The 144,179-nt window shown below is 42.2% G+C and overlaps 2 protein-coding genes across 2 annotated transcripts; both read left to right on the top strand.

The window, feature by feature from the left end:
• Positions 1-65,244: 65,244 nt before the first annotated feature.
• On the top strand, positions 65,245-93,165 carry SLC36A2 (solute carrier family 36 member 2). Its single transcript, XM_047753563.1, has 10 exons — positions 65,245-65,464; positions 68,428-68,518; positions 69,122-69,210; positions 69,736-69,831; positions 72,474-72,558; positions 76,277-76,495; positions 78,164-78,262; positions 87,536-87,702; positions 89,905-90,074; positions 92,789-93,165. Exons 1-10 carry the CDS (start codon positions 65,301-65,303, stop codon positions 93,058-93,060), a joined length of 1,452 nt encoding a protein of 483 aa, XP_047609519.1. The 5' UTR covers positions 65,245-65,300; the 3' UTR covers positions 93,061-93,165.
• A 9,905-nt stretch (positions 93,166-103,070) lies between these two features.
• SLC36A3 (solute carrier family 36 member 3) lies at positions 103,071-134,757 on the top strand. Its single transcript, XM_047799123.1, is given in 11 exon segments — positions 103,071-103,258; positions 105,743-105,833; positions 108,253-108,279; positions 108,281-108,342; positions 118,844-118,939; positions 123,812-123,896; positions 124,928-125,146; positions 127,795-127,893; positions 128,889-129,055; positions 133,623-133,792; positions 134,489-134,757. Coding segments are annotated over 11 exon segments (1,473 nt in total).
• Positions 134,758-144,179: the final 9,422 nt, after the last annotated feature.

Here is a 144,179-nt window from a genome sequence, read left to right as displayed (position 1 = left end):
GTATAATGCAATAATTCATTAGGTGGCACAAGTGCCAAAACGTTAACTTTTAAAAATCCTTAATTTTGGAATGGAAATTAGGAGAGATAAATTGCCATAAAGAAAGCCAAACACCATCATGATACGACATGCTCGTAATTAAGGAGACTGCATCCTGTACAGTAAACTAGTAACACAGTTGAAATGAAAAGCAACCATTAAAGCCAGGACCCCACTAAGGGAGCAAACAGCAGCTCGGATACTAGAAGAGCTGGTGCCAGATCCACACATTATAATGTGCCTCTGAGCCAAGCTCTTGTGACTTCATGACTAGAAAGGAGGTAATGATGATACAGTGTTTTACCACTAGTATTTTTGTAGTAAACAGTATGTTTAAAGTTTCGTTGTTTTTTTTTTTTCTAAGTGTTGCAAAGAGATTTATGCACTCTAAAGGCCCAAAGAAAAATTTTGCGAGCTGTCCAAAAGCCCAACCAGAGGAGTTCTCACTGTGGCACGATGGGTTAAGAATCTGACTGCAGCAGCATGGGTCACTGCAGAGGCATGAGTTTGGTGCCTGGACTGGTGTAGTGGGTTAAAGGATCTGGCATTGCCACAGCTGCGGTGTAGGTCACAGCTGTGGCTCATATTCAGTCTTTGGCGTGGGAACTTCCATATGTCACAAATGTGGCCATTAAAAACAGTCTATAAAGCAAAAGCCCAACCAAAAAATCCAATGGAACTGCTCTGCCACCAACACCAACACTCTGATGCCTGAGAGAGTGTGTAAACTATAGGGAATTCTGCAAGGACGCAAACCTGGAGGGCACATGTGAAAAGATGCCAAAGGATGTCTGACATCCTGAATTAACTGCACGCAGGAGCATCAGGGCATACGTGTGAGAAACCAGCTACACTCCTGAGAGTCAAATACCACGCACACAGGAGCACATCGAAAGAACAGGCTTTCAAACATATTATTTTGCTTTAGTGTAAGGACGACCTTCCCAATGATGTGTGTTGGCCAATGGGATACCATGAATGGGTTATAGAGGTGCTGAGATATTGGTACTTTTGCCTCGTGGAGCAGCCAGCCAGTTGCTAAGGTGGCTGGAACTTCTGAGACAATTACTTCTGATCATGAGCGGGCTTATCCTTTCATCTTGAGGATCTATAAAATGCTATCTTTTTCCACATATGCTATAATATAAAAAAAGATTGGGAAACATTGGCTCAGTAGGGTGTTTGCATACTTTTTTGTTCAAGTGTTGCATACTTTTTTGTTCAAGTTCACTTTTGAGAACAACAGGATCTGAATTAATATTTACAGCAGAACACCTGGCACGTAGTGGGCCTGTTCCAGGTAAACTGGGATGTATGGTAGAGGCGGCAGAAGAATGGCCCTCAAGTATGTCCAGGTCCTAATCCTCACAGCCTGTAAATACATTACCTCAGATGGCAAAGAGACTTTGCTGATGTGATTGAGTTAAAGATCTTGAGAGAGGAGATTATCCTAGATTATCCACATGGGCCTAGTGTGATTACAAGGGTTCTTATAGGAGGGAAGCAGGAAGGTGGGAGAAGAGAGATGCTACTCTGCTAGCTTTGAAGATGGGGAAAGGAGCTACAAGCTAAGGGAGTGTGGCAGGCCTTTAGAAGCTGGAAAAGCAAGAAGTGGATTCTCCTTAGAGCCTCCAGAATGCATCCCTGCCAACATCTTGATTTTAGGACTTCTGACCTCTAGGACTTTAACAAATTTGTGTTGTTTCAGTCCACAGGATTTGTAGTAATTTGCTATAGCAGCAATAGGAAATCAACACAAATAGTACTTATAATTTATAAGATGTTTATCTTTGTGCTTTTATTATTTTATTTTATTTTTATTTTTATTTTTAGGGCCATACCTGTGGCATATGGAAATTCCTCAGCTAGGGATCAAATTGGAGCTACAGCTGCAGGCCTATGCTACAGTCACAGCAATTCAGGATCCAAGCTTCATCTGCGACCTACCGCACAGCTTGCAGCAACCTGGATCCTTAACCCACTGAGCAAGGCCAGGGATCAAACCCGCATCCTCATGGACACTATGTGGGGTTCTTAACCCACTGAGCCACAATGGGAACTCCATTGAGAGTTGCAACATTTATTTCAGGTTCTCTCTTGTTGTTGTTGCTTTCTTTTTTGCCATTCTGGCAGCATGTGGAAGTTCCTGGGCCAGGGATCAAACCTGAACCACACAGTAGCAATCAGAGCCACAGCAGCAAAAACGTAGGACCCTTAACCTGCTAGGCTAGGCCATCAAAGAACTCCCACTTATATAACTTTAAAAGGTATAGAGATGAGTAAAAAAGAACTAAAACAGTGAAGTAATTATATTGAGAGGAGTGGGGGAGGTTTAACAAGTATAAATTTTTGTCTAACATTATTTTGATTAGTTGAGAAATATTAGAGTATATTTTACAGAGAGATGGAAAACTTCAGAATTAAAACAAAAAAAAATTTTTTTTTTGTCTTTTGTCTTTTTAGGGCCACACCTATGGCATATGAAGGTTCCCAGGCTAGGGGTCAAATTGGAGCTACAGTTTTGCAGGCCTGTGCCACAGCCACAGCAATGCCAGATCCTTAACCCACTGAGTGAGGCCAGGGATCGAACCTGCAACCTCATGGTTCCTAGTTGGATTCGTTTCCACTGTGCCACAATGGGAACTCCAAAAAAAATTTTTTAAATATATATTGAAATTCATTAAGAAAAAAATTTTTAATAAAAGATAGAATGAAGAGACAGGATGGTGAAGTAGAAGGACTTGAGCTCACTTCCTCTTGCAAAAACACCAAAAATCACAACTAACTGCTAAACAGCCATTGACAAAATAGATTGGAAGCTACCAAAACAGATATCCTACACCAAAGACAGAGAAGCCACAATGAGATAGTGGAAGGGCCTCTTTCGTGATATAAGGAAATCCCATACCCACTGAATGAGCAACCCACAGACTGGAAAAAACTGTATTGTAGAGGCTCTCCCATAGGAGTGAGACTTGGAAACTCCACATCAGGGTCCCCAGCAAGAGGTTCTGGCATCAAGAAGAGGAGCCCCCAGAGCATTTGGCATTGAAGACCAGTAGTGCTTGAGTGCAGGAGCTCTGCAGGACTGGGGGAAACAGAGACCCCACACTTGGAGGGCACATACAAGGTTTCATATGCACTGGGTCCCAGGGCACAGCAGGGCCTCCATAAAAATATGGATCAGACCTGCCTGTGGATTTTAGAGGGTCTCCTGGAGAGGCAGGGGTTGACTGTGGCTCACTGTGGGGAAAGGACACTGGAAGCAGAGGTCTCAGGGAATAATCATCAGCATGAGCTCCCCTGGAGTCTTCCATTTTGGAAAAAATCTGGCCCCACTCAGCATTGTGCAGGCACCAGTGCTGAGAAGCTCCAGGCCAAACAACAAACAGAATGGAGACACAGTCCCACCCATTAGCAGACCAGCTGCCTAAAGTCCTCCATAGGCTCATAACCACTTCTAATCACACTCCTCCACCCAGCTCCACCCACCAGGAGGCAGGCACCAGTCCCTCCCATCAGGAAGCCGGTGCAAGCCCTTGGACTGGCTTCACTCACCAGGGGGGCTGCAGTCTTGCAGCCTGCAAAAAGTAGAGCACAAACATAGAATGCTAGACAAAGTGAAATGTCAGAAAAATGAAGAATGCTGTCAATGATGGAAGAAGACAAAACCCCAGAACAACAACTAAGTGAAGTGGATATAGGCAGCCTACATGAAAACAGTTTCAGAGTAATGGTAGTAAGTATGATCCAAGATCTTGAGGGGGAAATAGAGGCAAAGATCAAGAAATTAAAAGAAACATTTAATGAAGAAATAGAAGATTTAGAGAACAAACAGAGAACAGATGAATAATAATGGAAATGAAAAATACACTGGAAGGAATCAGTAGTAGAATACATGAGGCAGAAGAATGAATAAGTGAGATGGAAGAAAGACTGGTGGAAATCACTGATGCAGAACAGAATAAAGGAAAAAGAATAAAAAGAAATGAGGGCAGTCTAATAAGAGACCTCGAAAGAGAAGAGAGAGAGAAAGGGCAAGAGATAATAGCTAAAAACTTACTTAATATGGTAAAGGAAACACTCGAGAGCAGGAAGCAGTGAGTCCCATATAGTTCCTCCAAGGAAGAACACCATGAGACACAAACTAATCAAAATGACCAAAATTAAAGACAAAATATTAAAAGCAACTAGGTAAAAGGAACAAATAATGTACAAGGGATGCCCCATAAGGTTATCAGCTGATTTTTCAGCAGAAACTCTGTGGGCCAGAAGGGAGTGGCATGATGTATTTAAAGTGATGAAAGGGAAGACCCTGCTATGAAGAATACTCTACCCAGCAAGGCTCTCATTGAGGTTCAATATAGAAATCAAAAGCTTTACATCAAGCAAAAGCTAAGAGAATTCAGCACCACCAAAACAGCTTTACAACAAATTCTAAAGGAACTTCTCTAGGCAGAAAAGCAAAGACATAAGAAAATTGCAAATGAGAAGGCTCACTGGTAAAAACATAGTAAAGGTAAGAAATCATCCACATACAAATATTATATCAATAACAGTAATCATGAGGAGAATATGATTGTAGGACTTGGAAAGGCATTTGAAATTACGAGTGCAACTGTGATTTTAAAAATTCCAACAAACAAAAGCAAAGGACCTGCAGGCTTCACAGGCAAATTCTATCAAACATTCAGAGAAGAATTAACACCTATCCTTCTGAAACTATTCCAAAAACTTGCAGAGGAAGGAATACTCACAAGCTCATTCTATGAGGCCACCATCACCCTGATAGCAAAACCAGGCAAAGATATCACAGAAAAAGTAAAGAAGTAAAGCTGTCATTATTTGCAGATGACATGATACTATACATAGAAAATCCTAAAGATGCTATCAGAAAACTGCTAGAGCTTATCAATGCATTTAGTAAAGTTGCAGGATACAAAGTTAATGAGTAGAAATCTGTTACATTTCTATACACTAACAATGAAAGATCATAAAGAGAAATTAAAGAAACAATCCCATTTACCATCGCATCAAAAAGAAAAAAAAATATATCTAGGAATAGACCTACGTAAGGAGGCAAAAGACCTGTACTCTGATGCTGTTGAAAAAATCACAAAGATGGAAAGATATACCATGCTCATGGATTGGAAGAATCAGTATTGTCAAAATGACTGTGCTATCCAAGATAATCTGCAGATTCAGTGCAACACTAACCAAATTACCAATGGCATTTTCACAGAATTAGAACCAAAAATTTTTTAATTTGTATGGAGACACAGAAAACCTCAAATAGCCAAAACAATCCTGAGAAAGAGAAACAGAGCTGGAGGAATCAGGCTCCTTGACTTCAGACGATACTACACAGCTACAGCCATCAAACAATATGGTATTGGCATAAAAACAGAAATATAGATCAATAGAACAGGATAGAAAGCCTAGAAATAAGCCTAATATATGACAAAGGAAGCAAGAGTATACAATAGAGAAAAGTCTTTTCAATAAGTGGTGCTGAGAAAACTGCACAGTTGCATGTAAAAGAATGAAATTAATTACAATGAAATTAGTACTCTCTAATACTATACACAAAAATAAACTCAAAATAGATTAACAATCTAAACATAAGGCTGGATACTATAAAATTCTTAGAGGAAAACACAGCAGTATCTTAGCAATATCTCTTCAGATCCATCTCCTAGAGTAATGAAAATAAAAACAATAATAAACAAATGGGACCTAATTAAACTTAAAAGCTTTTGCACAGCAAAGGAAACCATAGAAAAATGAGAAAACAGCCCATAGAATAGGAGAAAATATTTGCAAATGAAGCAAATGACAAGGGATTAATCTCAAAAATATACAAATAATTCATGCAGCTCAATAACAAAAAATAATAAAAGGTAGCCAAAAAGCACATGAAAGGATGTTCAAGATTACTAATTATTAGAGAAATGCAAATCAAAACCACTATGAGGTATCACTTTATACCAGTCAGAATGGCCATCATCAAACATCTACAAATTATAATAAATACTGAGAGGGTGCAAAGAAAAGGGTACCCTCCTACACTGTTGTTGGGAATGTAAATTTGTACAAACTCTATGGGAAACAGTATGGAGTTTCCTCAGAAAACTAAATACAGGGAGTTTCTTGGTGGTGCAGCAGGTTAAGGATCCAGTGTGGTCACTGCAGCATTGTCAACCTGCATCACTGCTGTGATGCAGGATGGATCCCTGGTCTGGGAACTTTTGCAGGCATGCCACCCACCAAAAAAAAAAAAAAAAAACACACTAAAAATAGAACTGCCATATGATCCAGTGCTCCCACTCCTGGGCATACATCTGGAGAAAACCATAATTCAAAAAGATACATGTACCCTAATGTTCACTGACAGAGGAATGGATAAAGAAGATGTGGTACATACATACAATGGAATATTACTCAACTGTAACAAAGAATGAAATAAAATAATGCCATTTGCAGCAACATGGATGGACCTAGAGATTATCATACTAAGTGAGGTAAGTCATAGAGAGAAAGACAAACATCAAATGATATCACTTATATGTGGAATCTTAAAAAACGATACAAATGAACTTATTTACAAAACAGAAACAGGCCAACAGACTTCAAAAACAAACTTACAGTTACCAAAGGGGACAAGTGGAAGTAGGGATGGATTAGGGGTTTGGGATTGGCATATGCGATGTGTAGTATATAGAATGGATGGTCAGTAGGAACCTGCTGTTTAGCACAGGGAACTCTACCCAATATTCTGTGATAACCTATGTGGGAAAAGATCTGAGAAAGAATGGATGTGTGTATGTTTATAACTGAATCATTTTGTTGTGCAGCATGAATGATCACAGTATTGTATATCAACTATACTTCAATAAAACTTTAAAAAATGATGGAGTTCCCATTGTGGCTCAATGGGTTAAGAACCAGACTAGTTTGGTTCCATGAGGATGTGGGTTTGATTCCTATTCTCACTCAGTGGGTTAAGGATCTGGCTCCACTGCAACTTGTGGTGTAGGTCGCAGGTGTGACTCGGATCCCACATTGCTGCAGCTGTGGTGTAGGCTGGCAACAGCAGCTCCAATTCAGCCCCTAGCCCGGGAACTTCCACATGCCGCAGATGCAGCCCTGAAAAGAAAAACAAAACAAACAAAAACTTTAAAAATGAAAAAAAATTAATTTTAGAAAGATAGCCCCAGAAGGAGGAATGGAGAGGGTCCAATAAGGAAACTCTAGCTTTTTTAACCAAAATCCTTTGGTTTTAGAAAATTAAGAGGTTAACTATGGGAATTTTTAAAATGTGAATATTAATTTTTAAAGTAAGATTGTGTAGTGAAAACCCTCCAAGAGCTTACTGGGCTTAGGTTCTCAAAGAAGTAGCCTCTGATCTACCTGAAACCAGCTTCCAGCTTCTGCCTCACCCTCAGACCCTCCCCTAATCTCTTACTCAGCCAACACCTTCCTTGATCTCAAGCTCAACACAAGACAGCACCAGCTGATAGGTCCTCCTGAAATAAGGCAGGAGAAGGCAGCGTTGAATGAGGAATGTTCCCAGGACTGGGCCCACCCCTCTAAGAGATCTGGAGGGAAATCACTAAGCCCCATCTGTAGGGCAGGCAGACCTCAGGATTACCTCACAATGGCAACAAAGGACCTGGGAAAGCTTAGCAGAGAGAGGGGGCCCCCTGTTGCCACGGAAAAAAAAAGCAACGATGCAGGAGCCCAAAGGGAAGGGTGAGGCTATCCTTGACATGTATTAACAAGTCCCTTCTACCTGAGTTTGAGTTTCTGATCAATGACACTAGGAGGGGAGGAAATTCAGCTCCCAAATCTTTCAGTGATGTGAGTTCTTTTCCCTGCTTGAGCCACATTCCTCCTCCAAAGATGACCAGATGGCCCCTCAGTCAGCCACAGAGTCATTATATGCCAAACTTTGGAGTTTCTTTGAGACAGTCTGCTATGACCCATTCCTTTTATATATGAGAAGCTGAGTCTCAGAAGCACAGAGGCATTTGCTCAAAGTCATACTTGGTAAGAAGTGTGAGAACTTCTGGGTTCTCCTCTGACCCCCTCACTTCTACCTTAGGGTTCTGCGATCACAATTTGCCATATGATGGTGTAGAGTGGTTCCTATTATGCAAATAAATTGTGTCTGCGTTTTTGTTTTTGTTTTTTGTCTTTTTGCCATTTCTTGGGCCACTCCCACGGCATATGGAGGTTCCCAGGCTAGGGGTGGAATTGGAGCTGTAGCCACCAGCCTACCCCAGAGCCACAGCAACGCGGGATCCAAGCCACATTTGCAACCTACACCACAGCTTACAGCAACGCCAGATCCTTAACCCACTGAGCAAGGCCAGGGATCGAACCCACAACCTCATGTTCCTACTCAGATTCATTAACCACTGCGCCACGATGGGAACTCCCGCGTTGTTTTTTTAAATACAGTGTAAGATGCCATTATTGAAAAAACTTAACAACCATATAAAAAAGTTCCACGGTTATATTAGTTTTCTATTTCTATGTAATAAATTACCGCAAACTTAGTAGCTTAAAATAACATACATGGAGTTCCCTCAGATGCAGGTCAGATCTTGGATTGCTGTGGCTGTGGCATAGGCCAGCAGCTGCAGCTCTGATTTCAACCCCTAGCCTGGGAACCTCCATATGTTGAGAGTGTGGCCCTAAAAAGGGAAGAAAAAAAAAACGACACACATTTATTGCCTCACAGTTTCTATAGGTTAGGAGTTCAGGCGCGGCTTAACTGGGCCTTATGCTTGTAGGCGCTGGGTTGCGTTCTCATCTGGAGGCAATAGTCCTCCAAGCTCACTCAGGTTTTTGGCACAATAAATTCTCTTGCTATTGTAGGACTGAGGCCTCCCAACATGGCCACTTCTTTAAAGCCAACTAGACCTTGAAGTCTCTAGAGTCTGCTCTTAAAACAAAATTTTATATGACATAATGCAGTCATGAAAGTAACATCCCATCATCTTTGCCACGTTCTACTGGCTAGAAGTAGGCACAGGGCCCACCCACACTCAAGAGGAGGAAATAAACAAGGGCATAAATACCATGAGGTGGCATAGGAGGTGGCATCTTAGTGTCTACCCAGCACGATGGGGGAAATTATAAGTGTAAAACAGACTGAAATTTCTACTCCTGTCAAGACCAGTGAGAAGAGGGCTAAGGTTCAGCCATTGAATTTGGCAACGGGAGGCATCATTGCCCTTGGCAAGAGCAGTTTCAGTGATGTAACAAGGATCAAAGTCGACTGAGGTAGATACAAGGGAATGGAAAATGAGAAACTGGAGAGAGGAAACAGAGACAACTTTCTAAAGGAGGATTGCCATGAAAGGGAGCAGAGAGGTGAGATCAAAGGTACTGTGCTGGGCGTTCCTGTTGTGGCTCGGGGTTAAGAACCCAACATAGTGTCTGTGAGGATGTAGATTCGATCCCTGGCCTCGATCAGTGGGTTGAGGATCTAGCGTTGCCTCAAGCTGTGATGTAGATCACAGATGCAGCTTGGATTGGGCATTGCTGTGGCTGGTTTAGGCCAGCAGCTGCAGCTCTGATTCAACCCCTGGCCCGGGAACTTCCATATGCCACAGGTACGGCTGTAAAAATAAAAAAATAACTACTAAAGAAAGAAATAAAGGTACTGTGGTGTGTTTATATGTTCATGGGAATGAGTCCGTTGAAAGGGAACGTTTGATGTGGTACGAGAGAGGGAAGGCTCATTGCAGGAGGAAGGCTCTTGAGTAAGTAGGAGAAAGAGGATGAGATCCAGTGCACAAGATCAAGGGACTTAGCACAGGATGAGGCTGGCTCAGCTCTTTCTGTGGAAAAGCAGCCTAGTATATGGGTTCAGATACAGGTCAGTGGGTAGATTTAGCGGCTAGGTGATAAGGAACTTCTTTTCTCGTTGCTCCTATTTTCTCAGTGAAATAAGAAAAATGTCATCAGTGGACAGTGAAAAGGGGAGAGTAATGGACGTTTGATTCAGGAGGAGAGAGAGGAAATAGTGCCTTGAAGAGTGAAAAGGCAACGTACATAAGACAAGGAGTAGATTTGCCCAGCAGTGCTAGGACCCACCTGAGGCTGTGTTCGTAAATTTAATATGTGGCCAGACGGCAAATCTGCCTGTTGTTCTCCAACCACGTACAGCTGCTAGAGTGTAGTCTCCAAGTGGAGCCAAAGGGGCATCCAGTCCGTGTTGCGGCTAGAAAGGTGGACACCACACAGAGGAGGGACAGGAGGGAAGATGAGAGTTTGTGCAATGAGTGACCAAACACTGGGTTAAAAGGGGAATGAAGCAGAGTTCCCATCGTGGCTCAGCGGTAAAAAATCCGACTAGTGTCCATGAGGTTGCGGGTTTGATCTCTGGCCTCGCTCAGTGGGTTGAGGATCTGGCGTTGCTGTGAGCTGTGGTGTTGGTCACAAAGGCAGCTCAGATCTGGCTTTGCTGTGGCTGTGGCGTAGGCTGTCAGCTACAGCTCCTATTTGACCCCTAGCCTGGGAACCTCCATATGCAGCAGGTGCAGCCCTAAAAAGCCAAGAAAAGGGGGGGTGGGAGTGAAGCTCTAAGAGGCAAAGAACAGTAGACATGTAACAGAGTAGCATCGGTAGACTGGAGGCCCTAATGAGGTCAAAGATCTGGTAGAGTCTGCAAACGAGCAGCTCTGAGGTGGACCAGTGGGAGCACTCAGAGAATGAGATGCTTGGAATAGAGATTTTGAAAGTGGGGTGTGATGGTGGAAGTATGTGATTTGGGGTACTCTGCAAACATCTTTACTCACCCTTATTGGCCCTGTTAATTGTGGACCAGCCTGAGCAGGAAGACCTAGGTCCAAGGCACCTGGGACCAAAGTGTAGGATGTGGGCACTGGAGGCCCTTCAACTCCACCGGCTTCAGCAGCCAGGGTTGAGAAGCTAGAAGGGTCATGTGAGCTCAAAGGAGGAGGGGGCAGGCTAAGGAGGCCCCAGGAGAGTATAAGATGGCTTATGACCCTGAGTAGTACGCAGTGACTCAAATTCAGATGGATCCTGTGTGTACATCCTAGAAGAGCAGTCCATTCATTAAGAAGTCCGCATCCCATTCATGTATTAATTCATTCATCCACTTACTGAACAAGTATCAACTGGGTGCTCGCTATAGACCAGGCACCATGCCAGGTGTTAGGGAGAAAAGGGTGAATAAAATAGGCATGATCCCTGGATGGAGTTTCACAACGTAGCAGTAGAGACAAAAAATAAATGATAAAATGAGTAAATGTATAAATATGAATTAGGGTAACTACAGAGTGGTGGGGAAGACCTCTAAGTTTAAGCCAAGATCTGAAGGACAAGAGCAAAATGCTTGAAGAGGCATGGAATAGGATCAGCCAAAGGCGTGGCGTGGGAGGAGCTCCGAGTCCCCCAGAAGCTGGCAGAGCCCCCGAGTGAGGAGGAAGAGATGCAGGAGAGAAGGGAAGGGTGAGCGGGAGCCAATCCTGTGCCAGCACGTTATCCCAAGAGCAGAGGAAAGCCCCTGCCCCCTGCGGATCATAAACAGAGGAAGGGCGTGGTATAACCAATATCTTTTAAAAGGTCACTCTTGTTCTGTGTGGATCCTAGATTGGAGGGCCAAGAGAAGAAGCAGATTCATTCCATGGGAGAAAGGATGGCCAATACTGAGCAGAATGTCAAGTCAGAATTTGCAGAAGGCGGCTTCCTTCTCCAAGCAGATGAGACTGGGCCATGGATAATAGGATAGGGAGGCCAAAGCATGCCCTTGGCTCAATAACTACCTGGGCAGAGAGGTTCTGCCTGGAAACATACTTGAACCCAGGTAAAAAGAGCCTGCAGGACATTCTTGCCTCTTCTTGAGCAGCAGGAAGCTTGCAGCTTCCACAAGGCTTCTTACCCATAGTTGCAGATAGCAAGGGCTCGCTGGCAAGAACGGTGAGGCAGGAGTTAACACCACCAGCACAATGGATGGCCCCATATTCTCTCTGCCTTCCCTCTTTTTATAACAAATAAACTTCTCCTCCCGACAGCCAGGTGCAAGTATGTTCTTCCTGATTGTGGACCTGCTGGGATTCTGCTGCGTGTTCCTCATGTTTGTGGTAAACAGGTAGGGCAGAGCCCTGGAGCAGAAATGCAAGGTGGCAGGAGATACCTCAGCTTGAGCTTTGAGCAGCTTCCTCCAAACCAACCAAGTTAGTGAAACCTGAACAATTCAGCTTTTCCGTTGGAACCTCCAGGTCCTTATCTCAAAGCAACGACTGATAAAAGGAGCATACCCTTTCTGCTTGAGAATCTTCAAGGTCTCCCGACCAGATGGACCCAGGATATATTCTAATCTGGCTCATAAGACTCTGGGGGACCTGACCCCCACCTGCCCTCCAGCCCCATCTTCCACATCTCTTCTGTATGTGTCCTGTGCTCCAAAACATCTTTCTACTGCTCCCACACGTCTCATCTTTCCTACCACTGAGCCCTTCCTTCTGCAGTTCTTCCCACACGCAGTGTCTTTCCTCCTCCACTCTCTCTCTGAATATCCAAATTACACCCTGTTTACCTGCCCACCTCCTCTAGGTACCTCTCCCTGATCCACACAACAGAATCACTACTTTATTTTTCCCTTCGCAATTCAGCCCTATTTTTAAAAATTCATTTATTTGAATATGCACATAAAATAATCAAGTTTTTCAAACGATGACATTGATCTGCCATTTTTTTTCTTGCTTACTAATAGGTCATGAACTCATTATACCTGATCTTTTTTTTTTTTTTTTTTTTAGCCATGCCTGCAGCATGTGAAATATCCTGGGCCAGGCATCGGACCTGCACCACAGCAGCAACCTGAGCAGCTGCGCTGACAACATCAGGTTCTTAACCCATTGTGCCACAAGGGAACTCTTGTACATGATTTATTTACCAAATCCTTATTGATAGACATTTGTGTCATTTCTGTTTTATGTGTTTGCTGTTATCAGCAACACTGCAAAGACAATCTCCAAAGATAATTTGGCTCTTTTTTTTATGTTCTCTTTGCTCCTTCATGCTTTCTGTCATTATCAAACAAATATTTTGTTATTATCACACAAAATCTTAAGTTGAAGAAAGTTGAAATGTCTAGGGTATTTCTGTCTCTGTCCAGAGTTTCACTCTAAGGTTTCTTTCGATAAATGAATTCATTCATTCAACAAACATGTATTGATTACCGGCCCTGTAGTGAACAAACTGAATAAGGTCCCTACCCTGGGGAAACTTATGTTCCAGTGGGAAAGATAGACATTTAGCCGTTATCATGCCAGCGTACAATCTAATCCAAAACAAACCCTATTGAGGAACTGAGCCGGGTGCTCCGATCTGGTTTGGGGGGCCTGATCTAGTCTGGGGGTCGCTGTCTCTGAAGGCTAAGCAGTCATTAACTAAGAAAAGGTTGGGAGAGAAGGGAAATGTCCTGCAGAGGGACGTGCAATGACCTGGTGTTTGTGAGGGCCAGTGATTGGCGGGGAGGCCAGCGGGCACGGAGGTAGGGACTGGCAGCTGCTGAGGTTCATGCCATCCTTTCTTATCTGCGGATGGTTGAAATGGCCAGTGGCATTGCCAGGGCAGAGGGGTCAGGACGCCCACACTCTGGACATGCACATCTGCACAGGGTGGGCACTTCCCTTCCTGGTGCCACTGTGTTCATCGGGAACCTCTGAGCCCTGCTGACCTCCGTGCTGGCCAACATCCTTCCGTTCTGGCAACTCCTGCAGGCAGATTCCTCACCCTAGGCCATTGCCTCGGTCAGTGGGGTGTGTGTGTGTGTGTGTGTGTGTGTGTGTGTGTGTGGAACAAAAGCCTGGAAGCGCCCCCTTCAGACTGTCAACAGGGATTTCCTCTGGAGAGGGAAATTTCAGGTTGGGTCATGCTTTTTATATACATCTGCATCGTTTGGCACATGTATAGGATCATCACGCAAGAAATTTCTATCACTGTTTTCCTAATAGAACCTGGTTTTTTAATGCCTAGACTTCGTAGGACGAATGTATCTCTCCCACTGCAATTTCTCTGTACAGCGTTTATTTAGAAAACATTCACATTCATGTCCCCAGACTCAATACAACAGGTTTAACAAAACAATATAAGGGAAATGTCTTGAGACATTTCTTTTTCTTTTTTTTTTAAATTATTTATTATTATTTTTTTCCCACTGTACAGCAAGGGGGTCAGGTTATCCTTACATGTATACATTACAATTACATTTTTCCCCCACCCTTTCAACTGTTGCAACATGAGTATCTAGACAAAGTTCTCAATGCTATTCAGCAGGATCTCCTTGTAAATCTATTCTAACTTGTGTCTGATAAGCCCAAGCTCCCGATCCCTCCCACTCCCTCCCCCTCGCATCAGGCAGCCACAAGTCTCTTCTCCAAGTCCATGATTTTCTTTTCTGAGGAGATGTTCATTTGTGCTGGATATGAGACATTTCTTTCATTGTCTTACATGCCAGACACAGTCAAGTGTTAGAGTCCTGCTCAGCTTAGAACACAGAACAAATGTCCACGAAGAGGATCTAGAAGATGTTACTGTAATCAAAGCCACTTTTTTATAACAAGCACATTAACTTGTGTTCAGCATCACATTGTAAGAAGATCACACACAGACATTCTACTGAGTGTTAGTCAATGTTTCATATATTTGGAGTGTTGATGTGGCACGTGACGTAATCTTTCCCATTCAAAACAATAGGAACTTGAAGTTCCCATTGCGGCTCAGTGGAAACGAACCTGACTAGTATCCATGAGGATGTGTGTTCAATCCCCGGCCTCACTCAGTAGGTTAAAGATCCAGTGTTTCCATGAGCAGTGGTGTAGATCGCAGACCTGGCGCAGATCCGGCGTTGCTGTGCTGTGGTGTAGGCCAGCAGCTGTAGCTCCGATTCAGCCTCTAGCCTGGGAACCTCCATATGCTGAGGGTACATCCCTAAAAAGACACACACACACACACACACACACGAAATAGGAACTTGATTATCAATTAGCATGCTTGCACAGGTCAATTTATTTAGGAGTAGATTAGTGGTATTAAGAAGAATTTTTCCCCCAACAAGTAGTGTTTTGTTATCAGGGAAAAACTGTAGCAAGGACTCTCACTCAATTCAAACTAAACAAAAGGAGGCTGTATATGAAAGATCCTGGCAATGTTCATGGTCCAGCCAAGTCCCAAGAAGGTTGCTGAGATAGTCAGGCTTTGGAGCAAACACACCCGGGAGTCAGGCCACGTCAGGGCTGCCAGTGCCCTGCTCTGGTTAGCTCTGTGTATTGGCTTCATTCCCTTCTTTTGATGTGAACCATTTCTCTTTAGAACTCTTGAGTTTTATCTTTTACCACTTTAGGCAGCAGAAAGATACTAATCTTGGAGTTCCCATTGTGGCGCAGTGGAAACGAATCCAACTAGGAACCATGAGGCTGTGGGTTCAATCCCTGGCTTCGATCAGTGGGTTAAGGATCCGGCATTGCCATGAGCTGTGGTGTAGGTCACAGACTCAGCTCGGATCTGGTGTTGCTGTGGCTCTGGTGTAGGCTGGGGACTACAGCTCCGGTTAGACCTCTAGCCTGGGAACCTCCATACACCATGGGTACGGCCCTCATAAAGCCAAAAAAAAAAAAAAAGGAAAAAGAAAAAAGAAACTAATCTGATGTTCTGTCTAGTCCCAGGGATCCAGGGAAGAAATTAATTCATTGGTTCAGTTTGGATCAGGTGCTGCTCTGGACCAGTCAGCCGTAGTTAGGGAAATGCTAGTAGAAAACACAACTCACACCGAGGTGGGGGCGGGTTGCTCAGTTATGCAGGGGAGGGTTGCTGAGCAGATTATCCCATTGATATCCATGACAAGCCTTGAAGAAAGAAAAAATACATCAGGAATAAAGATTGGGCGGAGTCTACCTCTTGCCTTCAGTTTTACGCACTCAAGAGGCACAGAAACTCCCCTCAGACATCCACCAGGTGTGGGATCAGTTAAGGCTTGAAATGTGGATGTGAGTACTAGCTTTGCATCTCAAACTGTGTGACTCGGCTTTTAGAGCAGGCTGTTGTGGTGAAAACAAACTACTGGTGAGAACCCAGTGATTCTTAGAGAGGTAGCACAAGGAATTTGGCATTTAAGTATGGACTCTAGAGCAGTGGTTCTCGACTGGGGGTGACTTTGCCCCCAAGGAGACATTTGGCAAAGTCTGGAGACATTTTAGGTTGTCCCAGGTAGGAAGGATGTGCTGCTGGCAACCTGTCAATAGAAACCAGGATGCAGCTAGACATTCAGCATGCAGGACAGCCCCAGATGTCAATAGTGCCAAAGCTGAGAAACCCTGCTCCAGAGAGAGCCAAGCTACCTGGATTTTACTTACAGCTCCACCACTTCAAAACTTGGCAAATCACCATACTTTTTTGTGGCTCAGTTTTCCCATCTGGAAAATGGGACTAATACTAGTGTCTCTCTCTCCTAAGGCTGTTATGAGGCTCACACAGATTAATAGATGTAAAGCACTTTGGCCACTGCCTGGCACATAGTAAGTTCTCCCTAAATGTCAGCTGTTATCTCCCCTAGACCTGATTAAGCTTCAAGAATCACCTTGAAGCCTTATCTGATAACAGATTCCTAGACTCTGCCTTCATTTTACTGGATCTGAATCTTTGCAATTGGGAATCCAGGAATCTAGGGGTTTGGGAGTTCCCCAGCTGATTGTGAGGATCAGCCAAGTTTGGGGGTGACTGCTCTGAAGTGTCGCTCTGCAGCATGTGATCTTCAGACCGTCAGCATCAGCAGCAACTCAGAGCAGCGCCACCCAAACTCCAATGTGCATACACACCACCTGGGGGCCTTGTTAGGATTCAGGTTCTGATCCAGGAATCTGGGTGGTGCCTGAGAGCCTGCTTTCCTAACAAGCCCCGCGTGAGGCCAGTGCTGCTGGTCCTCTGGCCACACTTTGAGGCAGAGAGCCTCAAAACACTTTATACATGCATGTCCTGGTTTCCAAGCCCTCAGTCATGCTCCTGGACCCAGAGCCTGTCCAATGCCAAAGGGGTGAGCTGAAACAGCTGCCACCGTTTCTCCTTCTCAAGAGCCAACAGCAAAGTAAGGAAAGGACCCTGCGTGTGACCTCTGGGGATAGCCTCTATCTCCTGAAGCCTGAGCACCGTGGAAACCCCCCCAAAGAAGGTCATCCATTCACCACTCTCCTGGCTAGGAAGGTGCCTCTCTGTTCCCAGAAAGAATTAGAACCTTCAGAGGCTCCTGGAGTCCCTTTTGGTATAAATAAGCTGGAGGTCACGTTGTTTGCGGTGGAGTCTTAGTGGGATTTCCTCTCATGGCTGGTACGTCTTGAAGGGCATTGCTCTTGGGTGTCAGGCCCCACCAGCCTCCTGAATTCTGTTTTTAGAGAGTCAGGGGATAGGACTGCCCCTGGAAGTCCTTTAATTCAGTGGTTTTTCAGTGTGTCTCCATGCCTCTGGTGGTGTGTGCGATGCACTTAGTGGGGAGATAGGTAATGTTTGTTTACTTTCTTCATCATGTGTTTGTGTTAATATGTTCTATTCATGGCAACTTAGAATTTAACTTTAATACTGCTTTTTATATTTAATTTTAAAATATTGACTTGTTGAGAAAAATATCAGTAGAACACATATATGATAAATGACAAGTTTTAGACATGCTGTTTGAGTTCAGCTCCCTTGTTTTATAGAAGGAGAAAGTTAAGCAAGAAAAGCCCTAAGCCTTGATTTTCTTCTTCTTAATAATAATCCCTTCTTTGTAGTATTGTGGTGAAAATTAAATGGTGCATTTAAAGCGTTTTGCACATTGGCTGGTCCATCATACAGACCTAAGAACCTCACGTTTTCTGTGTTAGATGGAGAACCTTATTAATATGATCACTGTTAGTCTCTCTGAGCCTCAGGCTCCCTGTCTATAAAATGAAGGCGTCTGATGACAGGGCTAAGCACCTCTGGCCATCCAGCTCCCTCATCCTCTAACCTGCCAGAGAAAATATCTGAAAGAATGATGCATGTTGAACAAATCTTCTCTTTTCAGTGGGACTCACTTTACCCATCTATAAAGTGGGAGGAGTAAAAACTTCTATGACAATCCCTGCCAACAAGTCAACCTACTTAAACACCATGGTGTCCCTATTAAAAAGCTATTTATTTTTGGTATGCTCTTACTTGACACATTTGGGTGCTAGAGCTATTCTAATCCAGCAGGAGAAAAATTATTGGAAAAAAGTCAGCACTGAATGTATGTGCTCACATCCACCCACAGATAATGAAAACAAGGGCTAGAAAAGCAAAGTAGCTTTAAGTGCATAAGGCTGTTAAATTCCAAAGCCAAGGCTTAAGACCTCATGTCCCAGCTTGCACACCAAATTTCCCCTCTCACTTGCTCCTTCTTGTCTTCTTTTTCCTTCAGACAGGTTCCTTTTCAGTTCTCCTTTTTCAGAAGTGTGTATAGGTCCTCCCACCACCAATTCCCTCACTGATCCACACACACACACATACACACACACACACACACACGAGCAAGGCTGCCTGAACCATTATTCGGAGCTGATGCCCAACAGTTTCACTCTGAGACACAGAATTACAGATCACAGACAGCTAGAGCTGGAATGAAGGATGAGCATATAGAGAGTTTCCTAGACAACTAATACCACAAATAAAGACACACAAATAAGGATACTCGGCTAAGTATCACCCTCAATTTCCCCAAGTCCTGGTGCCAGTAAATCTATGTTCCTTTTCCATCCTGTGGACAGAAACTATGTCATGTTTTGGTGTATAATAGCCTCTCCCCTCTCCCTCTATACAAAAGGAATCCAAAATCATACTGCAGCAGGCACACCTGTGCTGCTAGGTCATCTTCAAGATCTAAAATTAGAGATGGTGTCCCCCCGCCCCGGGTGGTCAACTCCCAGATGCACAAGTCCTGCCAAGGTACCAGCTTATCCATTTTACCAGTAATTTTCTGTAACGGCAGTCACCATCATTATCATGCACGGGCCACGGAGCTGCTTGGAAGCAGAGCCTTTCCTGAGCATGAAAGAGGATACTTGACTACACATGACTGGACTAGAAAGCCCCTAAGGTCTTTTTAGTAATTGATATTATTGTAATTCAGTTGGGTTTTGTACCTGGTTACACCATCATATGTTGGAGTTTTTTCCCTCAATCAAGCTTTCTGACGACTGAAAAGAACGAATGAATGTAGAATGATAAACAGTGGCTAAATGGGGTCTCCACATAAATGGGGACCACAGAGTAATTATGGCCCCTCCACTCACAGGTTTTGCCTCTGAAAACAAGATATGGGACCCTGCCCAGTTTCCGCTCATCCTATACGGGAGAATGTTGGTGATCAGCGCCCTATATATAAGGCTCCAGGCCTTGGTCTGTCTCACATCTGGGGCCACCACCCAGGTAAGTATCACCCTCTATTTCCCCAAGTGGTGGCCAGAAGGATGATGTGCTGAGTGGGACTGGCTTCCCCTCATCAGAGAAGAGTAGCAAAGACATGATTGAGAATTCAGTCTTCCACGGACATAAGAGATGACAGGAAACTGCACCATGTAAAAAAGTCAGCTGGGTAACTCATGAGACCTGGCTTTTGTCCAATGTAGCCATTACTTCTCCTCTGTTCTGGGCAAGATATTTCTCCTCTCATTCTTCCCATCTACCAAACAAAGGGACTAGACGAAATGATTTCTAAGAGCCCTGCCAGCTTTGATTGATGTTTAGTAGGTCTCTTTCCTTTGCAAGTGACTGAAATCCAATCTAAACTGGCCTAGGTTTTAAAACAAAAAGAAGTCCATGCATATAGCTAACTTCAGGCATAGCTGGAGCCAGCTAGTCAAGTGGTATCCCCAGGTCTCCGTCTCTCTCCATCTCTCAGGTTTGTTTTTCTGCATGGACTTTCTTCAAGGACCCTCTTCACGTACAGTTTGCTGTGGGTTTACAGTAAACCCATTGGGTTTACTGGAGCATATGACTGTCAGCACCCCTTGGACAGGCCTTTCTCTCATCAGGCCCAATGTAAAGAGTTTCTCTATTTCAGAAGGTCTATTAAATCCTTGGAATTAATGCTGATAGCCCCAGCTAGAGTCATGTTTCATTCTGAACCAGTACTGTGGCTGGTAGGTAAAACAGGCTGATTGTCTGGGCCTGGATTACACCCCTTGCTGGAGTGGTGGTGGGGGGGGGATCCTGAACCTAGTGGACTGAGAGTGGGGGCAAAGTGATTCATGTTAACTGAGGGAGAGATAGTTGCTTGCCGAGACTAGCTCAGCTGTGAAACTTAAGAAAAAGTTAACATAAACCAAGACACATAGACATTTATCTTAAGTAAAGGTGGGAACCGGGGGTTCAAGGTCTCAGGGACCAAGAGCACTGCCTCAAGAAACCACACTGCTTTTATTGTGCTCTTTGGGATTACGTCAAGTGAGGAGGGGGTTGTAGGTGCAGGATGTAGTTCTTTTATTATTTTAATTCATTATTATTATTTTAATAGTTATTTCCCCAATATAATTTTTTTCCTACCGTACAGCATGGTAAATATATGCCCCTAATATAGGAGCACCCAGATAACTACAACAAATACTAACATACATAAAAGGAGAAATCGATGGGAATACAATATAGTAGGAGACTTTAACACCCCACTCACAACAATGGACAGATCCTCTAGACATAAAATCAATAAGGCAACGGAGATCCTAAAGGACACAATAGAAAAGTTAGACCTAATTGATATTTTTAGGACATTACATCCAAAAAAAATCAGAATATACATTCTTCTCAAGTGCACATGGAACATCCTCAAGAATTGATCACATACTGGGGCACAAAGTTAACCTCAACAATTTAAGAATATAGAAATTATTTAAAGTATCTCCTCTGACCACAATGGCATGAAACTAGAAATCAACCACAGGAAAAGCAATGAGAAAAAAACTTACTACATGGAGACTGAACAATATGCTACTAAAAAACCAATGGTCAATGAGGAAATCAAGAAGGAAATTTAAAAAATACCTCAAGACAAATGATAATGAAGACACATCCACTCAAAATCAATGGGATGCTGCAAAAGCAGTGCTCAGAGGGAAATTCATAGCAATACAGGCCTTCCTCAAAAAAGAAGAAAAATCTCAAATCGACAACCCAACACCTAAATTAATTAGAAAAAGAAGAACAAACAAAATATTTTATTATTTTAAAAGTCACATAGCTGGTAGCTGGCTAAGCTTTTATTCTGACCTTTAGGCATTTAATAATCATTAGCATTGAGGAAGCTTGGCATCAGCTATCTATGCATAGCATCTGGAGAATCATCATTGTGCATCTGCAGATGGTGTGCCTATCTGCGGCAACCCGGCGTGATTATGTTTGCACCCTGTTCTCCTTGCTGATACATATTCTGCTAATGACCCTTCATAACCCCCCTGGGGCCTTGAGGCTCCTCTTTCTCTTATTTTAACAGGACATATCATGCTGTGCAAATAGTTTGCCTATCTGCACATGTCCGGCATGCCTAGACCAACACATTATGACCTCATTCAGCTGACCACATGAATAACTTATGCCTTTAGGTCTTTGTTCTTAATCTTAAGTTATTTACTAGCACTGTGACTGTTTTTCAAGCAGGAATATAGGGTAAAGGTAAAGCAGGACAAGATGGGGTTTTTAACACACAAAATAGAAACAGAGAGGCTAAGAAAAGATTGTAGAAACATGTCGCCCAACAGTTGCCAGGTCAGTTAATAGACCAACTGAGGTCTGTTAGAGCATGTAGCAATTATAATCAAACCTGAGGACCACAGATTGTTTAATATTATTCCTGCAACTTCTTGGTAAGCCTGGCAAGGTTTGGGACTCATTGAAAAGGATGCTAAGTGGGGTATCACTATAGGGTAGCTAGCAGCTTCTCCCTTCTTCCCACTGTCTTGACTTTGCAAAAATGCTCAGGGCTTCAGACCCATGGGCCCCCTCTTGTATTCTGCTTCCAGTTTTAGACCCTTATATTAACATCTTCACCAGGAACCTTCTCTGTGTCTGTGCACGGGATGAATACACTGACAGCGTTTGGTCCTTTAATGTGGTTGCAGCAAGCTTCCCGTGATGACCTACTGCCGAGAGCTGTCTGCCTGGGACCAGGAGCTGGTGTGAGCATCCCATGAGGTAAGGTGATGAAAGTGCTTTCCAAGCCCTGCGAATGTGGTTGGGTGGTGATTGCTTTTAACTTTGCCAGGCCCGTGGGGAAGTCCATGTGGATCACAATGCCTGTGGTCAGGACATATTCCACCTGCTCCCTCACATCCCTCACGTCACTAACCAGGAGGGCGAGGGTAACAGATAGTCTGCAGCATGGAGAAGCTGCGTCTCTGAGCCCTTATAAAATGCTTAGTGTGGTTTCTGAAGTCAGTCAGACCTGAAGCTAAGTCCTTCCTCCCCACTTGCTAGCTGTATGACCTTGGGAGTATTACTTAACCTGTCAAAAGCTCAGCTTCCTCACCTCACCTGTAAAGTGGGGGTACCTGCTTAACATGGATGAACCTGGAGAGTATTATGTGACGTAAGTCAGAGAAAGAAAATACTGGGTTTTTTTGTTTGTTTCTTTGTCTGTTTTGTTTTGTTTGCCTTTTAGGCATAGAGAGGTTCCCAGGACAGGGGTCAAATCGGAGCTGTAGCCGACGGCCTACGGCTACAGCCACAGCAACGCCAGATCCAAGCCACATCTTCAACCTACACCACAGCTCATGGCAACACCGGGTCCCTAACCCACTGAGCGAGGACAGGGATAGAACTTGTGTCCTCATGGATGCTAGTCAGAAGTCATGGATCCCTTTTGCTGAGCCATAAAGGGAACTCCCCAAATACTGTTATGGTTTAACGTATATGTGGAATCTAAAAAATAAAACAAAGGACAATAGCAAAACAGAAACAGACTCATAGAGAACAAACTTGTGGTTATCAGTGAGAAGGGCAAAGGGAAAGGGCAATGTAGGAGCAGGGGATTAAGAGATACAAAGTACTAGGTTTAAAAAAATATACAGGGATATCATGTACAGCACGGGGAGTATAGCCACATTTTATAATACCTTTAAATGGAGTATAACCTATACAAATATCAAATCACTGTGTTGTACACCCAAAACTAATATAACATTGTCAATCATCTTTACTTCAATTAAAAAATAATAATAACAGTATTTGTTTCATAGGGTTGTTGTCAGAAATAATGTAAATCCAGGTAAATAGTTTAGTGCAGGGCCTCTCACATAGAAGTGGCCCAATACATTTTAGTTATTATTAATATTGTTTCCCCAGAAAGTGCAATCCCATCCACTTTGTTTCTTTTTCCAAAAAAATAGAAGTTCCCCTTGTGGTGCAGGGGGTTATGAATCCAACTGCAGTGACTTGGGTCACTGTGGAGGCCTGGGTTCAGTCCCCAGCCAGGTGCAGTAGGTTAGAAGATCCAGTGTAGGAGTGCCCATCGTGGCTCTGTGGTTAACAAACCCAACTAGTATCCATGAGGATGCAGGTTTGATCCCTGGCCTCCCTCAGTGGGTTACGGATCTGGCATTTCTGAGAGCCGTGGTGTAGGTCGAAGACACAGCTTGGATCCCACATTGCTGTGTCTGTGGTGTGGGCCAGCAGCTACAGCTCCAATTTGACCCCTAGCCTGGGAGCCTCTGTATGCCACGGGTGGGGCCCTAAAAAGACAAAAAAAAAAAAAAAAATCCAGCATAGGTTGCAGCTGCAACTTTTATTCAAACTCTGGCCTGAGAACTTTCATATGGCCATAAAAAAAAAAATTAAAACAAGATATTTTTCTTGTGTATAATCCCCTGATTTTTGGCTACTGTAAGTTAATCGCCCTAAAGAACAGAAATTCACATTTTTATTTATTTATTTATTTATTTATTTATTTATTGCCATTTCTTGGGCCGCTCCCGCAGCATATGGAGGTTCCCAGGCTAGGGGTCGAATCGGAGCTGTAGCCGCTGGCCTATGCCAGAGCCACAGCAACGTGGGATCCGAGCCGTATCTGCAGCCTATACCACAGCTCATATCAACGCCGGATCCTTTAACCCACTGAGCGAGGCCAGAGATCAAACCCGCAACCTCATGGTTCCTAGTCGGATTTGTTAACCACTGAGCCACAACGGGAACTCCCAGAAATTCACATTCTTAATCTAATGGAAATAATGTTTAGAAAAATGTAATATGATAATTTTGGACCTAGTTTTCTGTGTAATTCCTACCCACCATAAGGAGGAGAAAGGGTTGTCTTGTGGCACAGCAGGTTAAGGATCCAGTGTTATCACTGCAGTGGCTTGGGTCACTGCTGTGTTGTGGGTTCGATTCCTAGCCTGAGAACTTTTACATGCTGTGGGTGAAACTCCCCCCACCCCCAAAAGGAGAATTAATCCTGACCAGGGAACAGAGAGGCATCACATAAGCCTCTGAGACTTGAACCGTCATCAGAAATATGACAGGTTACAAACGGAGGGAAAGGAAGGGTATTCTTAGCAGAGGAGACAGCATGTGCAAAGACACAGGTTGTGAGGGTGGATTGCCAGCTCCGGGAAGGAATGCCTTTAGTTGTCTAGTTTGGTCACGTGTTGAACGCGTGGGGTGGAGACAGAGGGAGGGACTCCTGTGAAATGAGATAATAGGAAATTAGACCTGAAGTACAATGGGCTTTGACTCCCAGGCTCAGGATTGGAACTCATTCCTGTAGGCAATAGATACCATTCAAAGCTTTTTGAGCAATGTAGTAACATAATCATGAATCATTTCTGTCTTGTGTCCACTAAAAAGCAATGTATTTTTTCTACTCTTGATAAAAAAAGAGTTCCATGTGGTAAGCCTTTCATGATCATAGATTTTCAATAACCATCACTTCCAGCCCCTACTTTTAAGCACATACAGAGTATATCCCCATTTTACAGATGTGGCAAATGAAGGTCAGGAAGTAAAGTCATTTAAATAGGGCTGGAGGCTGTTAGAATTCACATCTCCTGAAACTCAATCCATTTTTTCCAACACACATATAATATTCTCTCTGATCTCATGCAAATTCAATTATGAAAAAGAGAGCCATTTTTTTGAGATGCAGGCAGTTTCACCCATCACCCCATTCATGGAATAAATGTTTCTGAAGGAGTTGAGATGGGAAATGAAGACCCACATCTTCTCTGTTAGGTCTTGGTCCCTTTATGCCCTTCATAGAGTGAGACTCACACCTAGAGATATGCCTGTAATGTTTTCTACTGTGGCCTCTAAACACATTGCTGTGTTTTAGGGTGTTTACGGGATTATTCAAGGCTGTTTGACAGTTCCCAAGTCCTGCCTCATGCTCTGCTTTCGCCTCTGTTCTCAGCACATCCTCCAGGGGCGGCTGGTATCTGCAAATTGATCTTTCCTTGTTCCCTTTGCCTTCTACAGGTTGTGCGAGTCCATCAAGCTCCTCTCCTTGAATAATATCTGCCCCACCTGCTCCCTGGATTTCAGTGTCCCCTCGGAGATCATCGCGGATCTGGCCATTTCCCAAATACTGAAGCTCTGTATTCATGGTTGACCTGGGCATCCACACTGCCATGATCTGTCTGACATGTGAGTAAAAGGCAGACAGCCCTGCTTTTCTCCTGTTTCTCCACTGGGCCCTAGAAATTTCCAGGCGTCAGGCCACCAAGACCTCCATGCAGTAAGAGAGGGATGGTACCTCAAACCAAAAATGGGCTTCCACACCAAGAGAAGAGGGAGTTGAAGGGGGCAGGGGGTTGTTAAATAGCAGCAGATGTCCACACAAAGTGGACATCACCATCCAGATGACAGACGTCCCCAGGTAAGGGTAACTTTAAGGAAGCAGGAAGAAGCAGATTCGATGGTGGTCAACGTAAAGAAATGATCAAGTAACAAAAAGAGTAAAGATTGTAGATCAAGAAGAAACTAAGTTCAACCCCCAGCCCTCTGTTTGTAAAGGGGTTACTCGGAAAACCTGAACAATATTCCGTGAGCTTTTTGGAATTGCAATCAGTCTAGACAGAGCTTTATCACTTTTATTGATTTTTTTGAAGCTAACTTTTAGTTTCATTGCTGGTTTTTCCATTTTCAGTTTCATGAGTTTCTTCTCGTAGGAGTATTATTTCTTCCCTTCAGCTTGCTTTGGGTGAAGTTTTTTTCCTATTTTCTTGACATGGGAGCTTAGATCATTGATTAGAGACTTACCTTCTTTTCTAATATAAGCATTTAATGTTATAAAATGTCTTCTAAGCCTGCATTAATATAGTAGTCACATGTAGTTATTAAGTATTTGAATTGCAACCAGTCTGAATTTAGATGTGCTATAGTGTAAAATAAACACCAGATTTGGGGAATTTAGTACAAAAGTGTGAAATATCTCATTAGTCATTTTTATGTGGTTACAAAAGAAATAGTAATATTTTGGATATATTATGTTTAGTGAAGTATTTAAAATTAATTCTACCTATTTTCTTTTTTCTTCTTTCAATGTGATTAGTAGACAAATTAAAATTACATATGTGACTTGCATTCGTGGCTCACACTGTATTTTTATTGGACATCGCTGCTCTAAACTCTGCTCTGACTCCACCCTCACATTTTGATATGTTGTATTTTCTTTACATTCAATTCAAAATATTTTCTAATTATCATTACAACTTTCTTTCAAGCATGGGTTATTTAGAAATGTGTTGTTTAATTTCCACATGTTTAGTGAGTTTCCAGATATCCTTCTGTTACTGATTTCTCCTTTATGTTTTTGTGAGAGAACATTCTTTTTGTATGTTTTCAGTTCTTAGAAACTTGTGTGTTTGTTTTATGGCCCAGAAAATAGTTTATCTTAGTATTTGCATGTGTACTTGAAAAGAATGTATATTCTGCTGGTGTTAGATGGAACATACTCTAAAGTTTAGTAGGCCAAGTTGATTGATGGTATCGTTCGTCTTTTATATCCTTACTGATTTTCCATCTATTCCATTGATTACTGGGAAGAGAGTATTGAAGTTTCCAAATATACCTGTGAAGTTGTGTATTTCGTCTTTCAGATCCATCAGTTTCGTGTATTTTGAAGCTTTGTTGTTAGATTCATACATGTTTACATCATTTAGATTTGACCACTTAATCACTATATGATGTCTCTCTTTATCTCTGAGGATATTCCTTGTTCCAGAGTACACTTTGTCTAATATTAATACAGCCTCTCCATGTTTCTTTATATTAAGAAAATATAAAAATTTGCATGAAATACATTCTCTCCCATAATTTTAAGATTTACATCTTTATAGTTTAAGTGGGCTTTTACATCCAATTTGCCTATCTCTATCTTTTTTTTTTTTTTTTTGACCACACCTATGACATGCAGAAATTCCCAGGCCAGGGATAGAACCTGGGCCACAGCAGCAACCTGGGCCACAGCAGTGACAAACCAGCTCCTTAATGCATTGAGCCACCCGAGAACTCCTGTCTCTGTCTTTTAATTTGTATTTAGACTATTTATATTTAATGTGATTCTTGATATGGTTGGATTAATATCTAACCTTTTGCTAATTGTTTTCTATTTGTTTAATCTGATCTTTGCCATGTCTTTCTGCTTCCTCTTTGATTATTTATTAAAAATCTGTCATTATGTATGACTCTCTTAGTAGTTGCCCAGTGATTTACAATATGCATCTTTAACTAATCAAAAATTACTTTCAAATGATATACCATTTCATGTACAGTTTAAGAAGCTTACAGTGGTATACTACCAGGTCCTCTCCTCCATAGTTGTGCCTTTTTTGTAAGATATTTAGTTTTATGTATGCTATAAACCCACGATACATTGCTTCTAATTTTTCTTTAAACCAGAGGTTGTCAAACTTTTTCTTAAAGGGCCAGATAGCAAGTATTTTAGTCTTTCATTCCACACAGCCTCTATTGCAACTGTTAACCCTGCCATAATAACTCAAAAGCAGCCATAGAGAATGTGGAGAAAAGGAAGCCCTCGTACATTGTTGGTGGTAATGTAAATTGATGCAGCCACTGTGGAAAACAGTATAGAGGTTTCTCAAAAAGCGAAAAATAGAACTACCATGTGACCCAGCAATTGCATTGGGTGTATATAAAAAAAAACCTCCAAAAACACTAATTCAAAAAAATACCTGCATCCCAATGTTCACAGCAGCATTATTTACAATTGTGAAAATATGGAAGCAAACTAAGTATCCATCAACAAATGAATGGATAAAGAAGATGTGGTTATATACAGTGGAATACTGCTCATTCCATTGAGTAGTAAAAAGATAAAGTGTTTCCATTTGGATGTGGATGGACTTGGAAGGCAGTATGATAAGTGAAACAAGCCACACAGAGAAAGACAAATACTGCATGATATCACTTACATGTGGAATCTAAAAAAATTCAGCAAACTAGTGAATATAACAAAAAGGAAGCAGAAACACAGATATAAAGAACCAACTAGTGGTTACCAGTGGGGAGACGGAAGTGGAAAGGGGTGTGTGGGGTTAGGTGGTTAAGAGGTGCAAACTACTAGGTATAAAATAAGCTACAGGTATATTTCATACAATGGGGGGAATATAGCCAATATTATATAATAATTATAAATTGGAGCATAACCTTTAAAAGTTGTGAATCACTATATTGTACACCTATAAGTTATTTAATATTGTACACCAACTATACTTCAATTTTTAAAAAGTAGCCATAGACAATACATAAATTATGGGCATGTCTGTGTTCCAGTAAAACTTTACTCATAAAAATTGCCAGCCCACAGACTGTAGTTTGATGAGTACTACTCAGTGGAATGAGTAGTATTCCCCTGTATAACCACATCTTCTTTATCCCTGCTTGAGATCATCAAATCTCTTTAAAAGCAATTAAAACGTTTAAAAAATTTTTATATTTACCTTGCCTTTAACCATTTCCAATCATCTTTATTTCTTCTTATAGATCCATAACTATCTTTTATCACAATCTTTCTTCTTAAAAAACTTCGTTTAATACTTTTCATAGCAATGACCTACTGGTAATGAATTATGTCGGCTTTTGCTTGAATTTTTTTTTAATCTTTAGTTCTGGAGTTCCCTAGTGGCTCATCAGGTTAAGGATTCACTGTTGTCGCTGCTGTGGCTTGGGTCACTGCTGTGGCACAAGTTCGATCCCTGTCCTGGGGACTTACACATGCCACAGGAATGACCAAAAGAAAAAAAAAAAAGAGTAAATAAAAAAATCTTTATTTCTTCTTCATTTTTCAAAATATATTTTATCTGGGTATAGAGTTCTGGGTTGACAGGTATTTTTGTGTGTCAACATTTTAAAGATATCACTTCATTGTCTTCTGGTTTGCATGATTTCTGATGAGGATGCTACAATTCTTGAATTTGTTACTCTGTATATAAATGGTTGCCCTGGCTGCCTTCAAGTTCTGTTTTTTGTTTTTGGTTTTCAGTAGTTTGAATATGATTTTGTTTAGGTGAAAGAGAGAGAGAGAGTGTGTGTGTTTTTTGGTGTTTATCCTATTCTATTTTGGTGTTTTGCTGTAACTTCTTCATAGTCTTTGTAATTTTATGTTTTTCATTATTTTCTGAAAATTTTTGGCTATTATTTATTTAAATATTTCTTTTGCTACATTCTTTGTTCTCTCTGTGGGATTCCAATAACTCATATGTTAGACTGATTTATATTATCTTACAGCTCTTGGATTTTCCAGTTTTTCCACTCTTCTTCCTCTTTGTATTTCAATTTGGCCAATTTTTATTGACCTTTCTTTAAGTTCACAGATTTTTTTTTCCCTTGGCCTTGTTGAATCTAGATAAAGATAATCCTACTGAAAGAATTTGCCATCTCCTATCAAAAATTATTCATAGTATTTTTTCATTACCAGCATTTCAATTGATGAATTTTACAGTTTCTATCTCTCCGTCCGAATTCTGTATTGTTCAAATCAACTTCAGAAATGCCTTGAAGTACTCAGAAATAGTCCCCTTCTCAACTCCTTTTGACTCCTGGGATGATAGGGAGGAGTCCTGGGCTGAATTTGTCTGTAAGAATAGCCTTTTGTAGAGGACACCCAGGATAACAACCCAGGGATTCTCCACTAGAGTCACAGAACCTCAGAATTCTAGAAGCTGTCATCTTGGAATCTTGGAAACTAGGGTTCAAACAAAATTCATAAGACTCTAAAGTTGAATTTAAGAGCTTGAACACCTCAGGGGGTAGGAATTTATCAACTCACAAGGCAGCTGAACCCAAAGGGAGAAGGCCATCTTGCTTCAAGTAGGATGATGTTACAGCACCACTAGGGGGAGTCCAGTCCCTGTCCAGAGCGTCACAGTCACTATGAAAGCGGGAGCTCCCCTCCCCTATTCTCTGCCTCCACATACACTAGGAGTGACATCGCCACTGAGCAGCAGAAGCAAAGCCAAGGAAGAGCAGCACACACTTGTCTTCTTTAAAGTGTTACATAATGCTGTTGGATATGAAGTCTCAATTCCTTCTCATGAGAGGAAGGAATAAAAAGACAATACTGTGCCCTAGCCTCTTGAACATCTTTTTCCTTAAATTTGCTTTTCCAAATCTTTGTTGATAGTTCAAATTGATAATAAAACAAATTATTATAACTAGAGAATATTTCTATCAAAACTAGAGAATAATTTTAACCTCACTAGGCTTCAATGATCTCATCTCTAAAGCAAGATCAATTTCTGTTCTGTTTCCCTATGAGGTTTTAAAATGCTATAATGTAACATCAAAAACGCTAATGATACATTAAGCGACAAAGGCAGATATTAGGATATATAATCAGGCAATGTTATTTGTAAAAAAATGAATGTATGTGTGTGAATGTGTATATGTGTTTTGCGTGTGCATGTATAGAAGAGGGGGCTAGGGAGTTCCCACCATGGTACAGCAGAAACGAATCAGATTAGGAACCATGAAGTGGGTTCAATTCCTGGCCTCGCTCAGGCTCAGTGGGTTAAGGATCCAGCATTGCCGTGAGCTGTGGTGTAGGCCACAGACACAGCTCGGATCTGGCATTGGCATTGTGCTGTAGGCCAGCAGCTACAGCTCCAGTAGACCCCTAGCCTGAGAACTTCCATATGCTGTGGGTACAGCCCTAAAAAGACAAAAAAAAAAAAAGGGGGGCTAGCAGTTGATCTCTAGGTGATAAGATTGTGATATGTTCATTTCCTATTTGCTTATGTATGTTTTTCAATTTTTCTACATAATAGAAAAATTGGTTTTGAGAGATCAGATTGTAGAAAAACTCCAAAGTTCTATACAAATATAAGGAATGATTGTCATTGGTCCATGCAAAGTCCCTCCTTATAAGTATTTCTGTATCTTATCTTCTGTCTTTATTTACACCCATGGTTCTCAACTGGAGACATTCCCTATCCCTCCCCAGGGAGACGTTTGACCACGTCTGGAGAGTTTTGTTTTTTTGTTTTTTTTTGTTTTTTTTTTGTCTTTTGTCCTTTTAAGGGCCCCACCTCATGGTTCCTAGTCAGATTTGTTTCCGTGAGCCACAACAGGAACTCCTGGAGACGCTTTTTGGTCGTCACAACTAGGGGTATGGTGCTGCTGGCATCTAGTGAGTAGAGACCAGGGATGCTGCTAAATATCCTACAATGCACAGGACAGCTTATCACTTAGAAGCAATTTAAATCAGATACAGCCCTCAGGAAAGTTGGTACTGAGTAGGAAAGTACAGGTGTCATATTATAATCTATTTAACCAGTCTCATGTTCTGAAATATTTAACTTGTTTCCAATATTCCTCTGTTACAAATGATGCTACAAGGAATATTATTACATATGCATTCTTTTTTGTTTTGTTTTGTTTAGGGCCTTACCTGGGGCATATGGAAGTTCCCAAGCTAGGGGTCCAATCGGAGCTATAGCCTCTGGCCTACAGCACAGTGACAGCAATGTCAGATCCAAGCCGCATCTGTGACCTACACCACAGCTCACGGAAATGCTGGATCCTTAACCCACTAAGCGAGGCCAGGGGTGGAAACTGTGTCCTCATGGATGCTAGTCAGATTGGTTTCCACTGAGCCACAAAGGGAACTCCTACATATGCATTCTTAAGAAATGTGGAAAGGTTCTTCAAAGTAGATAGCAAGGAGTGGAGTGGCTGGGCCCATGAGTAAATCCATTCTTAGTTTTAACAATATCTGTAAACATAGGAGCACAGATGAAGTCTAAAAATAGAAGCTAAAGAAAAAAAATCAGGAAACAGAATGAGATTTTAACATAATACCATTTACATTAAGCATACCCAGCAACAAAGCAATGATACACATCTTAGAAGAATAAATACAAGACAATATGCACTAAATATGCCAGAATTATTGCCTGTGGTGGGAATTGGAATGGTGTAAATCACAGTTCCCTGCTTCAGCACTACTTATATTTTGGGCTGTATAATTCTTTATTCTGGGAACTGTCATGTGCATTATATGACGTTTAGCAGCACCCCTGGCCTCTACCCACTAGATACTAACAGCAGTTGTGATAAGCAAAAATGTCTCTAGATAACGCCAGGTGTTCCTAGGAGCTGCAGAAGTGCCCCCAGTTCGAAAACGCTGGTTTGAGTAAAAGAGGAAGACAAATGAGTAAACCCAGAAAGGAGCTTTGCATGGACCTATGATGACAGAACAAGAGTTTCCTGGAAATATGATTAACTCAACATTTGGCACCTGCACGTCTGAAAGAGTGATCGAAGAAAATGTTACTAAGTTGTGCTCCAAAGTGGCCCTACAAATTTATATTCCTAACGGAGCAAAAGAAAGGACTTCTTTCCTTACACCTCTGCCAACATCTGCTGTTACTACACCTCTTTTACATTTTACTTCTTTATTTTTACCAATCTGGTAAGAAAAAGAACATCCATTTTATTGTTTCCATAAAGCTGAACATCTCTTACTGTGTTTTTTGACTAGTTGGATTTCCATCTCTCTGTACATAGGTTAGTTATATGCTTGTGAGTATTTGATATCCAAGGGTAGGAAGCAAAAACTTTCAGGAAGAAGTCTTCCTCATGAATGTAGAAGACTTCCACTTCTGGAGTTCCCTTGTGGTACGACGGGTTAAAGATCCGGTGTTGTCACTGCTGTGGCTTGGGTCATTGCTATGGCTTGGGTTTAGTCCCTGGCCCAGGAACTTCCACATGCCTCATGCACAGCCAAAAAAAAAAAAAGAAAGAAAGAAAGAAAAAAAGAAAACCTCCATTGCTTCCTCCATTTATACAGCAAACATCAGGTGTGGGGTAGGCACTCTGCTTTCCTGCACATTTTCTGTTGAAGCAGATTTGAAGGCATAATGGCTCAGGCCCCATCTAGTATTATAATTCTAGAAAACAATGAATTGATGTGAGAGGAGAGAAAATTGAATGAGGTAAGGGGTGCAAGAGTTTTGGATTTGAAGACCAGTTGGGTAAAATCTTCGTTTTCAGGAGAGGCTTCTCAAAGCTCTGAGTTCCTCAAAGCTTCTGACTAACCTCATTCAATACCTACTTGTTTAGTGTCAGACCCTGTTCCAGATCCTGATCAGCCCCTGAAAAGGGTGATTCTCTTCCCTTAGAAACAATGGAAGGCAAAAGTCAACTGTTTAGTCTTTCGGCTCTAAGATACATTCTCCTGACACAAATGTTCTCTATCTTTTATCAGGCTCTCCTCTGGGTGCCTAAGAGCTTTTTAAGGACCTAAATGATCCTTGTCTTATCTCAAAGGGAGAAGCAGTAGCCACTCAGTAGGTAAAGATAAAGAAGAAAGCATTGTCAAAGATCACAAAAACAACCAAAAGAAGAGGTCAGATTATGATAAATCAGCCTCCAATCACTAGGTTGCAAAAAGTTCTTGAAAATTTAGGAAAATTACTTTTTCTTTGACCCTCAATTTCCTTCCTACAAAGCCTACTTCTTGGGGATTATAGAGATCTAGGAACTAATTAATATGAAAAAAGGATAGGCTTTTTTGATAGTTAAGCAAAACAAAGTATCATAAAGATTACATTAAGCTGCTGAATATCTTTTCTTCTTTTCTTTTTTTTTTTTTTTCTTTTTTGGCCACCCAGTGGTATATGGAGTTTGTGGGCCAGGGATCAGATCCAACCTGTGCCACAGCTGTGGCAACTCTGGATCCTTTAACCCACTGCTGGGCTGGGGATCGAACCTGCATCCTGGCACTGCAGAGACACTCTCAATCCCATTGTGCCCCAGCAGGAACTCCTAGGCCACTGCGTGTCAGAATTTGGAGAATTTGCAGAATTTGCTGATAGTTTAGCCCAAACTTCCCTTGAGTCATCGTCTTCTTCACTCTGCAACGTTGTAAACAAACAGAAGCTCAGTGATGGAAAGTGACTTGATCTATTGGCATAAAGAAAAAACCAAATTTACAGCCACTATGGAAAACAGTAGGGAGGCTCCCCCCGAAATTAAAAATAGAACTATTGTATGACCCATCAATTCCACTTCTGGGACTATATCTGAAGAAAATTAAAGCAATATTTCAAAGACATATCTGCACAACCCTCATGGTCATAGCAGCATTGTTTACACTAGCCAAAAAAAGAAAAATAACCTAAGTGTCCATCAACAGATGAATGGCTAACGTAGCTGTGGTATATGTATATAGGATGGAATATTATTTGGCCATAAATAATGAGTAAATCCTTCTATTTATGACAATATGGACACTATGCTAAGTGAAACAAGTCAGACAAAGACAGATACTCTATGATCGCACTTATATGTGGAATCTAAAAACACACATACACAACCTACCACTACCACCACACCAACAACAAAACTTATAGAAAAAGAGATCATATTTGTGGTTACCAGAGGTGGGGGAGGGGGGAGGGGGGCAATTGGATGAAGGTGGTTGAAAAGTCCAAACATCCAGTTATAAGATAAAAAAGTACCAGGGCTCTAATATCAGCGTAATGACTGCAGTTGACTTTGCTGTATGGTATGAAAGTTGTTAAGAGAGTAGATCCTAAGGGTCTTCATTACAAGGAAAGAAACATTTTTTTCTCCTTTTTAAAAAAATCTATATGAGGAGTTCTCGTCATGGCTCAGTGGTTAACGAACCCAACTAGCATCCATGAGTACGCAGGTTCGATCCCTGGCCTTGCTCAGTGGATTAAGGATCCAGCGTTGCTGTGGCTGTGGTGTAAGCCAGCAGCTGTAGCTCTGATTGGACCCCTAGTCTAGGAATGTTTATGTGCCATAAAAAGACAAAAAATAAATCTATATGAGATGATGGATGTTAACCAAACTTATTGTGATAATCATTTCACAATATATGTAAGTCCAATCATTAGGCCATATACCTTAGACTTATACAGGGCTTATACGTCAATTATATCTCGGCCAAACCAAAAAAAAAAACATAAATTATGAAATATTTTATAGTCATTTTGACTCAGAGGACATTTCGTTATTAAGAGATCAAACCCCATAAATTCCAGCCTTTCTTTCCATGTGATAGTTAAAGAGATATGTTCCTTTCCTCATTCCTGAATGTGCCTCACTCTAGGTTTGACCCAGAGTTGAAAAGCTGATAAAGCCCCCAAACAGGGTGAGAAATATTTTCTTATAATACTTGGTAATTTTACAGGAGACCAAAAGTTTAATGGTTTATACTCGAGACTTTATCAAATCTTGGCCTCCGTATAGCCACACTTACCTCATGAGTTACCTCACCAAGATATTCTGTCCCCCTAGAGCGTAAATCAGGGCAAGAAGCTGCCATCTGTTGTCTAGTGAAATGTTTCCTAACACTCTGCCATGCTAGGATTCTGTTACTGTAGGTATATTCCCCTCCCAGGCCTCTGGAAACGGGGTGTCTTCTTCCCTAGCATGGTCCATGGCCATCCTGATCCCCAAGCTGGGACCTGGTCCTCTCCCTGGTGGGCTCCGTGAGCAGCAGCATCCTGGCCCGCATCATCCCGCCCCTCCTGGAGATCGCCACCTACTACTCGGAGGGCATGAGCCCCCTCGCCATCATCAAGGACGCCCTGATCGGCATCCTGGGCTTCTGGGGCTTTGTGGTGGGGACCGGCCAGACGCTGGATGACCTGATCCAGCCTCGGGACACTCACATCTTTCCCACTCCCTGGATCTTGGGACAGTGGCCAGCTTTCAACTTGACACGTCTCCCTTCACTCCCTAACCTGACATTGTAGACTTGGCGGAGCAAAGTCCTTCTGTCATCGCTAATGTCTCTACCTTTATGAGGCAACCATGGTGCTGGGCAGAGAGCCCAGAAATGGGGTCGGAAGACCTGAGTTCTAATCCAGAACTCTGTCATTTACTCCATCTTTGCTGGGCCACATTCTGTGGGGAGCCTCAGTTTCACAAATGGGATTGAAAAGCCCAGCCTCACCCACCTCAGAATGTTGTGGGTAACAAGTGAGAGCATGTGGATGAACATACTTTAAAAAGGTAAAGTGCTCTACAAATGTCAGTGGGTCTTATTATTTCACTATTTCCTAGGGCCAGAGGAGATATGAAAGGAAGCTGCCTTTCTCTAAGCCAAGCTGAACTATCTCCTGTCCCAACAGCTTAGGAACGGAGAGGACACTCACTGTGATCCAGGAGAATTACACCAACCTCAAGAACAGGCACCACTGATGGAGGCTCACTGTGGGCCAGGCGGTGCCCAGAGCATCCCATCCATTATGTCACTAAATAATCCTCAGAGCTCTGTGTGGCAAACAGTATCTCCTCCCTTTTAAGAGAAAGGACAGTTGGGCTCCAAGGGGTTAGGTGACAGTCTAAGTCATACAGTTAGCAAGTGGCCAGAATTTAAACACTAGACTTCTAGGTGCTGAAGGTCATGTTCATAATGACGAAACCCTGTCACTACCTCAGCCACATGACTTTAGTGACTTCTATTTGGAACTCAGCTTCCCTATCTATAAAATGGGAACATTAGATAGATCTCTGAGGGCCCTAAACCATCTTTGCTCTCTACACTTAAGTCTTTTTTTTTTTGTCTTTTTACCTTTTTTAGGGCCACTCCCCTGGCACATGGAGGTTCCCAGGCTAGGGGTCTAATCGGAGCTACAGCTGCTGGCCTACACCAGAGCCACAGAAACGCAGGATCCGAGCCGCATCTGCAACCTACACCACAGCTCATGGCAACACTGGATCCTTAACCCACCAAGCAAAGCCAGGAATCGAACCTGCAACCCCATGGTTCCTAGTCGGATTCGTTAACCACTGAGCCACGACAGGAACTCCCACACTTAAGCCTTCTTAATAGGAGGCTGACCTCTCCCCTGGTTGGTGGGGCCAGATGTGGCTTTGTCTCTAGCTTCTGTGGTCCCTGAACTGGTTGCTTTCCCTGAGCCCATAAAGTAAGGACAGGGATGTTGAGGTGTTTGCAACTGGGTACCCTAATTGGTCAGAGGAAGATGCTGTTGAACCCTAGCATAGCATCTATATAAGCATAGGCAGCATCTTGATTCAGGGAGGACATCAATGAACAGGAATTCGTATAGACCTGGATGTCAGTACCAGGACTACCTTTAGCTAGCTGGGGGGTGTGAACCCAAAATTACAGAGACAAAAGGCAGATCAGTTATTTGCTAGGGCAGGGGTGAGGGGGTAGGACTGGAGATTAACTTGAGTGGGTAGGAGGAGATTTTTGGTGTGATCCAAAACTTCCCTGAGTGACTTAACGGTGATGATTGCATAGCTATAAGTTGACTAAAATCATTTAATCATATACTTGCAATAAGTGATTTTATCATATATAAGTTATAATAATAAAAAAAGATTTATTAACTTAGGTCAGAGGTTGACAAATACCTTTTATAATGAGCCAGATAATAAATATTTTAAACTCTGTGGACCATACAATTTCTATCGCAACTAAGCAATTCTGCAGTTGTAGCATGAAGACAACCATAGAAAGAGACCGAGATCTTGGGAATGAAGGTTTTCTTGTTTTCCGTAAGTTAATGGGCATGGCTATGCTCCAATAAAACTTTATAAAGGCAGGCACGAGGACAGATTTGGCCAAGAGGTCATAGTTTGCTAACCCCTGAGTTGGGTTGTCACAAGAGAAGAGAGAGAGAAATCAAATCAGATCGGTATCAATATTTGGCCCACGAAGTCAGCCTAGTCATCTTGTAAGGAAGTGGGAGTTAACAAGGACTCTTAATCTCCAAAAATAGTAATAGAAGCTCCTTCCCTCTCGTGTTAGAATGTCTATCCCACCTGGCTGGGTGCCAGAATGGCCCCTTTTAGTACAAATGAGAATGATGGCTTTTGTCATGCTGATAATGCCAGCCAACTGCCTTTCTCCTGCTGCCTACTGCCTGTTATCACACAGCAGTGCCAAACTCCTCAATTAAGGACAGAAGGGAGTTTTGGGCTGACCCAGGAACAGGCCTCCTGTGGCTTTGTGAATGGGAGACAACTCTTAGGAATGAGGATTTTCTGGTTGTCTACCACCACTTGTGGACGTATCATTAACCCCTCCAGCATCATATTTCTCATTCTTGAAAAATTAATCAATAGTCAATCTATGAAAGCCATGGAACATTTTTATTCAAGCCAACCTGTGGATTATAACCCGGGAGACAGTCTTTTAGAAAGTTCTGTAGCATGTTCCACCTGTTAGAGGTCAAGGGGCACAGTTATATAGGTTTTTGAGACAAAGTTTATACATCAAAGTAATACATTGACAGTTTACATGGTCCAATAAGGCAAGTGTGGGTTATTGTGACCCTCTTACAGTATTAGGAAAGGATGGTTATCTCCTAAGGAGTTACCTTGCTGGCAGCAGGAGTAAATTGCTTTTTTGTGTGTGTGAGTAGGCATTCCTGTGTCTTCTAAGGGGATCTAGTTAATGCGTCATACAGATGCACAGTGCACACTAAAAGAGGGCGGTACTGTCTCAAACAGGCAAAAAGAATTTTATATTTAAAATTTTTTGCCTTAAAAATATTTTTATTTTATAACCTGTTACAAGGAGGACTATAAACCTCACCCTTTTCTCTTCTAGGTTTGTTGTTACTATCAGCAGGATTCTGGGATGGGTGAAGCTCTGGGAAATTGCATAGTCCTGTACCCTTGAGTACACTCTGCCTAAGTAAATATAATCATTTGCCGCTGGCTCTCTTTCCTTGGCCACAATTAGCATCTTCTTTTTTTCCTCCCTTAAGGATCCTCACTTTGAACAAGGGATCATGAGCAGGTAGAAGGGAAAAGATGCTTGTAAAGTTAAATCTGAGGAAGAAAAGTATCCTTGGTTCTATAGCATGTTCTTTCCTAAATTTAAGGCAGAGAACTATGGCCAAGAAGACAGGTTGACCACAAGCTGTATCCCAGCAGGTTAACCTTGATGTGGGAGGATTTTTTGAACTGCTTCCTTCTTTGTCTCTGTGTAAGTGGATGGAAGGGTGGCACTTGAAACTAGACCTCAGTGCTTGAACTTCTCCTTGCAAAGATTCAGAAGAGCCAGTCCCTGAGAGGGGGTTTTCAGGGAGAAGACTGAGTGCAACAGAAGTACCTACCATGTGCCCAGCACCGCCCTCAGAATAAAAGGAAAGCAGGGATGATCAAAACACAGCCCCTCTCCTCCTATAGTTTCCTGTCTCCTACTGGCAGGAGGCTTGAGTAACCAATATACTTCTTACTCCCCTCTTTTCTTCGGGCACTTTTGTGTGTTTGTTTTGCTTGTTTTTGTGGTGTTTGTTAGTTAGTTTGTTTGTTTTGGCCAAACCAGTGGCATGTGGAAATTCCTGGGCTAGGAATCAAACTCATACCATAGCAGCAACCCAAGCCACTGCAGTGACAATACAAGATCCTTAACCTACTGCACCACAAGGGAACTCCATCTTCTATCACTTTATCAGAAACCACCCCCTTTACTCTTCCTTTTAAATTTATTTTATTCACAGGAGTTCCCGTCATGGCTTAGTGGAAACAAACCCAACTAGCATTCATGAGGACGTGGGTTCAATCCCTGGCCTCGCTCAATGGGTTAAGGATCTGATATTGCTGCGAGCTGTAGTGTAGCTCGCAGATGTAGCTCAGATCCTGTGTTGCTGTGGCTGTGGTGTAGACTGGCAGCTATAGCTCTCTATAGCTCTAATTCTACCCCTAGCCTGGTAACTTCCATATGCCATGGGTGTGGCCTTAAAAAGACAAATAAATAAATAAATAAACAAATATTTTAAAAATATAAAAAATAAATGTATTTTATTCAGGTATAGTTGACTTTCAATGTTGTACCAATTTCTCATGTATAGAAAAGTGATTTTATATATATTCTTTTCCATTATGGTTTTTTCTTTCATTTTTTATTACTCAAATTAATTTATCGCATCTGTAGTTGTATAATGATCATAACAATCTGATTTCACAGGATTTCCATCCCACAGCCCAGGCACATCCCCCCACCCCCCAAACTGTCTCCTCCGGAGACCATAAGTTTTTCAATGTCTGTGAGTCAGCATCTGTTCTGCAGAGAAGTTCAGTCTGTCCTTTTTTCAGATTCCACATGTCAGTGAAAGCACTGTATGTTGGTGTCTCATTGTACAGCTGACTTCACTTAGCATGATAATTTCTAGGTCCATCCATGTTGCAAAAAATGCTGGCATTTTGTTCTTTTTAATGGCTGAGTAATATTCCATTGTGTATATGTACCACATCTTCTTGATCCACTCCTCTGTTGATGGACATTTAGGTTGTTTCCATGTCTTGGCTATTGTATAGAGTGCTGCAATGAACACTGGAATACATGTGTCTTTTTGAGTCCTGGGTTTCTCTGGGTAGATGCCCAGGAGTGGGATGGCTGGATCAAATGGTAGTTCTATGTTTAGTTTTCTGAGGCATTTCCATACTGCTTTCCACAGTGGTTGCACCAATTTACAATCCCACCAACAGTGTACTAGGGTTCCTTTTTCTCCACACCCTCTCCAGCACTTAGTGTTTGTAGACTTTTGGATGATGGCCATTCTGGCTGGTGTAAGGTGGTAGGTACCTCAGAGTAGTTTTGATTTGCATTTCTCTAATAATGAATGATATTGAACATCTTTTCATGTGTTTCTCGGCCATCTCTATGTCTTCTTTGGAGAACTGTCTGTTTAGATCTTCTGCCCATTTTTTGATGGGGTTGTTTGTTTTTTTGGTATGGAGCTGCAGAAGGTGTTTATAAATTTTGGAGATTAATCCCTTGTCAGTCGATTCATTTGCAAAGATTTTCTCCCATTCTGTGAGTTGTCTTTTCATTTTGTTTAGGGTTTCCTTTGCTGTGCAGAAACTTCGAAGTTTGATTAGGTCCCATTTGTTCATTTTTGTTTTTATTGTCAATACTCTAAGAGGTGGATCTGAGAAGATGTTGCGGTGGTTTATGTCAGAGAGTGTCTGGCCTATGTTTTCCTCTAGGAGTTTTATAGTGTCTGGTCTTATATCTAGGTCTTTAATCCATTTGGAGTTTATTTTTGTGTATGGTGTTAGGGAGTGTTCTAATTTCATTCTTTTCCATGTGGCTGTCCAGTTTTCCCAACACCAGTTATTGAACAAACTGTCCTTTCTCCATTGTATATTCTTGCCTCCTTTGTCAAAGATTAGTTGGCTGTAGGTGCGTGGGTTTAATTCTGGGTTTTCTATCCTGTTCCACTGATCTATATTTCTGTCTTTGTGCCAGTACCATGTGGTTTTGATGACTGTTGCTTTGTAGTATAGTCTGAAGTCCGGAGCCTGATTCCTCCAGCTCCATTTTTCTTTTTCAGGATGTCTTTGGCTATTCTGGGTCTTTTGTGCTTCCAAACAAACTTTAAAATATTTTGTTCGAGTTCTGTGAAACATGTCCTTGGTAATTTGATAGGGATTGCATTGAATCTGTAGATTGCCTTGGGTAGTATAGTCATTTTGATAATATGAACTCTTCCAATCCACGAGCATGGTATATCTTTCCATCTATTTGTGTCATCTTTGATTTCTTTCATCAGTGGCTTGTAGTTTTCAGAGTACAGGTCTTTTGTTTCTTTAGGTAGGTTTACTCCTAGGTATTTTATTCTTTTGGATACGATGGTAAATGGGATTGCTTCCCTAATTTCCTTTTATGCTCTTTCATTGTTAGTATATAGAAATGCCATCGATTTCTGTGTATTAATTTTGTATCCTCCATCTTTGCCAAATTTGTGGATGAGCTCTAACAGTTTTCTGGTAGAGTCTTTAGGATTCTCTAGGTATAGTATCATGTCATCTGCAAATAGGGACAGTTTTACTTCTTCCTTTCCAAGTTGGATTCCTTTTATTTCTTTTACTTCTCTGATTGCTGTGGCTAGGACTTCCAAAACTATGTTGAAGAGTAGTGGCAAGAGTGGACGTCCTTGTCTTGTTCCTGACCTCAGTGGGAATTCTTTCAGCAGCTTTTCACCATTGAGAATGATGTTAGCTGTGGGTTTGTCATATATGGCCTTTATCATGTTGAGGTAGGTTCCCATTATGCCCACTACTTGAAGGGTTTTTATCAGAAATGGGTGTTGGATTTTGTCAAAGTCTTCTTCTGCGTCTATTGAGAGGATCATATGGTTTTTATTCTTCAGTTTGTTAATGTGGTGTATCACACTGATGGATTTGTGGATATTGAAGAACCCTTGCATCCTTGGGATAAATCCCACTTGATCATGATGTACAATCCTTTTAATGTATTGTTGGATGCAGTTTGCTAGTATTTTGTTGAGGATTTTTGCATCAATGTTCATCAGTAAAACTGGCCTGTAGTTTTCTTTTTTTGTGGAATCTTTGTCTGGTTTTGCAACCAGGGTGATGGTGGCCTCATCAAATGAGTTTGGGAGTATCCCTTCCTCTGCAATTTTTGGAAATAGTTTCAGAAGGAGAGGTGTTAGCTCTTCTTTAACTGTTTGATAGAATTCTCCTGTGAAGCCATCTGGTCCTGGACTTTTGTTTGTTGGAAGTTTTTTAATCACAGTTTCAATTTCAGTTCTTGTGATGGGTCCATTCATCTTTTCTATTTCATCTTGGTTTAGTCTTGGAAGATCATACTTTTCTAAGAATTTGTCAATTTCTTCTAGGTTTTCCATTTTATTGGCATATAGTTGCATATAGTAGTCTCTTATGGTCCTTTGTATTTCTGTGATGTCCATTGTTACTTCTCCTTTTTCATTTCTAGTTTTATTGATTTGAGTCCTCTCTCTTTTTTGCTTGATAAGTCTGGCTAGGGGTTTATCAATTTTGTTGATCTTTTCAAAGAACCAGCTTTTCGTTTCATTGATCTTTTCTATGGTTTTCTTTGTTTCTATTTCATTGATTTCTGCTCTGACCTTTATGATTTCTTTCCTTCTACTAACTTTAGGTCTTGTCTGTTCTCTCTTGAGCTGCTTTAGATGTAAAGTTAGCTTTTTTATTTGAGCTTTTTCTTGTTTCCCAAGGTGGGCTTGTATTGCTATAAACTTTCCTCTTAGAATGGCTTTTGCTGCATCCCATAGGTTTTGGAGTGTCGTATCTTCATTGTCATTTGCTGCTAGGTATTTTTTAATTTCCTCTTTGATTTCTTCAGTGATCCATTGGTTGTTTAGTAGCATGTTGTTTAGTCTCCACGTGTTTGTGTTTTTTGTGGGTTTTTTTTGTTTGTTTGTTTTTGATTTCTAGTCGTATAGCATTGTGGTCAGAAAAGATGCTTGATATGATTTCAATTTTCTTAAAGTTACCAAGGTTGTATTTGTAGCCCAGGATATGACCAATCTTAGAGAATGTTCCATGTGCACTTGAGAAGAATGTGTAGTCTGTTGCTTTTGGATGAAATGTCCTATAAATATCTATTAAATCCATCTGGTCTAATGCTTCATTCAGGGCCTGTGTTTCCTTATTGATTTTCTGTCTGGTTGATGTGTCCATTGCTGTAAGTGGGGTGTTAAAGTCTCCCACTATGATTGTGTTATTGTCGATTTCTCCTTTTAAAGTTGTTAGCAGTTGCCTTATATATTGTGGTAAACCTGTGTTGGGTGCGTAGATATTTAAAATTGTTATATCATCTTCTTTGATCATTATGTAATGTCCTTCTTTGTCCCTTAGAATATTCTTCATTTTAAAGTCTATTTTGTCTGATATGACTATTGCTACTCCAGCTTTCTTTTGATCCCCATTTGCATGAAATATTTTCTTCCATCCTCTCACTTTCAATTTGTATGTATCCCTGGAAGTGAAGTGGGTCTCTTGAAGACAGCATATCTGTGGGTCTTGTTTTTGTATCCATTCAGCCAGTCTGTGTCTTTTGGTTGGGGCATTTAGTCTGTTAACATTTAAGGTAGTTATTGATATGTATGTTCTTATTGCCATTTTGTTAATTACTTTGGATTTGTTTTTGCTGCTCTTTTTTCTTTCCTTCTTTTCTTGTTCTTTTCTGCCTAGAGAAGTTCCTTTAGTGTTTGTTGTAAGGCTGGTTTAGTGTTGCTGAATTCTCTCAGCTTTTGCTTATCTGTGAAGGTTTTGATTTCTCCTTCACATCTGAACGAGAGCCTTGCTGGGTAGAGTAATCTTGGTTGGAGGTTTTTTCCTTTCATCACGTTAAGTATATCATGCCACTCTCTTCTAACCTGCAGAGTTTCTGTTGAAAAACCTGCCAATACCTTATCGGGGTTCCCTTGTATGTTATTTGTTTCTTTTCCCTAGCTGCTTTCAAGATTTTCTCTTTGTCTTTAATTTTGGTCAGTTTGATTAATATGTGTCTCAGGGTGTTCCTCCTTGAGTTTATTTTATATGGTACTCGTTGTGCTTCCTGGATTTGAGTGAGTGATTCCTTCCCAATGTTAGGGAAGTTTTCAGCTATTATCTCTTGGAATATTTTTTCTGTCTCCTTCTCTCTCTTCTCCTTCTGGCACCCCTATAATATGGATGTTGGTGCATTTCACGTTGTCCCAGAGTTCTCTGAGACTCTCTTCATTTGTTTTCAATCTTTTTTTCTCTTTTCTGTTCTGCATCCGTAATTTCCACTAATCTGTCCTCCACCTTGCTTATTTGTTCTTCTGCCTCCCGTATTCTGCTGTTAGCTGCTTCTAGTGAATTTTTTATTTCAGTTATTGTATTTTGCATCTCTTCTTGTTTAAGTTTTATACCTTGTATCTCTTTGGTCAGTGTTTCCTGTAAGTTATCCATCTTTGCCTCCAGTTTATTTCCAATGTCTTGCATCATCTTCAGCATCAACAGTCTAATGTCTTTTTCCTGGAAGCTGAGAATCTCCTCCTCGCTTAGCTGTTTTTCTGGGGTTTTTCCTTTCTCCCTCATCTGAGTTATAGTCCTCTGTCTTTTCATTTTTATAGGTTTTTGGTGTAGTGACCTTTTTACAGATAATAGAGTTGTAGCCTCTCTAACTTCTGATGTCTGCCTTCCTGTGGCTGAAGTCAGTATGGGGGCTTGCTGTAGGCTTCCTGATGGGAGGGGCTGATGCCTGCCCCCTGGTAGGTGGAGCCGATTCTCATCCCTCTGGTGGGTGAGGCTTAGTCTCTGGATGGGATTAGAGGCAGATGTGTGCCTGAGGGGTCTTTAGGTAGCCTGTTTACTGAGGGGCAGGGCTGTGATCCCACCTGGGTTGTTGTTTGCCCTGGGGCTTCTCAGCAGCTGACTGACGGTTGTGCCAGATTTTCCCTAAATCGCCACCTCCAGAGGAAGGCACTGCTGCTGAATATTCCCAAGAGCTTTGCTTTCAATGTCCTTCCCTCACAACAAGCCACATTCACCCCTGTTTTCCCAGAATGTCCTCCAAGAACTGCAGTCAGGTTTGACCCAGATTCCCTTGGAGACTTTGCTTTGCCCTCTGACTCAGTGCACGTGAAAGTCTGTGTGCGCCTTTTAAGAATGGGGTCTCTGTTTCCCCCAGTGTCATGGAGCTCCTGTGCATAAGCCCCACTGGCCTTCAATGCCAGATGCTCCGGGGCTCTTTCTCCCCATGCCAGATCCCCACACGTGAGAGTTTGATGTATGGCTCAGAACTCTCACTCCTGTAGGTGAGTCTCTGAACCAGTTAGTTTCCACCCAGGAGGTATGTGGGGCTTCCCACCCAGGAGGTATGGGGTTGTTTATATCGCAAAATCGCCCCTACTACCTCTTGATGTGGCCTCCTCTTTTTCTTCTGGAGTAGGGTATCTTTTTTAAGGTTTCCAGTCCATTTGGGTGAAGAGTGCTCAATCTTTAGTTGTGAATTTTGTTGTTTTTAGGAGAGAAGTTGAGCTCCAGTCCTTCTATTCCGCCATCTTAATCCCGTCTCTCCATTATGGTTTATCACAGGATATTGAATACAGTTCCCTGTGCTATTATAGTAGGACCTTGTTATTTATCCATTCTGTATAAAATAGTTTGCAACTGCTAATCCCAAACTGCCTCTCCATTCTTCCCCCTCCTCCCTCCCCCTTGACAACCACAAGTCTGTTCTCTATGTGAGTCTCTTTCTGTTTCATAGATAAGTTCATTTGTGTCATAGTTTAAATTTCACATATAAGTGGTATCATACAGTATTTGTCTTTCTCTGTTTAACTTACTTCACTTAGTATTGCATTATTTCATTTTATGGCTGAATAGTATTCCGTTATATATATGTATCACATCTTTATCTTGGTGGATCTTTAGGTTGTTACATGTGTTGGCTGTTGTAAATGATGCTGCAATAAATATAGAGGCACATGTATCTTTAGGGGTTTATTTTGTTTTTTGTTTTTTTGTTTTTGGCCGCCCCATGGCATATGGAGTTCCTGGGCCAGGGATCAGATCCAAGCCACAGCTGCAGACCAAGCTGCATCTGTGACAACAGTGGATCCTTAACCCACTATTCTGGGCCAGGGATTGAACCCATGTCCCAGTGTCCCCAAAATGCTTCTAATCCCATTGTGACACAGCAGGAGCTCCACATGTATATTTTTGATTTATAGTTTTGTCTAGATATATGCCCAAGAGTGGGATTGCAAGATCATATGGCAACTCTATTTTTAGTTTTTTGACTAGACTAAAACAGTTTTATAGAGGCTGCACCAATTTACATCCCCACCAACAGTGTAGGAGAGTTCCCTTTTCCCCATACCCTCTCTGGCATTTATTATTTGTAGACTCGTTGATGATGGCCATTCTGATTAATATGAGGTGCTACCTATCTCATTTTAGTTTTGATTTGCAGTTCTTTAATATTAGTGATGTTGAGTGTCTTTTCTTGAGCTTGTTGGCCATATATATCTTCTTTGGAGAAATGTCTGTTTAGCTCTTCTGCTTATTTTTTTTTTATGGTGTTGGGTTTTGTTGTTGTTATTGAGTTGTAATAGCTATTTGAATATTTTGGAAATTAAGCCTTTATTTGTCACATCATCTGCAAATATTTTCTCCCAGTCCGTAGGTTGTCTTTTCATTGTGTTTATGGTTTCCTTTGCTGTACAAAAGCTGATAAATTTGATTAGGTCCCATTTTTTTATTTTTGCTTTTATTTCTTTTGCCTTGGGAGACTGACCTAAGAAAACACTGGTATAATATATACCACAGAATTTTTGCCTATGTTCTCTTCTAAGAGTTTTATAGTGTCATGTCTTATATTTAAGTTTTAAGTTTTTAAGCCATTTTGAGTTTATTTTTGTGAGTTTTGGGTATTTTAATGGTGTGACGGTGTATTCTAAATTCACTGATTTACATGCAGCTGTCCAGCTTTCCCAAGCACCATTTGCTGAAGAGACTGTCTTTTCTCCATTGTATTTTCTTGCCTCCTTTGTTGAAGACTAATGACCATAGTTGTGTGTGTTTATTTCTGAGTTCTCTGTTCTGTTCCAGTGATGCATGTCTGTTTTTATGCCAGTACCACACTGCTTTAATAACTGTAGCTTTGTAGTATTTTCTGAGCTCTGAGAGTATCATGCCTCCTGTTTTGTTCTTTTCCCTCAGGATTGCTTTGGCAATTCTGGGTATTTTATATTTCCAAATAGATTTTAGAATTATTTGTTCTAGTTCTGTGAAAAATATCATGGGTGATTTAATAGGGATGGCTTTGGGTAGTATGGCCATTTTAAACAATATTAATTCTTCCAATCCAAGAGCGTGGGATATATTTCCATTTCTTTGAGTTGTCTTCACTTTCTTTTATTAATGTTTTATAGTTCTTAACATATAAATCTTTCACTTCCTTGGTCAGATTTATTCCTAAGATTTTTTTAATGTGATTTTTAAAGGGATTTTTTTTCATTCTCTTCTGATATCTCATTTTTAATGTAAAGAAATTCAACCAACTTCTGCACATTAATCTTGTATTCTGCTACCTTGCTGAGTTTGCTTTTTGGTTATAGTAGTTTTTGTGTGGAAAATTGAAGGTTTTCTATATATAGTGTCATGTCATCTGCATATAATGTAACAACCTCTTTCCTTCTACTTTTGATACCTTTTATTTCTTTTTCTTGTCTGATTGCTCGGGCTAGGACTTCCAATACTATACTGAGTAGAAGTAGTGAGAGTGATCATTCTTGTCTTATTTCAGATTTTCTCAGGAAGCCTTTCAGGTTTTCACTGTTCAGTAGTATATTGGCTGTGGGTTTATTATGTTGAGATATGTTTCCTCTATACACACCTTGGTAAGAGTTTCTATCATGAATGGATGTTGAACTTTATCAAATAATTTTTCCACATCTATTGATATGAGCATGTGGTTTTCTTTTGTTGATGTGATATATCACATTGATTGATTTGTATATGTTGAACCATCTTTGTGACCCTGGGATGAATCATGAATAATCTTGGTCATGGCATATGATCTTTTTTATGTGTTGTTGGATTTGGTTTGCTAGTGTTTTATTGAGAATTTTTGCATCCATATGTCTCAAAGAAAATGACCTGTATCACCCCCCTTTTTCTAAACACACTCCTTTAAAATGTTCAATTTTTTTATGTATATATGTCTTTAAAATCAAAACATTGACGTTGAAATGTGAAATTCCAACCTCTGCTCCCACTCATAGGTATCCACTTCTACAATGTAGGAAGATCTATTGTAAATTCTTTCAGTCCTTCTTCAAGCATATACAAATATGGATATAACATGTATGTGTCTTAGTCTTCCACTCTGCTGCACAAAATACCATAGACTGAGCGGCTTATAAATAACAGAATTTTATTTCTCAAGGTTCTCGAGGCTGGAAGCCTGAGTTCAGGGTAGCATCATGGTCACACAAGGACCCTCCTCCAGGTTGCCGTTTTCCTATTGTGCTGAGGAACAGGGCCCTCAGGTGAGAGCAAGGTCAGTCTCCCTCAAGTTCCCCTCCTATAAAATGAGGAGGTTGGGTTCTGTGATTTCCAGGGTCGTTTTAGCTCATGTGATTTTGCATACATGAAACACAGACACTTGTCCAGGTAGGAGAAGTTGTTCTACAAACCTGATCTAACAAAATGAGGACATCAGTATTTACCCAAATGAGTTGAAAAGTTATGTCTACACAAAAATATCCACTCATATATTTACCACAGCAGTATTCATAATGGCCGAAACTTGGAAGCAATCAAAGTGTTCTTAAGTAGGTGCTTGAATAAATAAACTGTGTACATCAGATGGTGTAATATTATGCAGCACTAAAAAGAAATGGGCTATCAAACATGAAAAGACATGGAGGGGTCTTAAGTGAATATTACTGAGGGAAAGATGTCAGCCTGAAAAGGACATATACTGTATAATTCCAATTACAAGATATTCTGGAAAAGACAAAACTATGGAGAGAGTTAAAAAAAAAAAAAAAAAAGATCCATGGCTGCCAGGAGTTAGGAAGGAGGGAGGGATGAGTAGGCAGAGCATGGATGATTTTTAGGGCCATGAAATTATTCTATATATATAATGGTGGACACGTGTCATTCTACATTTGTCCAAACCCACAGAATGTGCAACACCAAGAATAAACTCTACTGGGAACTATGTTTTGGGATTGATGATGATGATGTGTCAGCCTAGGTTTATCACTTGCAACAAATGTACTACTCCAGTGGGCAATGTTGACAGCAGGGGAGGCCAGAGACTGTGAGTGTTTGGGGTCAGGAGGTATATAAGAACTCTCTGCTTTCTCCCCAGTTTTGCTGTGAACCTAAAGCTGCTCTAAAAAATAAAATCTACTAATAATTTAACAATTTTTAAAGACAATGCAGGTTTTGGTAGACAATCCCTAAACTGGGAACCATATTTGGGGTTCTGTTCCTGGCTCTCTCCCAAACACAGCATGCCTTTGTGTATGTTCACTGAGTCTCAGTTTCACAATCTGCAGAAGGAAGAGACTATTCAATGCTTCCAAGTGCTACAGGTCTGTGATAGCTAAGAGGTTAGAAATAAGGAAGGAAAAATAGAGTCAGGTAGGAGAGAAGAGGCAGAAAGGGAAGAGGAAAGGGACCTAAAACCCACAAAATCATCAAGTAGTAGGGAAGAGGTCAGACTGAGTCAGAGCCATCAGTGGTATCCGCTTTGGGTGAACATAAAGGGAAAGAGGTTGGCCAGGAGCCTCATCTGTGTCTTCAGTCCTCACTGATTGTGAAACACTCTGCTTCCCAAACAGAGACCATTACATTTATCGAATGAGCACTAAATGAGAGGTGATCACGTGCACAGCCTGTGTTAGATGCACTAAACTGGCAAGGGAAGAGAAATGCTTGCATGCAGACACCACAGCCTAATGGTCAGCACTTTGCTTCTGAACCCAGATGGATCCAGCTTAGATGATTGGCTGTGTAGCAGTGACACGGTGAATAATGGCCCCAAAGATAGCTATGTCCAAATCCCCAGAATCTGTGAGTGTTACCTTATACTGGGCTCTGCAGTTGCGATTAAATTAAGAATCTTGAGATGGGAAGAGTAGCCTGGATTGTCCAGGTGGGCCCTGAATGTAATCGCAAGTATCCTTATGGGAGAGAGTCAGAAGGAGATTTGACTATGGAAAGCCATGTGATAGAAGCAGAGGCAGAGAAAGAAGACACTACATGAAGATACTACATGAAGTGTCATGTCCAGGGCCATGAGCCAAGGAGTGCAGGGACTAGAGCTCTGGAAGCTGGAAAAGACAAGAGTACTGACTCTCCCCATAAACTCTGGAGGGAACAGGGCCCTGCTGATACCCTGATGTCAGCCCACTGAAACTAATTTTAGGCTCTGGCATCCAGAACTGTAAGAGGATAGTTTTGTAATGTTTTAAGCCACTAATTTTGTGACAGTGGTAGGCAGGCAAAGACTTTACCTCTCTGGCAGTTATTCCTCATCTGTTAAATGGGAACAAGAGTACCTTCATTTATCAAATATTTTTGAGAGTCTCCCATGAGCCAAGTCTAAGCACCGGGGGCTCAGAGGTGACCAAGGCTTTCCCACCTCCATGAAGTTGAATTCTAGCGGGAGAATACAGACAACAATGGGGAAGCGGATATATAAGCAAGATCGTTACAAACTGGGAGAAAACAGTAGGGTGGGTGACTGAGCGTAACCAGGCAAACACAGGGCCTGGCTTTAGGTTGTGTGGTCAGGGAAGGTCCCTGGAAGAAAAGACATCGGAGCTGAGACCAGCTATACAAACGCAGCAGATAATTAGTACAGGCATGGGGAGCCGCACGTACTGATACCTAAGGGGGAAAGGACAGCCTTTGTTGGACAATAAACAGGAGGTCTCTGTGGCTAGGGTGCAGTGTTCTAGGAAGAGGGATGAACAAGGAGAGGTGGGAAGGGTGACGGGGCCAGAGCTTGCAGGGTTGTGAGCCATGGTCATGAGTCTAGGCTATGTTCCCAGGGGAGGTTTTGGGCCAGGGAACGGCATCGCCTCTGGCCACTGTGAGGATGGAGGAGGGCAGCAGGGAAACTTATTAGGAAGCTCTTGCTGTGTTCCAAGTGAGAGATGATGCTGGCTTGAATGAGGGCAGGGGGGTGGGTGAGGATGAAGGACAGATGGGAACCCTGAGTAACAGAAGGAGTGTTAAGTACCAGGGACATAGAAAATGCTCCATAAAGTGGAGCTCCAATGATGGTACTGCTATTATTAGTGTTTTCATCATCATCACCACTAGCTTCTGCTGAAAACAAACTCCGCTGAATGAAATCACACTGGATAGTATAAGCAGAGTCAACGCCTGACCCAGGGAAGAGAGGCCTCCCTGTGTTCACCAGGAAAAGCCACTTGCTGAGGCCGCTGGCCTTCTCTCCCTCCCAGCCTCCCTCCCCCAATAAGTTCAGTAACCTAGAAATGCGTCTGAGGCCATACCTGCACACATGGATACATCATTAGGCCACTTGGGAGTTCTGAGGGGTAAGTTTTAATTGTGTAAGTGCCATGGTGATTCTAGTGGACCTTTGGAGATAAGACCTCATGTGATATTTATGTGAAAATTCTCAAGATATCACTGACCGGGTCTTTCTGTCTGCCTCTCTCAGGCAGACACAGACACACAGACATGCACACACCCCTCTCTTTGTGTCCGAGCATCTCAGCGACCCAAGCCCATCCTCCCTCTCCTGGTTGGCAGGTGCCTCCTCACTGGCCGCCCTGCCTCCTCTCTTGTTCTCCTGTGCCCATTCTCCACACAGATCTTCCCCAGTCTCTTCTGTGACCTCCCAGCTCTCAGAATAACATCCAAGCTCCGTACCGTGATCCGCCTCTGCCCTGCTCTCAGGCTCTGACCCCCACACCCACCGCACGAGTGACAAGACTTACAGCTCAGCCACCTCTCAGCTCCTCTGCCACTCCCTGCCCTAGGCCTTCCCTTCTCTCCTGCTCTGCCTGGAAGAGCTGCCAACTGCCCACTCTGCCCTCACCTCCAGTTTCCCCACAGCTGCCTCTCTCTCTCTCTCTCTCTGGTTCTTGGCTCTAGTACCACCTCCTCAAAGTCCTACCCTGAAAAATGTATCTAAGTTGCCCCTTCCTTCCCACAGCTGCACTGTGCTCATTTCCCTCAAGGCCTTCACCACAGTTTGCCATCGTTGCGCTCTCCATTATCCTCTGTCTGTCCCACTAGACTGAGAGCACTCTGGCCAGTGGTCAAGAACTGAATGTTTGTGTCCCCCCCCGCCAAAGTCATATGTTGAAACCCTAACCACCCCTACCCCACCTGAGTATTTGGCAAGAGAGCCTTTAAAGGAAATAATTAAGGTTAAAGGAGGTCATCGCATCGGGTCCCTGATCCAGTAGGATAAGTGTTTTTATAAGAAGAGACACCAGAGAGTGAGTTCACTCTCTCTCTCTCTCTCTCCACACTCACACACTCACACACTCACCCCCCCCCCCCAAGGAAGACCATGTGAGAACATAGGGAGAAGACAGCCATCTACAGACCAGGAAAAGAGTTCTCACCAGGAGCCAACCTTGTCAGACCTTGACCTGGGACTTCCCGCCCCCAGAACTGTGAGAAAATAAATGGCTGTGCCTAAGCCACCCAGCCTGTTGTATCTCATTGTGCAACTCCAGCTAAGACACGAGCACTTGTTTTGTTGGTTTTACTTCTTCCCGGTCCTATCACAGTGCTCAGCACATGACAGGGACTTGGTAAATATTTGTCGAATGAATGAATTAAACGTCCTGTTTGTACTGTATTTCAAGCTGCCTGGGAAGTGATGCAAGTGACAGGGCTGGGAAATCAGGAAACCTGGGCTGGGTTATAGTCTTGGTCCTGCCATGGCACACTACTCTTTTCTTTTTTCTTTTTAGGACCACACCTGTGGCATGTGGAAGTTCCCAGGCTAAACTGAAGCTGCAGCCACTGGCCTATGCCACAGCCACAGCAGCGTCAGATCTGAGCCACATCTGCGACCTGTGCCACAGCTTGTGGCAATGCCAGAGCCTTAACCCACTGAGCAAGGCCAGGGATTGGACCAGCATCCTCATGGATACTAGTCAAGTTCTTAACCTGCTGAGCCATGACTGGAACTCCGTGGCACACTTCTCTTAATTCACTCTGAGCCTTAGTTCCTCAATTGGTAACACAATACAAATCAACAAAATGATATTTCTAGTTCCCTCTAGTAATAAGTAGTATAATAAAAATACCACCCCCATCTGGGGCCCACTGACTGTGACCAGACCCTGGACTTGTCTCTTTTCTCATTTAATCCTTCTTCCTGCCTGGAAAACTATAGATGCCCTCATCAGCATTTCACAATGAGAAACCCTAACCCTAACCCTAACCCTAACCCAAAGAGCTTTGACCTGCCAGAAAGGGGAGGAGTGCTCTTAGCATTAAAAACATTGTCCTTTATCCCATGATGCATCCCTCAGCTTTGTGGGGTGGGGGTTGAAATGTTCTTTAAGAAATTACAGTGGCATTTTTAAGGTCCTTATAGAAGAAAAATGAGAATTTGATGTTCAGTGTGTTGATGGAAAGAAAAAAAGCGCAACGTAAAACCTGAGAGTTAAGTTTTTTGGGAGAGGACTTTACTGAGGACTATAGCCCGGGAGATAGCCTCTCAGATACCTCTGAAGAACTGCTCCAAAGATATAAGTGAAGAGCCAGGATATCCGAGTTCTTTTGCTGGGGAAAAAATGTAGTCTAACATGAAAAGACTACTGCTGATTACAAAGAACACACATCTCAAGTTAACAATTTTAAAGCTTTATTTTATATAGGAAGATACAAGAATCTGAGTTCTTTGAAATTATTCCTGAGATATGCATCTTAACTATCTCATGCTAGTGTCCAGAGTGCAGAATGCTTCCTGAATTCACCTCTGGGTGCACTGTCAATGGGCTACTGCAGTGGCTAATGGCTTGATTCTTTTTTTTTTTTTTTTAATTTTTTTATTTTCCCACTGTACAGCAAGGGCTTGATTCTTACAGAGCGGGAATGGCAGGCAACATTCTTTGCTTATAGTGCTCTCTGTAAGTGATAAATTCAACCAAGGTTTGGGGCCAATTTCATGACCAGTTTGTCCCATGGTGCTAGATCAGACGAAGATTATGTTGATAAGCCACTCAATGTGTTATTTTCTTTATTAGACCTTGTTGATAACTCCAGCACTGAATCACTGGTCTTACTATTCTGTTATTATCTGGGAAATATTTTCCTTTGTTGCTTCTTGCTGTATCTAGAGTTGCACTATTACAATTATTTTATAGAGTTATATATGTGATCAATTCCCTCAAGATGTTTAGCCATCATTAATTTTGTCAGAGGCTTGGTTGCACATTGAATAGTGTAAAAGGCAACAATCTTATACAGTAGGCAGGATATAAGTAATACAGCCAGTAACATTAATAAGGTCATGGTACAGCAAAGACACAAAGCATAAACATTTTTGAAAACAACAAAGAGAGAAAAATTTTAAATAGTGACTAGTATATAACTTGTTGTAATGTGGACCTCAATAAGCCATCAAGTCTAGAGGGGACCCAGGTGAAGAGGCCAAATTCTGGATGGGTCAGACAGAGAGCAAAAGATACGTATTTCATTTTCATTTACAATGGTATACTTCATCAATTTCTTGTAGGTCATATTTATCCTAAGAGGAAAGGTTTTCTAGAAAGAAAATATTAAGAGCCTGTAATGTTTTGGACAAAAAGTTATAAAATTATTAATCATATGTATCAGTTCACTCAGTCCCATGCAATTAATTGCTGTTCATCTGGAGGAAGCCATCAGGTTTTCCATTAATATTTTTTATGTTCTTATTCAGTTTAGCAATATTGATCTAAAACTCACTAGAGAGTGGAGAGGAGACAAGATGGGCAGAGTAGAAAGACCTTTGAGCTCACCAACACCAGCATCACTACTAGGGGCTGAATAACCATTGATTAAAAAAAAAGATTGGAACCTGCTAAAAGTCATAGAAACCTTATCTTGCGAAAAGTCCCTTTTGAGAATCTTCCTAAGTCTTAAAGCATCAAACAATGACTGTATATAAATGACAAAAGACTTAAAATGACGTGCCTGAAGATTTGACTACGTGCAATTACAAAGAAACTTGGTTATTTCTGTGACATACAATATTTTAAGATAGTAACTAGAATTAAGACTGATAACTTTATACTAAGGGCATACTAGATTTTTGGAAACCCATACAGTTTTTAGAATAGCTATTATTAATACATTAATCCACACAATATAACCTAAGAAGGTTTATTACCACTTGTTTGACAATGTTCCCCATGTAATTAAGCATACCAAATAAACCTAATTAGTTTAATATCTCTTTTGGGGGGGATATCTCTTTTCAGGGATGCTTCGAAACATCCCAAAGTTAGCTAGAGGTCAAAAGGATTTCATTTAGAATTTGGCTTGTGGAAGTTCATCAAGATCATAATGTTTTAAAACACTTGGTCAAATAGGATCATAGGTCTCTGTGAAACTATTTATTCATTTAAACAAAGTGACAATAAAAGCTTTTAAAGACAACTACAGAAAGTTACAATGGATAAATTAAATGGTAAAGAAACTTTACATGTTATTAAAATCAGATCAATATTCCAAGAAAACTTTGTTCTCTCAACAGAGAGAGAAAACCAAATTCTAGTTTTGTACCAGCTTACTTTTAATATTTAAATTTACTCAGTTAAATTTTATTTTAATCTTAGCCAGTCTTGACTATGCATAAAACTTTTCTCAGGGTCCCTTTCCCACAAACCTCCTAAAACTTTCTTTTTTCTCTTCAGATTTTGTCTTATGCTTTCCCTTTCTTTGTTTCTCTCCAGGACAAAATTATTTTCTTTTCCCTTTACAAAATGCAATTTCATTGCTTACACCTTTTCATTTCATATACAGAGGTTTTCCCTATTAATTTTAGTAGCTTTAATTACATATATTAATTAGATTCTTAACTTTTAAAAACTTTAATTTCTAGTGAAAACTAAGACATAAGCAAGTAGGAACTATCTTTTACATTAGCATTCTGTAGATTGGAAAACTTATAAGTGTTCAGAACTCAAACAAAATATTTTAAAGTTCGTTTAGAAGCACAAAAGACCCAGAATAGCCAAAGACATCCTGAAAAAGAAAAATGGAGCTGGAGGAATCAGGCTCCCTGACTTTAGACTATACTACAAAGCTACTGTCATCAAAAATGTATGGTACTGGCACAAAGACAGACATATAGATCAGTGGAACAGGATAGAAAGCCCAGAATTAAACCCACGTACCTACAGGCAACTAATCTATGATAAAGGAGGCAGCAATATACAATGGAGAAAAGAGGTGCTGGGAAAACTGGACAGCCACATGTAAAAGAATGAAATTAGAACACTTTGTAACACCATACACAAAAATAAACTCAAAAGGATTAAAGACCTAGATATAAGACCAGACACTATAAAACTCTTAGAGGAAAACATAGGCCAAACACTCTCTGACGTATTTGTCATTTTTTTAAATGTGCTGTTTTTATAGAAAAGTTTTCAGTGTAGTACTAAATATTTTTATTAATAGTCCTAGATATCTTCAGTTTATCTATAAAAGGAAGCTTGTGTTCAGTAATTGTTTCAGTTCTCCTGTTTGTGAATGATTAAGATATTTAATGAACTTTCATCATTTAACTTAGCAAAACTCTAAAGTTTCAAGTTACTAAAAATCTGGAGAAATTATTTTTAAATAGACATACTATAAAATATAGCTATTCTTGAAGAGACCATCTAAAAGCTCTTACCCCATTTATATCTATTTAATTCACTTGTTCCCAACAATTATGTTTAGATTACCCATGAAACATTTATGAAACATTAGACCAAATCAGCCAGCATTCCAAGCTGTTTCTCTTACTGATGAGTTTTATAACAGAGATAATATGACCTTATTTGACTTTTAGTAAACCTAGGCACAACAAAAGTAAAACATGTATATTTTAATTAAACCAACAAACTTAAATGTTAATGATGAATATTAATTTAATATTGAATATTTCCTAGATCATGTGAACTTGAAATTCATTTGGGTTAGTTTCTATTACATTTAGAAATATTTGATTTGTAAGCACTTTTTTAAGTCATTTAAATAGAGCTTTTTTATAAATTTAATTTTGATAATGCTCTCTGAAGGTAGAGGCATAGGTACAGATAGACATATAAATAGACATAACCAGAGATCTCATAGCTTCATTTTAAAACTTAGTCATGAATCGTGTATTACAGTATAAATTTACTAGTTTATAAATAACACTTGGAATAAGTTAAATTTATTTGCACAGATAACTAAAGCTGAAATTTGTGGAGAAGATTTTTAAGATTTGTATTTGTCCTTGATAAATCCTTATGAAGACTGAATTAGATTTTGGGTGAGGGAGCCTTTCTGGCAGTTTGAGTTTTAAAAAGCGTTTTCTCTCCTTTTTTTTTTTTTCCATTTGGTTCCAGGTTCTATATGATTGAGCCAGTTAGTCTCAAGTCATTGTGGGCTATATTACATTTCTGATTTGTAGAGATTTGCAAGACAAAGGTAGTTGCTTTCAATTTCCCCAAAGAAATGGTCTGCCTCCTAAGTGATAACAAAAGCTTGATTTGCCCGACTATGTTTTCCTTAATTTGCTTTAAAAAAAAATACACCTGAAAGATTTCCAACCAGTCTGAAAATCAAGTAGTTCTATCTTCTAATAGTTTAAGATTCAATTTATCATGTCTTCAGAAGTTTGTACAAAGCATTCCACAAGAGCTTTTTTTTGAGTACACAAGTTAAACCCAGAGCAGTTACCCTAGGGGCAAAAGACCCCTCCATTATTGCTTTTATTTTCTCCTGAATATTAGCCCCCAATTTTTATTTCATATTTTTGGGGGTCAGGTAACCCTATTGGTTTCTTTCAGTATTTTAATTAATATTTATTGGGGAGCAGATTTTTAGTACCAGGCAAAACAAGTATTCCCCAGTGAGATATAATGTCTATCCCATAATATAACTAGGCAAAAGAGATGTAACCATCTTATATAAAGCCTATTCAAATACACAAATTTTTATCAACTTTTATCTCAATTCTATCAACTCTTGTACCTTTAACTTTAGCTTCCATTAGGACCTCATCAATAAGTCTTTGTCTTACAAGGAGTTCCAGAAACTTTCATTTTTATCTCCCCCCCCCCATTTTATACATTTTTGTATAAAAGGCTTTGGGGTGAACAGTGACAAGTTGAGCCAAAGGGACTCAGGCCTTTTTTGTCATTCTTTAACTTGATTAATTGATCTAATTGTTGCCCTCAAGCATCTCAGCATAATTTTCTTCTAACTTTATACCTTTTTTTTAAAGAGCAGACTTGTTTGGGATCCTGTACTGTTGAGAGGGGAGCCAATAGGTGATCACTTTGGCCCATCCAACTTTAAATGATATTGTACCAAAACCTTTGTTTTAATCTCATCAATGTTCACTTTCTTAATAACTGTCTAAAGATTTCCGTCCTGTTAGGAGGAGTACTTTTAAAATTTCCACCTTTTGGGAAGAAGTCTCTAGACTTTCCCCCCAGCTTCTTCTTTGTCACCTCTTAATAAATCTAATTAATATTAATGTTTTTATTTACATCAGTAAAACCCTTTGAGGAAAAGCTAAGACCGCAAATGAGGCTTCCTAAACCACTTTTTGTTTGTTTGTTTTAAATTAAAATTCTTCTTAAGGTTAGCTGTTATATTTTTTATATCCACCTTCTAATTTGGTCTTTTTATAAGTACTCATAAAACAGTTATGTATAAGAGAGATCTCTGGAGCTCCCATTGTGGCTTAGTGAGTTAAGAACCTGATGTTGTCTCTGTGAGGATGTGGGTTCAATCCCTGATCTCACTCAGTGAGTTAGGGATCCAGTGTTGCTGCAATCTGCAGCATAGGTGGCAGGTGCAGCTCAGCTCTAGCGTTGCTATGGCTGTGGTGTAGGCCACAGGCTAACAGATGCAGCTCCGATTCAACCCCTAGCCCAGGAACTTCCATATGCTGCAGGTGTGGCTGTAAAAAGAAGAAGAAGAAAAAAAAGAACTCTCTAAAAATTTACCAATTTAGAAGTTTCTCCAACTTAAAGTATCCATTATCTGGCCATTGATGAGTAGTATTTTAATAGCAACTCAAACTAAGAAGACACAGAGTCACCCTCAAAAGAGAATGCAAAGGATCCAGCCTCCACAAGTTCCAAAAACCTTGCTCCCCAAAATTGTCTATGAAAGTAAAGGCCTTCATTGCAGAGAAGAAGCAACAAAGATTGAGATGGCAATGGTTCCTTATGGGCTGTCATCCATTATGACACATTTCCCTGAAAGCTGGCATATCCAGTCAAAAAGACTGCTTAGACCCAGGCCGTTTGACTGCCAAACCTATCTGTACCTTCTGGATGGCAGAGACCAAGGTCTCAAAACACAGAACAAAATGCCTAAGATCAGATAGGACAGCATCTTAGAGGCACAGAGAGAGAAATGAGTGTTCCTCCTTTACTAGGGAAGAGGCAGCAGCAGGAGGGTCAGGTGACTGAGAGCTGAGAGATGGCTTCTAAGTCAGGGAGCTCAGGTCAAACAGGATACGAAGGAGGAGTAGAGGGAGAGGCAGGGTTAACGTTAGCAGACTTTTTTAAAATTCCGATATCATTTCAAGCAATCTTTAAGCTGGTTTTCTACAAAGAAGTTCATCCTTTCCTCTTTTATAAGTTTCTAAAGACCAATTGAAATAAACATTCCATTCAGTCTATTTGATTTCATGGCCAACTTTCTCTAGCTGTGGATACACACAGAAATTAATTTCAGAAGTTCCCTCGTCACTCAGCAGGTTAGGGATCCAGTGTTGTCACTGCTCTGGTTATAGCTGTGGCAAGGGTTCGATCCCTGGCCTCGGAACTTTCTCATGCTGCAAGTCCAGCCAAAAAAAAAAAAATTAATTTGAGAACATCAAAGAACCCCAGTTTGGCCATTTCAGGTTGAGATCTTTGGTATATTTCCCCCAATTAAGTAAGTATTTGCAAGTGTAATTTCCGTAGGTGATATACATGAACTGGGCTGGAGTGTTAGTTGGAGGTCAGCCATCTCTCGCTCCTTTTTCTTTTATTTTGAAAGCTGTGTTTTCCATTCTGGGTTGGTTTGTCAAGATAAAACTGCTCGTGATAATTGTGTGGTGGGCTGACGTGCTGTTTGTGAGCTTGCATCCTCTAGGTGTCACCGTAGAGTTATTTCAGCTCTTCATGTGTCGGCTTTTCCCTCTGGCAGGTTAAAACCAATGCTCTGATCACTGATGGTCTCTGGAGGAGCAAATTTTCTTAAATTAAATAAGTGGGTTTCCCAGTAGGACTGCTACATGGCATGAAGACTTGCCTTTACTGGTCCTGCAAGTTTCTCAGTTGCCTGGGAAAACCATTACTGGGCTGGAGGTGATGTCCCTTTTCTTCTTTGGAGCTCAAAACTCTCATATGACTTTTTTCACTTTTACTCCGATAAACTCTATTGAGGTAGCCAAATTCAAGGGAAAACAACAGACCAGACTCCTACCTAACTACTCAGTCTAAACCTAATCAGTTTTCCAACTTGGGTAACCCAGGTACCTCTTCTTGAAACTAAGTTCAAGGAAAACCTGCTTCGCATAGTGAGGGGTTTGATAAACCACCGTCGAATAAAACTTAGCATCATCAGCCAATAATGAGAGAGCCAAGACCCAGGAAAGACTCATCCAAACTCTTCTGGACTCGCCGAGGAGGCAGATAGACACAAAGCGCCTCTGGTGGTACCAAGACCCTAGATCCTCATGAAGTTCAGACAGAAGAGAAAAGTCTTTTCTGAATCCCTTCATGGTCACCAGCACTGTCCCCTGAAAGAACAATGCACAAAAGTTTCTTTCCTTAGTGAGGACTATAGCCTGGGAGACAGCCTGTCTGATACCCCTGAGGAACTGCTCCAGAGGGATAAGAGAGGAGCTAGGGTATGAATTTTTGGGTGCACCTGAAAAAGGAAAAAAACAAGTGCTTAGTGAAACATCAAAAGGTTACTTCTAATCACAAAGCACACACATCTCAAGTTAATGATTTTCATATTTTTCTTTGGGAAGACGCAAGAATCTGAGTTCACTGAAATTATTCTTTAGATATGCATCTTAACTAAACAGGGCCCGTGTCAAAGCACAAAATGCTTCCTGAATTTACCTCAGGATGTGCTGTCAGTGGGCAACTGCAGTGGCTAATGGCTTCATCCTTGTAGAACTGGAATGGCAGGCAACATTCTTTGTATTCAAATGCCTGCTCCTAAAATTCATTTGGAAATTTGATTGATGCATGAAACCTCAAAGTCTTGAACCACATAAATTATGTACATGCGAGGGAGTTTGGGGTTTTTCGTTTGGTTTGGTTTTGGTTTTGGAGTTTGTGCAATGCACTAGGCATGTCGGGAAACATGGGGATAGCCTAACTACAGCTTCTGAGGCTTGGATTCAATTCAGAGCTCTGCCTCTCGTACTAACTGCATCATCCTAAGCAAGTGAAGTAAATTTTCTGAGCCTTGGTTTCCTCACCTATAAAACAAGGGTAGGAATAGTACCTACCTAATGTAACACACTTACATGTGAGCTAGTATTATCATTATTATCTAGGCAACAGGAGAGCCACAGTAGACAGCCAGGGTCTATAAAAATATGCCTGAGAAAATAAGGATGGATTAATAAATTCCACCTGAGTATTGGTTTCTTTGTTGATTTTGAAGTCCCTAAACCCAGCCCCAAAGAATGCTGTGTTCATTTCCACCAGATTATGCAACCTCAGACAAAGCATTCCCCAGCTCTCTACCTTGGTTCTGTAATCTATTAAAGAGGGGACGATTCCTCCTCCTCCATAGGACAGTAGAATTCACCCTCTGGCCAGTATCAGAACCACCCAGGGAACTTGGTAAAAATAAAAAGGCCCAGAGTGGCCTAAGTGTTAAGGATTCAGCCTTGTCACTGTGGCTCAGGTTAGATACCTGGCCCAGGAACTTCCACATGCCCATGGGCGTGGCCCCCCAAAAAGCCCAGATTCTCCCTACTTCAATGAGTCTAGGTCCCCACGTGCTTTATTATCTCTCCAGATGATTCTGATAACACACCAACGTGCCAAATTGCCATAAGAGAATAAATGACACAAGGTTCTCTGTTTACTCCAAAGGGCCGTAAAGGAGTATCATTATTTAAATCCCATTTATTCCACCCTCTGTGGAGGCCTCGGGCAGTTGAAGCTGTTCTCACATAAGTTGTATGTGCCACAACCCAGGCGAAGGTGGGCCTGCATCTCAGCATCCAGTGGGAATGAGAAGTGCAGGCCCTGGGATGCTCAGTCTCCGAAAGTCCTCTATAATCTAGTACCTATTTCACCAAGGGGTAAAGAGCAGCAATACCTCTCCCAGGGTCACAACCTCCTGGTAGAGCCACAGTGGAACCCAGAACTACAGATGCCTGGGCCAGTGTTAGAAGGGCTTATTTTGGAGGCTTTCATTCTGGAAGAATCCCTCTTGCCTACTGACAAATGGTACAACAAGTTGGAAGTCTGCAGGCAATGCCCTGCAAGTTTTCTTTTAGTTGATGATGTCTGAGAAGGGTCCTAGCCAAGTTCTGATATTCCAGCAGCTCTGTTCTCAAAGGTGTGAAGATTAACTCAGAGTTCTTCTCACTACCTGGAAAGGAAAGCAAGAACTGGACTTATATCTGAACATCTTAAGGTCCTTGACAATCTTACTTCCTGACTCTGTTGCCTGAGTGAGAACAACCAGCTATCAGTAGGATGAGATTTGAGACTGGAATCTCAGTGCCATGAATGAACAGGCCAGAGGGTGCATCCTGCCACCCTATAGGCCAAGAACACTGCCACGTAATAGTGCCAGACAAGTGATTAGAGGATGTTTCTCAAACCACAGTAAGTGTTTCAGTTGATTCAGGGCGAAAAACTTGAAGGGTGGGCCCGGGATTCAAACCAAGGGGTCAGTGTAGTGTCAAGGCCGCAGGCTCCAGAGATAGAAAGACCTGACTAGAGTACAGTTTGGGCTCATCCAAGGATTCGCTGTGGCCTTGGTCAAGCTATTCTTGACTTCCCCGAGCCTCAGTTTCCACATCTGTGGAAGCAAAATAACAGTGCTACCCAAAGAAGTAGACAGGCTTTGTGGGGTCTGCAGCTTATACCACTGGGAGTAGCAGTAAGGGGTGGAAAGAGCCTCTTTAAGAAAAACACGAAATTACAAATTATTCAGAATTGCATGTAGGACCTTGGAAAGGGTCCCATGTAAGGGAGGGATCCAGACAAATCTGTCTCGGACGCTACAGTTAGCTGTGAGACCCTTTAAGTAAAGCTTGTGGCGCATGAGATAATGACATGGGGATTGGTATGACTTGAGTAAAACGCTATAATTTTGAGGGAGGACGAAATTTTGGCCCATTCGTCTGTCACTGAAGCAGAGATAATGACAGAGAATGGAACACTGGTGAAACCTCCAAAGCCTTCTTTAGCAGCAGAATTCTATCCTGACTGTCCCCTGTGGCCTTAGGCAACTTACCCCCTCTCCAGAGGCCAGTGGCCTCCCCAGTGCAATGCAGCTAGGTTAGGGGTTGTACAATCTCTGCCTCTCTGCCCTTTCCCACAAGAATCCCCACTCTGCTCTCCTTGGGGCCTCGCAAAAGCTAAGAAGCAGTGAGAGGTGGATTAAGTGCTCCTCTTTTTCCAGCCTAAGGGCAACACCCAGAAGGATGCCTTACAGCAGACATGCATCCACTGGGGAGTGGAGCCTCTCTCCTGGGATGGATAAGGAGGCGAGGGTGTGTAGATACTCCTGGAGATAGAAATAGGGTAATCACTAAAAACCCTGATGTGTCGGGCTCTCTTCCCTCCGCCCTCACTTTTTTAGCTGTGACCTTAGGCAGGTTCCTTTGGTTCAGAGCCTGATTTCCTCATTATGTAATGGATGGGACTAAATGAGAAAATAGAAGTAAAGCCTTTAGAAGAGTGTCCATCCCCTAGCAAAGTGATTCATTAATATTCATTATTAAAATAATCAGCATCGCAGTCACCGTTGCCATTGCTGTCCTTAGGTAAGTGTGGACGCCTCCCTTCCCAAACCCCTCCCCTCCTCCCCTCCTCTCCTCCTCCTCTTCCCCCTCCACCTTGTCCTCCTGGGGATTGCTCCTCTTCCACAGGGCTTCTTAGAGCAGGAGGAGCACTCCGGGGGAGGTGGGCGGGGCCTCGTTCCAGCTTGGCCAGAGCCTGCTAAGGCACAAGCTGCTGCGCTGGGGCTTGCACCTGTCTAGACACCTTCCTGCTCAGTGCAGACTCTGGCATCACCGGGAGCCCTCTCTTTCTGAAGCAGCCATGCCCACGGCAAAGAGTGCCAGGGGTCCCCAGGGAGCTGCTGACCTCAAACTGGACCTCAAGCCCCCTCCCAGAAGTGCCAATAAACTGCAGAACAAGGACTCCGATTTCTTGGATGGAAGCCCTTCTGAGTCACCGGGCTCAGAGACGACCAAGGGCATAACGTGAGTGCTCTTTTCTGCCATCCCCACTTCTGCCCTCCAGCCTGGAAACTTGCAGTGGCAGAAACCTCAAGGTGGGTGTATCCGACCCCACCCCCAGCCCATCATGCAGATGGGAAAACCAAGGCTGTAAAAAGTGCAGTTGGAGGCTGTGTTGAGTTGAGAGCTTAAAGGGGCAGGAGGGGAGACTGTGAGAAAGCCCTCAGGATATAGTGATCCAGCCCCAGACATGAGCAGGTGGGGAAACTAGGGCCTATTACTCCAGGCCACACACTGGCTCAGCGGCAGGATGGGGGCCAGAATTCAGGGCTGGCCCTAGAGTCAGTTTTTTGTTTGTTTGTTTGTTAGTCATTAATTGAAGTATAGCCCTAGAGTCAGTTTGCTCCTGGCCAATCCTGAAAATGTCGGGGCGGGTGGGAGGGTGGGGGGGGTGGGGGAAGAAGTAGAATTCCCAGCTTCTTGGAGGAAAGGTGACTCAGGCTAAAACCACCGACAACCAAGCACTGCCTCCTTCCTGCAGTTACCGGGGCCTCTACTTCAGTTGAGAACCGCAGTGACAACATCAAAAGCACAGTAGGTAGAAGAGTCTAGTTTCTTCCACCTCCCTGGGGTCTGTGTGGGGGCTGGGGCCCGGGGAGGGGGTGGGAGAATTTCTCGAGAGGCTTTCCAACAGGGACAAGCAGGGGTGTCATGAACGAGTTTTAGCAGGGAAGCCAAGCTGCAGGCTCCAGTTCCCTTCTCCTCTACTACTGCAGCAGCGTGGCTAGTTCACTAAGGAAGAATGGGTAGGGTAGCTGGCGTGGTGGTACATTTCCGCCACTTTATGAAGAAATTTACTGACACCATTGGCATGGTAGAAAGGCCACCTGCATCCAAGGTGTGACTCTGCCCCTTCTCTCTCTCAGCCTCAGTGGGGGATACTATGCAGGATACCACGGCCACTCTGCAGGACAGTTCAGGGACAGACCCAATGACTGACACAGTGACCTGGTTCAGGTGCCCCACGGCTGGTCCTGGGGGTGACTAAGAATTCATGATCCTGAGGGATCCCTCCAGACCTTGGGGCCATCCATTGCTGAGGCGGGGTATTTCTCAATCAGAAGCCTTGAGGGAACCAGTTAGCTCTTATGTCCTGAACATGGTTTGATGGCAATTCTAGCTACCTATGAATCAAAGAAGCAAATTAATCAGAACTTGCTCCTGGCTTGGAGGGAGGTGGTAAACAGGTTGGTTAGGCGTGGTACCTATGGGGTCAGCTCGGCTGGGTTTGAATTCAGCTGCTTACCAGCCTGAGCGAGTGATGCAACTTCACGGTACTCTCGTTTCTCCCCTGTGAAATAACATTTGGCTCATCCCAGGATGGCTGCAAAGGCTCTTTGTACATGAAGCCCTAAGTTTAGTATCTGTGAGCTGACTGCCACCACTACAGTAATGTTCCAAAGTCCCCAAAGGAGTGAGGGCTAAAACCCAGGTCCCCTGCCTCCCAACCCAGGGCTTTGCACAACTCACCACATTATTAAGTTGGCTAAGTGGCCCAAAGTTAAATTCTGATTTCTTAAGTCCTTTAGTTACCCACTGACCTTAGTTACAAAACAAGACCATCATTGGAAGGCCGTGGGGTACAGTGCTCTGTCAGCAATGTTGACACCCACAGCGAGAGAGGGAGGCACGCAGACTCTCCACCCTTTCTCCCTCTGTTTTTCTCTTTAACCCTTAACAAATCGATGGGAAGATCCTCAGGAAACTAGAGAATCCAGGGGTTAACATAAAAATACAGGTATTTGGGGCAATTCTTTCAAAATATCATTCTTCCTAACATTTATAGGGGCTCAGCAAAGCAGACACGTTGCCTAAGATAACACAGCTGGTTAAGTAGTGGCCTTGGGTTTTAACCCCTGGTTTGTCCAACCACAGAGGCCAGGGACCTTCCAGAATACCTCTGCCATTCTTCGCAGTAAAGTCTTCTCACTGGAAGGGTCTCCTGGGGAACTTCCAAGGTTTCTCAAATTGTGGATGTAAACCCAATCCTCACTTTAGTTTAACCTGGTCCAGGTACAAAGAAGTGTAAAAATAGATTGTTCTATTGATGCACCACCAGCGAGGGTACCTCCCTAGAACTTCATCCCTGGTGGTTTAGACCCTGTCTTCCGGACCACTTCACATCTGAGTTTTTGGTTTTGCTTTTGTTAGAGATAAGAGGAAACATGCCATTCCCCAGTTTGCTATGCTGGCCTGAGGGGAAAAACATCCCTCTGGAGCCCAAACCCTAATTAACCCTGTCCCAAGAGATGGCATCTGGGGGCCCAAGTCATTTGACCTCTTGGTTCAGAAGTCACAGTGATGTTTCTTTGCTTCCTGCCCTTTCTCCGTTTCTCTTAAGTTCAGTCCTGTATTTGCTATTAGTTTTATGACCTTGGGCTGATGGCTGCCCTCTCTGAGCCTCGAGTCCCTCAATTATGAAATAGGGCCATCCCTTTACTCATCTGTCTGGGCTCATTTCTGAAAGTGAGGGAGGCAGGCCAGTAGAAGTGGGGTGAAGAACAAGAACAGGGAACCCAGGAGTCCTGGGTTCAAATTGTCTTATATCCTTAGATAAGTCATTTAAAATATCTCTATTCCTCAATTTCCTCATCTGTAAAATAAAGGCAGTAACCTATTTCCCAATCTTGACAAGAGGAGTGAATGAGATGATACAGGTAATCCGTAGCATAATGTCTGTTGTGTAGCAAGTGTTCTAATGGCATATTGAGTGCCAGCTGCTAAAACCAGGACAGTTCTGGGCAAACCAGGATGGCTGGTCACCCTTCAGGAGACCCAGAGTGCCAGGAAAGGCCATGGGGACTGAGAGGCAGCCCTGAGCCCACCTCTCCAGCTCAACTCAGGTGTGGTCATGCTGGCAAGAAATGCCTGTTGGATCTCCTCCCATCCGTGCCCCCACATCCTCATGTCTTTCTCCTCTCCTCTAGAGCATTCCAGACCTTGGTTCACCTGGTGAAAGGTAACATAGGCACAGGGATCCTGGGACTACCCCTGGCTATGAAGAATGCAGGCATCTTGGTAAGAGGGGCTGCGGCAGGTGGGGCCAGTACAACTGGATGGTAGTGAGAGGTAGGGGGGGCAGCCCCAGAGGGTTCATGATGGCCACAACTAGCGATCTCTCTGAAGAGCAGCTTGGTCCCAACTTGGAGCCTAGACATCTAGCCTGGGTTTGAATTCTGACTCTGCCGTAGATTTTGAGTGGCATGAGCAAGTCAGTTGTCCACTCTCTGGGCCTCGGTTTCCTCCCTTGTGGGATCCAAGGATTGGACTGTGACTAGTTTTCCGATTGTGCGCCATAGAGCACTAGCTCTCAGGATGCCTCAGAAGCCTCTAAAAACTAGAATTCTGAGTCCCCTACTCCCACCACAACACAATTGCTTTTTGCACTTTATTAGTGTACTACTTGGGATCATATGTGAAAGAAGATGGACATTGTAAATCCACTCTACTTTAAAAGAAAAGAAAAACTAGCTGTCACTGCTAAAAAAAAAGGCTTGCAAACCAGTTTTCTAAGAAAGTTCTTTGAGTCCTAAATATCTGCACTACCAACTCCCTTCCTGCCGTGTTATTCACAGACCCCTTCTCTTCTTTCTTCCCTTTTGCCCCTTGGCCTTCCTCCAGCTGGGCCCACTCAGTTTGCTAGCCATGGGCTTCATCTCCTGCCACTGTATGCACATCCTGGTCAGGTGTGCCCAGCGCTTCTGCCACAGGTGAGGAAAACACCGCACGTACTTGGCTCTCAGGGACATCCCAGAAACATCCCACATATAACAAGAGTTCACTGCTTAGTTTCCTCCAACAAAGACAAGAAAGAAAACCATTTGGGGCAGGGACCTAAAGTGAGCCTCCGCCACATGACTCATTAGGTGATTTCAATCAGGCCATTGTGCTTATCTGTGTGGCTCATCTGTAAATTGGGCATAAACATTCCATACCTAACCCTGCCTCAGAGAATTGTCGTGAGGATCCAATGGGATCATGGACATGAGAACTACTTACTGTACCCAGGCAAGGTGTGTATTGTCACCCTTGTTATGTAGTCACCACCTCACTTGAGGTAAGGAAAACAAGCCGCCAAGGAAATAGAGTCAGATGTCAAAATCTGAACTAGGGTCTCTGCCCCAATGCTCTTTGCATTCCAGCTGGGTCCTGCTTTGCTCTGTCTCTCCTGACTTTTTGTTATATGATCTTAGCTTAAACTGCTTCCTGGTAACTGTGTGCACTCTCTCCTACAGGCTGAACAAACCGTTTATGGACTATGGAGATACAGTGATGCATGGACTAGAAGCCACCCCCAGCGCCTGGCTCCAGAACCACGCACACTGGGGAAGGTATCTTGTTCTTGCTTTACCCAAAGTGGGGAGGAAATGCGGCTGTCAAGGGTGCCCTCTTCCCTGGAAAGTTGTCATGTAACACGGAGCATTGGACTTCGCCTGGAAGGGGTTCAATGGCAATCTTCCTGATCCAGCCCCACTCCTTGTATACCTCCAGTGACAGGCTGCTCATTCCTTTGCTATGCAACTTTAATGTCATTCTCTTTTTTATTAAACCACATTTATCTAGCTGCTGCTACATACCAGGCCCTAGAAATGCTACAGGGAACAAGGCAAACAAAGCTTTGCCCTTGCAGAACCCACAGTCCAATAGGAAAGCCAGACCTTAAACATTTTAGGACACAGTTACTTAATAGCCACTAGGGTAAGTACCATGAAGGGCAGAAGTACCAGCTGCTACCGTGCAGGTAAGGAGATGTGCACGGGTTCAGGTAGGCGTCTTAGGATGGAACGGTTGAGGTGAGTTTTGAAGGAAGGCATTCTTGGGGATGAGGGATTACCTAGGGGAAAGTGAGCCATAGCGTGGAGGTGTAAGCATGTGGGAGTACGTGACAATTTCAGAGTATAGAACGACAGGGTAGGTGGAGGGCAGATAGTCAGGGAAATGGCACCAAAGAATGATCCAGGGGCCCATTAAGCTGTACCATTTTAAACCATTTTCAAAGTTTTATTCTTTCCTTAAAAGCAACGAGGAAACCAGTGGAGGGTTTTAATCAGAGACTTTCCTGTTTTGTTTTTTTTTTTTTTTTGGAGGGGGGTGGCCATGCCCACTGCATGCAGAAGTTCCTGGGCCAAGGATTGAACCCATACCATAGCAGTGACCCAAGGTACAGTGGTGACAACATCATATCCTTAACCTGTTGAGCCACCAGGGAACTCCAGAGGCTTTCCTGTTTTAATCCTATTTATATTGTCTGAAGGTCTATTTGACCTTTGTAAGGAAAACAGATTGTAAGGGAGCAAGAATAGATTTAGAGCCATGAAGAGGCTTTTGACAATATCCAGGCAGGTGGCATGATGGCTGGATCCAAGCTTATGGCAGTGGGGATGATAGAGAAAAGTGAATTTGTCCATGATTTGAATCCCAGAGTTGTGGGGAAAGGAAAGAGTCAGAATCAACTCAGGCTCTGCATGACTTCTGTTTTTGGACATTCAAGCAGAGGTGTTAAGTGGGTAGTTGTAGGTGTAGGTTTGAACCTGCCTTCATGCAGGAGACACATAATTGAAGACCTCAGCTATGAAGCCAGGGGCAGAAGACGCTCTTAGGGAGAGAGTGTATAATGAGAAGAAAAGAGAGAAAAAGACCAAGATGGTAAGGATCTCTTGGTGAGCTGAAGTCTTCCTTCTGCAACTCCCACCTCTTCAGTTTTGAGGATGAAGGAAACAGTTACAGCTTCTGTGTCCTGTCACTTGGTGTCAAATCTACTCTTTCGTCTTGGTTTTCAGACCTCTCCCCACCCCATCCATCTGCTCTTTTCTGATCATCTCTAGATCATCAAAGTCTCTTTTGAACTGTGGTACCCCAAACCACACTCCCTGAGATATGCCCGGCCAACAAGCATCATGGGTCAGGCACTTCTTTGGCCCAAAGCCCATTCATACACGGAATTAATAAATTCAGCCTATGCGCAGACTAGGAAGACTATGGGATGGGTTGTGACAGGCAAAAGCCTCATCCTGGGTCATATAATTGGGAAGATACTGGTTATCCATATGTGCCATGTCTTCTCCTGTCCATAAACCCTGTTCTTCTTTCTTAGTTTCCTAGTTTATACTGTTGTCCAAGCCAAACTTGTGTCACTAACTCAGGTCCTTTCTCCTTCCCCTCGAGGCAAGTGGGACCAGGTTTTGTAAATTCTGGCTCTCTGATATCTCTTAAAATGCTTTCAGTTCTTGCATCCTAATGGCCACATCTTTGTCCAGGTGGCTGCCATCTTTTGCCATTATCTTCCCATCTTCAGTCTTGCCCCCTGCAGTGGACTCTCCCCATGGCAGCTAGAGAAATCTGCCTAATCCCTCTGCTGAAATGCTTTTTCCTCACTCCTTGCTCACCATCCGCTCCTCCTCTTTGTTCCTTTTCTCTCTCTTTCTTCCTCTTCCCAAGGGACTCCCACTCGGGTCTTAGTGTTTCTGAGAAAGCTATCTGCTGTCTTATTCAGGTAAAATGCCCTTTTTACCATGGCCATGTTATTATAATATTATTTTTTATCCATCTCCCCCACTAGTCTCTAAGCCACTAGAGGAAAGGTCTATATGTTATCTGTCTGTGTAGCCTCAGTGCCTAATATGGTGTCTGATACCTGGTAGGAAAAAATTTAATATTAATATTAATGATAGCTAATAAGTTGTGCCTCCTGCCTTACATCAATTAGAGTCAACACAGAGCTGGGTATGAGGCAAGTTTCCTGACAATGAAGAATTTTACCACTTGCTGAGTTGAGAGTGCGGGGGTGGTTGAGAAACATGTTTCTTAAAGAACTATTGTTATGTCTCTTCTTACTGGCGCATTGTTGATTGTGGTGGCAGGACCCAGGGCGCCAGTTGAGGGTCACCAACCCCTGGGGAAAGAAATGGAAATGACAAGGCAACTCTTCTTTTTTAACAAGATATTTTCTTTCTCTCTCCACCCTCTCTTTCAGGCGTATCGTGAGCTTCTTTCTTATAGTCACCCAGATGGGCTTCTGCTGCGTGTACATTGTGTTTCTGGCTGATAATTTAAAACAGGTAGAGTCTCCTACAGAAGGTGAGAGGGAAAAGGCTATGGGAAAGGAGACTCCTCTGCTGGTTGTTCAACAAATAGCTTCTTCTCTTTGGGCCCTGGTATCCTCATCATACGACAAAAGAAGTTAAACTAGATGTTCTCAAAGAATTCAGCTTCCCCCAGTTCACACATCCGCAGATTTCTGTCAGTGGTTACTTGTCCACCATACCCTTTGTCCAAGGGTTGTCTCTATAACAGGACCTATCCTCAAGGCTGGTCTTTAAAATTGAGCTGGAAGTAGGGACTTCCTGTTGTGGCTCAGTGGGTTACAAACCCAACTAGTATCCATGAGAATACAGGTTCAATCCCTGGCCTCTCTCAGTGGGTTAAGGATCCAGCATTGCTGTGAGCTGTGGTGTAGCAGCAGATCCTGCGCTGCTGTGGCTGTGGCTATGGTGTAGGCCAGTAGCTGCAGCTCCAGTTCATCCCCTAGCCTGGGAACTTCCATATGTCACAGGTGTGGCCCTAGAAAGTACACACACACACACACACACACACACACACACGAGCTGGAAGTAACCTTGAATTTTGTCAGTTGTCCCACCTTGGAGCTTAATCATCCTTAACTCTTCTCAAATTGATATTAGTCCTTTTGCCTGATACCTCATCTCTGGGCCATCTTTATCTACCTTTAGCTGCTTGATCGCTATGGTTTTAACAGTTTTCATCCCCAAGAAGTTTTTTTGATCTAACCCAGTAGTTATCTTGTAGCAATTGGAGCAAAATAATATGGGCAATAACAGGGGCTATCCTTATTCAATCAATAGGCTTAAAAAAGAAAACTATTCTTTAGGGCTCTCTTTGTGCTTATAGTAATACTAGGAATTTGAAAATGTTAAAAAAATAAAAAGGGAAAAAATCATAAGCATTCAGAGTTAGCTTCTGTTATGTGTCAGTCACATTACTGACCATTTATAAGTTTTCTTTCATTTATTCTCTCCGTGGTCTTATCAGAGTAAGTACTATGGTTATTCCCATTTTGCAGATGGGAAAACATGTTATGAATTCTACAAGGCATATAAACATAGCCAGAGAGCAAAGGTTAAAAACACAGGCCTTAAACATCAAAGCTCAAGTTCTTAAACAATATGCTATCCCAGGAGTTCCCGTCGTGGCTCAGTGGTTCACGAATCCGACCAGGAACCATGAGGTTGCGGGTTTGGTCCCTGCCCTTGCTCAGTGGGTTACCGATCCGGCGTTGCCGTGAGCTGTGGTGTAGGTTGCATACGCAGCTCGGATCCCGCGTTGCTGTGGCTCTGGCGTAGGCCGGCGGCTACAGCTCTGATTCGACCCCTAGCCTGGGAACCTCCATATGCCGAAGGAGCGGCCCAAGAAATAGCAAAAAGACAAAAAAAAAGAAAGAAAAAAAAATGCTATCCTGTTTCTCAAAATAAAATTATTTTAATCCAACCAAGGTTATTGTTTCAAATGAGTATTAATTAAATGATTAGCATTTTTCAATGTCCTTAAATTTTTAGCATAATTTTTTTTTTTGTCTTTCGTCTTTGTTGTTGTTGTTGTTGTTGTTGTTGTTGCTATTTCTTGGGCCGCTCCCGCGGCATATGGAGGTTCCCTGGCTAGGGGTTGAATCGGAGCTGTAGCCACCGGCCTACGCCAGAGCCACAGCAACGCGGGATCCGAGCCGCGTCTGCAACCTACACCACAGCTCATGGCAACGCCGGATCGTTAACCCACTGAGCAAGGCCAGGGACCGAACCCGCAACCTCATGGTTCCTAGTCGGATTCGTTAACCACTGCGCCACGACGGGAACTCCAAATTTTTAGCATAATTTTTAATAGTTTCATAATTTTCCATCACACAGATGACAGTCTTTTATCATTTGATATTTTCTTTGTTTCTCATTGTTTTTCTACTATAATTTGTACAAGTCTTTGCATACCCCTTTATTTCTTTTGTATGTATATATAAAAATATGTATTTTAAGTAAAATTACTGGGTCTTAATTGCCCAGTTGCTGCTTGGAAATCAATCTGACATTAGCAGAACTTTATCAATCATCTGTCTAGAGACAAGGTAAGCATTGTCTCAGAGAATTCACAAACTAAGTGGCTCTAAGCCATATAAAAAGCTAAATATCAATATAATAATTTGGTACTGGGTCAGGATACCACTAACATCGTAAGATGGGGGGTGCTTCATTGTGAACTAATGGGCAGAAATTGTAGGAGCAGGAGAGGTCATTGGAGAAGGCTCCCTTGAGGAGTTGCATCTGAGCTGAGCATCAAAGGGCAGTTTGGAGGAGAAATGGTGGCAGCCAAGGTGGGAGAAGGGGGGAGTGAACACCTGGCGGCAGGAAGTACAAGACTTGCTCAGGAGAGGCAGTACAAGTGGCTGTAGAAGAACGTATGTGCCTTGGGAGAGGAAGAGCCTTCACAGTTGAATGGGCCCATTTGTGGAGAGCCTTGAATACCTGGCTAATGTTCCAAGTATTTTTCCTTCTGTAGTAAGGAGGAATAAGAAAGAAACAAGCCTTAATGATTCATTTAAGTATACATGATGTGTTGCTAAGTGACAAAGGAGATTTCAAAATAAGAGTGTACGTAATGATTACAGTCTTATAAAAGAAAAAGGATGCATATAATACACATAATTTGTGATACTGTTTAGAAAATGGTAGATGAATAATCTCATGGGTACTGAGATTATCATTGCTTTTACATTTTCTTTTTGCCTAACTCTAGTTTCTAACTGTTCTGCAGTAGATTGTGTTGCTTGCACAATAAGACTGTATCCATTAAGCCCTGCTGATTCCAAAGAAGGGTGGTACCCTACCCCTTACCCCCCCCTCTTTGCCTGGGGTGGATGTTTGTGCAATGCTCAGGAGGTGCTCCTTGTTTATCACAGTGACTAGGGATGCTAATAGCTTTTATTGGGTGGCATCCAGGGATGCTAAGTGTCCTGCAATGAATGGTCCAATTCTCACAAGAAAGAGTCCCCTCACTCTTGATCTAATTAAGAAGCAGTAAGTGATGGGATTTTTCAGTCATAAGCGAAAGAAACAGACTGTGTGGAACTTAAGCAGAAAACAAGTTTAGTGGAAGAACATTGGTTAACTTCCAAAATGACAGTGAAAACTAAAAAAAGGGGGGGGGAAATCTCAGGAAAGAACAGGAAGCAGGGCAACTTAGGAGGATGTTGATGATAGAACTGATGAGCAGTTTCTTCAGGGATCCCCTGTCAAAATTAATTTTTACCCTTTTCTAGGTCTGTCTTATGGCATTTTGCTTGTTATTAGATTCAGATTCCAGGAGCTATGTGAGTACCCCTATGTGAGGCCAGTCCTTTGACTCTGCCACGTGATCATGATTTACAGTCCACCAAGGCTGTATGCAGGTGAGAGGGAATGCACCAAAGAGAAATCAAAATCAGGAGGAATGGATTCTGGGTTTCCAAACTCCAACAAAGAGCCACTATAACCTTAGCTATTGGCATTTATTAAGTTCATTTTTTATTAAAGTTATTTCTGCAGCTTCTTTTGAGGAAGATTGGTGCAAAAGATTTACAATAAGAAGTCCAAAGTCACTCGAAGTCACTCTGAGACCCTGGCACGTGAGCCTTGCCAGCTCTGTATGAGGGAGTCTGATTATGGGCCAGGCCCTGAGCTAATCATGTGGCTAGAAGACTCATCAGATCTTGCCCTTTTCCCATTCCCCTCCCAGGTAGTGGAAGCAGTTAATAGCACAACCAACCACTGCCATTACAATGAGACAGTGACGCTGACGCCCACCATGGACTCTCGCCTCTACATGCTCACCTTCCTGCCCTTCCTGGCGCTGCTGGTTCTCATCCGGAACCTCAGGGTCCTGACCATCTTCTCCCTGTTGGCCAATGTCAGCATGCTCGTCAGCTTGATCATCATCACCCAGTACATCATCCAGGTCAGCACACCACTCCCCTGACTCCCGGTGGGCAGAGGCTTTTACTAGTAATAGACTGACGCCTGGGGCCAGCCCTCAGGGTGGGTAAGTATGCCCTTCACTCTTCAACCTAGTGACCACATCACTGTAGCATTTCTTCCACAAAGATGTCTGTGCCGTGCTCATTCTTTGGGTTAGCCCCTCTTTCATGTGCTTCTCTCATACTCCTTTCATGTCAAATCCTGGCTTTAGCGAAAAAATTATACTTTGCGTGGAAAACATCTTGAGTGGTGAGCTGCATCGATTGGGGAACCATTCCTGTAATGGTTGGATAGCAGCCAAAGGCAGATAAAAAGCAGGCTCTTCTCCCATAGCTAAAACTTATTGAACTAATCTTCTACCCTCTAAGCTACAATTCCAGGTAATTCCAAAATTACCTGTAGGGAACTCAAGAGAAAACAACAAGGACAGCAACCAATATTAAGTCACCGAGTATAGATAGAAAATCTTAAAAGACCACAAACAAGTCTATCATGATGTAAATCACATCTTTGAAGTTGAGTTACAGATATTGATTTTCCCCTCAATTTTCTATTTGTCTCTCCTTCCTAATTTTCATTTTAAAATGGACAAAACTGCAGAGAATTTTAAACCCAGAAGACCTTTGGCTGGCCTAATATCTTTCAGGTGGTTTTCTCTTTCAGAAGTCACAAGGGGGAGTTCCCTTTGTGGCTCAGTGGTTAATGAACCTGACCAGGATCCATGAGGCTACAGGTTCAATCCCTGGCCTCTCTCAGTGGGTTAAGGACCCAGTTTTGCCGTGAGCTATGGTGTAGGTCACAGACTCAGCTTGGTCCCATGTTGCTGTGGCTGTGGTGTAGGCCGGTAGCTGCAGCTCTGATCCAACCCATAGCATGGGAACCTCCATATGCTGCAGATGCAGCCCTAAAAAGCAAAAAAAAAAAAAAAAAAAAAGTCACAAGGGGAAAAAAGTTATATTGTCCAAGGAATTTTGTAAAAATAAGTTAGCCAAATATTTTAGGATAACTACAGATGAGTCATATTCCCTAAGGCAATATTGATAGAGTCTACAAAATTGAGTTTCCTAGTGAGATAGCTACCTCTGATTTATTTTTGGACGATTCCAGAGATTGCTTAATTAGAGAAATGGTTCTGTCATTATTTTCACATACCTGGTCACAGGGTACATAAAATATTTATTTCTCGTACTTTCCTCTCCTTTTATTTATAGCTCATTGAAGAAAAGGACTTTGGTATTTGATTACTTTGGGCTCCCTAGAATGTCACTGTAACTACAGTCTCATTAATTTCTGACGTCTGCAACCACTGGTACAGTCAAAGCGCTCTTGGACGCTTTAAACTAGTAGTAACCTGTGGTGTGTAAGGTTTTTCTTCTGCAGGATTCTGATAAACCAAACTCCCTCTGTGAGAGCCTGAGCTTTCAGCACTTTCATAGTACTGCCGTCTTTTCTTTCCTCTGGCTCTTTGGTATTGGACAGTGTTAAAATCGACTTTGACTGTTGCCTACTTCCTTTTGAAGTTTTCTGAATTTCTTGGTATTCATTTTTTTTTAATAATTCAGGCTTACCCTCAGAATACTCCTCTCTCAAGTAAGCCTAAACATGCCTTGAGAATAAATGTCTTTAACCACCCTTCTCTCTCCCACAGGGAATTCCAGACCCAGGCCAGCTGCCATTGGCAGCAAATTGGAAGACCTACTCACTCTTCTTTGGAACAGCGGTTTTTTCATTTGAAAGCATTGGTGTGGTAAGGTTTAAATCGTAGTAGACTTTCCCAGGTGCTGTGGGTGGCCTTCTGAACAAGAGCTGGGAGCTCTGGGTTTCTGTGTGCACATGGAGAAAGTAACCTCTGACCTCACTTGGGTCAGTTGTCACCAGCAGGAGAAAATAGGTCACAGCAGAGAGGCAGTCAGGAGACAGTTTTATTCTTGTCCCAATACATTTATTAAACATTTACCTCCGTATCAACATGTATTTCCTAATCTTTTAAAATCAAGATAAATGAAGGTGTCCAATTTAAATTATAAGATTTTTATGAAACATAACGGAGTTTTAAACTGGAAAATATAGTATATTTACAATAGATTATTATGCAGTCCTTACTTCCACACCTAAGGAAGGATAGTGCATTGTATAATTCTTTTCCATCCAGTTTTATTGAGATATAATTGACACACTGTATAAATTTAAGGTGTACAGTATAATGATTTGACATATATATAATGAAATGATTATCACAAGTTTAGTGAACGTACATCATCTCATATAGATAAAAAATTAAACAAATAGAAAAAATATTTTTCCTTGTGATGAGAACACTCAGGATTTACTTAACTTTCATATGTAACATACAGCAATTAATTGTAATTGACCTACAGCCCTATGTTAGTTCCTATTACAACATAGCGATTCGATATTTTTATGGCTTTCAAAATGATCACCAGGGAGTTCCCACTGTGGCATAGTGGGTTAAGAATCCAACCGCAGCGGCTTGGGTCACTGCAGAGGTGCGGGTTCGATCCCCAGCCTGGCGCAGTGGGTTGAAGAGTCCGGCGTTGCTGCAACTGTGGCTCAGATTCAGTCCCTGACCCGGGAACTTCCATATGCTGCAGGTATGGCCATAAAAGTTTTTTTAAATGATCCCCAGGATAAGTCTAGTTATGATAACATCACTATACAAAAATATTACATAGTTATGGACTTTATTTCCCACACTATACATTTCATACCTGTGACTCGTTTATTTTGCAAGTAGGAGTTTGAGCCTCTTGTACCTCTATATGTTTTAAGTTTACTTTTATGTTATATACAGTATAATTCACTTTTGTTTGGTGTACGTTTCTGTAAGTTTTGAGGAATGCATAGAGTCATAGATGTACCACAAGCAGGACACAGCACCGTTCTCCCAGCATACTAAGCTCCTTTGTGCTGCGCACTTGGTAATCGAATGCCCCCAACCCCCATTAACCCCTGGCCTACCCTTTCTGTGTCTCAACTGTTTTATCTTTTCCAGAATGCCATCCACATGGGATCATACAATTTGTAACCTTTTGAGCCTACCTTCTTTCACTTAGCTGCATGTGAGGTCATCCACGTGGTTGCATTTATGCATCAGGAGCTCCTTGCTTCCCACTGCCAAGCGAGCATCCGCTGTATGGGCAACACCACGACTTGTTTATCCATTCACTTGTTGAAGGACATTTAGGTTGTTTCTAGTTTCTGTCAGTTATGAGTAATGCTACTGTAAGCATTTGTGTACAAGGTTTTGTAGGAACATATGTTTTCATTTCTCTAGGAGAGGTATGTTAGGTCATGTTAATGTAAGTTTAACTTTATAGGAAATAGCCAAACAGGTTTCCCGAATGACTCTCACCATGTTGCATTCTCACCAGATGTATGAGCATTAGAGTTCCTTCGCTAGTTCTTATCTGTATTTTCAGTATTTTTTTAAAAAACATTTTCAGCCATTCTAATAGGTATGTGGTGGTATCTGATTGTGGTTTACTTTTCATTTTACTAATGACCAGTGATTTTGAGCATCTTTTTATGAGCTTAGTTGACGTCTATACGTTGTTTTTGGTGCAGTGTCTGTTAAAATCTTTTGTGAACTTTTAAAAAACTGAGTTACTGTCTTTTATTGCTGAGTTTTAAAATCCTCTATTGGATATGTAACTTCCAGATACTTTCTCTAGTCTGTGGCTTGCCTTTTATTCTATTAATAGTGTCTCCTTCCACAGAGAATAAGTTTTAATTTTGAAAAAGTTCAAAATTTTTCATTTATGGATCCTACTTTTGGTGTTCTATCTGAAACACTTTGCCTAATCCAAGGTCACAAAGATTTTTCTCCTATATTTTCTTCCAAATGTTTTTATTGTTTTCATTGTATGTTTAGATCTGTGGTGCATTCTGAGTTAATTTTTGTTAAAAAGTGTTTATAGGTTGAAACTCATTTTTCTCAGGATGCCCAATTTTTCCTGCATCATTTATTGAAAAGACTGTCTACTCTCCTTTGCATCTTTGTGAAAAGCTAATTGATGTATGAGTATGGGTCAGTTTCTGGACTTCGTGTACTGATTGACTGATCAGTGTGTCTATCCTTTCATGAATACCAAAATGTCTTGACAACACAAGCTTTATCTTAAAATTGCATAATATTAGAGCTCCAACGCCATCCTCATTAGTATTTGTGTGATACGTCTTTTTCCATCCTTTTTAAAAATCAAGATAAAATTCACCATTTTAACCATTTTAAAGTATGTGATTCAGTGGCTTATTATAACTTCACAATATCGTGTAGTCATCACCACTATCTAATTTGAAAACATTCCCATCACCCTATGCCCACGAAGCAGTCACTCTCCTTTCCCCCTTGCTCCCAGCCCCTGACAACTGCAGTCTTTGTCTTTTAATTGGTGTGGTTATATCGTTTGCAATTAATGTAATGATTGTTTATTAGGTCTGCATTTTATTGTTTATTTTCTATTTTACCCTTCCTTTTGTTTTCCCATTTTCTCCTTTTGCCTTCTTTTGGATTCATTGAATACTTTTTAGTATTCTACTTTAACTTGTCTCTTGGAGTTTTGACTATATTTCTTTCTATACCACTTTTCATGGTTACTCTAGGGATAACAGTATACATACATTACTTTTCATAGTTTAATCAGAGTTTACATTTTATCATTTCTAAAACTAGAAATCTTACAGTTAGAGAGTTCTCTTTACTTCCCCCCTTTATGCTGTAATGCCCATATGTATTACATCTAAATATATCAAAACACGATCAGACAATGTTCTAATTTTTGCTTTCAGGTAGTTACATATACTCCTTTTGATGAACTTACTTACTAATCTAATGCATCTACCCAGGTAACTACCATTTCTGTTGCCCTTTCCTTATTTCTGAAATCATGTTTTCCTCTGGCATTTCTTCCTGTCAACATGAAGAAACTGCGTCAACAATTCTTTTACCCTGGTGACAAATTCTTTACATTTTTTAAAAGCTCAGAATATTTCAGGAGTTCCCATTGTTAAGAACCATGACTCGGTGGGTTAAGAACCCAACTAGTATCCACGAGGATGTGGGTTCAATCCCCAGCTTCTCTCAGTGGGTTAAGGATCCAGCATGTGTTGCCCTGCTGCATAGGTCACAGATGTGGCTTGGATCTCACATGGCTGTGGCTGTGGTGTAGGCTGGTGGCTGAAGATCCAATTCGACCCCTAGCCTGGGAACTTGCATATGCCACAGATGTGGCCCTAAAAACAGCCACCACCACCAAAAAAAACCCTCAGAATATCTTTATTTTTCCTTTATCTCTGAAGGATATTTTTGCACAATATAGAATACTAGGTTGACAGGGTTTTTTTTTAGCACTTTCAAAATATGGTTTCCCTTCCTTTTGCCTTCAATGGTTCTGATGAGAAATCTGCAGTTATTTGAATCATTGTTCCCCTAGATGTAATGTTTTTATCTGATTACTTTTAAGACATTTAAAAAAAATCTTTAGTTTTCAGCAGTTGTATTGTCTGGTATCATTTTCTTTGAGTTTGTCTTGTTTGAAATTCACTTAATTTCTCGAATCTGTAAATATAAATGTAATGTGGTGTAAGTTGCAGATGCAGCATGGATCCTGCTTTGCTGTGCTGTGGTGTAGGCCGGCAGCTACAGCTCCAATTGGATCCCTAGCCTGGGAACCTCCATATGCCATGGTATGGACCTAGAAAGACAAAAAAAAAAGGACTCAAAAACTGGTGGGGCATATATCAAAGGGTCTAGCATTTAGGTCACTAGAGTCCCAGAAGAAAAAGGAAAAGAGATTGGTACAGAAAAAAATTTTTGAAAAAAAAATGGCTAAACACTTCCAAAGCTAGAATCCTCATCCTCATGGATGCCAGTCAGGTTCGTTAACCACTGAGCCATGATGGAAACTCCCATATTCATTTTTTAAACACTTTCTTCAGAGTTCCCATTGTGACTTAGCAGTGATGAATCTTGCTAGTATCCATGAGGATGTGGGTTGGATCCCTGGCCTCACTCAGTGCGTTAAGGATCTGGTGTTGCTGTGAGCTGTGGTGTAGGTCGCAGACACGGCTTGGATCCCGCGTTGCTGTGGCTGTGGTGTAGGCCAGCAGCTGTAGCTCCGATCTGACCCCTAGCCTGGCAACTTCTATATGCTGTGGGTGTGGCCCTTAAAAAAAAAAAACTGAAAAAAACAAACAAAAAACAAAAACAAAAAACCAGCTTTCTTCTCCTTATGTCCAGATTCAGTAGTTCCTATTAACCTATTTTCAAGTTCATTGATGTTTTGTCAGTGAATTCCCTCCAGTGGAATTTTTTAGTTCTAAAAATTTCCATTTGGTTCTTTGATTCTTACTCCTTCAGCTTCTTTGCTGAGAATTTATATTTTTCTATTTGTTTCAACAGTGTATCCCTTATTTCATAGAGGATGGTTGTAATAGCTGCTTTAAAGTCTTTGTCTGATAATTCCATAATTTGCATCATCCTAGGGTTGGCATCTATTGTCTTTTTCCTTGAGAATTGTTGAGATTTTCCTGGTTCTTTATATGCTATTTAATTTTAGACTATATCCTACACATTCTTTTTTCTTTCCTTCTTTTTTGCTTTTTTTTTTTTTTTTTTTTTTAAAGGCCACACCTGAGGCATATGGAAATTCCGAAGCTAGGGGGTCAAATCAGAGCTGCAACTGCCAGCCTACCCCACAGCCACAGCAATGCTGGATCCTTGACCCACTGTGCAAGACCAGGGATCGAACCCATGTCCTCATGGATACTAGTCAGGTTCATTACAGCTGAGCTACAACAGGAATTCCTATCCTACACATTTTTTTTTTTAGTGCTGCACCTGTGGCATATGGAGGTTCCCAGGCTAGGAGTCAAATCAGAGCTACAGCTGCCGGCCTACACCACAGCCACAGCAACACAGGATCCAAGCCCTGTCTGTGACCTACATCACAGCTCATGGCAACACCGGATCTCCAACCCACTGATTGAGGCCAGGGGTCAAACCCGAATCCTCATGGGTACTAGTTGGATTTGTTTCTGCTGTGCCACAACAGGAACTCACCTATCCTACACATTTTGAATATTATTTTATGAGATTCTGGAGCCTGTTAAAATCTTCCAGGGAATGTTGATTTTTTTTTTTAATTTAGCAAGCTGTCAGTCTGATTAGATTCAGACCACGAATCCTGATCCACCTGTGTCACAGCTGCAGAAACACCTGATCTTAAACCCACTGCATCGGGCTGGGAATTAGACCCTTCCTGCCCCAGAGATAATACCAGATCCTTCCACTTTTCCATAGTGGAAACGCTGACCACGGTTTTAATATCAGATTCGTTTTCAAAGACTTTGGAGTGATATTTAGCTTTACCTTGCCTATGTGCTCCCCAGGGGCCAGTCCGGGATATAAACGGTGGTCTATACGATGGTTCTCAAAGTCTTTGCTTTGATGCTTTGCGTCAGTTCCACACATGTACATCTCGAGGCTGAGCCCAGATTTCATTCACAGATTTAGGGGGATCACTGTCTCCATTGTTTTCCTGCACACTCACAGTGTCCTGCATGCTCACATAGCAGCTCCTTTTTCTGGTCCTCTAGCTGGGAAGCCAGGGTTTTACACTGCCATACACTTCTTGTGACTGGGCCTAACCCTAGGTGAGCACTGAGAGTAAAAAGAGTAATACAGACTCCTTCCAGGGCCGGCTTCGTGGGCATGCTAACTGCAGTCACATAGGGCCTTGCCTCTAGAAGGATCCCACATTTGTTTAATGATCTGCTTTCATTTTCCTTGAAATATCTTTGGCCAGGTGGCCCTATATTGTCATTTTGCACTGGGTCACACAAATTATATAGCCAGTCCTGATTCCTCCCATACTCTTTGAGGTCCCAAAACCCTCTTTCCCTGTTCCTCTGCTCCAAGAGAAGGAGTTTGTCTCAGATTTTTAGGTGCCTGTGTAACCAGCACAGTCATTGATACAGCAGATTGCTGCTTTGTGACTGAGACCTGCCTTGAGTGTCCCCTATTTTAGGTCCGCTGGTCAGAAAGAGGGTTTGTGTTTTGAGTTTTTTTCCTGACTGCATTCACTACGTCGTTCTAGCATTTGGGATCCCCTTGAGTCTAAACTGGAAGATAATGGGAAGAAGGATCAGGAAAAATTCACTGCCTTAATGGCCATTTCTACTGGCTTTGAGCAATTCGCCTTGTACAATATACTTTTCAGGGTCCATGGATAGTTGCTTTATGTATTTTGTCCAGGATGTTTAGTTTTAATCAGTGAGAAAGAGATGGCACAGTGTGCTTACACCATCTTAAGGGAACTGGAAGCAGTTTATGTTTAGAATTTTGGACACTCATGGCAAAAAGAAGAGTACAGTGGTTGAGCAAATGACTTCCGAGGGAGAATGTGCCGGAATCTTACTTTAGTCACAGGCTAATCTCTGAACCCTAATTCTCCAACTATAGAATGATGATAACGTGTGTTCAATTAGTATTTATTAAACATCTACTACGTGCTAGTGATTATGAGTATCTAAGTTTAAATTACCTGTAGACATCTTCTAACCCAGTCCCCAGTTTTATAAGAGTCTAACCCCAAAGACGGAACAGGTCTTGAGTTGCGTCACCAGCTGGGAACTGATCCCCAGTCCAGAGACCATCCCACTTTATATGAATGGCCGTTTATCTCTATGATTGATTGCGGGGAAGTGGGGAGCAGAGAAAGCCAGCTACTTAGAATGATCTGGCCTTGTAAAAAAATCACTTTAGGCTGGATAATTTATGCAGCAAAAAGGTATTGCAGAGCAGGAAAGCTCAGGTTGGATTGTCTGCTCTCCATGTAATCTAGACGTTTTCCTGAGCACATGCTACAATTAGGAATGTGCACCCAACCCAGAAGAAAGTGGAAAGGCACAGCCATGACCCTGACGCACACTCCCCTCAAGTGTCTTCTATTTGCATGGGAAGGCGGGCAGGTGCATCTAGGACAAAAAAAGGATTCTTTATGTACAAGGGGATGGATGCTAAATTCTCATTGAGTAATAAACATCCCCAGTGCTGTAGTTTAGTCAGGATCAGGTAGAAGCAAGTCCTTGAGACTCTGGAGGACAACCCCAATCTGGAGTCTGCCTCTGCCGCTTCCCGTCTGTGTGGCTTGGGACAAGTTATTTCATCTCCAGAGCCATGTTTTCCTCATCTGTAAAATAAAAATTATACAAGTACCAGCTTCATAGAGTTGTGGTCTCCCCAGTATTAAAAAATAATTTCATCTAACATTTACTAAGCCCGTGCCATTACAATGCTCATGTAGTTCTCCAAAAAATTCTAACAGATAAGTTTTCAGAGACACAGATCACCCTAATGGTACATGTGGTGTGCTTAGCACACAGCCTGATTGAAGAGAAGAGGAAGGTGAGAATGAGCTCTCAGTTACTAGAAGCCTGAGAAGGAATCCATGAGTTGTGGCCAAAGAGTTGGTGCCAAAGACAGAAGTGACCTTTGAATGCCCACCAACAGACCCAAGAGGCAAGCTGGCCTCAATTTCGGTTCTCTTAGAGCCAGGTCTGCATCTGGGGAAGAAGGATCCTGAGAACATGGTACATGGGGAAATGTGCTGCTGGACCAGGAAGCCCTAGTCCCAGCATGGCTACCAGCCCCCTGCATAACCTGGGTCTCGGCCTCCTCATCTGTACACAGAGAGGCAAGTGCAGTAGAATTGGGCATCTCAAACTCAGATGCCTTTGGAGGGCAATGTGGGTGGGGAGCCGGGTATATGTCAGTGTGAGAGGGAGAGGTGGGTCTGTGGGTGGGGGAAGAATGTTGTGCTCGAGGGCATTCATATCCAAGTGTCTAGAAGACTGGCCAGGATGCACTTGCTGGCCAGAGGGGGCTGCCCCAGGGAGTTGAGCTCTTTGGTCTGGTCACCCTGCAGGGCTCTTCCAGCTCTGAATTGTCCAGGGCTTATCTTGTGACTCCAGGCCTCCCTTTTCTTTTTTTATTTGCGGCAAAATATATCTAACACAAAATTTACCATCTTAACTATTTTGTAAACAGTTCTCTCTCTCTCTCTCTCTCTCTCTCTCCTTTTTTTTTTTTTTTTTTTTTTGGCCGCCCTGCAGAATATGGAGTTCCTGGGCCAGGGATCAGATTCAAGCCACAGTTGTAACCTACACCACAGCTGCAGCAACACCAGATCCTTAACCCACTGTGCCAGACTGGGGACCGAGCTTGCGTCCCAGTGCTGCAGAGATGCTACCAATCCCACTGAACCACAGCGGGTACTCTGCATCTTAACCGTTTTTAAGTGTACGATTCAGTGATATAAAGTACATTTATATTGTACAACCATCATCACCATCCATCTTTTCATCTTTCGAAGTGAAACTGTGTGCCTGTTATTAAACAATAACACCCCATTTCTCCCTCTCCCCCAGCCCATGGAAATCACCAGTCTTCTTTCTGACTCTGAATCTGACTACTCCAGGTACCTCACATAAGTGGAATCACACAGTACCTGTCATTTAGTAACTGGCCTATTCATTTAGCTCAACGTCTTCAAGAGTCATCTATGTTGTGGCATGTGTCAGAATGTCCCCTTTTTTTTTTTTTTTTTCCTTCATGGCTGCACCCACAGCATATGGAAGGTCTCGGGCCAGGGACTGAATCTGAGCCGCAGCTGTGATCCGAGCCACTGCAGTAGAATTCTTAACCCACTGCACCACTGCGGGAACTCCCAGAATGTCTTTCTTTTCAAAGGCTGAATAATACTCCATTGTGTGTATGGACTAGATTTTGTTTATCCATTTCTCCGTTAGCGGACACTTGGGTTGCCTCCAACTTCTATCTGCTGTGCTTAATACTGCTATGAATACAGGTACACAAACAGCTGTGCATGCTCCCATTTCCTATTCTTTTGTGTATATGCCCTCAGAAGTAGCATGCCTTTTTTCTTTGTGCTTGTGTTCCTTTTTCTCCTCCTCTATTCTTACACGGATATTTCTATAGGTTCTGCCCCTGGAAAACAAGATGAAGGATGCCCGCCGCTTCCCACTCATCCTGTCTTTGGGAATGTCCATCATCACTGCCCTGTATGTCAGCATCGGAACTCTGGGCTACTTGCGGTTCGGAAATGACATCAAGGCCAGCATAACCCTTAACCTGCCCAACTGCTGGTAACTCCACAGGCCCTCAGGAAGTGGGGACTCAGAGCTGGTGGGAATGGGTGCATATAGGTCACTTTCTCCTCCCTTCCACGGAACGCAGGCTGAGGTTTGGAGGGCTGCCACTGGAACCCTGGGCTCTGGAGTCTCTGTCCAGGGAGCTCTTCAACAGCAGTCTCCCACGTTGAGTGAGGACTTGATAGCTTAATGTGACGATGGGCGTGATTTAGGAAGAGAAAGAAGTGACAGTCCTCAGTCACCTAAGGAGAGAACGGAGGGGCACAGAGGAGGGCAAGAGCCAGAGAGAGGAGCCAGCGTGTGGCTCCAATCACATTTACAAGGGCTGCACTCCCCTGAGTCTTGCAGAGTAGCGGGGATGAGAACGTCGTAAGATAAGAACTAATTGAAGAAGATCATTGGAATCTGGAAAATGTTTATATTCAGGTGACCCAATTCATGCAACAGTTAGCCAACCCAGACTGCAACAGTGTGATATTCAAATAGGCACGTGAACTGCTGTCGTGTTGTGGAGCGCTTTCTCCCACACCGAGGCATGTCAGGAATGACAAGATGCCTGTCTTTTTAAAGGTGATTTGGAAGCTTAACTTGTCTAAATAGAGTTCCTTTCCCAAGCTGATCAATATCATTCATCAAGCACTTACAGCATCCTAATTACACGCAGATGCCAGTCTAGATGCATGGGGGTGTGGAGGGTGCTGATGTGAGTAGACTAAGATTTTGAGCTCAAGGGATGGTGAATGTACACGGATGTAACATCGAGCAGCAGACTGGATGCCCTCCAGAAGAGTGGAGAGGCCCTGGGGACTCCCAAGGGAAGAAAGTACATAGGCATGGGACAGCGGGAAATCCTCCTGTCCAGCAGATGACTCCATCCACACAAGGACAACTAAAGCACCTCTGGATCCAGTTGTACCAGCTCCTAGCTCATGGTCCTAGGTGGTTTACTTAACTTCTCTGACCCTCGGTTTCCTCTTCTAGAAAGCAGAGTTATCATGTGGATTAACTTTGGCATGTCTAAAAGCATCTGGCTTATAGTACCTCCTCAAAAGATGGGAATTTCAGGAGTTCCTGTCGTGGCTCAGCGGTTAGTGAATCTGACTAGCATCCATGAGGATGCAGGTTCTACGTCCCTGCAGGTTCGATCCCTGGCCTCACTCAGTGGGTTAATGACCCGGTATTGCCATAAGCGGTGGTGTAGGCTGCAGACATGGCTTGAATCTGGTGTGGCTGTGGCTGTGGTGTAGGCTGATGGTTATAGCTCTGATTCAACCCCTAGCCTGGAAATCTCCATATGCTGCAGGTGCAGCCCTAAAAAGACAAAAAAAAAAAAAAAGATGGGAGTTTCAAATAAACAGATGGGGTTGGCACAGATGGAAATGGAGCAGAGAGGACGTTCCAAGCAGCAGAACTAGTGTGAGCAAGAAACACAGAACTGTGAGATTTAGCCTTTTAAAGGAGTGGACAAAATACAGACCCAGACCCAGACATACAGTTTTATTAAACATGGCAGATGCATCTAACCACGTTAATGGACTAAAGGGAAAAAGCCCTGTCTCCATAGATCAAAAAAGACATCGATAAAACTAGCTAGTCCCCCATCATGTGCTCTCTCTGCCCCGAGTCTGAGGTCTGCACTTAACCCTGCCTCTCCTTTTACTCCCCCTCCACCGTACATCTCTCTTTGTAGATCACCTCTTCCCCCAAGCATTCAGGATTCTGCACTTCTTTCAAGCCTACTAGAAGCATTTGTTGAGAGGCTGTTATGAGCCAAGAGCTATGGGGGATCCAGAGAGCTCCTGAGGACAGAGAGAGATCACGAAGAACCAGATCTTTTAGACCCAGGTTTTTGGTCTTTCCCACTTTTCACTTGTATCTCCTCTCTCTCCTAAAATCTAAAATTCAGCGCTAACTTTGTAAAGATGTTATTTATACGCATACCTGAGATTCTTTCAATTTATTTAGAGGCGATTCTCTCACCTGTCTAATATGGGTCTGTGAAGAAGCTTCACTCTGTGTCCACTGTGGGCTCTCCACTCTCTTTCCACTTCCTCCCCTAAAAGGTCCCGCCCCATCATGTTCAGACAAGGAAACATTCACCCAAGGGTCTATTTAAGGTCAGAGGTTAAGGTACAAGGCGGCCAGGGGTCAGAGCCCATTGGCATGGAGAGAGCCTTGCTCTGGTTTGTTCAGCAGGCTGTACCAGTCAGTCAAGATCCTCTACATCGTTGGCATCCTGTGCACCTACGCCCTGCAGTTCTACGTCCCTGCAGAAATCATCATTCCCTCTGCCATCTCCCAGGTGTCGAAGCGCTGGGCACTGCCTCTGGACTTGTCCATCCGCCTCGCCATGGTCTGCCTGACGTGTAAGTAGAGCACCGCAGTGTTCTTTTCCCGAGGGCTATCAAGACTCTGCCAGACGGTAGACAATAGTCCTGATAGCCAGCATTGATTGTGTACCAACTGTATGTCGGGGGCCCCCTAAGGCTTTCCAAGTTATGATTCATTTAAGCTTCAGGGATGACTTAATTCTTATAGGTACCTAATTAGGCAGATCTACTGGTTTCGAGCCTGAGGGAATGACAGCTTACCAGATAATAACCATAATAAGAACTGATTTTTATGAAACACCTACTGTGTGCCAGCCACTGTGCTAAACCCTTTCTGTTCCATATTTCATAGTATTTTATTCAGTCCTTCTAAGAATTCATTTGAGGTAGGACTGTGGTAAACCCTAATTACAAATGAGAAAGCTGAAGCAGAGAGTGGTAAATAATAGAGCAGGAAATGCCAATGATGGGATTTGAACCCGAGTCATCTAAGTTCAGACCCGTTACCCTTCACCTCCAGGACAGAGATTGAAAATAGTGGCCAGTGAGTCTAATCTGGCGTCACAGCTAAGTCGTTTCACCCTCACAATGCTGTATAAATTTAGGCCAACATTAAAAATGGGGAGCGATCTCCCATACAAATGCAGATTTCTAACGCTGGGGGGGTGAATAAAATGATTTGGCAAACCTAGGGTCACATTCCCTATTGGCAGCAGTCTGCCGATGGGCCCCATTCACCACTGGCTTCAGCTGGCCCCACTCACCACCTCTGCAGCCCTCTTTGTGCTCCAGGCCCTGTGATCCAGGGTGCCCCTTATCGTAAATATTTTAGTGGGGGCAAAGATGATAGAAATGCCTGCACTGTGTGTGGCATGGCCCAGCTGTACCTAAGGCTCCTTTTAATTGTGATTCTTGCTGTGCTCGAACCAGCCCATATAAATCATGAGACCCTAATTTTTCTTCCTTTGAAGTCATTTATCCCAAGTTGCCCTAGGAGGCAGGGACAATACCACTTCAGAATATTAGAGACTCCAGAGAGATCAATGAATTTGGCCCAAATATGAAGGTAGCAACAGTTCCTTAAGCTTTTGCGTGCATTGCCCTAATCAATACAGATGAGTAAAATTAAAGTGATAATAAAAATAACTTTTCTGAGTGCTTTACATCCATTAACTCATTTAAAACTTTAACCCCATTTGCACTATGAACCATAATACCTAAAAGGATGTATACCAGGAAGAAACAAGCTAAGAAATGGGTAGAGGAGTTCCCGTCGTGGCGCAGTGGTGAACGAATCCAACTAGGAACCATGAGGTTGCGGGTTCGGTCCCTGCCCTTGCTCAGTGGGTTAACGATCCGGCGTTGCCGTGAGCTGTGGTGTAGTTTGCAGACGCGGCTCGGATCCCGCGTTGCTGTGGCTCTGGCGTAGGCCGGTGGCTACAGCTCCGATTCAACCTCTAGCTTGGGAACCTCCATATGCCACACGGGAGTGGCCCTAGAAATGGCAAAAAGACAAAAAAAAAAAAAAAAGAAATGGGTAGAGACTCACCCAGGGCCACACAAGGAGAAGCGAGAATGCTGTCTTCTAGCCTTGTTTTGTCCTGTTGTACCACACTCCATCACGGGAGGACTGGGGGAGTCCTCTGGCGCTTTCTTTGTAACCAGGAAAATTGTCCATCAAGTAAAAAAAAAAAAAATGCAAAAGCCCAAGCCTGTAAAACATCCTACCAAAAAAAAAAAAATGTATGTATACATCTAAGTTTAAAATCTTGAGCTTTATGTTTTGTAGTTAGACGTTTTCTGATATATATGTAAAATCTGGAGAAGATACTCCTTTAAAGAGACCCTGTGATCTTGGTCCCCCCAAAGACCCGTTTCTCCTATAATTTCACATTCTAATTGTTTGCGAGTAAGAGGTATTTGTCGTCATGTTAATTATTAAAATGTTAGTTCCATGAAGATGGGGGGGGGGGCTGTCTGTTGTGTACACTGATATATTCCAAACAGTTATGGCAGTTCCCAGCACTGCTATTTAGTGTTATTTGTTAAATAAGAGCTTAATCATTGAACATGTAGAGATTCGAAATGTACCTCTGTGGCATAAAAATCATCTGAAGCTAAAAGCATTAGAACAAGCAGCTGGGGTTGTGGAGAACTTTATCTAAACTTCCTTTGCTAGATTAAGCAGGAGCTTCTGAAAAATACAAGCACCAGAAACCCCCTTTCTGGGAGATTTTCAGTCAGGAGACAGCGTCATCAGCAGACTGAGTAATTACTTAAATTATCAGGGAATGTCACACCTTCGACTTGTTCTTGCATGGACGCTATTTCTCCCCCATCTAGTTCCCCTTTTGAAGTGGGTATATGAATCCCTGTCTTTGTCTGGAGAGCCAATTCTTATGAAGGTTCCCCAGCCCTAAATTAACTTTCTCTTTCCTCCTGTTAATCTGTCTATTGTCAGTTAAATTCAGTCTCTAATCACAGAACCTAAATGGGTAGAAGGAACGTTTTTCTTCCCAACAATATGCATGTGTATATTTGAAAAATGATTGAAAGGAGACACACTGAAATGTTACTGTGTAACCTCTAGTGAATGTGATTGGGGGTATTACAGGAATTTCAGTTTTTCTATATACAACTGAATTATGAGAAACAGCTGGTATATATTTTAAGAAAAGGATTTTTAAAACAAACTTTAAAACTCTGGCTAAGCCTGAGGAAATCCATCTACCCTGTATCACCTCCTGCAGGTGTCTTGGCCATCCTCGTCCCCCGCCTGGACCTGGTCCTCTCCCTGGTAGGCTCCGTGAGCAGCAGTGCCCTGGCCCTCATCATCCCGCCCCTCCTGGAGATCGCCACCTACTACTCAGAGGGCATGAGCCCCCTCACCATCATCAAGGACGCCCTGATCAGCATCCTGGGCTTCTTGGGCTTTGTGATGGGGACCTACCAGGCCCTGGATGAGCTGATCCAATCCCGAGACTCTCTCACCTTTTCCAACTCCACCCTTTTTATTCAGTAAAAAAAAAAAAAGCACTTCTTCTTATGTACCGACACCTGACTTTTGATGATAGAAATCTCTTTTATATACATCATCTATATTTTGCCATTTTACCTCTCTCTGGGCCACATCACAGTGAAACAAGCACGGACTCACCAGCTACAAGGTCTATATGGTAATCTTTAAATTTTTTGTTGTTGTTGTTATTTATTTCCTTTCCATCTCTGGCTTTCCACTACACTGAGAGCTCTTCCAATGAAGGCTTTTGAGTTGATCCAACGTTTCAGCAATTCATGTTCACACCTTGAGTGGGGCTATGCAAGAGGAAGCCACCAGGGGGCATCCAAGAGGCAGCAACCGACAGAAGGAGGTGCAGCCAGCTAAGGCTGTTGGTGATTTGGTAGACAAAGGGTTTTCTTTTCTCTAGATCTGTTTAAAGAGCAAAGATTAGGAGTGGGGACATAATCCATAACCCAGAAAGGTGTGCATAGATAGCTCCAGCATCAAGATGGATAGGACCCAGAGATCCAGTGTGAGTTGCAACTCTCAGAAAGGAGCCATCATTTTGTGTGTGTGTGTGTGTCTTTTTGCCATTTCTTGGGCTGCTCCTACCGCATATGGAGGTTCCCAGGCTAGGGGTCGAATCGGAGCTGCAGCCGCCGGCCTACACCAGAGCCACAGCAACTCGGGATCCGAGCCATGTCTGCGACCTACACCACAGCTCACAGAAACGTCGGATTCCTAACCCACTGAGCAAGGCCAGGGATCGAACACTCAACCCCATGGTTCCTAGTCGGATTCGTTAACCACTGCGCCACGACAGGAACTCCAAGCCATCATTTTTAAGTCAAGGGCAACAAACTTTCCAAACCACTGGATAAAGTTTTGGCCCAGTTCAAAGATCTCAACAAAGGATAGGCATCACAGAAGTGGCTTTGCCAATGGCAGGGGGGTTGGGAGCGGGATGGACAATGACATGATTTCATTATTTACCTCTTGATTCTTGCAACAAGCATTCTTGCTTACCCACCATGCACCAAACATAGTTCAAGGTTGTTGTAGTAGATTACAGATTCCTCCTGACAAAGTGACTTTGCAGCTCCTCCCATCAAGAGGTGACATGTGTATCTCTTCCCTTCGAACCTTGTCTTGGCCTTGTAACTTGCTTTGGTCAATAGAACATTAGTAAATGTGATGCAAGCAGATGTTTGGTGATGGCTTATGCATCAGAATTTTCATCTGGATGCTCTGTGGAGCCAGGAGCACCAGGGGAAGAAGCCTGTTGGAGGATGAGAGACCCTATGGAGCAGACATGAATCATTCCAGTTGAGCCCCAACTCCTAGAACAACTAGCCTGCCAACTTCCAGACACGTGAGTGAAGTATCTCAGGCTACATACGGCCCCAGTCAGTCTGGCCCAGACCATCATTATTGTTTGGACGATCCACAGAATTATGACAAATAATTACTGCTTTTAGTTTTAAGCCATAACATGGAAGTTTTTATGCAGCAAAAGCTAACTGATGCATTACTCTAAAAGGGATATGCTAATGCGTGAAAAAAGAATCTCTGCTCTCAGAGTTCCCATTGTGGTTCAGTGGGTTAAGAACCCAACTAGTGTCCTTGAGGATGTAGGTTCAATCCCTGGCCTCGCTCATTGGGTTAAGGATTCGGCATTACATTGCTGTGAGCTACAGTGTAGATCGTGTATGCGGCTCGGATATGGTGTGGCTGTGGCTATGCTGTAGGCTGGCAACTGCAGCTCCGATTTGACCCCTAGCCTGGGAACAACTTCCATATACTACAGGTGCAGCCCTAAAAAAAAATCTCTGCCCTCAAACTAGCCTGCTGTCCACTGAGGAAGAATGACATGTAATCAACTAAGTCAGTGCCATAAAGGCAGGGAGACACTAACTGCTCAGGAGTACTGAGCATGACTTATCATAGGTGGGTTTTAAGTAGAACTTGGGTCTCTCAACACTGAACCTGGCCCTTCTTTGACTCAGTCCTGGTGACTTGACATTCCTGTGCTTTTTCTCATGTCTGACGTTGGCTGGCAGCTAGGGGCCTGTCAACCCAATACACTACTTCAGCCTTTTTGGCAGTGACTGTCCCTCCCTTCTCCCAAAAATTACTAAAATTGGGGAAAGACATCTAAATAAATGAGATATTGTAGGCAGAGCTATAGTTAGGTGGTTTGGGGGGGTAAGGATATTTATTTTTCATTATACTTTCTGTGGTTTGGGGAAGTGACCCAGGCTTGTTTCAGCCTTGGTTATAAAAGGACTTTTTTTTCAGGAGGCAGGGCATGCCCACAATGTACAGAGGTTCCCAGGCCAGGGATCAAACCCATGCCACAGTAATGACAACACCAGATCCTTAACTACTAGGGCACCAGGGAACTCCTTAAGAGAGCATTGTAAAAAAACCCTTTCTTGCTGCTTTTTAGTCATCATCTTCCTTGAGCAGTCTAAGCGAGGCATGCAGGAGTGGAGGGAGATCTGCCCCAAATCTTAAGTCCTGATCTCCTTTTTTTGTGTATTACTTTCTACCTGCTGGATTTCCAGAAGGTAGTTCATGAAGACAAGCTCCATACTCAGATCCTGTAGTCTGCAGAGCACCTGCAGGGAAATGGGACACTCATAGCCTGTGCAGTGGTCCACAGGCCACCTAGCCAGAGGGCCGGGTCGCCATTTCCACACTGCACTTGTTTGTTTCATTAGAAGACCCAAAGGACTTCCACTGATAGGTTCAGAGCTGCGGCAAAGTGGTCTCCCTCTCTCCGAACTGGACTCTTCCACCCTGCCCAACCAGCACCCCACCCAACCTTGCTAAGTTTAAGATTGTTTTCCCTGGGGTTAAAAAATGGTCACATCACACATTCTCCAAGAACAAGCCTCTACTGTGTGAGATAATCAGGTTAACTGTATGATTTAGATCCATATGGCTACAGTTAAATCTTGGAAAGAAAAAACACATTCAGCAACACTGATGCAAGGAATAAAAGAAACCTGGGAGGAATCATTAGTAATTATCAGCAATGCTAAAGAATACCAACTATTAGAATTGTGTCTGAGTGTTGGGGTATTAAATTTTTTTAGTTTGATACTGGGTTTTACACACACACACACACACACACACAGACACACTGCCTCCCCCTCCACATCCCCCTACTGATTCTTTAACTTTTAGACCCAGCTCTTGAAGCAAGGGTAAGAGAAAATCCTTCCTTCCCTCATAGAGCACTTTTTAAGTGTTTTGCATGGGATTATCTCATTTAATCCCTGCAAGGAAACTAGGAGGCATGTAGTGTCATTGTCCTCATTTTCAGATAAGGAAATAGCCTTAGAGATATTGAGTAACTTGCTGATGACCAAAAATATAGGGTTTGAGACTGAAGCACTTGCGTGCCAGCACTCCGCACTGCTCTGCAGAGCCCAAGAGAGACCTTTGAATGGTGGTGGTCAAGTGAAAAATGGGGAAAAAATGTGTCCAGTGGGTTACACATTTTTAAAAATTAGAAAACCCACAGCCTCTCTTTGTAAGTAATAAATCAGCTCTGAACTGAGGAGGGAGTTTCTGGAGACTGTATGGTGAATGAAGAGCAAAGCAGGACTTCCCTTGACACCCTTGGATTCTGCCGGATGCCATTTAAATTCTTTTCAGGCCTAGAGGGAGAAGAAAGTCTTCCCTATTTTTATACAAAGATATCCTTATTCAGACACCAAAATCTGACAAAGCACACAGAAAAACCATGGCCAGTATCAATACAAGCATCTTAAAAATAGCAGATATAATATAAATAGTACACCCTGGAGCCTTCCTTATGAATGCAAAAATGATTTGACATTAATAAATTTATTGCAATAGATAGCATTTGAGATCAGAAGTAAAAAATAATAGAATTTCTTTTTAATATTTTATTATGGTTGATTCACAGTGTTTTGTCTATTTCCATTGTAAATAAGAGAATTTTATGATGCAGTCCTAACTTTCAAAAAAAACCTCTTAGTATTGTAAAAATGTAAGAAACATCATCTGAGGACAAAAAAGAAGGTGGTCTCAGAGGTGGCATTATAATTAATAGTGAAACACTAAAAGCAGTTTCAGCAAAGTGTGAAATTGGAAAAGGATGTTTGATGTCACTCTGTTATTAACACAAAATAATGTGAAGTATAATTTTGAAAGATAGAAATATTATTTGCAGAACAATTCACTGGAAACTTCAGGAGAATTGGCTGTTAGATAAAAAAGGAATCAGTAAAATGGGCAGTAACAAAACAAAATCTGCAAACTCATTATCTTTCCTACACACTAACTGTCATCAAAAAACAATGAATGATGTCAGCCACGTGGTAGAGTGAAGAGCTACCTCTTTTTATCCCCTTAAATCTGTAACCAAACGTCCACAACTCAGCATCCTCTACCCAACACACTAGGACACCAGAGAATTTCATACATCTATACAGCTAAAGGTGGGTAGAGGAGCCAGAAACGCAGAGAGGAGGCAGAACCCAGGGAACAGCAGAGTTGGTCCCTGCAATCCCAGCTCTCTGACCATGGCATCTGAGCCCACAGCTTCAGAGAACCCAGTAGCAGAGGAGAGGTGGTGCCCATGACTCCAGCCTCCTGACCACAGCTGTGCCTGGAGCCACAGGGACCTGGGTAGCAGTGGCAGTGGAGCCACTGAGGCACACATAACCCATTCATCTGCAGTGGTGGAACCCTTGCACCAGACATGGTAGAGGCACCTAAATGACCCCAGCTCTACACGCCCCCAATACCATCCTCCTTCCCCCATGGCAACAGAGCCTGCAACTCAGGGGATCATAGACACTATGGAGGAGCCAACCATCCCAGTGACAACAGTGGTTCTGGCAGAAGTAAGGCATCAAGGACCTCAGAGGCACAAGAAACAATAACAGGCACAGAGCCACACCCCTTACAGAGACAGCAGAGGGTGTAAAGTATGACCAGGGGCTGCTCAGGTAAGAGAAACCAAAAACTTGTGTTATAGTGCCACCTACCTGAACAAAGAAGAAAGGAGTCTAACTGCTAACATCATTAACTTTAAATGTACAAAGAGAGGAACAAGAACCAACAACACGATAACATTATACCAGAATAGCTGTCCTGAAGACACTTTACGAGCTATAAGAAAACACAAAAAAAACAGATTAATGAGCTCAGGAGTAAAATTAACAAACAAAAGGAATAATTTACCAAAGAGAATACAATTCTAAAAAAAGAATCAAACAGAAATTCTGGAACCAAGGAACTAAAAAAATGTATTGGCACTGAAAATAGAGCAGATCTCATGGAAGAGAGAATTAGAGAGCTTGAAGATAGAAAGCTGCAAGTGATACTAATAGAAGAGGAAAGAGAAATAAGGTGTTTAAAATGAGTAAATTCTGGAATTCCCATCATGGCGCAGTGGAAACAAATCCGACTAGGAACCATGAGGTTGTGGTTCGATCCCTGGCCTCACTCAGTAGGTTAAGGATCTGGCATTGCTGTGAGCTGTGGTGTAGATTGCAGGACGTGGTTCAGATCCTGCATTGCTGTGGCTGTGGCATAGGCCGGCAGCTGTAGCTCGGATTGAACCCCTAGCCTGGGAACCTCCATGTGCTGTAGGTGCAGTCCTAAAAAGCAAAAAAAAAAAAAAGTAAAAATGTAAAAAGAATTTTTTTAAATAAAATGAGTAAATTTTATAAGATATATCCAATGCTTTTAGGGAAGGTAACATTAGGATAATGGCTATTTCAGGAGAAGAAAAGAGAAGGGAGCAGAGCTTATTAAAGAAATAATAGCTGAAAACTTCCCAAATATGGGGAAGGAACTGGATATACAAGTCCGTGAGGTTAAGAGAATACCTAATTACCTCAATGCAAAAAGACCTTCTCCAAGACACACAATATTAAAATTGTCAAAAGTCAATAACAAAGAATTTTAAAGGCAGCCAGAGGAAAAAGGATGGTGGCCTACAAAGGAAACCTCATTAGTCTATCAGCAGGTTTCTCAGCAGAAACCATATAGGCCAGGGGGGAATAGAAGGACATTCTCAAAATGCTGAAAGAGTAAAAACTGTCACCCAAGAATATTCTATCCAGCAAAATTATTATTCAGATATGGAGGATAACTGCTTTCCCAGACAGACAAAAACTAAGGGAGTTTATCAGCATTCATCACTAGACCTGCCTTACAAGAAATGTTGAAATTAGCTCTTCTACCAGAAACAAAAAAAGCAAAAGTACGCAAAACATTGAGCAAGGTTATAGACAACCAGAAAATTGCAATTCTAGTATCAGAATAGGTTTGCAAACACTTTACTATAGCAAAAGAAGAGCAAAGGCAGAAAAAATAATTATAGTTACTTCAATTTGGTAACAAACTCACAATATAAAAGGGATAACTTGGGTAAGAGGAAAAGAATGGAGCTTGTATATGTACATGAAGACAAGATGCTCTCACCAGAAATAGGACTTTTATCTAAGAGACATTTTATACAAACCTCAGGGCAGTCACGAAACATAAACATAAGGCAGAAACACAAAATATAAAATAAAGAGGAAACTGAGAATGATACCGTAGAAAACCACCAAACCAAAATGGTAGAAAAAAACAGGAAAAAGAAACGAGGAGATACAAATCAACCAGAAAACAAAAGACAAAATAGCTCTACTGAGTCTTCATCTATCAATAATCATCGTCATGCATATGGATTGAATTCACAACGAACAGACACTGAATGGCTGGATATTTTTAAAAAACAACTATATGCTGCCTCCAGGAGACTCACCTCAGCTTTAAGGACAAACATAGGCTAAAAGTGAAGGGAGGAAAATGATACTCTAAGCAAATGTCAGCCAAAAGAAAGTATCATGTAAGACAAAATAGGGAGTTCCTGTTGTGGTGCAGTAGAAATGAATCCAGCTGGTATCCACGAGGATGTGGGTTCGATCCCTGGCCTTGCTCAGTGGGTCGGGGATCCAGCGTTTCCATGAGCTGTGATGTAGGTCACAGACGTGGCTTAGATCCCACATTGCTGTGGCTGTGGTGTAGGCCGGCAGCTGTAGCTCCAACTTGACCCCTAGCCTGGGAACTTCCATATGCTGCGGGTGCAGCCCTAAAAAGCAAAAAAAAAAAAAAAAAAAAAAAGACAAAATAGACTTCAACTTAATAATATAGATATATATAAAATAATGTCCAATTCCTCAACAAGACATAAGAATGATTAATACATGGGCACCTAACATAGGAGCACTGAATTACATAAAACAATTAGCAACAGACGTAAAGGGAAAAACTTACTGCAACACAATAAAAGTAGGGGGCTTTAACACCAACTTACATCAATGGATAGATCATCCATTTCCTGTGGAAGTCAACATTTTCTGGGAACTTCAAAAAGGAAACAGTGGCCTTAAATGAAAAATTGTCCCAGATGTATTTAATAGATTTCTACAGAATATGCCATCCTAATGCAGCAGAATACACATTCTTTTCAAGTGCATATGAAACTTTCTCAAGAATAAACCGTATGTTGGGACACAAAGCCAGTCTCGATAAATATAAGAAGATTAAATCATAGCAAGCATCTTTTCCGATCACAGTGGCCTGAAACTAGAAATCAGCCACAAGAAGAAATTTGGAAAAATCACAAACATTGGAGACTGAACAACATGCTACTAAACAACTATTTGGTCCATGAAGAAATCAAAGGATAAATCAAATATTATCAGAAGATAAATGAAAATGAAATTATTACATATCAAAATCTATAGGATACAGCAAAAGCAGTTCTGAGAGGGAAGTTTATAGCAATACAGGACTACCTCAAGAACCAATGAGTCTCAAATAAACAATCTAACCTCACACCTAAAAGAATTAGGTAACAAACCCAACTAGTATCCATGAGGACGCTGTTTCAATCCCTGGCCTCACTCAGTGGGTTAAGGATCCAGTGTTGCCATGAGCTCTGGTATAGGTCACACATGTGGCTCAGATCCCAAGTTGCTGTGGCTGTGGTATAGGCTGGTAGCTACAGCTCTGATTCCACCCATAGCCTGGGAACTTCCATACGCCATGGGTGCAGCAACCCCCCCCCCAAAAAAAAAACCCTCCAAAAAACAAATATTCCAAGCCTCATGTGCGACCTCTACAACAGCTCACAGCAATGACGCTCCTTAACCCACTGAGCAAGGCCAGGGATTGAACCTGTGGTCTTCTAATGGATACTAGTCGGATTCGTTTCTGCTGAGCCATGACGGGAACTCCTGCAAAGTCTTTTATGATCCTTTTGATATATTGTTGAATTCAGTTTGCTAATATTTTGTTGAAGATCTTTGCAACTATGTTCATCAGAGATATCAGCCTGTAATTTTACTTTTGTCTTTGGTTTTGGTATGGGGGGGGGGGTTAGCCTCATAAAATAAGTTGGGAAGCATTTCCTCTTCTTCAATTTTTTGGAAGAGTTAGAGTTGGACAGGTATTAAATCTTTGAATGTTTGGTAGAATTCATCTGTGAAGTTGTCTAGTTCTGAGCATCACTAATCATCAGAGAAATGTAAATCATAACCACAATGAGATATCATTGGAAGATGTAGAGAAAAGGGAATCTTTGTACACTGTTAGTGGGAATGTAAATTGACACAGCCACTGTGGAAGACAGTATGGATATTCCTCAAAAAACCAAAAATAGAACTACCCTATAATCCAGCAAATCCACTCCTGGGCATATATCTGAAGAAACAAAAACACTAATTCAAAAGGATACACTGCACTCCAATGCTCATAGAAGCATTATTTGCAATCATCAAGATATGGAAGCAACCTAAATGTCCATTAACAGATATATATAAATGCACACAATCAGAGTTCCCATTGTGGTGCAGCGGAAACGAAATCCAACTAGGAACCATGAGGCTGCGAGTTCCATCCCTGGCCTCACTCAGTGGGTTAAGGATCTGGCGTTGCCATGAGCTATGGTGTAGGTCACAGACACGGCTCGGATCCTGCATTGCTGTGGCTGTAGTATAGGACAGCAGCTGTAGCTCCAACTTGACCCCTAGCCTGGGAACCTCCATATGCCACAGGTGTGGCCCTAAAAAAAAAAAAAAAAAAAACACCAGTCAAATATTAGTCATTAAAAAAAAAAATTGCAATTTGCCACACCATGGATGGACCTGGAGGGTATTATTCTTAGTGCAGTTAAGTCACACAGATTCTGTATGTTATCACCTATGTGTGGAGTGTACAAAAAAAAAAAATAAAAATATAACCAACTCTGTGAGGCAACGGACTAGAGCAAATTAGGGGATACCAGTGGGGAGAAGGTAGGAGGGAGGGGTAAAATGGGGTTAGGGGCTTAAAAGGTATGACTACTGTGTATAAAATAAATAAGCTACAAGGATATATTGTTCAACCCAGGCAACATAGCCAATATTTCCTAATAACTTTAAAGAGGACAGTCTGTAAAAATTTTGAATCGCCATGTTATACACCTGGCCTCACTCAGTTAATATTGTAAATAACTATGTATCAATTAAAAAACAAAGCCACCCCACCCCCACACAGGGAAGGTGTTAAGCAGATCACCCTCTGCTGGGCCACACCTGCATCCTGCATTTCAGCAGCACTTTATTGGCCAAGCAGCCTCCATTGTGAGGTAGCCCTGGTTTCTTCTTTGCCAGAGACAGATGCGCACTGAGCCTGGGCCCACATCCAGGCACTGGGACCTCCAGTCCAATGGTGCCTTCTTCCTCCCAGTTGCACTGTTCACTCGGCCCTAACGCACTAAGGGCTAAACTGGGAGGGGCTAAAAGCCGGGGCGAGTCCTGGAGTGAGGCTGGGCGATCACCAGGGGCCCCGAGGATCATCCTGAGATGAGACGCTCTTAAGTCCCCCGAAGCCAGGTGAAGCGCAGAGCCAGTATCAGCTTCCCTCTCTCACCAGTGCCACAGCCCAGCACCCTCAGGAATTAGGAGCCAGCATCTCAGGCCTGCAGCCTTGGTTTCTCCGGAGAAAAACCCATGGGAGGCTGGTTCCAGACTGTCACAGGCCTTCACCCTGAGCCCACCATGTTGAAGATATCCTTGCTTGGAGGGAACTGCAACAGCAAGGTCAAGTCCTTGGATGACAGGTCCCAGTCACTCTCGGAGAGTAGCAGTAGCATCACTTCTGAGAGTGTCCATCCAGCAGAGGAAGCCAATGGATTGTCGTAAGTGGCTGCCCTGCCCTTCCCGACCTGAGGTCAGGCACTCTGGGCCACATCATCCCATTTTTCTCTTACTAACACATTTATGCCCATTGAAGAGGAGACGCACGGATCAAAGACCAAACCGTCAGACTCTAAGATGGGTGATCCATGCGGTTCTGGGTATTACACTTGTTTCACACGTTTTGCCAAAAACCCAGATAATCACTCCCAACATGAGCTTCATGATTGCAGGAATAATTTTCTACCTCAGGCTGGCTGCTCTTTCCTCAACAGTTTCAAGCTTTTCCTCTCCTTCAGGACATCTGCTATTACTCATATTCTCTCTTCTCTCTCTCTCTCTCTCTCTCTCTCTCTCTCTCTCTCTCTCTCTCTCTCTCTCTCTCTCACACACACACACACACACACACACACACACACAGCCATTAGGAGGGATGAAAGAGATCTATGGTTATAGGAAAACAGTAGGACATACTAGTCATAAAGAAAATTAAAATACAGTATTATAATGGTTCTCCTTGTGTAAAACTTGTGTGCACTTAAAGAGAAACAGGGAATGTTAATCAGTGTTAAAGGTAGTTATTTCCACTTGGTGGAATTCGAGTGTTTCCTTCTACAAGGATAATGTACCATTTTTCAAGGAAGAAAAACCTTTTTTTTTTAAGTTGCTGGGATCTCTCGACATGGGTTTTAACTCCCCACAGCCCTGCTCTATGATGCTGTTAACTAAGGGGCAATGTTTTCTCCAAACCTTTGTCTCCTGTTTTCCAAGGGATCTGATTCGGGTGGGGGAAATTCTGCTGTAGGAAAGAAAGGAAGGCTGGAGGGACAGAGGGCATGAAAGGAGTGTATCTTTTGGAGAAATTACTACTAAAGAATTAACAAAAAGATTTTTGAAAATAGGAGTGTTTTGCTTTGATATATCTTCCAATAACTGCAGTTACCAAGAAATACAAGTTACTCTTGGAAGTGAACGGTCAGCTTGTCACACACACCCCCACCCCACCTCCATTGCTTAGATGAATAGACTGAACTAACAGATAACAGGAAGTTATAGAGGTCCCAAGGGACACACTCTTCTCTCAGCCCCAACCCTGTCCCAGGTGAGTATTGAAATGCAAAAACCCGACACAGCCCTGACACCCTAACCAACAGGACAAGATCTGGAGACATGGACATTGACTCGCCTTGTGACCTTGGTCGGTTTATTTCCACTGTCCAGGCTGCCCCCCAGACAGCACAAAGGCTGCACAAGGAGGTGCCTCCAACAGCCTCCTCCAGGTACCTTGTGTTCCAGGAGAAGGGAAAACCTCCACCTGCTAAAAACCAGCCCATGCTTGCCTTTTTTTCTATCGACCTAGCCCTTTAGGAAGCCCTTTCTAACAGGTGAGCATCATAAGGCCAGACCAAGGTGGTGGTGATGATGATAATGAGGACAATGATGATGCCTCACCTCATCTGGGAAGCAGTTCACAGTTCCAGGATTCCCCCTGTCGTTACCTCTTCTGATTCTTACAACATCCCTGGGAGGTAGACAGAGTCAGAATCAATCTCTCTCCCTCTCCTCTCTCTCTTTTTTTCTCTCTCTCTCTTTCTTTTTGCAAGGGGAAGTGAGGGGCAGAGGAAGAAACAGGAGATGTAAGCACCCAAGGACGTTCCCCAAATAGTGACCAAACCCAGTAGGTTAGTAGCAGAGCTGGAACTCAGAATCCTGTGCTCCTACATCTGAGTTCAATGCTTTGTAGTCAACTTTTCATTTCAGTTGCTTTTTGATTCTCTTCTCATGACCTTTTCTCACCTTCCCACTCCCCAGTGGGAGCCCGAACAGGAGCTGCCAACATAGGCATGGAACACAATGGAGCCTAGCTACCTAGCACCCTGCGGGGCACATAGTAAGCATTCTGTATGCAGTGTAGCAATTGTTATTAAATTGTATCCAATACAAAGCATGGAATAAATTCACCATGAATTATTGGTTGAGTAAATAGATGAAAGGGTGAACTAAAACCAGTAAACACTCCCTATGTTGTAGCATATGTTGGTTTTTTTTCCTAGTAAGTGAATTAATAAATGACTGGGCACCAATAATTACTCTGTAAGTTGAGAAAAATTCTTGTTAATTTTTTTCATTGTCTATCCAAATGCCAAGCATGTAGTAAATTTCAATAAATATATTTGAGCGAAATAAACCACAAAAGAAATCACTGGATTAATTAATGAATAAACCGGTACTAGGGACTTACCCAGTATGATAGCAGTTGTTACAAACATTTTCTTTAGAGCCCACTCTCTGCTAAATTTGTTGAGTCACCTGAACTAATACTGGCCCTGGATCTAGAGCTTCCAGAACAGATCTTGGGTACTGAGAGTTCAACCAGAGTCCACTTCATCTGGTTTTGTCCGTTTTCCCAACAGAGGGTGCTGAAGAAGCTGAAAGAAGCCTACTGGCCTTTCCATCCGCTAACATATCCTGTGCTCCCCCTACAGGATGATGCAAACCTTGATCCATTTGTTGAAATGCAACATTGGCACAGGGCTCCTGGGGCTTCCTCTGGCCATGAAAAACGCCGGCTTGTTGGTAAGACAGACCTGCGCAATGGCAACCAAGTTTACTCATTTGGTGGGAAGGGGTGGTTGGTCCCTAAGGCCTTAGCACTGCTTATCAGTGGGCAATTTGGGGGTACTCCCTGCAACAGGAAATGTACCTGCTGGCATCAATCCACTAGAGCCAACCAGGAGCCAAGTGGAGCATGCCTGGAGGCCATTCTCTTTGTTTCCCGCAGATTTATTGAGATAATGATGAACATACAGCTCTGTATAAATTTAAGGTCTACCACATAGTGACTTGACCTGTATCGTGCAAAACAATTACCACAGTAAGTGTAGTTGACATCCGTCTCCTCATATAGTTACAAAAATGTTTTTTATTTTCTTGTGATGAGAACTTATAGGATCTACTCTCTTTGCGATTTGCACATCTACTGTATAGCAGTGCTGACTGTAGTCATCAATGTACTTTACATTCCCAGAACCTCTTTATCTCGTTCCCGGAACTTTGGACATTTCCATCACCTTCATCTCATTCCCCTTCCCCACCACTATTCCTAAAGACCTCCCCACTCACATATGTTACTGAGTTACTTTGCAGCAGTTCTCCCAACTCCCTAGGAATATATCCATGCCATTTCATTCCTTTATATCTAAGGCTTGGTTTCACCAAGCATTTGAGCCTGTGACTCCCGTTTCAAGCCATTTGATTGGTTGTGAGAAAGTGGCTCCGGAGATGAAGGTTACAAAGGCTTCAGCAATCCCCTGACACTACCTGTGCCCTCCCACCTCTGTCTTCTTGCTCATGCTGTTCCCTTTTCCTTTATTTCTGTCCTTTTGAAATCTGCCTCCTCTATAAAATTTGTTTTCTATTACAATTAATTCTGCCTTTACCTTGTGTTTTTCTAGAGGTTATGTCCACCTAATCTGGAATTCTTACAGCAGTTACGAAGATGAGACATACTTACTTTTTAAATATACCTGTCTTCCTCAACTTACCTGAAAGCTCTGAGGGCAAGAACACTCTGACTCATCCTTACACCGCCCCACAATACCTGCCGTAGAGATTGGCATGCTGGAAGCCCCAGTTCGTGTCTATGGAATTGGATAGGTAGCTGATTTCCATGAGTCAGAGAGAATTTCTCCTTCTCACCAAGCCTGATAAGTGACCTCTGTGTCTAAGAAAGGCATATGGGGACCCTGGCTTCTTCTAACATGATGTCCAATCTGTATCACTTCTAACCCAGAGATGGGACGCTTGGAATTCTCAGGATTCTAGAATTTTAGGATTCCAAAGCGTATTATGACCACATGGCGCTCAGCCAAACTCTCTTTGCCAGTCTTTGCTTTTTACAATAGCTCTTTTATCCTTTGATTTTTGCTTCCTAAGAGTTATTAGATTTCTTTATCCTCCATCTTCCATCAAAACCTGTAATCATGATTCATTTGAGAAATATGTATTGGGCATCTAGTATTCTCAAGCCCTAGGAATATAGATATAAACAAGACAAAAAAAAAAAGGTCTCTGCTGGATGGAGGCTAGCATTCTGGTGAAACCCAGTGATGCTCTTCATTGCTCATTTGCCCCTTTGTGATAGATAATGTGAGCACAGGTCACATCAGTAAAGGCACAGGTGTCCTGCACAAAGGGACTGAGAGAGTCCCTCGTTTGCTCTAGGCCCTTGTGATCACATCTGAAAGATAATGATTCATAACGAACCCTGCTTTTTCATCTCTCACGCAACAAAAAAAAAAAATTGGAAATTCCGTGAGAAGATATGTTCACTAGTTTCACTATAGTAAACATTTTTATGTATATCAAATCATCATGTGGTTCACCATAAATATATACAATTTGTAGTTAAAAAGTAAAAGGGATATGGAAATTTAGACATGACAGAGCCGTGATTCTGGACCAAGGACAATGTTGCACCCACTCACCTAACTAAAGACATGTACAGTGTCTAGAGACATTCTTGGTTGTCAAAACTCGGGGGGGGGCACGTGGGGGAAAGGAGTGTTACTGGCACCTCGTGGGTAGGGGCCAGGGATTTGCTGAACAATGCACAGGACAGCCCCCTGCAACAAAAAATGATCTGGCCCAAAATGTCAGTGGTGCCCCTATTGACAACCTTGTACGAGCAGAAGAGAACCAAGTCCCGAGGAACCTTGATCTTTAAGCATCTTAAAGAGGTGAGGGCTGGGGTGTAAAAAAGGAATAAGGAATCTAGAAGGCAGATGAGGAAAGAAAGGCTGGGCTGCCTGAGAGGTAGTGAGCTCTCCATTACTAGGAGTATTCTAGCACCCAATTTGCAGTGATGCCAGGGAGACCAGGACATTCAGGCAGGAGCTCTCATCCCACAGTCTCACCTTTGTTAAGGCAGGGAGAGGACCAGCTGTGGGAGCAAGCCATCGTGGCTCACTGTGCCCACCCCTGCTTTCCCCTCCAGGTCGGTCCTTTCAGCCTGCTGGCCATCGGGGATCCTCACCGTGCACTGCATGGTCATCCTGTTGAACTGTGCTCATCACCTAAGTCAGAGGTGAGAGTCCCGCATCTCTCTCCCTTGGCGCCAGGCCTCCCCTGAGGGTGTGCTGAGATTCCCTGCATTGCTGAACCAGGCAGCACTTCTCCAGCCCACCACCCCTGCTGCTCTAGGTGCTACAAAGGCAGCAGAAGGAGTGATTAAAATTCCAGCTGAAGGAGTTCCCTTAGTGGCTCAGCGGTTAACAAACCCAACTAGGATCCATGAGGATGCGGGTTCGATCCCTGGCCTCTCTCAGTGAGTTAAGGATCAGGTGTTGCTGTGAGCTGTGGTGTAGGATCCTGCGTTGCTGTGGCTGTGGCGTAGGCTGGCAGCTGTAGCTCCGATGTGACCCCTAGCCTAGGAACTTGCATATGCCACGAGTGTGGCCTGAAAAAGCACACAAAAATCCCAGCTTGAGACTCCTAGGTCCAGGCCCAACTCTGCTGCTAACTAGCTGGACAATTTTGCCAAGCTCCTGCACCATCTGAGCTCAAATATCCACGTGTAGAAAGATCAAATTGATAAAAGATGCAGACATGCTCTACATACCGCTGTGCATACGCCGGATACTCAGGGACATCCTTCTTTTCCTCTTAACCTCCCCACCCCCAACCTCCCTGAACTCCAGTACACACACCTTATGAGGCAAATTTGTTCCAAGTAAACCATTTCTTGGACAATTTAGTAACAGTGAATAAATAGTTAGCAATGGGACGAATAATTCACAGTGACTTAAATCCCTAGTAAAGCATACATACAATCCTCAATGTCTGAATGTTCAAAATTTCAATATAGGAGTTCCCTTCGTGGCTCAGTGCTTAACGAAGCTGTCTAGGATCCAGGAGGATACAGGTCCATCCCTGGCCTTACTCAGGGGGTTAAGGATCTGGGGTTGCCATGAGCTATGGTGTGGGTTGTAGATGCGGCTGGGATCCTGCACTGCTGTGGCTGTGGGGTAGGCCAGCAGCTGTATTTCTGATTCGACCCCAAGCCTGGGAACTTCCATATGCCCCAGGCGCAGCCCTAAAAAGAAAACAAAACCAAAACCAAAAAACTTCAATGCAAAACAAAATTCCAGAAAGAAAAAACAAATGTAGTGAAAACGAACAGTGCTGAGAGTTTCATGTTTATACACCAGCAGTTCATGGTGAATCCACAGTTCCTTTCAGCCAACAGCCAGGTGGCTTTCTTTCCTCAGAGCTCAGCTGCTCCCATGGCAGGCAAATCCAAATATGTCCTCATATGTGTACAGAAAGTCCTCATGAGTCAAAGTAGGGTTGTTAAACGAAGCTCCTTTTAATGTCAAATTATCGTAGTCCAAAGAGTTGTATCTGGAGTCTATATCAGTCACACCTAACTTGTGCAGTACTTTCCAGCTCACAAACATGCTATGAAGAACATATCCATTCAGCAATTAAATTTATTGCACAATTACATCGGGCCAGGTATGTAACAAGAGCTTTGTAAGCCTTCTTTTATTTTTATAGAGTACAATTCTTTTTATTGGTACAGTCAAATTTTATGGCAGGCACTATTCTTCCTATTTACAGATTAGTAAACTGAGGCTTAAGAGTTAAATGCCTTGCTCAAGGTCACAGCTAGGAAGTGGCAGAGCCAGTATTCCAAGACCAGTCTGACTCTACCCCCTAACCTACCTGCAAATCTTTTTCTTCCCTCAAGCCTGTTGGGACCATCCTATTACCATATAGACTTCTCATATCTATGTTATTTATGGAAGCCTTTCCCTGATTTTTGGTTTTGTTTGTTTCTTTGTTTTTGTTTTTTTAATTTATTTACTTTTTTTATTTTCCCACTGTACAGCAAGGGGATCAAGTTATCCTTACATGTATACATTACAATTACATTTTTTTTCCACCCTTTGTTCTGTTGCAACATGAGTATCTAGACAAAATTCTCAATGCTATTCAGCAGGATCTCCTTGTAAATCTATTCTAAGTTGTGTCTGATAAGCCCAAGCTCCCGATCCCTCCCACTCCCTCCCCCTCCCATCAGGCAGCCACAAGTCTTTTCTCCAAGTCCATGATTTTCTTTTCTGAGGAGATGTTCACTTGTGCTGGATATTAGATTCTAGTTATAAGTGATATCATTTGGTATTTGTCTTTCTGGCTCGTTTCGCTCAGTATGAGATTCTCTAGTTCCATCCATGTTGCTGCAAATGGCATTATGTCGTTCTTTTTTATGGCTGAGTAGAATTCCATTGTGTATATATACCACCTTTTCCGAATCCAATCATCTGTCGATGGACATTTGGGTTGTTTCCACGTCCTGGCTATTGTGAATAGTGCTGCAATGAACACGCGGGTGCACGTGTCTCTTTTAAGTAGAGTTTTGTCCGGATAGATGCCCAAGAGTGGGATTGCGGGGTCATATGGAAGTTCTATGTGTAGATTTCTAAGGTATCTCCAAGCTGTTCTCCATAATGGCTGTACCAGTTTACATTCCCACCAGCAGTGCAGGAGGGTTCCCTTTTCTCCACACCCCCTCCAGCACTTGTTGTCTGTGGATTTATTAATGATGGCCATTCTGACTGGTGTGAGGTGATATCTCATGGTAGTTTTGATTTGCATTTCTCTTATAATCAGTGATGTTGAGCATTTTTTCATGTGTTTACTGGCCATCTGTATATCTTCTTTGGAGAAATGTCTATTCAGGTCTTTTGCCCATTTTTCCATTGATTGATTGGCTTTTTTGCTGTTGGGTTGTATAAGTTGTTTATATATTCTAGAGATTAAGCCCTTGTCGGTTGCACCATTTGAAACTATTTTCTCCCATTCTGAAAGTTGTCTTTTTGTTTTCTTTTGGGTTTCCTTTGCTGTGCAAAAGCTTTTCAGTTTGATGAGGTCCCATGGGTCTGTTTTTGCTCTAATTTCTATTGCTTTGGGAGACTGACCTGAGAAAATATTCATGATGTTGATGTCAGAGAGTGTTTTGCCTATGTTTTCTTCTAGGAGTTTGATGGTGTCCTGTCGTATATTTAAGTCTTTCAGCCATTTTGAGTTTATTTTTGTGCATGGTGTGAGGGTGTGTTCTAGTTTCATTGCTTTGCATGCAGCTGTCCAGGTTTCCCAGCAATGCTTGCTGAATAGACTTTCTTTTTCCCATTTTATGTTCTTGCCTCCCTTGTCAAAGATGAATTGACCATAGGTGTCAGGGTTTATTTCTAGGTTCTCTATTCTGTTCCATTGGTCTGTCTGTTTTGATACCAGTACCACACTGTTTTGATGACTGTGGCTTTGTAGTATTTCTTGAAGTCTGGGAGGGTTATGCCTCCTGCTTGGTTTTTGTTTCTCAGGATTGCTTTGACGATTCTGGGTCTTTTGTGGTTCCATATAAATGTTTGGATTGTTTGTTCTAGTTCTGTGAAAAATGTCATGGGTAATTTGATAGGGATTGCATTGAATCTGTAGATTGCTTTGGGTAGTATGGCCATTTTTACAATGTTGATTTTTCCAATCCAGGAACATGGACTATCTTTCCATTTCTTTACATCTTCTTTGATTTCTTTGATTAAAGTTTTATAGTTCTCGGCATATAGGTCCTTTATCTCTTTGGTCAGGTGTATTCCGAGGTATTTGATTTTGTGAGGTGCAATTTTAAAAGGTATCATATTTTTGTATTCCTTTTCTAATATTTCATTGCTGGTATACAGAAATGCAACTGACTTCTGAATGTTAGTCTTATATCCTGCTACTTTGCTGAATTTATTAATCAGTTCAAGTAGTTTTGGGGTTGAGTCCTTAGGGTTTTCTATGTATAGTATCATGTCATCTGCATACAGTGACAGTTTTATCTCTTTTCTTCCTTTATGGATGCCTTTTATTTCTTTGGTTTGTCTAATTGCTGTGGCTAGGACTTCCAAAACTATGTTGAAGAGCAGTGGTGAGAGTGGGCATCCCTGTCTTGTCCCAGATTTGAGTGAGAAGGCTTTCAGTTTTTCTCCATTGAGTATTATATTTGCTGTGGGTTTCTCATAAATGGCTTTGATTATATTCAGGAATGTTCTCTCTATACCCACTTTGGTGAGGGTCTTGATCATGAATGGATGTTGGACTTTGTCAAATGCTTTTTCTGCATCTATTGAGATGATCATATGATTTTTGACTTTTTTTTTGTTAATGTGGTGTATGATGTTGATTGATTTGCATATGTTGAACCATCCTTGTGAACCTTGGATGAACCCTACCTGGTCATGGTGTATAATTTTTTTGGTATGTTGTTGGATTCGGTTGGCTAAGATTTTGTTGAGAATTTTTGCATCTATATTCATCAATGATATTGGGCAATCGTTTTCTTTTTTGGTGGTATCTCTGTCTGGTTTTGGAATGAGGGTGATGGTGGCATCATAGAATGTCTTTGGGAGTATTCCTTCTTCTTCAACCTTTTGAAAGAGTTTAAGGAGGATGGGCACCAATTCCTCTTTATATGTTTGATAGAATTCGCCTGTGAAGCCATATGATCCTGGACTTTTATTTGTAGGGAGTGTTTTTATGACATTTTCAATTTCATTTCTAGTGATCAGTCTGTTCAGTTGGTCTGTTTCTTCTTGATTCAGTTTTGGCAGGCTGTAAGATTCTAGAAAATTGTCCATTTCTTCCAGATTGTCAAACTTGTTGCCAAATAGTTGTTCATAGTATTCTCTTATGGTTTTTTGTATTTCTGCTGTATCCGTTGTGATTTCTCCTTTTTCATTTATAATTTTGGTTATTTGGGTTCTTTCTCTCCTCTTTTTAGTGAATCTGGCCAGGGGTTTGTCAATTTTGTTCACCTTTTCAAAGAACCAGCTCTTGGTTTTATTAATTTTCTCTATTGTTTTTTGAGTCTCTATTTTATTGATTTCTTCTTTGATCTTCTTTGATCTTCTTTGATCTTCTTTGATCTTCTTTAATTTCCTTCCTTCTGCTGACTTTAGGCCTTTTTTGTTCTTCTTTTTCTAATTCATTTAGGTGGAGGGTTGAGTTGTCAATTTGGGATCTTTCTTCTTTTTTGAGAAAGGCCTGTATTGCTATAAATTTCCCTCTGAGCACTGCTTTCGCAGCATCCCATAGATTTTGAGCGGTTGTGTCTTCATTATCATTTGTTTCAAGGTATTTTTTAATTTCCTTCTTCATTTCCTCATTGACCCATTGGTTTTTTAGTAGCATGTTGTTTAGTCTCCATGTAGTAGGTTTTTTCTCTTTCCTTTTCCCATGGTTGATTTCTAATTTCATGGCATTGTGGTCAGAGAAGGTACTTGAGATAATTTCTATGCTCCTAAATTTATGGAGGTTACCTTTGTGTCCCAATATGTGGTCGATTCTTGAGAATGTTCCATGAGCATTTGAGAAGAATGTGTATTCTGATTTTTTTGGATGTAGTGTCCTGAAGATATCAATTAAGTCTAATTTTTCTATTGTTTCCTTTAGGATCTCTGTTGCTTTATTGGTTTTCTGTCTAGAGGATCTGTCCATTGATGTGAGGGGCGTATTAAAGTCTCCTACTATGATTGTATTCTCATCAATATCTCCCTTTATGTCTGTTAATATTTGTTGTATGTATCTGGGTGCTCCTGTATTTGGGGCATATATGTTGACGATAGTAACATCCTCTCCTTGGATGGATCCCTTAATCATTAAGTAGTGTCCTTCTTTGTCTTTCTTTATGTCTTTTGTTTTAAAGTCTATTTTGTCTGATGTGAGTGTTGCAACTCCCACTTTTCTGTCATGTCTATTGGCGTGAAATATTTTTCCCCACCCTTTCACGTTCAATCTATATGTATCCTTTGTCCTAAGGTGAGTTTCTTGTAGGCAGCATGTTGAAGGTTTTTGCCTTTTTATCCACTCAGCCACTCTGTGTCTTTTGATTGCGGCATTCAGTCCATTGACTTTTAAGGTGATAATTGATAGATGATTATTTATTGCCATTTTGAACCTCGTGTTCCAGTTGATTCTATGGTTCTCCATTCTTCCTTTCTGTTTTTTTGGTTGGATGGTCTCCTCTTATTATCTGCTTGAGTGTTTTGTTTTGTTTTGTTTTGTTTTTCATTTTTTGCGAAAGCAATATTTGGTTTTGGCTTGTGGTTGCCCTGTTTTTAAGTATGCTAACCCCTTTCTATAATTGTGTGTTTTAGCCTGATGGTCCTGTAGGTTCAAACGCTTCATTACTATATTAAAATTAAGAAGAGAAACATACAAACAAATGAAAAGGGTCTATTTATTTCCTAACATCCCTTGCCCACCTTTTATGATTTTTATGACTCTTTTTTTTTCCTTTTTAATTTTATTTTGTTTGAAGCATGTTTATGATTAAATCTGTATGCTGGCTTATTTGAGTGACTGCTCTCTAATTGTGGTTTCCTCAGTCCTAGTTCTTCCTCTTCTTTTTTTTTTTTTTCTTTTTTCTTCCCTTTCCTTCCTTTCTTTTTGGTTTAGAGAAGCCCTTTCAGTATTTCTTTTAGACTGGATTTTGTGTTGCTGTATTATTTTAGTTTTTGTTTGTTGGAAAAAAAATTTATTTCTCCTGCTATTTTAAATGATATTCTTGCTGGATAGAGTATTCTAGGTTGCATATTTTTTCCTTTTAGCACTTTAAATATCTCTTGCCATTCCCTCCTGGCCTGTAGTGTTTCTGTAGAGAAATCAGCTGATAATCTTATGGGGGTTCCCTTGTAGGTAACATTCTCCTTTTCTCTGGCTGCCTTTAGGATTCTCTCTTTATCACTAACTTTTGCCATTTTTATTATTATGTGTCTTGGTGTGGGTCTATTTGGGTTCAATTTGTTTGGGGCCCTCTGTGCTTCCTGTATCTTGAACCCAGTATCCTTTAGATTTGGGAAGTTTCCAGCGATAATTTCTTCAAATATATTTTCCATTCCCTTATCTTTTTCTACTCCTTCTGGAATCCCTATTATGCGTAGATTGGCCCACTTTATATTATCCCATAGGTCTCTTATATTGCTTTCCTGTTTTTTGATTTGGTTTTCCGTCTGCTGACCTGATTGAGTGATTTCCATTATTCTATCTTCCATATCACTGATTCATTCTTCTGCATTATTCATTCTGGTTTTTACTGCCCTTAGTTCAGTTTGTATCTCTGCAAATGAATGTTCTAGTTTTTCTTGGCTCCTCCTTATATTTTCTAGTTCCTTTCTGAGGGTATCTGCATTACTGTTCATATCTTCTCTTAATTCCTTCAGTATTTTCACTATTTCCCTTTTGAACTCCAGGTCTGTCAGACTGCAGAGATCTGTTTCATTGTTGACTGTTTTGGGTGAGTTCTCCTGTTGGTTTGGCTGGGGGGTGGTTTCTCAGCTTCTTCATCTTGCTTGTTGTTTTCTTTTTCCTGAGGGAGTTGTACTCCACGTGACCGGGCAGTGATTGCCTTGTCACTGCCGTGGAATGTTTCCTGAGGGCTGGTGTTGTTGGTCAGTCTTTTTTGAGGCAGTGTGGCTTTTCTGGAGTGTTGATGGGGCTAACAGTGTCTCTTTGAAGCAAAGGAGGACTTCCTGAGGGCAGACAGGACTGGGAGGTCCACACCATGATGGTAGCAGATTTCACTCAATCAGGCAGAGCTTGCTCTGGTGTTTTTAGGCTGTGGGGTTCTTGCAGGAGGTTGGCGGTGTTGGGCAGCTGTTCCTCAGGAGTGCAGCACCCCCTGAGGGCTGGAGCAGCTATCTGGGCCGCTGCAAAGTCAGGAGGCTCCTCCCCAGGGCAGCCTGACTCAGAAAGACCGTCCAAGAATTAGGCAGATCTTTTCACGGCCCGGCCAGGCTTGTTGTAGCTTTTCTGGGCTGCAGGGGGTCCTGCCTGGAGCTGGCAGTCTTATGCAGCTGATCCATGAGTGTTTGGCACCCCCTGGGGGCTTGGGAAGCTACCTGGGCCACTGCCAACCCAAGAGGCTCCTCCCCAGGGCAGCCTGACTCAGAAAGACTGTCCGAGAATTAGGCAGATCTTTTCAAGGCCTGGCTAGGCTTGATCTAGCTTTTCTGGGCTGCAGACCTTTTCTCGGGGGCTGGTACTGTTTGGTGCTGCTCTGTGGGGGTGTACCCCCTCCAAAGGGCAAGCAGGCCTGTCAGGGACAGCCCCTGCAGTGGTAGACTTCAGGCAATTGTTGAGGCCAACCCTCCAGGATGGCAGGCAGCCCCAGGTCTGACGAGTGTGTAGGGGGTGGTGGGGGTGGGGGGAGGGGATGCACTGGGAAGCACAGCTTTCTGCTAGCTAGCGGGCCTGTAAGCTTGCTGTGGCATGGGGAGTATTCTATGGGGACCCACCCCTTCTTCCCTCCCCTCCCCAGCACGGGCGCAGACCAGGCTCTTCTCCCAGGTTCCCTCTGATGCGGCTTTCCACTTCCCCGCCCCTAGAGTATTGCTCCCTTCCCCTGCGACAGCTTTGCTTTCTAGTCTCCCAGGCAGTCTCTGCCCCGTCAAACTTGACAGACCAGTTTCTAGACCTCCCAAGCAGTCTCCGCTCCTCCCCGCCCCCCAGCCCTTTCCTGGGGACTAACCTCTGGAGCCGAGGTCTCGGTGCCCAGCCCCCACCCAGGCATCTCAATTTTTGGTGACTGTGCCCGTAGTTTAGACGGTCCGTTCAGTTCTCGATCTACTTTTCAGAACTCCAACTTACTGATACACTCTTCTCTGCATCTGGAGATTCCTCTGGTTCATTTGATCTTTCCCCCAAGTAGGTGACTTTCCAGGGTGCAGGATCCCTTTCTCCTCTGCAGTTCCCTTTCGGGAGCGCCCTTCCTGCTCGGATTCACCTTCTGTCACTCTCCTCTTTTCTCTTGTTTTGCCTAGTAATGTCACGAACTTCTTGCTGTTATTGGAGTTTAGGTTCTTCTGCCAGTGACTGGTTGCTGTTCTGTGTGAGTCATTTATCCTGTAGATGTGGTTTTTTTTGTTGTGTTTGTGGGAGAAGGTGAGCATGTCCCCCTACTCTTCCGCCATCTTTACCAGACCCGGCTGATTTTTGTTTTTAATGACTTGTTTTTCCTTTTTTTCTGACATGGAAGTTATAGATTCATGGCCTAAGAGCTGACAGTGGCTTTCAGATATATTTGGGGGGACTTCTACAGTGTTGGGGCTTTTGTTTTTAGCCAATGCTTTAAAAACCTGGAAATTTCACTTAAAAAAAATTTACACCTTCTTGCCAGTTAGACACTCTGACATCTCTGAGGCTTCATTCCTTCATCATTCAAATGGAGTCACATCCTGATCAACCCCTTTTGGAACCAGACATGTACCAGAGGCTTGACCGCTATCTCCGCTCTTCCCTATTCTGCCTCATACCCAGGCCCTTCTCACCATGTATCTGAATCCTGCCTGGTCCGCATTGCTTTTGAATTTGCAATTCTCAAACCTGCCAGTCCTATGCAATGTGACCTCATTTGTATTTCAAATGCCAAGCACAATGAGTAATAATAAAAACAGAAGCATCATACCCTGTTCCCAGTGCATCACCATGTCCATCTTTCACTGTATCCCTCCCAAACCCCAGACTGAAGCCCAGAAGTATAGAGAGACTTGCTCAAAATCTCCCAGCCATATGAGGGGGCATGTCTGGGATTTATACCCTGGTGTCCTGACAAGTATGGGGCCCTTTCCCTCTCCCAACTACTCCCCTTAGTTATGCAATTAATGCCAGGGATCTGGGACGTGGGCAGTTTGCTCCCACTTGCCCTGTCGACAGCCCTCAGCAAGGCCTTCCCCTCCTCAAGAAAGGGCCACCCAGGGAAAAGGGACAGGCTGGAACTTGGGTGCAACATCCTACAGGGATACTGAGCAGGAGCCTAAACATCCCCTCTGCACAGAATCTGGCAAGCATCTCAAATGTTCCAACACCCTTAGCAAGAGAATATAAGTCCAAAAAAACCAGAACTACTGACTTGGTCATACTTGTACCCCTCCCCAGCCCTCTCCTTCCTCCTCTCCCCAACCAGGTGTGCCCACCTCACAGCTTCCATATCCACTCTGTCCTTGTTTGCAGACCTAATCAATTCATAGCTACTATTTACCAAAATAATAATAATATCCAATTAAATATTAGTGTTTAAAAAGATAACTACAGGAGTTCCCATTGTGGCTCAGCGGATTAAGAACCTGACTAGTATCTATGAGGATGCAGGTTAGATCCCTGGCCTCGCTCAGTGGGTTAAAGGAACCAGCATTGCCTCGAGCTGTGGAGTATGTCAAAGGCGAGGCTTGGATCTGGCGTTGCTGTGGCTGTGGTGTAGGCCAGCAGCTGCAGCTCCAATTTGATCCCTAGCCTGGAAACCCCCTTATGCTATGGGTGTGGCCCTGAAAAGACCAAAGGGGGGAAAAAAGACAACTAAAAACAAAAAAGAGGCAGAATTCTGAAACTTTTAAAAGTATACCATTATAAAATATCTCAGTAATACCGTTGCTAAGCAATTACCAGAATACTCCATGGTTACACACAAATATGTAACAATTACTCACTTCAGGAGTAAATTGTGCTTAAAAATGACATCTTAAGTTATGCATTGCTTGTTTTTTCCTTAGGCTGCAGAAAACTTTTGTGAACTATGGAGAAGCCATGATGTATGGCCTCGAAACCTGCCCAAACGCCTGGCTGAGGACCCACTCGGTGTGGGGAAGGTAATAGTCATACATGTCACAGTAGTAGGAACAACAACAGTAATAATCCTCATCTGTTCTTCCTTTATTTCTAGTTACACAAGTTTTAAGCGAATGTGTTCTTACTGCAGACTATCAAACAATAGAATCTCCTCTCATAGCTCCACCCCCATCCCACGCTTCATCCAAGAACTAACTGGTGATAGCTAGTCAGTAAAGATGCCTCTAGATCTTTTCTCTGCATGTACAAGGTATCTGTGTGCAAGTAGAAATAGACGTATTTTGTATTCTCTTGTATATCAGTTGGAATGTTTTTTTTGGAACTTTGTGCCTTCAAACATCTAACAAAATGTCTCTAATTTCTTTCACGTTGGGACATAGAGATTGACCTCCTTATTTTGTCTGGGTTTTGTTTTTGCTTTTGTTTTTGCTTTTTTAGGGCCGCACCCATGGCATATGGAAGTTCCCAGGCTAGGGGTCAAATCAGAGCTACAGCTGACGGCCTACACCACAGCCACAGCAATGTCCAATCCTTAACCCATTGAGCAAGGCCAGGATTTGAACCCACATCCTCATGGATACTAGTTGGGCTCATTAACCACTGAACCACGAAGGGAACTCCCAATCACATTATTTTGTAAGGCTTATAATGTTCCCCAATACAGATGGATCCTAAGATTTAATGTAATCCTTCCCCAAATGGTGAACATTTAGGTTGCTCCCTTGCTGGATAAAAGGTCTGTGGTACACAAAACGTTCTTCTATGTCTGACTGCCTCTGATCTTTTCAATGACCTTGTGAGGCAGGTGGGTCTTTATTGGGTGGAAATACAGTGACCAAGGCTCCCAGGGACAGAATGACATGTTCAAGGTCATAGACAGAGCTAGTGGTGCAGCAAAGTTTCAACCAAGCACTAACACATTGGCCTTTCCCAGCAGAGCCCTCAGGGGGTGGTGAGTCAGCCCCTCACCTGACAAGATCCCTCCTACAACTCCTCTCTTGGCAATGTCCGTAGGTCACCGATCTCCAGATTAGGAGTCACTCCGATCGTCAGACGGGCAAGGCATGGGCAGTAGTAATGGAGATCTCACAGTTATCCATCCCTTCTCACCAAGATTGGTCAGCTTCTCACGAAACTCTGAAAAAAACTTTCAGGCGGGAAGGGTCCTTGGAGATCACTATACCCATATTTATTTAAATGGAGGAAAATTAAAACCAGATAAGGCTGCTCAAGTTTACCCAGGGGGTTAACAGCAGAGCAAGGACTGACCTCAGAACATTCAGCTCTCATCCACTACACAGTGCCATTTCTCTGGAGGCCCAACAACTGAGAAAGATTTGGGAAACTATTTTATGTAAACCAAGGATTTGTAAGTTTTAGTACATTAGGAGATACTCGAGTAGTTTGATTAAAAACTATCTATTCCTTGGGAGTTCCTGATGTGGTTCAGTGGTAATGAATCCGACTAGTATCCATGAAGATGGGGGTCAATCCCTGGCTTTACTTAGTGGGTTAAGGATCCAGCATTGCCTTGAGCTGTGGTGTAGGTCACAGACATGGCTCGGATCTGGCGTTGCTGTGGTGTAGGCCAGCAGCTGCAGCTCCGATTCAACCCTTAGGCTGGGAACCTCCATATGCTGCAGATGTGGTCCTAAAAAGCAAAAAACAAACAAACAAAATAACCAAAAACTATCTATTCACGTAAGCAGTGATCATCACTGGATACTCATTGTGAAAGATGATTGGAAAACTATAAGGAAAGAATACACTCACATCACCTGACCCCACGTACTCAGCATCTCATGTTTAGACACGGGACAACCAAACATGATGTGTCTCATAATGGGCTATGTTAGGGATTACAGAGCACTGCCTCTGAAATGTCCTTGCCAGAAAGATAAACAGAAAACCTTAATCTTATCAAACCGCTAGATCTAATATCAGTTTATAGGAAACACAGGAGATAGAAGAACAAGATAAATGACATTATGAATTCATCTACTGAATCTAAAAAGTGGAACCATACTACGGGATAGTTTTTTGCTATCTTCAATACCAGCTAAAAAAATTAAAGTTGCAAAGGAAAAAAAATAAACAAAGCAGTTTAAATAGCAGTTTAAAAAACTTGAGACTGAATAACAAAATGCAATAAATAGACTTAACAGACCAACTATAAACAGACATTTTTGAAACAATTGGAAAAATCTTTAATATAGATGGAATTTTTTTTTTTATCTTTTTGTCTTTTGGGGGCTGCAGCCTCAGTGTATGGAGGTTCCCAGGCTAGGGGTCTAATCAGAGCCGTAGCCACCAGCCTAACACCACAGCCAAAGCAACGCGGGATCCGAGCTGCATCTGTAACCTACACCACAGCTCACAGCAATGTAGGATCCTTAACCCACTGAGCGAGGCCAGGGATCAAACCCGCATTGTCGTGGATGCTAGTTGGGTTCATTAACTGCTGAGCCATGACGGGAATGCCAATATAGATGGAATATTAAATGATGTAAGTAATTATCATTAGTTTTCTAAGGGTTGATAATGGTATAATGGTTATATTTAAATTCTTGTCCATTAGAGCTGCATGTTGAATTATGTACAGGTGGAATGAATTTAGGTCCCTAGTTTGCTTCAGATACCCCAACAAAATAAGCATGTTTTTAGTGGCAGTGAAAGACTAGGTGGAAGAGGATTGGCAAAAAGTTAGTTGTTGAAGCATGAGCACACGAGGAGTCACTGAATTATTGTCATTCTTTCATGCCTGTCTGAAAATTTCCACTGTAAAGTCAAAAAACTTCTCTGTTCTGAAGTCTCACATGACACTGCCAAGCTTCTGACTCAATAGGCTGATGTGAGAGCCAGGAGTCTATATACTTACCATAAATGCCAGATGATTCTGATGCAATGGTTACTACAAAACCAATCTTAAAAAATATGAGTCTAAACATTAGAACCGAAGTAGAGGGACATATTTATGTTCTCTTAAAAAAATGCATCTCCAAATTCAGGACAATTTAAGAATAAAGATAACAATGGAGTATAATATAATAAGGAATAATTAATATGAATTTATTGTTTGGTTTTTTTGGTCTGTGTCTTTTTAGGGCTGCACCCACGGCATATGGAGATTCCCAGACTAGGGGTCAAATCGGAGCTGTCGCCGCCAGCCTACACCACAGCCACAGCAACTCCAGATCCCGGTGCACGTCTGCGACCTACACCATTGCTCATGGCAACACCAGATCCTTAGCCCACTGAGTGAGGCCAGGGATCGAACCTGCATGGATACTAGTCAGATTCATTTCCACCGAGCCACGCCAAGAACTGCTAATTAATATGAACTTATTGTGATGAAAAATAAGATGGAAGAATATATTTATCTTAGATGCTAGCTAATAAACTAAGATTAAATGAGAGAACTAGAAAATCACCACCCTGACCCCCTTGCTGTACAGTGGGAAAATAAATAAATAAATAAATAAAGGAAAAAAAAAAAAAAAGAAAATCACCACCTCGCAACCACCAGTGAAATAATTGATTGAGGCAAGGATCATCAGTGAATGTTAAAACCCCTGGTTTAAAAAGGATGGGATATTCATGCCATCTCCAAGTTTAACCCCCAGGTTACAAAGCAGGAAAGGTACCCTTCCTCTGGGGAAGGGGCTAGCAGTCACCCTCACGGTGGAACCACAGGGCACTCTGGCCTCCCAGCATCATGAAACGGAAGTACCAAGTATCACCTGTGTGGTGTGCCTGCCTAAGGTGCTTATCTGAACCATGAGTAAACAGATGAGTCCATGTGTGGGACATTCTACAGGACAAATGCCCTAGACTCTTCCCAAAAAGACAATATTGTAGAAAACCAAAAATGTAGGTGTCTACAGGATGCTCCAACTGAAAAAAGACTCAAGACATATAGCTAAATGCCTGTAAAAACCTTAATTAGAACCTGAACCAGAAAAACAAAAACAAAACTAAAAAACAGCTATAGGAGTTCCCTGGTTGCCTAGGGGTTAAGGATCCGGTCTTGTCACTGCTGTGGCTCAGGTCACTGCTGTCACGCTCGTGGGTTCAGTCCTGATCTGGGAACTTCTGCATGCCATGGGTGAGGCCAAAAAAAGAAAGAACCCAAACAAACAACTATAAAAGATATTTTGGAGAGAATTGCATTATTTAAAATGTAGGCTATATATTTGAGGATATTGAAGTTGATTTTATGGGTATCATAGTCCTAAAAGAGGTATGCTATGGTATTTAGGGTTGATGTGTTATAAAACCTGCAATTAATTTTCGCATAGTATAGTCCTGAAAAAATGCACACGCTTGGGTCTGTATGGAAGAACACATTTATCCGTCCATACATAATGCAGTTAAGACTGAAAGCTAAAAACCAGTGTATCTAGTTAAGGGGTGAAAGAATGTTAGGTATATTAGTCTTTCAACTTTTTCTGTGGACTTGAATTTTTTTTTTTTTAATTAAAAAATGGGGGAGTTCCCATTGTGGCTCATGAGTTAAGAACTCAACTAGTATCCATGAGGATGCAGGTTTGATCCCTGGCCTCGATCAGTGGGTTAAGGATCCGTTGTTGGCGGAAGCTGCAGTAGGTCAAAGACACGGCTCAGATCCTGTGTTGCTGTGGCTGTGGTGTAGGCCAGCAGCTGCATCTCTGATTCTACCACTAGCCTGGGAACTTCCATATGCTGCAGGTGCTGCCCTAAAAAGGAAAAAAAAAAAAAACTTTCTTTTAATTAAAAAAATGGGGAAATATTAAAAATAATAACAAAGGAAATAACTTTCTAAAAATAAAAATAAATGCATTTTTATAATATTTTATTTTTATTTTAAAAATAATTCATTTCTCCCTCTGTCTGCCTCTTCTCTTCCTTCTCAGGTACACTGTCAGCTTCTTATTAATCATCACCCAACTGGGCTTCTGCAGTGTTTATTTTATGTTTATGGCAGATAATTTGCAACAGGTAAAGAGGCCTCTTCTGGGCTGAGTAGGGGAAAAGCAGACCTCCTGCTGGCAGGGCCGCACTAGCAAAAGTATAGTGTTCAGATCATGGGAGGAGATGCCTTCATTTCTACTCCCTGATCAGACAAGGGAGTTCTTTCTGTCCTGAGAATCACTCTTTAAAGGGATTGTATGGCTGATTTACTTTGCTGTAGTCCTGAAACGAATACAACATTATAAGTCAACTCTACTCAAAAAATTTAAAAATAAAAATAAGAAATAAAAGAATCACAGGGAAGCCAAAGCAACATTGGAGGTGTGCAATCAGGATGGGGAGAGAGGCTTGCAATGAGGTCCAATCAGAAATAACTGAGAATTTGGGGGTTAAAAATGTTGGTGAGATTTTCTTTAGATATCTCAGGATTGCCATGTAGAAGACGACTAAATTAAGGCAAACAAGCAGCAGCCTTGTCCTCATTGCCCTCCTCACAGGCATAACAAATCAGTCAGAGCATTCTTTCTTGGCTTCATGGAACGGAGGGAGCATACTTGTTTCTGGGCGCTCAAATAGCCAGAAATATGACAAGCATTGTAGACGGAATACTCAAGCAGACAGATTTTGCTCAAAATACGGAGCTTTTTAACTTTTAGGGCTATCTAAAGTCGAAGAAGTTATCCCCGTGTAATCAATCCCTGTTCTCTGGATGTATGAAAGAAAACCATTTATTACGGGAGACGAGATTGGGCTAGATGACAAAAGGACCATCTGGCCTTGAGATTTGATGATTCTAAGGGTTTCTAGTTGTCACAGTCATGGATACCACAGTTTAGAGTTACCAGATTTGACAAATAAAAGTACATGACACCCCGTTAAATTGCAATTTCAGATAAGCAGCACACATTTTTCTAACTATAAGCGTGTCTTTTAGTAACAGTTGGGACATACTTTTACTAAAAAGTCATGTGTTAGTTATCCAAAATGGAAACGTAACTGGGTGCCCTGTGTTAGTGCAGCAACTCTAATTACACTCCTTTCGTTGTGCTCCACGTCAGATGGTGGAAGAAGCCCACGTGACCTCCAACACCTGCCAACCCAGGAAGATCCCGGTGCTGACCCCCATCCTGGACATTCGCTTCTACATGCTGATAATCCTGCCCTTCCTGGTCCTGCTGGTGTTTGTCCAGAACCTCAGGGTGCTGTCCATCTTCTCGACACTGGCCAACATCACCACACTGGGGAGCATGGCTCTGATCTTTGAATATATCGTACAGGTCTGTGCCTGAAACTACCGCACAAGGGGGTCAGTGTCCAGGGCTTCTGAAACCCCTGGGGAGGGTCCCTGTTATTATGAGCCCTTGAAAGTGAGGAAGGTGACCTGCTCTGAGCAGTCCCTACCAAAGTGACTCTGAACACTTCTGCCCCACAACCTGTAAAAGCTAGTTGTCATCCTTATCATCATTATGACGATGCTGGACAGCAATGGATCATTCAAGAACAGTTATTGATAGCTTCTGTGGCCCAGGCATTGTGCCAAGGGCAGGAGATTCAGTGATAAGTAAAACTGATGGGGTGTTTGCTCTCATGGAGCTTACAATCACTTGGGGAGATAAACTTCAATCAAATAAGCAACCCCGATTGGAACAATAATAGGTTAACAAAGGATACGTGGATGATAAAGGGATTTGATTTACTTTGTGCCAAGTTCTTTAAGTAAATTAACTCATTTAATCTTCACAATGAGGTTTTTTCTTCTTCTTCTTCTTTTCTCTTTTTTTCTTTTGCTTTTTAGGGCTGCACCTGCAGCATGTGGAGGTTCCCAGGCTAAGGGTCAAATTGGAGCTATAGCTGCTGGCCTACACCACAGCCACAGCAACACAGGATCTGAGCCACATCTGCGACCTACACCATAGCTTATGGCAATGCCGAATCCTTAACCCACTGAGCAAGGCCAGGGATTGAACCCACAACCTCATAGTTTCTAGTCGGATTCGTTTCCACTGCGCCATGACGGGAACTCCCACAATGATGCTATTTTGGAAATAGTACCCCTTTATCCTCAGTTCACAAACAAGGAGACTGATAAACAAATTTTTCCACTAATTACAGACATTTTGCCTCCCAAGCCCATGCTGCACTATCATTACAGGCCCTGAAATTCCACCATTATAGTTTCATTTTTTGAAAGTCTGCACTGGTATTAGTTTCCTGCTGATGCTGTGACAAATTACCACACATCTGGTGACTTAACACAAAATTATCTTTGAGTTCTGGAGATCTCACCAGGCTAAAATCAGCAGGGCTGCATTTCTTTCCAAAGGCTTGTAGGAAGAATCAATTTCTCTGCCTTCTCCAGCTTCTAGAAGCTGCCTCCATACCTTAGCTCATGGCACACTTCCCCCTTCAAAGCCAGCAATGTCAGGCTGAGGCTTTCTCACACAGCCATCTCTCTGGTTCTCTCTTCTGATTCCCTCTCCCACTTTTAAAGATCCTTGTGATTATATAGCTGCCCAGATAACCCAAGATAATCTCCTTAATTTAAAATTAGCTGATTAGCGTCCTTAATTCAGTCGGAAAACTTAATTTTTCCTTGCCCTGTAATGTAGCATATGTGAGATGCCAGGGATTAGGATATGGATATTATTCTGCCCACAGGAGTCTCTTAAATGATCATTCTCTCTTGATCTATGATAGCTACTGTATCAGCCAGGAGACTTCATGGCTCAGAGAGAAGTGATGGGAAATGTATGTTAGAGAAACTGGAAAACAGAAGACCTGAATTCTTACCTGGACTGTGCCACTCACAGAGTAGCCTTGGACAATTCCCTTCTCCTCACTGGGTCCCACTCTTTCCATCTGTAAAGATGTGGTAAATATACACAATATATTTCTTAGTAAGAAATGAAATTCTGACACCTGCTATAACATGGATAAAACTTGAAGACATTATTAGTGAAATAAGCCAGTCAGAAAAGGACAATTTCACTTGTATGAGGTACTAGAATCATGACATTCATACAGACAGAAACCCAAATAGGGGGTCATGAGGGGCTGGGAAATAGGGAGTTATTGATTTTTTTTGTTTTGTTTTGGTTTTTTTTTTTTTTCTTTTTGTCTTTCTTAGGTTCACAACCGCAGCATATGGAGGTTCCCAGGCTAGGAGTCTAATCAGAGCTGTAGCTGCCAGCCTACGCTACAGCCACAGCAACACCAAATCCTTAACCCACTGATCAAGGCTAGGGATCAAACCCACAACTTCATGGTTCCTAGTCAGATTCCTTAACCCCTGAGCCATGACAGGAACTCCGAGTTGTTGTTTAATGGGTGCAGAGTTTCAGTGGAGATGATGATAAAGTTCTGGCAATAGAATGCGGTGATACGGAGTTCCTGCCTTGGCTCAGGGGTTAACGAATCCAACTAGCATCCATGAGGATGCGGGTCCTATCCCTAGCCTTGCTCAGTGGGTTAAGGATCTGGCATTGCCATGAGTTGCTGTGTGGATCACAGATGCGGCTCAGATCCCACATTGCTGCGGCTGTGGTATAGGCAAGCTGCTACAGTTCTGTTGGACCCCTAGCCTGGGAACCTACATATGCCACAGGTGTGGCCCTGAAAAGACAAAAGAAAAAAAAAAAGAGAGAGTGCTGTGATGGTTGTATGACAGTATGGATGTCCTCAATGCCACTGAATTGTACACTTAAAATGTTTAAAATGGTAAACTTTGTGCTATGTGTATTTTAACACAATAAAAATAAGCAACTTTTTTGAAAGATGAGAAAGCAACTTTTTTGAAAGATAGCTGTAGGTATCTCATGGGTGCTTCTAACGCTGTCTCTTTTGATGTCGGTGAGCCCAGCTCTCTACCAGATTTGGGGTGACTTCTATGCTCAGGCAAAACCAATGTCCTTCTATGTTCTTTCAGGGGATTCCAGATCCCAGGAACCTCCCCTTGATGGCAAGCTGGAAGACCTTCTTGCTCTTCTTCGGCACAGCCATCTTCACATTTGAAGGTGTCGGTATAGTAAGTACAGGGTTTGAGGGAATGGTCCCTAGTGCTCTCTAGGGAAGCCAGTCATTGTTCCATGTGTCTAAGTAATAGCACCATGAAAAGTGCAGAATACAGTCTTCTCCGGGTGGAAGGAAAAGCCAGTACTTAGCCACAGAGCACCACCTGCTCCACACACCACATCCTGCCTTGAAGACTGAGAATTTACCATCAGCCCAGATGGAGTAGGGGTGGCAGGGGGCGGCTTTGGTAGAAGCAATGCTGTGTAGCTATGTTGTGAGCCACAGGGGAAGTCCAGGAATGGGGCCCTTTTGACTGTAGAAAATGGAGAGGGGAGTTCCCTGGTGGCCTAGTGGTTAAGGATCCAGTGTTGTCACTTCTGTGGCTTGGGTTTGATCCCTGGCCCAGGGATTTCCACAAGCTGCAGTGTGACTAAAATAAGAAAAAAAAAGAATGGAGTTCCCGTCGTGGCACAGTGGTTAACAAATCTGACTAGGAGCCAGGAGGTTGCGGGTTCAATCCCTGGCCTTGCTCAGTGGGTTAAGGATCCGGCATTGCCATGAGCTGTGGTGTGGGTCACAGATGTGGCTCGGATCCCGAGTTGCTGTGGCTCTGGTGTAGGCTGGTGGTTACAGCTCCGACTGGACCCCTAGCCTGGGAACCTCCATATGCTTCGGGAGTGGCTCAAGAAAAGGCAAAAAGATGAAAGAGAGAGAGAGGGAAAGAAAGAAAAGGAAGGAAGGAAGGAAGGAAGGAAGGAGGGAGGGAGGGAGGGAGGGAGGGAAGGAAGGAAGGAAGGAAGGAAGGAAGGAAGGAAGGAAGGAAGGAAGGAAGAGGGAGAGAGAAGAGAAAGAGAGAAAGAAAAGAAAAGAAAAGAAGATGTGGGAGGAAATGAAAGGGGATGTGGCCCCTTCCTGACCTTAGGCCACCTAGAGAAGGATGTCTGTTCTTGTGGGGGAACCTGTTACCTCTCTTTTTACCTTTTCTTTTTCAACCTCCTTTCACCTCAGGTTCTGTCTCTCAAAAAGCAGATGAAGCATCCACAGCAGTTTTCTTTTGTTCTGTACTTGGGGATGTCTCTTGTCATCGTCCTCTACATCTGCCTGGGGACACTGGGCTACATGAAGTTTGGATCAAACACCCAGGCCAGCATCACCCTCAATTTGCCCAATTGCTGGTACGTCTCTGCCCATCACGGGGAGGAGGATGGGGAGGGGAGTCACAGGATCTGAGGATGCGGCATCCTTGAGTTATTACCAATGAATATTAACTCCTAATAGTGGTATTATAATAATAGGTATGTTTGCTCTTCCAGCCATTGTGTATTATCTCATATAATTCTCACAACAACCCTGTGGGTTAGCATTATTATTATCTACTCCACTGAATAGATGAGGAAGTTGTTATGTGGGGAGGCGGTAAGTAACTTTCCTAGCTCACCTTGTTAGTGAGAAGTTGAAACTCGAAACTGTATCTTTCTGACTCTGTGGTTCAAAGGCTCTCAAACAGGAATGATCCAGGGGTGTTTGGGAAACAGAAAAGCAACAATAAAAAGTATCAGTCCAAAGTAGTAGTTGAGGGTCCTGCGAATGGACCACTGCTCGGATCCCTACTTCCAGAAATGGACCTAGGCTGCCACTGTTATGTCCCAGTTGGAACTTGGACTGGAGTTCTTGCGTTCAATCATTGATTCATTTACTCATTTCTTCATTCATCCAGGAAACATTTTGAGTACTGGCACACAGCATTCATCCAGTATTAGTTACCATCATGATTCTGGCAGTACTGGGTGCAGAATGACTCAGTCAGCAAAATCAAGTGTTTAAGGGCACAGGTTCTACACCTGAGCAATGGGATTTGATGCTGGTTCTTATGTGACCTTGGACAAGCTACCTAATTTTGGAGACCCCATTTCCATCCTCTATAAAATAAGGATAATACTCTTGCCTATTTGTATCAGTCAGGACAGGTTATGCTCTCAGAACAAACACCTCCAAAATCTCAATGGCTGAGCACACACACATGCTTAATTCTTTACTCATGCTACGTGTCCACTATGGGATGGCTGGGGCTCAGCTCAGCACCATCCCGCTCCAAGGCTGATGGAGCAGCTGCTCCCTGAAATGCTGGTGGTTGCCATGGCCAAGAGCACATTAAATCATGCCCTTTACCATGAAGCTGCTGACACTTCGCTAGGAAGTGACGTATGTGTCTTCCGCTCACACTTCATTAGTCAAAGTAAGTTGCGTGGCCATGCTTCACTCCAAGGGACAGGGCAGTGAAATTGTGCCACATGTCCAGAAGACCAGAAAGTATTTGGTGAGCAGCACAAATGACTGCTAAATCCTCTCAGGAAGTGATTGTGAGGATGAATTGGCTAATACATATAATGCTTAGAAAAGGGTCTGGCACGAAATATGTGTTCATTGAGCGTTAACTGTTATCATTGTAACGTCTTCCCCTACAACCTTGGTCTTTTTGAAGTGGATAGAATGATGGACATTCGTTTCCTACAAGACCACATCTGTAAAATGACAAAAATATCACCAGTCCCATCCACTCCCTGCTTTGTGGTAATAACTAGATGAGATAATGAACATGGAATTTCTATGCAGTTGTGGCTTATTTTACAGCAGTTGGGTATCAGCCTAATATGCTGGTCTTATTCTGGGCAATTCAGGCTGCCAGTAGCCTCCTTGGGTAGGGCACTTCTGGAGCATCAGCTGGAAAAAAGCACACATCAGATGCTGAAAGGACTTCAGACCCTCTCTGAACCTGGCTAGTGATCGGATTCTCCAAAAGAGCCTTAAAGAAGGAAAAAACAAATATCCCCACCCAATGAGAAAAACACCAACAACCCAAGAAGAAATGGGCATGAGAAAAAGTTCACAGGAAAATATTTGAAAAGATGCTTTGTCTCCTTAATAATAATAGAAATGCCAGTTTTAATAAAACACAATGGCACAGACCAGCATGTGTTCACGCACTGGGATCTTGCAAGAATATAGGGAGGCAAGCATTCCGGTAGGCTAGGTGATATGCCAAGAGTTATCAAAATTTTATTTTAACTTCTTTTTATTGAAGTACTGCTGATGTACAATGTTATATGTTTCAGGTATAAAACATAGTGGTTCACAATTTTTAAAGGTTGTATTCCATTTATAATTATTATAAAATATTGCCTGTGTTGTGTTGTACAATATATCCTTATATTGTACATAGTAGGTTGCATGTCTTAATCCCCTACCTCTATCTTATCTCTCCCTTATTCCCTCTCCTCTCTGATAACCACTATTTTGTTCTTTTTTTGTTATTATTATTCTATGAATTTATCACACCTGTAGTTGTACAATTATCACAATCCAATTTCACAGGATTTCCATCCCACAACCCACACATCCCCCCACCCCCCAAACTGTCTCCTCTGGAGACCATAAGTTTTTCAAAGTCTGTGAGTCAGCATCTGTTCTGCAAAGTTCAGTCTGTCCTTTTTTTCAGATTCCACATGTCAGTGAAAGCATTTGATGTTGGTGTCTCATTGTATGGCTGACTTCACTTAGCATGATAATTTCTAGGTCCATCCATGTTGCAAAAAATGCTGGTATTTCATTTCTTTCAACAGCTGAGTAATATTCCATTGTGTATATGTACCACATCTTCTTGATCCACTCCTCTGTCGATTGACATTTAGGTTGTTTCCATGTCCTGGCTATTGCAAATAATGCTGCAATGAACACTGGAGTACATGTGTCTTTGCGAGTCATGGTTTTCTCTGGATAGATGCCCAGGAGTGGGATTGCTGGATCAAATGGTAGTTCTATGTTTAGTTTTCTGAGGAATCTCCATACTGCTTTCCACAGTGGTTGCACCAATTTACAATCCCACCAACAGTGTACTAGTGTTCCTTTTTCTCCACACCCTCTCCAGCATCTATTGTTTAAGACTTTTTGATGATGGCCATTCTGGCTGGTGTAAGGTGGTACCTCATAGTGGGTTTGATTTGCATTTCTCTGATAATGAGTGATGTTGAACATCTTTTCATGTGTTTCTCGGCCATCTCTATGTCTTCTTTGGAGAACTGTCTATTTAGATCTTCTGCCCATTTTTTGATGGGGTTGTTTGTTTTTTTGGTATGGAGCTGCAGAAGGTGTTTATAAATTTTGGAGATGAATCCCTTGTCAGTCGATTCATTTGCAAAGATTTTCTCCCATTCTGTGGGTTGTCTTTTCGTTTTGTTTAGGGTTTCCTTTGCTGTGCAGAAACTTTTAAGTTTGATTAGGTCACTATTTTGTTCTTTACATATGGGGATATACTTCCTTTTCTATTACATTCACTAGTTTGTTTTATTTTTTAGATTCCACATATAAGCGATATCATATAGTATTTGTCTTTCTCTATCTGATATATTTCATTTAGCCCAATACCTTCCAAGTCCATCAATATTTTTACAAATGGCGATTTTTAATTTTTATGGCTGAATAGTATTCTATTATGTACATAATGGAATATATATTGATACATACATATAGATCACATCTTCTTTATCCATTCATCTATCAATGGACACTTAAATTGCTTCCATGTCTTGGCAATTATAAACAATGCTGCAATGAACATTGGAGTGCATGTATCTTTTCGAATTAGTGTTCTCATGTTTTTTTCAGATATGTACCTAGCAGTAAAATTGGTGGTTCTGTTTTTGCTTTTTGAAAAACCTCCTCCATACTGTTTTGTATAATGGCTACACCAATTTACATTCCCACCAAAAGTGTACAAGGGTTCCCTTTTCCAAGAGTTTTCAGAAGGTTAAATCACATGTACTTTTACCCAGCATTTTTACTTCTGGGATTGTATAGTATGTGCACATGGATATGTAGATACAAGGATATCCTTTGCAGCACTGTTTACTGGCAAAAGACTAGGAATAATCTAAATATCCATGCACTGGGGACTGGTTGAAAAATTACAGTATATCCATGCAATTAGGATACCAAACTGCTATTAAATAGAAGAGCCAGATCTGTATGTCTAATGGGGAACAAAATCTGAGAATGCTTAGTGAACAAAAACGTAGCTCAGCAGTGTGTAGAGGTTGCTACTGTGTGTATGTACCTACGTTCTGTATAAGTTTGTACCTACTCTATTTCTATTCAAGAAAACTGTCTGTGAAGAGAGGAACCTACCATCAAAAGTTGGGTGGAGTCATGGTATGACTTTTGTGCTATGAATTTTACTCTTTAAAAAAGTAAAGGAGGAGATCCCATTGTGGTGCAGCAGAAACAAATCCAACCAGGAACCATGAGGTTGCTGGTTCGACCCCTGGCCTTGCTCAGTGGGTTAAGGATGTGGTGTTGCCATGAGCTGTGGTGTAAGTCACAGATGTGGCTCAAATCCTGCATTGCTGTTGCTCTGGTGAAGGCTGACAGTTGTGGATCTGATCTGACCCAGAGCCTGGGAACCTCCATATGCCGAGAGTGCAGCCCTAAAATAGCAATCAATCAATCAATCAAGGAAAATAAAAGGCAGAGATTCCTGAGGCCCAGGCCTATTGAATCAGAATCTCCAGGAATGTGCACTTTTCATAAGCTTCCCAGGTGGCTCAGATGGCAGATCAGGCTAAATCAGTGGAAGTTAGGCAGTTCTATAACTCAGTGACAAGTCCCAGCTTTTGAGCAGTGGGCGAGGCCTGCACGGCCCTGCCCAGGAGCCACATCAAGTTGTGTGTATTATCCCTCTCTCTGCAGGCTGTACCAGTCGGTCAAGCTGATGTACTCCATCGGCATCTTCTTCACCTACGCCCTCCAGTTCCACGTCCCGGCCGAGATCATCATCCCCATCGTCATCTCCCAGGTGTCAGAGAGCTGGGCGCTGTTTGCAGACCTGTCCGTCCGCACAGCCTTGGTCTGTCTGACCTGTGAGTAGGATGAAGGTGTCTCTACTTCACTGTCGTTGGCCTCGCCACTAGCCAAGCAATCTAGTTCACCTCCCCTGATCCTCAACTTGCCACTGAAAAATGGGCTTAACAACACAGTTGGTGTAGTAAATACTCTACTGTCTACACATAGCAAGTACACATTGGCTGGCATATGGGCAGAAGAAGTATCATTTATTCAATCCTACATGCTTCCTGTTTGCCAGGCACAGTACTGACATTATCTAATATTCGTAATAGCCTAGCTGTGTAAAATTACCAGTTAAAGACATTATGACCCAGGAAATCAACATGTTCAAATCATATAGCGAGTAAGTAACAGAGCTGGGAATTGAATGCAAGTTGCATGGCACAAAAGTCTGTGTTTTCACTGTGCCCTATTCCTTCCTATCAGAAATTAAGGACAAGTCCCCTATCATGAATTGGTGTTTAACTGTAGAGAAAAACCCCAAAGACATAAAACGTTAAAGGAGAGCACGTATATTGGCAGTTACAAGAGGGGTGGGAGTCCAGAGCCACAGTGCCTGACCCGCTGCTCCAGGTCACAGCAGGCACCTTTCCCACTGCTCCAAGTGGCCTGTCAGGCATGGAATGATAAGGCTCCAAAGAAATGGCTTGTTTCTGGGCTCCCTTCTTGTAGGAACATTCAGCGGTTCTAAGTTTCTTCCCTCCTTGCAGGTGTCTCAGCCATCCTCATCCCCCGCCTGGACCTGGTCATTTCCCTGGTGGGCTCCGTGAGCAGCAGCGCCCTGGCCCTCATCATCCCGCCCCTCCTGGAGCTCATCACCTTTTACCCTGAAGACATGAGCTGCGTCACCATTGCAAAGGACATCATGATCAGCATCCTGGGCCTTTTGGGGTGTGTATTTGGAACATACCAAGCCCTCTATGAGTTGATCCAACCCGTCAGCCATTCCATAGCAAACTCCACAGGTGTCTATGCATAATTATCTATTTTTATGATAAGAGTTCTTCCTTACTCCCATCCTCTGTTTGACTCCTATTGCGGATGTTATATACATTCATCAAACCTCAACATCTCTCTATTAATTAGTGGCTTCTTTATCTTTCTAAGAGAAATGTCGATGACACAAGTCAGGGCTGATATCCCTCTTCTGGTTTGGGGATTTCTCTGGAGGCCTTTTGTACCTCTGCACCAAAACCACATTCAGCCATTCATTTTATCAGCCTCATTTAACAGGAAGAAGGATGCCCTTTGCCCATGATATCCCTGAAAACAAAGACCAAGCATGAATATAAGTACAAAAGTAGTTGTCTTCTCTGTTCTGCAGTAACTGCCCTGAAAGCACTGGGTTTAGAAAAGTACATAGTGGGGGAAGAGAAATTTCTGTTTAGTTACAGGCCTAAGTGGAAAAGTCACAGAACAAAAATGGAACTTAGCAGTAATTTCATCTGCCACTGATTTCCTGTGAGACCTTGAGCAAGTTTCTCCCCATCTCCATCTCACTCTCCCATTCTGTGAAATGAAGGATTGGACTAACTGGCTCTTAAGGATTTTTCCAGCTTTGACATTCTCAAAGCCCAACAATTAGAAAACAACTTAATTTTTTTAATGGGCAAAAGATATGAATGTACTCATCACCAAAGAAAATATATGGATGGTAAGTAAGCATAGGAAGAGATGTCCAACATCATTAGTAATTAGGGAAATTCAAATTAAAACCATGATAAGATGCTACTGTATACCTTTTAGAATGACAACAATTTTAAAGAGTGACCCTACTGGTATTCGCAAGGATGTGGAGGAACTGGAATGCCTGTATTCTGCTGTTGTGGATGAAAACAGTGCAACCACTTTGATAAACAGTCTGATAGTTCCTTAATTCCACACACAGCTACCATATGATCCAACTCTTCTACCTTAAGATATTTATCTGAAAGAAGAGGAATTTTATACCTATAAAAAGACATGTATACACATGCTTATAATAACTTAATTTGGAAGAGCAAAAAGTGGGAAAAATCCCAAATGTCCATCAACAGGTGAATGGATAAACAGACTGTGGTATATCCAAGCGGTGGAATACTATTCGGCAATGAATAGGAACAAACCATTGATGCACACAGTAACATGGATGAGGAGTTCCCCTTGCAGCTCAGCAGTAACGAATCCAACTAGTATCCATGAGGATGTGGGTTCGATTCCTGGCCTTCTTCAGTGAGTTGAGGATCTGGCATTGCCATGAGCTGTGGTGTAGTTGCAGACACAGCTCAGATCTCACGTTGCTTTGGCTGTGGTGTAGACCAGTAGCTACAGCTCCATTTTGACCCCTAGCCTGGGAACTTGCATATGCCACAGGTATGGCCCTAAAAAAAGCAAAAAAAAAAAATTACGTGGATGAATGTTAAAATATATAGAGTGACAGAATCCAGATTTTAAAAAAACTACCAGGTACAAATTGTATTATTCTAGTCATATAAAAGTTTAGAAAATGCAACCTAATCTATAGGGACAAAAAAAAATGTGGTTGCTTGAAGATGAGAAGGAGGTATTACAAAGGGGCATGAGGAGGCTTCAGAACTGATGGGTAATATGTTCATTATGTCAGTTGTGAGAATGGTTTCCTAGGTGTTAAATTGTACACTTTAAATATGTGCAGTTTTATTATATATCAGTTCTAACTCAGAGCTGTTAAAAAGAGAATATGAAGCATGATGCCATCTTTGTTCTTTTTTTAAAAAGCTGTCATATGCATATAGTCAGTTTTGAAGGATATACACAACATAAAATGTTACAAGAATTTTCTCTAAATGGGTTGAATTATGAGTGAAAAAATATTTTTAATTTTATGGCCATGCCCATGGCATATGGAAATTCCCAGGCCAGGAACTGAATATGAACAGCAGCTGCAACCTACACAGCAATGCAGAATACCTTTAACCCATTGCTCTGGGCCAGGATCGCAGCAACCTGGTCCACTACAGTTAGATTCTTAAACCACTGCGCCATAGCAGGAACTCCATATTATAGTATTTTTTTGACAATAATATATTGATTTTATGACCAAAGAAAACTAATATAATGGGAAACTTTAATGATTTGTTTTACTCTAATAGAAACACCACTCTTTGAAAACATCGAACTGTAATACCCATACAGGAAAGTATACAAGAGCATAAATCTATAGCATATTGAGTGTTTATAGGTAAAATCACTTTTCAACCCCAGCTTCTATTTGATGATTAGTTCTATGGCCCAAATAAGAAGAATCCCAACTGGGGTTAGCAAAGTTATCATCCTGCAGTGCATCTTTTTTTCCAGTGAATACAGTTTATTTACATATACTTTTTAAATTTTTATTCTTATTTTATATTGGAGTATAATTTATAATGTGTTAGTTTCAGGTGTACAGCAAAGTGATTCAGTTATACATATATCTGTTCTTTTTCAGCATCTTTTCCCATATAGGTTATTGCAGAATATTGAATAGAGTTCCCTATGCTTTAAAGTAGGTCCCTATTAGTTATCTATTTTATACATAGTAATATATATATATATATATATATATATATATATATATATATATATATATATATATCCCAAACTCTTGATTTATCCCTCCCCCTTCCTTTTTGGTAATTGTAAGTTTGTTTTTGAAGTCTGCGAGTCTGTTTTTGCTTTGTAAATAAGTTCATTTTTAACATTTTTTTAGATTCCATATATAAATGATAGATGCTATTTGTCTTTGTCTGACTTCACTTAGTATGATAATCTCTAGGTCTACCCATGTTGCTGCAAATGGCATTATTTCATTCTTTTTTATGGCTGAGCCATATCTTCTTTATCCATTCCTCTGTCATTGGACATTTTTGTGGCTTCCATGTCTTGGTTCTTATAAATAGTACTGCCATGAATATTGGGGCATGCTGTCATTTCATATTATGGTTTTCTCCAGATATGTGCCCAGGAATGAGATTGCTAGATCATATGGTAGTTCTATATTTAGTTTTTTAAGAACCTCCATACTGTTCTCCATAGTGTCTATCCAGTTTGCATCCTCAACAACAGAGTTGGATGGTTCCCTTTTCTCCACACCCTCTCCAGCATTTGTTGTTTGTAGAGTTTTTTAGATGACCATTCTGACTGATGTGAGATAATATCTCATTGTGGTTTTGATTTGCATTTCTATAATAATTTAGTGATACTGAGCAGTTTTTCATGTACTTTTTGGCCATCTGTATGTCTTCCTTGGAGCAATATCTATTTATATCTAATGCCCTTTTTTTTTTTTAATTGGGTTGTTTGTGGGGTTTTTGTTGTTTGTCTTTTTTTTTTTTTTTTTTGATAATGAGCTCTTCATATGTTTTGGAGATTAATCTCTTGTTTGTTGCAGTGTTTGCAAAAACTTTCTCCCATTCTGTGGGTTTTCTTTTCATTTTGTTTGTGGTTTCCTTTGCTGTGCAAAGCTTTTTTTTTTTTTTTAGGGCCACACCTGTGGCATACGGAGGTTCCCAGGCTAGGGGCAAATTGGAGCTACAGCTGCCAGCCTACGCCACAGCTACAGCAACACAGGATCCAAGGTGCATCTGTGACCTACACCACAGATCATGACAACGCTGGATCATTAACCCACTGAGCGAGGCCAGGGATCAAAGCCACAACCTCATGGTTCCTAGTCAGAGTCATTTCCACTGCGCCAAGATGGGAACTCCATGTGCAAAGCTTTTAAGTTTAGTTAAGTCTTGTTGGTTTATTATTGGTTTTATTTTCATCACTCCAGGAGGTGGATCCAAAAAGATATTGATACAATTTATATCAAAGAGTGTCTTGGAGTTCCCGTCCTGGTGCAGCAGAAACAAATCCTACTCACAACCATGAGGTTGAGGGTTTGATCCCTGGCCTCACTCATCAGGTTAAGAATCTGGCATTGTCATGAGCTATGGTATAGGTCACAGATGTGGCTCAGACCCCGAGTTGCTGTGGCTGTGGCGTAGGCTGGCAGCTGCAGCTCCAATTTGACCCCTGGCCTGGCAACCTCTATATGCCGCAGGTGCGGTCCTAAAAAGCAAAAAAAAAAAAAAAAGGAGCTCTTATGTTTTCCTCCAAGAGTTTTATAGTATACAGCCTTACATTTAGGTATTTAATCCATTTTGAGTTTATTTTTGAGTATGGTATTAGAGAATGTTCTAACTTCATTCTTTTACATGTAGCTGTCCAATTTTCCCAGCATCAATTATTCAAGAGACTGTCTTTTCTCCATCTTATAGTCTTGCCTCCTTTGTCATAGATTAATTGCCCATGGGTACATAAGTTTTATTTCTGGGTTTTCTATTCTGTTCCATTGATCAATATTTCTGGGATTTTTTTTGTGTCAGTACCATACTGTTTTGATGACCATAGCTTTGTAGTATAGTCTGAAGTCAGGGCGCCTGATTTCTCCAGCTCCATTTTTCTTTCTCAAGATTTATTTGGCTATTTAAGGTTTTTTGTGATTCCATACAAATTAAAAATTTTTTTGTTTTAGTTCTGTGAAAAGTGCCATTAGTAATTTCACAGATAACAATGCCTCTTCATTCATTTACCAATGGGCAGATGTTAAGCAATGGCCTCTCAGAGGAGATGTGAAGTAGCTGTGGCATCAGGCAGGAAAGAGATGTGGAGAGTAGCATTTTATCACTACATGATAAAGCTATATGCAAGTCATGAGATGTTTACTCTTTTGGGACAGACCATGAGCCTGGAGCAGGTGAGACTTTAGGGAATATATGGAAGTCTTACTACAGAATATATAACAATAAATTGCATGTCAGTATTTTATAACTCTGGTGGGAGTCATACACCTTGTTGATTCTAATAAAAGTCATGGATCCTCCTTCTATAAAAGTCACGTATATGCATACATACTAAATTTCGTATGCAATTTTAGGAGCAATCACAAACTCCATGAAACTAATAGACCCTGGGTTGCAAAAGAACCTCTGTTAAAAGGAATGCAAGAGTTTCAGCTTCTGGTGGCATTGAACAATCTGCAGGTGGTAGATAGCCAACCCTGGTTTGAATGCAGAATGGAACAATATGCATAATCAGATTAGGGAGGTAAGCTACCAGATGGGGAAGTTCAGGCCACCATATGACTGTTACAGAACCCACTTTCTGATTGCAGCCAGCACTCTGAGATCACTGATAGGACCCAAACTGGCCTTTCCAGTTCTAGCAATGTGTGCTGCGTTCTCTGCTGCCATGTGCTGCTTTTGTAAAAACTGGGACCTGGTAGTTGGAATAGAGATATTTGAGAGAATACAGAGGCTATAGGGGGATTTCTGATCCCCAAGACCTTCAGAATCATTTCTCATTGCATTTCTTGACTCCATGAATGTGATCTGTCTTAACATGACTGAAAAGGACTGTGGTTGAGGCATAGAGGGGACTTATATACAAAATCATTTTAAAGAGAGGCTCAATTCAGATCTTCAACAAGCCCATTGAAAAAAGAAAAAGGAGTTATTGTGTGGCTCAGTGGGTTAGGGATCTGACATTGTCACTTCAGCCGCTCAGGCTGCTGCTGTGTCGGGGGTTGGATCCCTGGCCTGGGAACTTCTGTATGCAGCACAAGTTCAATCCCCCACCCAGTGCAGTGGGTTAAGGATCCAGCATTGCTGCAGCTGTGGCATAAGTTGAAGGTCTGGCTCAGGTTCGATCCCTAGCCTGGGAACTTCCATATGCCATAGGTGAGGCTGAAAAAGAAAAAAAAAAAGAGAATATATTATATGGAGTTCCCCAATAGCCTCGTGTTAAGGATCCGGTATTTTCACTGCTGTGGCTTGGGTCACTGCTCTTCTGTGGGTTCGATCCCTAGCCCAGGAACTTCTGCATGCCATGGACACGGCCAATAAAATAAAGTTGGCTACTAAGTGTATACAAGTGAGGCAATGGTTTATAAGCCACTGTGACCCTGGGAATGAAACTGACAGGCAACTCCCTGAAGGATCTACAAGATTCGTTACTAGCAAACAATGTCTAGACTGAGCCTGACACAAACCCACATAGGAGCCCCTCAAAGCAATTACCTGATCTGAGTTCAAAAGTTAAAAAAAAAAAAAAAAAAAGGTCAGAACTTCTACCTGGCATACTGATGCCACTTAGAGGTGAAACTTCAGTGATATGGCCCTGTTAAGGGAAATTCTTCAGGTGGACTGTAACTTGGGAAGTTGGACTTGCTGGTCAGGGAGGCTCACACATGAACTAAAAGGCCCTGTGATCTGGTCCTTCCCCACCTCTCTCGCTTTCTCTTGCACCCTCCAGCCACCCCAGCCTTTGCCCGTTTCCAAAAAAGCAGCTCCCTCCTGCTGCATGGCCTCTGCATATGCTATTCCCTCTATTTGGCAGTCTTTCCCCCTCTATACCTACTTAATTCCTACTCATTTGCCAGATCTGTTATAAGTTCGTCAGGAAAACCCTCTGTGACTTCACCCACTGACTCAGACTCTACAATCCCTGATAAGCCTCTATTTGGTAACACTTCTCATTGGTCATAGAGAAACTTCAACAATATTTTTTTACAATCTTTATTTTGAAAAAACTTTAAAGTGGCAAAAATAATAGTCTCCATGTATCTTTCACCTAGCTTTCACTTATGTTAACATCTTACCCAAACATAGCACAGTGACCAAAACCAAGTAATTAACACTGGTGAAATTCTATTTCTGGTCCTTTTTCTAATCCAGCACCCAATCCAAGATCTCACAATTCATGTATTCTTTTCTGATCTGTGACTGTCCTTCTTTACTATTCATGGCCCTGACACTTTTGAAGAAGCCTAGCCAGTTATTTTTAAATGCCTCTCAATTTGGGTTTGTTTGATGTTTCTCGTGATGAAATTGAGATTATACGTTTTTGACTACGCCGGAGAAGTGTCGCTGTCCTTTATCGGTGCACTGTCCAGGAGGTACTTGATGTCAGTAAGTCTTATCACTGATGGTGTTAACTTTGATCACCAGTTAACTTCGGTTAAGTGGTGTCTGCCAGGTTTCTGCTTGTAATTGTGTCCTTTAAGGAAGATTTCTTGAGACTTTGCAAAATCCTGTTTCTCATCAGACTTTCATCCAGTGATTTCAGCACCCATAGATATTTCTTGTCTGCAACAGTTATTACAGTGATATTTGCCCAATGGGGTTTTTTTTTTTTCCTGTATCTATCATTCCTTCTCCATTTAATTGGGACTCTACTGAGTATATGCTCATGAATATTTATTTTTATTCTACAGATTATAACCCATTACTGTCATTAGTTTCTTGCTCAAATTGTCCAAGATTTGACCATTGAGAGCTCCAAGTAGATTCCTGTGTCCTTTCAATATGTCCCCATGCTATCATCAGGCATGATATGTTTATTCATTTTCTTGGTCCTAATATAATACATAAAATACTTTCAGAATTGCTCACTGCTACTCCTATGAAAAGCAAATTGACTTACTAGAATGAATACAGTTATTTGTGTGTAGTTATTTTGTCTTTAGCTTTATAGTTTCCCATCAAAATATTGTGACTTAGCTTTTTGTTTGTTTGTTTGTTTTTTGGCCACCTGCTTCAGTGTGCTTGTACTGTTCCTTTGAAATAGGTTTTGCTGCCATTTGTATTCCATGTTGAATTCCCTCCACCTCCTGGATGATTTTAATTATGGTTTGGATATCAGCAGCATTCTTAGGGTCCTAAGAGTCAGATACACAAAAAGATACACTCAGAAATATTCCACCCTCTTCATTATTATACTATTGTCATGTCCCTTTTTTTCCACTCCCTTCCCACCCTCTGTAAATAACTCACTTCCTTAGGTTCTGTCTCTTATTGTGCAAATGAACAAATACATTTCTATTTTTCTTACGATCCTTTCTTACATTAGAAGTAGTGGTACTTTATACTTTTTTGTCCTTTGCCTTTTGCATTTAGCAATATACCCAGGAAATGGGAGTTCCCATTGTGGCTCGGTGGTTAGCAAACCCAACGAGCATCCATGGGGACGTGGGTTCGATCCCTGGCCTCACCCAGTGGGTTGGGTATCGGGCGTTGCTGTGAGCTGTGGTGTAGGTCGCAGACGTGGCTCAGATTCCACATTGCTGTGGCTGTGGCCAATGGCACAGCTCTGATTAGACCCCTGGCCTAGGAACCTCCATATGCCATGGGTGTGGCCCTAAAAAAGACAAAAAAATATATATATATCCAGGAAATGACTCTATATAGATGCATAGAGATCATCTTCATTCTTTTTTACCGCTCTATCATGTGGCTATACCATGGTTTATTCAGTCACTCTCATATGTACAGACATTTGTGCTGTCCCCAATATTTGCAGTTATAACGTACGATGAATAATCTTGTACATAGGTATTTTTGTATTTTTCGAGGTGTATCTTCAGAGGAAATTCCCAGAAGTGGGATGGTTGGGTCAAAGATAAGAGCTCACACGGTTTTATTAGGTACTGACAAAATCCCCTCCAAAAGGGCTGGACCAGTTTGCAGTCCCACCAGCTGTGTTTGAGGACTGTTTTCACACAGCCTTGCTTGTGGGGTGTAGTGGTGCACCTGATCTGAGAAGTGACAAAATGTTATATATGGTAGTTTTGGTTTACAGTTCTCTGATAAGTTTCATGTTTAAGAATATTTTTTTTCTTTATCTTTTGTCTTTTTAGGGCCACACCCGTGGCATATGGAGGTTCCCAGGCTGGGGATCCAATTGGAGCTATAGCTGCCAGCCTACACCACAGCCACAGCAATGTGGGATCCGAGCTGCGTCTGTGACCTACACCATACCTCACACCAACACCGGATACTTAACCCACTGAGCGAGGCCAGGGATCGAACCTGCAACCTCATGATTTCTAGTCAGATTCGTTTCCATGTGCCACCACAGGAACTCCCAAGAAGCGTTTTTTGTATCTTTATATAAATGGGTATGTTTGTGATTGTCTGTTCATTTATCTTCCCAATTTTTCTACCAGGTTCTTGATCCCTTGTCCCTTAATTTTTAATTATTTGTAGTAGGAATATTAGCCTTTTATGATATATGCTGCAAATATTTTCTTCCAGTCTTCTGGTGTTTTTACCAAGTAATTTTTTTGTTGTTTTAGCAGCACTCATGGCAATGCAGAAGCTCCCAGCCCAGGGATCAAACCCCACACCACAGCAGTGACCTGAGCTGCTTGTGGTGACATCACCAAATCCTTAACCCACTGAGCCACAAGAGAACTCCACTAACTAATTTTTTCTTTTAAAATTTTTTCTTCTTTTTTGGCCACCCCCCTGCATATGGAGTTCCCAGGGCAGGGATCAAATCCAAGCCACAGCTGCAACCTACGCTGCAGGTGTGGCAACACTGGATCCTAACCCACTGTGCCAGCCAGGCCAGGGATCA

Source organism: Phacochoerus africanus, chromosome 1 (genome assembly GCF_016906955.1).
Source record: "Phacochoerus africanus isolate WHEZ1 chromosome 1, ROS_Pafr_v1, whole genome shotgun sequence".
Classification (NCBI taxonomy): Eukaryota; Metazoa; Chordata; class Mammalia; order Artiodactyla; family Suidae; genus Phacochoerus; species Phacochoerus africanus.
The sequence above is the reverse complement of the archived record's forward strand: the minus strand, read 5'-3'. Positions and strand labels throughout refer to the sequence as shown.

Coding starts and splice junctions, on each gene's coding strand:
- SLC36A2 (XM_047753563.1), top strand. CDS start 65,301: ATGCCCACGGCAAAGAGTGCCAGGGGTCCCCAGGGAGCTGCTGACCTC. Junction 72,559..76,276: donor TGGCTGATAATTTAAAACAG/GTAGAGTCTCCT, acceptor TTCCCCTCCCAG/GTAGTGGAAGCAGTTAATAG. Junction 78,263..87,535: donor CATTTGAAAGCATTGGTGTG/GTAAGGTTTAAA, acceptor ATATTTCTATAG/GTTCTGCCCCTGGAAAACAA.